Here is a 144,179-nt window from a genome sequence, read left to right as displayed (position 1 = left end):
ATGCATGTGTGATTGCTAATGTGTAGCAATCTACTTCACTTATTTCAAGTTGTATTCAGTTAAACTAGTTCTAATTATTGACGGAACTAGTTGAAGGTCAGTTGTGTAGGGGGATAGCATCCTAACTCAAAGATCATCCAGTTAACTAATCAATCAACCAAAAATAGCTCATGCATGCAAGTAATTTGAATTTCTTAGTTGTGGTGGAGATTCCAAGGTAGTGTAACCTTAATTGTAGACTAGTCTTGAGTGTACATTTATTGCATGCAATCAATGATCAATCCTTTGGAATTGCACAATCATTTTGGAGGAAATTCCTAAAGACTAGGGGCTAATTTCCTTATGATTTGCGCAAGGAAATAGGAGCTCAAGCAGAGGCAGAAATTGACTAATTTTGGATCAGAGCTTCTCATTTAGCAGAGAAATAGGTTATTCACTTGCAGGTTGAGCTCAAAGCAAGCCAACAATTGTAATACATTCTCTATTCATCTAATTAATGCAAGCAGGCTTAAGGGGTTTTTACCAGTTGTTTTCACCTAGATAAATTTGTGTACTTGTTTATGTGATTGATGCATGCTTGTGAATTCTAAATTGTGAAATAATTTCTGCAGAGCAATAGAGTAGAATTGTGTCTCTTGATTTAGATTAAATTTCTTGAGAAATTGAAATTATATCACCATATTTCTACATGGTATCAAAGAAGGATTCACATTAGAATAACAATTTCAAAGGTTTTCCTTAGGAGGTTTGAATTTGCAGCTTCATTGTAGCAAGATTTCTTCAGAGTTGGGAGAATGGCCTTCAATTCGCTGAGATTAGAATATGCCTTGCAAGGTAACTCGAATTTCATTCCCTGGAAGGATCGCATGGAGGCAGTGCTTGATGACAATGGATTGTTGGAATATGTCAAGGCAGACATTCCAAAACCAGGATAAGTTGATGCCCAAAACCTAGCCCAATGGAAGAATGATGTAGTCAATGCAGGGAGATAATCTTAGAGGGAGTGTGAGACCACATTGTCTTAAATATCTATGGGAAAGAAACTTCATCCATAATGTGGAAGCAATGAATGAGTTATTCAAGAATATCAGTGACCATAGAAAATTGGCCCTCAAAGACAAACTTTGAAACATTAAGATGTAGAAGAATGATACTATTCTGCAGTATCTCACCAGATTTACACAAGTTCGGGATGAGCTTGGAGGGGTTGGTGTGAAGTTGCAAAATATGACCTAGTGAGCCTAACTCTTTTAGGCCTTCCCAAAAGTTTGCATAACTACCAGAACTCGATGAAAATGAGGGAGACATTACCGAATTGGGAATGATTATGGTCTAATTTGGTACAAGAAGAAATCAGACGAAATACCAAAGATAGAATTTCATCCAAGGGAGAGGATGAACAAAATTTTGCATTGGTTGGAAAGGGAAAGAAGGGAAAAGGGAACAAATATCAAACCAAACCAGAATCCAGCCAAGGGGGCAAGAATAAATACTTCTCCAAAATAAAATTCTTCAATTGTCATGAATGCAGGCATTATGTTACAAAGTGTCCACACAAAAAGTCTAGCAAGAAGAACTCAAGAGGAGCAACAAGTGAAGCATTGGCTTCATAGTTCAAGCTATATTTCACCTTGATTTCTTGCATGTCCAGCACCATGATGGGAAGTGTGTGGTACTTGGATTAAGGTGCCTTGTTCCACATGACAGGGTGTAGAGAGTTTTTCAGTGACATGGAGAAATATCTCCATATGCATATTGAGCTTGGGGACGACGGAAGTTACAGTGCTACCAAGATTGGTATAGTAACCTTTAAGATGGAGTCAGGATCCCCTCTTCACCTCAAATATGTCATGTTTGTGTCAGGCCTGAAGAAGAACCTCATCTTTGTATCAGTTTTGGAAGACTATGGCTATGATGTGATCTTCATTAAAGGGAAATCCTTTCTGAGACACATAGCTACTGGGAAGTTGAAGCATATCGGGTTTTGTGTGAAGAACATATATACACTTTATGTGGAAGATTGTGCTACATTAAGCATTAAGGTAGAGAAAGTGCAAAGTCGCGATGTTGGTGAACTCTAGCACAAGAGATTAGGCCATTTGCATCATGGCACCTTAAAAATTATGCAGCAAATAATAACTGGCCTCCCTAAAGGTTCACTTGAGGAGAAGGATGTTTGCAAGGGTTATACCTTGGGGAAGTATGTAAAATCAACATTCCATGATCGAGATAGCAAAGCACATGCAATCTTGAAGAGAGTCCGCTCTAATGTTTATGGACCCTTCTTGACAACCTCCACTACCAGACATAAGTACTATGTTATTTTTATTAATGATTTCTCAAGAAAGTGTTGGATCTTCTTCATGTGGAAGAAGGATGAGACATTCTCAAAATTTGTAGAATTCAAGGCACTAGTTGAGAAAGAGACTGGAAAGAAGGTGAAGGCTCTCAGGAGAGACAATGGAGGTGAGTATGTTTCGAATGAATTCAAGGATTTATGTGTGAAAGAAGGCATTTGAAGAGAACTAATAGTTCCCCACAACCCACAACAGAATGGGGTAGTTGAGAGGAACAACTGGGGCATTGTGGGAGTTGCAAGAGCTATGCTACATGACCAAGTCTTGCCACTACATTTGTGGGCAGAGGCATGTAACACAGCAATCTACTTGCAAAATCAAAGTCCTCATCGAATTCTTGGTATGATTACACTAGAGGAGGCCTTCTCGGGGAGAAAGCTAGATGTGTCTCATTTCAAAAATTTTGGAGCCTCTGTTTAATACCATGTCTCCAAAGATTCGAGGAAGAAACTTGAGTCGACAACAGATTTGGGAGTTTTTGTGGGTTACACCAAAGCTCCACACAATTACCGGGTGTACTTACCTTCCCTCATAATGACATTTGTGTGAAGGGATGTAATGTTTGATGATGAGAAAGCAATGAGATGCTCTCTTCAGAGGGAGCTAGAAATCCCACCAAAAGAGTAGATTTTAGCTCCAAAGGAGGAGCCTCAAGAAGTTGTGGAGAAGACACAAATGGAGGAGCATAAAGGAGGCGGAGTGGAGACATCCACTCAAGTAGAACCATCTAGATAAGGTAGAACAAGAACTAGGGAAGCTAATATATCAGTCCAGGATGTGAAGGAGAATGCGGGAGCTCCTTCAAATTTGCACAGGCAAAAGAGGTCACTTGAGAGGTACACTAGCTAAATGTCTCTAATAACTGAGCTTGTAGAGACTAAACCATCCTCTTTTGAGGAAGAAATATAGCAACCAGTTTGGTTTGATGCAATGGTGGAAGAATACGAATCCATCATGAAGAACAATGTTTGGGAAGTGGTCCCAAGACCGGCAAATAAATTAGTTGTGGGTTCGAGATTGATCTTTAAGGTTAAGCATGCAGTAGAAGGAAGCATAGAGAAGTATAAGGCCAAATTTGTAGCCAAAGGATTCTCTCAAGTTGAGGGAATTGACTATGAGGAAACCTTTTCTCCCGTAGCAAGGTATTCATCCATTAGATAAATTCTTGCACTACTTGTGTAGATGGGGTGGAAGATCCACTAGATGGATGTAAAAATAGCATTTCTCAACGGTGTTATTGAGGAGTAAGTGTACATCGAGCAACCAAAAGGTTTTGAGAAATTTGATCAGGAGTCTCATGTGTGCAAACTCAAGCGAGCATTGTACAGTCTCAAACATGCACCCTGAGCTTGATACACTCAAATTGATAGTTATCTCATTGGATTGGGCTTCACCAAAAGTGAAGTGGATTTGAACCTCTATCATATTTTGGTAGAAGGTAAATTACTTATCATTGTTTTATACGTTGATGATTTAATATTGATAGGTGATGAGCAGTTGATCAGCTCTTCCAAGGAGGACCTTACAATGTAATTTGAGATGAAAGACATGGGTTTCATGAACTACCTCCTCGGGCTAGAAGTATGGAAAGGTGATGGGTAAGTGTTTGTGTCTCAAGGAAAGTATGCCATTGAGATACTGCAGAGATTTCACATGGATATTTGTATGTCCATGTAGACACCTCTAGCAACCAACTGGAGGAAGGATAATGCCACTTCAGGTGAAGAGGTTGATGTTGTGATTTACCAGCAGCTAGTGGGTCCACCGATGTATCTTGTGAACGCACAACTAGATATGTGCTATGTAGTCAACTAGCTAAGCCAAGTTATGGTTAGGGTGACCAAATTGTATTGGAAGGTAGCTGAGCATGTTTTATGGTACCTCGAGGCACTACCCAGTATGGATTATGGTATAGATAGACAAAGAGAGAGAAATTGTGTGGCTTCACAAATGCATATTGAGCAGGGATTCCATCTGACCAAAAGAGAACATTGGGTGGAATTTTCAGTGTTGGTTCTACAAAATTTCTTGGTACAACAGGAAGCAAAGGTTTGTGGTGCTTAACTCAGCAGAAGTTGAATACATGGTTGTGATTCAAGTAGCATGTGAGTCGATCTGGATGAGAAAGATACTTGTGGGACTGTTTGGTCAAGAGATAGATCCAATTGTGATCTATTGTGATAATTAGAGTTGCATTAAGCTCTATAAGAATCTAGTATTTCACGATCGATCCAAGAATATAGATATCTTGTATCATCATTTACGAGACTGTGTAGAGGAGGATAATGTTGCTACAATACATTCCGACTGAGGAACAAGATGTTGATATCTTGACAAAGGCTTTGTTAAGAGGGAAGCTTGAATTCCACAGTTGCAGGATAGGAGTGGTTGATAATCCATTTCTTGCAAAGAGGGAGTGTTGAGAAGTGTAGCAAGAAAGTCTCAATTTAACCTTGCCTTGGTCAAATTGAGAAAATTTGAATTTCCAGATCAACAGACATCTTGGAGGTACTTGGAGGTGACATGGCTCTTGTCACTCAATCAGCTCAGTAAATTCGAGTTAGAGAGCTTGGAGTTCAGTGATGCATGTGTGATTGCTAATTTGTAGCAATCATGTTCAGTTATTTTCAGTTGTATTTAGTTAAACTAGTTCTAACTGTTGATGGAACTGGTTGGAGGTTAGTTGTGCAGTGGGGCAGAAATCTAACTCAGAGATCATCTAGTTAACTGATCAATCAACCAAAAATAGCTCATGCATGCAAGGAATTCGAATTGCTCAGTTGTGGTGGAGATTCCAAGGTAATTTAACATTAGTTGTAGACTAGTCTTGAGTGTACAGTTGTTGCATGCAATCAATGATAAATCCTTGGGAATTTCACAATCATTTTGAGGAAATTCCTGAGGAATAGGGGCTAATTTCCTCAGGATATGCGCAAATAAATGGGAGCTCAAGCATAGGCAGAAATTGACTAAGTCTGGGTCAGACCTTCTCATTGAGTAGATAGATCGGTTATTCACCTGCATGTTAAGCTTAGAGCGAGCAAGCAATTGTAATACATTCTCTATTCATTTGATTAATGCAAGAAGGCTTAAGGGGTTTTTACCAATTGGTTTCCCCTAGATAAATATGTGTAATTGTGTATGTGATTGATTTATGTTTGCGAATGTCTGCCTAAATTGTGAATTAATTTCCTCACAACAGTAGAGTAGAATTGTGTCTCTTGATTTAGATTAAATTTCTCGATCAGTTGCAATTATATCACCTTATTTCTACATCAAGGGATCTACAACATAGGTTTGAAGTTCAGTCTTAACAACAGAGAGTTTTGGCCATTTTCCACATATAGTAGTCACTAAAGTTTCGGCCTCTTTACACAGGGAGTAACCATAGATATATCACCCTTTTTCACAGAGAATTCATCACTTGGCCTTTTCTAGAGATATTTCGGCCCTTTTCGATAGATAATTCACCACATGGAACTCGACCCTTCTCACAAAGATTATACCACAAGTAACTTGGCCCTTCTCATGGAAATTATATTTATCATAGAAATTCATCCTTAATTAATTCTTCATCCTTCCCTTTTTCTTTTCCTTGAGCTTCAGGTCATCTTAATTTCTCCTTGGCTTCTTCGCTTGTCTCTGAGAGATGTATCACAAAATATTTGGATTTCCCTTGGAGTGGAGATAAAATGATCTATTTATATTCATTGAATAGGTGTCTTTTAAGGAAGATCTAACTTGATCATAAGGTAGGTCGACTTGACATCTTGTGGTGTCTAAATCCAAATAAAAAAATTTAATTTACCGCTTTTGAAAAGGCCATAAAGAGCATGCCTTACAAAAATATTCTTTTGAAAAATAAATAAATAAATTTTATTTTATCGCAAGCATGAAGAACATGTTAAATATAATTTTTCTTTCATCGCAAATATAGTTCATATTTTATCTTTACAAGTACAAATTGTACATTATGAAGACCGACCATAGCTACAAAATTCAACATACCCAAAGTTTCTCTCCATCAAGATTTCTTGAAGATGGTTTTGTCATGATTTTACTTTACTTTGCTCCTTATTGTGTAAGACAAAACATTTATTTTGTTAAATTCCAGTTGTGAATAGGCCTCAGTCTTGTAACCTACAACTCTGATAACACATGTAATGTACCTCTAATGTTACACACACAAAAAATAGCTACTTTTAGTTAAACCAATAATGGCATGGTCTCATTGGAAAAATGTGACAAAGTTGTTCTTTAGTAAAGGCCCTCTTAGTTACAAATTTATCTACATTTTTATAAAATATTTATTTGTTTTTTATTCTTGCTAACACTTGGTTGTAGACCTCGTTTTCTAACTTTTAGAAGGATTATATGTGTGTGTGTGTAGGGAATGGAACTTGAGCTCTTAACCTTGGGTTCCACGACATTTAAGCAATCCTTTTCTATCCATAATGCCACGGGTATGCCTTAGTAATATGATGTGTGAACCCCTCCGCCATAGTCCATGGTCTCAGTTATAGTTCTGATATTTGTTTAACTTACTAGGCCATTTCCATCCCCCTCCACAAGTCGCATATGGAGTTTGGATTGTGTGGGTCCTTTGTCTTCGTGTGAAGCATGAAAACTATGGTTCTAAACCATCCATGTGATGGAGTCACAAATGGACAGCTTAGACGATTTGAGGTAATCAGATGATGTTGATGGCTCGACAGAATATTTGGTCGGATTAACTACCCTTCCGGACTCGTCATTTGGCATTGCTCTTTCTTTATAGCATGAGATTTTCACGGTGATAGACTATGGTTTAATCTTCATAATTATGCCTATGGTTATTGATGGCACTTTGTTTCCACAATGAGTTGGTTTCATTTGCAATGTTTCGAGTTGCAAGCAAAAAGTAAATTCACATTTTTTCAAATAATTATATTGTCAAGGGTTTTACCATATTGGACTTGATTTTTTTTACTTTTCCATCTTCAAATGCATGAAAGAGAAACCTAACTAACAATTTTCTTTGGGTTTCTACACGACCTTCTATGAGTCTTTCAGAACATTTTGTTGACCAACAATTTATTCAGGGGTTTTAGAGCTTTCATTGTTATCATAGAGGAGACTCTGAAACAACACCCCCTAAACAACATCTCTTTGACACATTTTATTCAGGGTCTCTGCAAAGGTATTAGCTAGTTAAGGGTTTAGACATTCGAGAAAATTAGGAGCACAAGCACTCCCAAAGACTTGGACCCATGAAACCTGAAATGTCATACAACCCTCTTAGGATTTCATTTTTAGGTAACACGAGGATTTTTCTACTTGAATTCCTTCTTGGGTTTTGATACAAGGGTTTATGACTTAAATTATTTTTAGGGTTTGGAGTGAAAAATTCATTAGATGAAGAAGACCCATGTTAACTCGAAATCAAAGCTTGTCCTGGATACAAAAAAAATTGTCTCGGTATCAAACCTTATTCTTTTCTTTGTTACTCTTCTTTATTTCTGGTTACTATGGGTTTGAGTCTTTAGATTATTCCATGGCATACTAGTATATTTATTGTTTGGACAATATTTCCATTTAGGTGTTAAAGGGCACTAGGGACCCTTTCTCTTTACTATTATTATGTTGATATTTGGGTCTCAGAACCCCAATGTATTGTCTAAAAATGGTTTCATACTTGTGAAACCCTTCTTCTTTGGTATGTACAATTTAAATTATTTCTTTCGACCTTTCTTTTTTTAATTGTTAAGTGTTTTTCTTATTTGAATACCCTTCTACGGCTTTTCTTATGGAAGAAATCATGAGGTTTTTCATGCTTGAATCCTTCTCAATTTTTTGAATGAAAACAACACATATTGAGGAAAAACCATTGTCGGATCAATGTCAATTTTTTTCGTGGACACAAGAACCTTCTGTTGGAAAATCAATAGTGGCAGTTATTAATCTTATTTTCCTTGACCTTAATATTTGTTTGTGAACTTATTAGCTTTCTTGTGTTCTTTTAGTTAGATCTTTCATCAAACAAATAGCAAGAACATAAACTACAACAATAGAGGACATAGATATTAAGCTCTCAATCAAGGCAAAACCCCTCCAAGGGGAAAACCCGAGAACTCTTATCTTCTTAGAATCTGCTTCAAATGAGATATAAAGACCCAAACCCTAGACCAGTCCTTATCCTAGTACCAATCCAGCCCTTCCTCAAGTCCTTCCTTGATTCTACACCAAACTGCTACACACTATAACTTTGACCTATCAACTTTGATACTACTACTTAGCCTACAACTTTGACCCTGCAATCTAGATCTTGTAACTTCCAAGGAAACCTTATATTAGCCTCCTCTTGAGACCTTCCTGGAGTAATACATCCCCTCCTAATGTCAATGAGGTCTAGATAGAGTATCCTTCCCTCCTGCTACAAGATGTTTCATTTCATCTTACTGCAACTGGAGCCTGCAATTTCGGCCTCCTTCTACAACACTAGAAACCCTAGAACTTTGCACATGTGAGAGATATAGCACCCAAAAACAATAATTTTTTTTTCCTTTCTTCTCTTCCTTGGCTTTCACTCTCCTTCCTTCTCTTCCCAGCTATAGATCGAAATTCTTCTTGTGATATTGAACTTATGGAGTGAGTGAGGAAAAATGAGGCTAGACTACTCCTTTATATAGCCTTCTCAAGGGGTCGAATTCCCTCCTTTAGGCTGACTTAATGTTCCCAAGGTTCACTTGTACTTTGGAGCTTCCAAGGCTTTCTAGAATCAAAAATAATTCTTTTTAAAAATATTTTTTTTCCTGGAAGGGTCTTATAAACATGATGTTGACTCAAGAAAATAAATCTTAAGACCTAATAAATCCTAGAAGCACGAAGAACATGCTTTTACCTAGAAGACCATTATAAGCATGAAACCCATGCTTTAATAATAATAAATTTCTATTTTCTTCTCTTGTTTGTTACATAGGATACATATGGAATTGAGTACAAAAGGTATAGCTTGGAGACGTGAATGTAAAAATACACAAGAGGTATTTAAAATAATAATTTATTATATATAAAATTGTATAAGTGATGATTGTTACAATGAGGACCCGCATATATATACCTAAGCAAGTGTCCTTTCGTGAATGGGCATGTCTTTTAAACATGTTTTTTCACTTAACTTAATGACTATTTAACCTAATTAATATTTGATTATTTAATATTTATATTTATTTTATTTATTTACTTGTTATGAATTATATTCATAACATAGCCCCTTCCTTTAGAAGCTTTATCCTCAAAGCTATATCGTTGGCAATTGTCTTTGTTGTTGTCGTCTTGGCATATGGAAGGTGGAAGGTCTCCGGCACTGGTGGCTCGCTAGTAACTCTATTTTTAGTCCAAAGTTGTCTTCCTTCCTTTTTTCTATTTATAAATTATTTTTTAAAATAATAATTTAATTAATTAAATTATAATTATAATATATTAGTTATAAATATAACACTATATATATATATATATATATATATATTTCATTTTTGAACCCTATATTTTTTTTAATTAATTAATTCACAAATATATAATATCATTATATTTCATATATATATATATATATATATATATTTTGTTTTTTAATTAGTCGATTTGAGCGTAATTTCTTTGGAGTCAGTGTTGGGTCACTTTCGTTGGTCACGTCAGTTGACCTTGTACCTGACACCATAACCTCACCGCATTTTAATATCGTGCACCCTTCCGTCCGATGGCAGTGTCGACCAGCGAACACGATGTAGTGTTCCACGGTGGTCGTTGCTAAAACCGCAGACGCCTGGCTTAAGTCTCAGCGAGGTGTAAATGTCAACACGATAGTTGGGGTTGTACGTCGGTCCTGCCCGATGGGTCGAACGTTGGACAATGTAGGTGCAAAACAATAAGGAACGACGCGAATGGGGGCGGTGGACGGCGGCAGCAACAGAATAGGACAGCGGTAGGGGCAACCTTTGTCTTAACACGTGTGCGTGTGGGGATTGTCAGAAATGGCCACAGTCTGTGGAAGCTATATGGGGGAAAGCACAATGGGGAGGGGACGCAAATCAGTGTATGCAGTCGAGAGGAGGAAGGCACTGGAGGCGGACAACGAAACCATTGTAACTGTCGATGTGTTCGAAATAATAACCATCCACGACATGCATCATATCACGGTCATAATTGCCTGAACCATTCTCGACGCCCGAATAGTTATGTGCCCAAGCACGACCAACCATTTGAGCATTTCGATACCTGCCATAATCTACAGCAATTTTCCTTCTCTTGGCAGGTGATTGTGCCAACAATTCAGGATTTTCCCTTTCCTCTTTAGTCATTGCATTGATCATCGATTCTACAATTCTCAGAATATTTTCTGCTTCACAAATCTGTGTAGCAGATATCTTCCCCATACCAAGGATCATTCCAATCACTCGATTCATAGAAACCATTCATGCAATAGCACAGATCTATTTTAGGTAGTCATTGAAATTAAATTTTGACTCCATGATCTTCTTTTGTAATTCCTATGCCTCTTCTTGTTTCATAACTTGATGTGCCTTTTCAACATATGAAAGGACATCTCCAATTCCTAAGATGCGGCTAGCCATGTGATCAGGGTAGAAAGGCTCAAGGTCTTCCATGTGTTCTCCCTATCCAACAAATTTGATATGTTCACCTGATACCTCTCTAACACTAAGAGCTGCACCACCCCGAGAATCGCCATCAAGTTTAATGAGTATGGCCCCAGTGATCCCAATTTCAAAATTGAATGTTGCCACCAAAGCCGCAGCTTCTTGGCCAGTCATTGCATCAACCACAAGCAGAACCTCTATAGGATTCGCACCCTGCTTTACTTGCTTTAGTTCATCCATCATACTTTTGTCTACATGCAGTCTTCCTGCAGTGTCCATAATGACCACATCCATGCCCTTCTTTGTTATTTCCACTGGAGTCACTTTTGTCCCTACTTTGTACACGGGGACTTCCACCTACTTTCTGAGAATTACAAGTTGGTCAATAGCAGCAAGCCTATATACATCAGTTGCAACCAACATACAATTCTTGCCTTTCTTCAAGTTGAGATAAAAAAGCCAAATTTGCACAAGTTGTCGTCTTTCCAACACCCTATAGACCCGCCATCAATATCACAGTAGGACCAGTTTTTGCAAAATCCAGTTCTACAACCTCTCCTCCCATTAGTTTCACGAGCTCATTATTCACCACCTTTACTAATTGTTGATCAGACCTAACTCCTTGAACAACTCCCACACCAATGGCCTGTTCAGTAACGACCTCTACAAACCTTTGGACAACAGGTAGACTCACATCTGCTTCTAAAAGAGCTCTTCGGATATCCCGCATGGGCTCTGCCATGTTCTCCTTGGTCAAAACATCTTGCTTGCTCAGTTTGGACCAGGTTGCTTCAAGGTTGGTTGTCAACTGCCCAAACATTTCTGCTCTTACAAGATACATGAACACGTTCAGTGGACAAGCCGAAATGTTGGGGCTTGAAGGATCATTTTCATCTTCATGTTCATTATCATTAGAATCATCATCTTGATCTGTATCATTCTCATATTCAGCACTATCAACATTTTGATCGAATTCTTCTTATTTTTCTTCTTCCACATTTTTCTCTTCATCATCTTCCTTATTATTGATTTCCTTTCGACATTCTTTAACTTCTGCAATTGATTTTTCTAATCGTTGAAATGCTTCTTGAATACTAAACTGCTCAACGCAATCAGGACGTGAATGTAATGGCACATTGTGTGGCGAACAACGTTCAAAGACTCGCATCATTATATTGTGCGCCATGGCTCTAATACCACTAAAAGCATAAAAATTGATACTGAAGCAAGAAAACTAAAAGCTTGGAGACGTGAATGTAAAAATACACAAGAGGTATTTAAAATAATAATTTATTACATATAAAATTGTATAAGTGATGATTGTTACAATGAGGACCCGCATATATATATATACCTAAGCAGGTGTCCTTTTGTGAATGGGTGTGTCTTTTAGACATGTCTTTTCACTTAACTTCATGACTATTTAACCTAATTAATATTTGATTATTTAATATTTATATTTATTTTATTTATTTACTTGTTATGAATTATATTCATAACAGATGTTCCCAAGGTTCACTTGTACTTTGGAGCTTCCAGGACTTTCTAGAATCAAAAATAATTCTTTTTACAAATATTTGTTTTCTTGGAAGGGTCTTATAAACATGATGTTGACTCCTTTGACTCAAGACAATAAATCCTAGAAGCACGAAGAACATTCTTTTACCTAGAAGACCATTATAAGCATGAAAGCCATGCTTTAATAATAATAAATTTTTATTTTCTTCTCTTGTTTGTTACATAGGATACATATGGAAATGAGTAAAAAAATTATGAAGACTGAAACTAGTTACATTTCACAACACTCCCTCTTAACTAGGGTGGTATTAATGATTGTACAACTAGTACAAAATCATATCTCAAACTGAATAGTTCTCATGAGAAGAGTCTGAATGATAAGCCATATTGTAAGTGTTATCATCATGACTAGTATTGTCTTTGAGGCCTAACTAGACAGACTCTTCTTTAATTAAGAGCATTATGTTGGGAGGTTTTATGTGTGATATTGCACTACCTCTACAAGGCACATACCCCATCCGGATGTCTACAAGGTATTCCCTTTTAGGACTATTATTATCTTGAATCTTCAATCCTGATTCCTCAAATAATATTGGTCCTCTTTGATCACTCTTCTCTTGTATACTTGTCACATCCTCAAAGAGTGTCAGTACCTTTCCTTTCTTGGATGCTACATCCTCAAGGAAACCATGGATTATTATCTAATCCTCCACCATTATCTCTTCATCACCTAAAGAGGATAATGCACATGTGATGTCCAACATCACTGCCTCTCAACCATAGAGGAAATCCCTATTCTCCTTTAATCTTGGGAATATAACCTTACTCCTATACAAGGAGACTCCTTTACCCCTCCTCAAAATCAGAGGAGAACTAGAATTCCTCTCTGTTTTTGAAGTCACCATCACAAAGCTCCCTCTTTCCTCTTTCCTTTGCATCATAGATCATTCTTTCTTTCAAATTATCATGGAACCACCTAATCTCTTCAATCTTGTGACAGGTTGCTGATGAGCCTCATCATTGAGTAATTATATGGGCCTTAATTGACCTTAATTCACCTCCTAGCTTAGTCAAACCAACTATTCTCACAACTTATTGCATACTTTTGATTATATTTTGTTTATGAGATGAGTAGAGTTGGATATTTTTCTTTGTGGTCTAATGTGCATGTAATGCAGGAATAAAGAATAAAAGCAAGGAAAATGCAGGGATAAAAGATAAAAGCAAGGAAGTATGGTAAAGACCTTGGTAAAAACTTGAATGGGACAAGGGAGAGGAATTACAGGAGGTAAATCCTCCTCATTTACTGTCCCTCCATTCGAATATCCCTCCATCGGCTAAAAGTACAAACAGCCCCCTTTTAGAAGGCAGCCAAGCAAGTGAAGGTGCAAACAACCAAATCAGGAGTACTAGAAAATAGCCAAGCAAGTGAGAGTGCAAAACAAGCCAATTCATGTGTACTAGAAGGCAGCCAAGCAAGTGAAGGTACGAGTTTATCTTGAGTTGGGAGCCAAGCCTCCCTACTAGAAGGCAGTCGAGCTAGTGAAAGGGAAAGCACGAGTTTATCATTGAATTGGGAGGTGTGCCTCCCTAATTTTGAAGGAAGTCATTGAAGACTTCAAATGTATAAGTAGAGAGGCTTAGGACCTCAGTTTTTTTACTAGTTATTCACTGGTAGTTACCAAGAGTTAGCAAGAATTCAGACTTCTCATTGTAGAACTCTACTTTGTTTTCAAGTTGTAGGTCTTGTAACAGTTTTTGGTTTATAATGAAGATGATTTTTGTTTTGAGCCAATACTGAGTTAACTCAGAGGGCTGAAGCTTTTGGGTTAGGGTCCGACCCTAGCAACCAAAGCTCCTCTTTATTGTATTGTTAAGTAGCATAGCTTCCTGTTTTCTGTTCATCTGCTTAAGTATTTCATTTCCATTACAGCAGTAGCATAGATTCATGGTTTGGTTGTTCATTTACTTTACTATTTCATTTCCATTACAGAGGTTTATTGTTTAACTGTTTATTTGTTTAAATAGTTGCAGTCTCATTACAGTAGTGTAGAGTAGATTAGTTGTGTTTCAGTTTGCTTCATTTATGCTTTCATTCAATTAGCAGGTTAGCAAAGAAAATATCCACAAGGTTGCCCACAAGTGTCTCGGCCTCACCTCCTCCCTCTGGGACCATGACGTGAGGAAGAAACCCTGCAACAACCCCAAAAACACAGGGTTTTGGTTTTCACAGGGAGTTTGTTGTTTAATGCAGTCACTGGGTTCATTACATTGTTACTCTATTCCTTTCATGATCATCTTCTCCTTCACTCTCTTCCTATCATTTGATCTCCCTCATATCCCTTTCATTCCCCCTCAGCATGAAATACTTAGGCAGAAGTTGTTAATTCATGATTTAAATGGTTTTTACCCATAGATTTCCTTTCACAGCAAAACCCGACCAATCACCGCCCGATTCACTTTTAACGCTAACTTTTTGCACTTTAAATCCCCATCGTTGATCTGCCTCATCAGATCTGACAGCTATCGCGCACCCACTCGCCATCTAGCTCGATCAAGTCTCCACTGTTGATCTGACTAGCCAGATCCAATGGCTATCGCGTGGATTTTTGTCTGATCGTTATTCGCTCGAGGGCACATGATAAGAGTGGTTTCCCCATGCTACGTGTCGCCTGGGGAGGCTAATCGCGTAAAATTATAGAAAACCACTTAAAGCTTTGAGGGCACGCGCTAAATAGCTTACCGCCCTCTAAACCCACTCTATCATTTCCGCACATTTTCTTCTCCTGCTTTAATCTCCACCGTCGATCTGTGTCTTGATCCGACGGTTGTCACTTCACCCGATCGCCAACTAGCTTGGCCGATCTCCACTGTTGATCAGCCCCACCTGATCCAACAGTTGTCGCGCCATATCGCGTGGATTTCTATCTGACCGTTATCTTCCCAAGAGCACGTGAGAAAAGTGGTTTTCTCATGCTACGTGTCGCTTGGTAAGGCTAATCGCATGAAATTTCAAAATACAGCTTATGGTTTTGAGGGCACGCGAAATACAGCTTACCACCTCCGCAAACCCACTACCATTTCCGCACATTTCTTTTTCCCGCGATCTAATCTCCATCGTCCATTTGCCGATTAATCATGTTCGTCCATCTCTTGACTTAGCCTCCACGATATAATCTTAGTCGTCCATCCTGTTAGGGTTCACTGCCTCGGATTCATTCATTAGGCATGGTTGTGGCATTGAGTTACCCGCTCTTGAGGACCGGTAAGGGCTCGACTGTTAAGGATGCGTAAGCAGGCTCGACCATAGGGAGAGGTCCCATTGATCAGGTAACATGATGGATATATGGATAGTAATCTCATTGCTAAGGTAACATCATAGCTATACTTCTATCATATATGCCCAATTTGTTCACGTAAGTAAGCGTGCCGGTTCTTATCCCATCCCAGCCAGTAAGATAAGCAAGGAAGCACGTGAAGGGAAGGGGTCAGCTTCCATTCATTGCTCTTTCTATCGGTATGCTGAAACCACACATCTGAAAGTAAGGGCAGCGGACCAAATGGGAGATGTAAAAGGGTCATATTCTTCACGAATAGAAGGAGTGGGAGGATCTTCTGCTGAAGCCATTTGGATAGTTTTATAGGTTATTTCTACAGCAGTCAAAGGCTACAGACAATTTACCCTGGCAATTACCCCGCTTCAACTGGACAGATGCTTCTCCCCTTGCCCTCAACACGCCACATCCACCCGGAAATAATAACGACCGCACCGGGAAAGCCCGCATAGAGATAAAAGCGACCGGAGGAGAAAGAAAAGCACTGTTGAATGAGCTAGTTGGGTTAGTTTATTACTAGGTTTCCATACCTTGGGACTTTATGTCCATAATGATGTTATGCTTGCTTTCGGTACTCCAGAAAAACAAATCTTGATCGAGCCCATATTTGCTCAGTGGATACAATCTGCTCATGGTAAGACGTTATATGGTTTCGATATACTCCTATCTTCAACAAGTGGTCCATCATTCGATGCAGGTAAGAGCATATGGTTACCCGGTTGTTAAATGCTATTAATGATAATAATAATTCATTGTTCTCAACAATTGGTCCTGGAGACTTTTTGGTTCATCATGCTATTGCTCTAGGTTTGCATACAACTACATTGATCCTAGTTAAAGGTGCTTTGGATGCGTGTGGTTCCAGGTTAATGCCAGATAAAAAAGATGTTCACCCATCTACCTACGTACCCTCCTGCAATCCGATCTCAGCCGTTCATTTGCCTTTCACCTGCCTGATCCAACGGCTCTTATGCATTGTTGCTCATTACGTCCTCTTTTGACCAATTTTGATCTCCGACTACTCTTCCGCTTAAACACAAACTTAGCTTAGTTTCCTTTGCTTACCCCTTAGTCTAGTTTTGATGCTTTTACTTCTGTAACTTAGAGAATTAGCATTAGATTAGTGATTGATCTAGTAATTCTGCTTAGCATAGTTGTTTAATTGGTTAGCTAGGGTCTGGTGTGAGTTTAGCATTACATGATTGTTTTCTTCATTATTGCAGTAGAGTAGCTCTCCCTTAGAATAGATTTTCTCTTCTTCCATCAAAATCAAGCTTCTTCTAACCCTATAGAAGTCTGGCTTGGAACCCCTGGGGTCTCTTGCCAGATGAGCAGTGACAACAGGTAGTACCTTCACTTCTACTTGTGCATATAGCACTGTCACCTCCAAGTTTGTACAAACCCCGGGTTGATAAATAAAGCTAGTAGCCCTGGGAGTTGCAGCATTCTTGCTGCAATACCTAGGCTCATCAAATGCAGGCCAATCTTCTTGCTTGTCACTTTCTTATTTCATATAAAGGCATTACATTGCGCCTTACCAAACTTCAAGTTGATCATAGCTTCTTCTTGAAAGTGATCTTCCTTTGACTTCTAGGTTATCTTCTCACATTGCTACCTTTAAATCTCAAGATGTCCATATCTTGACTTTATAGTTTCCAAGTACCGAATATCGAGCTTCCCTCAATATCCTTCATCCATACAGTTGAACTTCCCTCGACTGCCATCATATATTCCTGCAATATTCTTCGAGGTAGAAAAAATAATATGTTAACTAGATAACCAAAATCAATGAAAATTAGACTTACCTCATCATGATGAATTTTTCACTCCATAAACATCATTATCTCCTCCTGTGTTTTCCTTCATGCATCAGAGTGCCCAAGGATCGAACTTGACTACGAAGTTACAAATTTTTCTTCCAAAGACTATTATAGATGTTAATCATTATTATATATATTCTAGAGAAAGTCTTAAATCCTTAAGTCAAATCTTATTATTTTCAAGCATCGTATATCCATATACCTAAGCATATTTTATGACCAACTTTCTCTCCACAAGATTCTATACATATGAATCTTATCCAAAGTTTTATATCCAACATGCATTTTTATGCTTTCATCTGATCATCTAGCTATTCATATATCTCACAAAGAACTTACACCTTGACCCATTTCACTCCTTCATCCCTTTACCAATATTGACTCCACATTACATGGATGTAGTGTTTTTCCCAAGAACCTTCCAAAATGATGGTTCTTTTCTGAATCATAATGATTCAACTAAGCAGGATGACAACCTCTAACACAATGTTAGACGAGATTTGGATAATTAATATGAAAAATGGTATATCTATCCATCTATCTAGATGATCTCTACAAAGAAACTAACTTATGTAAATTACAGGCATGCTATTATCGTATGCTTATTTCTATGATGTTACGCAAAGCATACTATCCTAAAAAGAAAGATTAAACTTCACAGAGAACCTGACAATCAGTGAACCTTCTTTAGTAGTAAAGATGCTTCACTTCTTCCTTGTTTTCCTTCTTAGACTCTCCCACTACCTCTGGTACGTGAGATTCACTCCTTTCCTTTCTCTTGTTGTTCTACTTGTTTGGATGGTCCCTCTTAAAGTGTCTGAATTCATTGCATTCAAAACATTTCACTTTGGACATGTCTTTCTTCTTGGACTTAGAAACTTTCCCTTCTTCATCTTATTGACTCAAGCTAGAAATTATTAGGATTTCTCATCCGATCCAATATCATCCTTGACCTTGATCCTTAATTCTTCTAATATTCACTACACCCACAACTCATAGAAGGGTGTTGAATCCTTTTTGGAGTATATGTGTGTTGCAAAGTTGCTCCATTCTAGTGGAAATGCATTTAGTACACAAATGGTTACTTTAGAATCAATGATTGGTTCCCCAAGTCCTTGCACATGGTCTCTTAGTTGAGAGACTCTCATAGAAAATGATGCCACATCCTCATCCTTTGATTTCTTCATTTTGTACAGCTTGTTCCTCAGTGACATTTTTTGTCTTGTTTTACTTACCGAATACAAATTCACAAGCTTGTCACATGGCCTTAGAAGTCTTCTTATTTGCAACAAATGGAACAAAATAATCCTTAATTGATTCAAATATGATCCTTTGAGGTCTTACTTCCCTTTTCTTGTACTTTTCTAGTTATTGTGTCTTATCTTTCTCATGTTCAGTAATTTCCCCAGTAACATATTCCATTACTTCTTGTTCTGTGAGTATCAAGTCAATTATTTTCTTCCATGCTAGATAGTTTGATGCCTCAATGAGATTATTTTTTTCTTTCCAGAAAGAAACCATATGACTTGAAGATTCAAGAATGGTGTAATAATATGTTACTTGAGATCAAGATTCTCCTTGATGAAGTCTTCAACCTTCTTTTATGCCTTCAAGATTCTTGAAGAGTATTCAACAACAACTCTTAATGTCCATGATGCCTTCCAAATATATTTTCTTCTAGAGAGAGACATCAGCAATCCTTTTGAAGTCTTCCTTTTAGATTTTCCTTAGATTCAAGCTTGATGTAGACTTGATCTCCTTGTAGAAACCCTCCTTCTAGTTTTTTCAATGAGTCTTCAACCCTTCTTGAAGTCTTCTTCTTCAGATTTTCCTTTTCCCTTCCCTTTGACAAGTAACTCCTTCTAGTGTCCTTCCAGTTGCCTTCCTTACTCACCTTAGCTCTAAAACCATGTTGGAAAATCTATAGTGGCAATTATTAATCTTATTTTCCTTAAGCTTAATATTTTCTTGTGAACTTATTAGCTTTCTTATGTTCTTTTAATTAGATATTTCATCAAACAAATAGAAAGAACATAAACTGCAGCAATAGAGGACATAGATATTAGGCTCTCAGCGAAGGCAAAACCCCTCCAAGGAGAAAACCCGAAAACTCTTATCTTCTTAGAATCTGCTTCAAATGAGATACAAAGACCCAAACCCTAGAATAGTCATTCTCCTAGTACCAAGTCAGCCCTTCCTCAAGTCCTTCCTTGATTCTGCACCAAACTTCTACACACTACAACGTCGACATGCCAACTTCGATACTTCTACTCAACCTGCAACTTCGAACCTGCAATTTTGATCTTGTAGTTTCCCAGGAAACCCTAGATCAACCTCCTCTTGAGACCTTCTTGGAGAAATAAATCTCCTCCTAAGGTCAACAAGACCTAGACAGAGTATCCTTCACTACTACTACCAGATGTTGCATTTCGTCTTACTGCAACTCGATCCTGTAATTTTGGCCTCCTTTTGTAGCACCAAAAACCCTAGAACTCTCCACATGTGAGAGACATAGAGCCTAAAAACAAAAAAATTTCGTCATTTCTTCTCTTCCTTGGCTTTCGCTCTCCTTCCTTCTCTTCCCAGCTCTAGATCGAACTTCTTGTGATATCGAACTTTTGGAGTGACTAAGGAAAAATGGGGTCGAACTGCTCCTTTATATGGCCTTCTCAAGGGGTCTAATTCCCTCCTTTAGGCCGACTTGTACTTTGGAACTTCCAGGACTTTCTAGACTCAAAAATAACTCTTTTTACAAATATAGTTTTGCCTGGAAGGGTCTTATAAATGTGATTTTGATTGTTTTGACTCAAGACAATAAATCTTAAGACCTAACAAACCCTAGAAGCCCGAACAACATGATTTTACCTAGAAGACCATCAATAATGAGCATGAAACCCATGCTTTAATAATAATAGTGTTTTGTTTTCTTCTCTTGTTTGTTACATAGGATAAATATCGAAATGAGTACAACAATTATGAACACCAAAACTAGTTACATTTCTCAACACCTTCAACCAAGTATCAAACTATAATATTTTTCTATAATACTCTTCTATGTTTTCTTGATTACTATATTTGTGGATTCTTGATATCATATTTTAGAGGAAATGGTTTTAATCTTGTGAAACCCTTTCTTCTTGTTTTAAATCTTGTAACCTCGAATGAATTCTTAAGTCCCTGACCACCTGTATGCCTTCAATAGATCATTTAAGGCCACAACTATCTAAAGGACCCCAAGGTAAATTTTTGTCGTCAAGTATTTCGGTTCAAGGATTTTGTTTTAAAGATTTAAGTTTTATGGTGAGGGTACTACTAGAAGTTGCTCATTTTGCTTGTAACAAGTTTGTTATCCGTAAAATAACTCAAGATTTCTCAACATGGAACATTAATTTTACCTCTCTAGGTAAGAACCCCCTTAACATCGATTTTCATCCACAGGTATTTAATCGATATGGAGGATTATGACAACTAGTGACGACTATGGTTGCTTCTTTATAGCTATTTGAATAGATTATGACAACTAGTGACGACTATGGTTGCTTCTTTATAGCTATTTGAATAGGGTTTCGCATACTCAGCCTCAATTTGTGTTGTTAGCTTAAGGATTTAATCTTTGAACTTGATATTTGTATGTTAAATTGACTCTAGAGTATGCTCAAATGGACTCATTTTGAAGTTATTCATGTTTATAATACTTTGTACTCATTTTTGTGTGGCTAGGATTCCTACTCCTGCAATTTATATATGGTTAATATATGTCTTTAGTAAAATTTTAATTATGTTACTTTGTACATGTATATTTGATCTTTACAACTTTAACTCTATGGCCTACTTCAATATGAATCTATGCAAAAAATGTATGGTTGTTCCTTTTAATTGATTAAGCACCTCTTTGTTTGAATAATAGATACTTCATTTATCCCATAGTGTCTCAGTTTTCCATTAGTACTTCCTCTCTTTAAAACACTTGGCCGGAGTCAAAGCTCGAAATTTTTCATAGCAGATTTCATGTAGAAAGAGTAGTTATAGTGTACCTATGCAAATGAGTCTTGTAACTACTTCCTGTGAGTGCTTTACAATTCAAGTGGGTGTTGGATGCATTAGGAAGTTAATATGGAGGTTATCCCTACATACTAGCTTACAAGCATGTTAAGCCCACTTAAATTGTTTTGTTTGACTATATGGTAGCTTGAAATAAAATCATTTACCAAGTTTCTATTTTTTCACTATTCATGATACCAAGCAAAATAGCAATACTTGTCCAAAATACTACCATATTTAGAATCTGTTGATTAAGAGTATTTATTTAGGAATTTCCAAACTTCTATATAGAAAATGTAATACCTATCTCTATTCAAATATGTCTATTTTTACTTTGTTTATTGTGAATCATACATGTATCCATGATGTACTTACTGTGAATAGTTATATGCATTCATGAGAAATACCATATATTTATTATTGCATGCTAATTATTTATTTTCCTTTCTCTGCTCACTGAATGCTCTACTTGTTGTTCATTCTTGATACAAACACCCACTTTCTAAGTATCATTGATTAAATACATGTTTCAAAAGCAAACATTCATAATAACATAATGACTAAAGTAGTAGGAACCAGCACTTTCCTCCCAACCAACAAATTGCAACCACATCGATTACCCTCGAGCCTTAGGCTTCTCTACTATTAGTAATATTTCCTTCTGTTTGTTCGTATTTTTCCTCCTCCCCACACAGACTTTAGCAGCGTCCTGCTTTTTCCATGTTTGCTCTCTTTTTTGTACCTAGGATTTTTAAAGGAATCTTTCAAACTTAGTCTCCAGCATTACATTTCATTCTAGCTATGTTGTTTATTCTCCACCCAGCGTAACATTTATCTCTAGTTATGCTGCCTCTTGATGGTGATAATTCCTCCTGGAAACTTGGTTATAATTGTGACAGTTGCCACCTATACTTGTCCACTACCTAGGATTCCAACCACTTAAACAATTACTAGTATTAGAGTAGCCTAACTAGTCATGTGTTGGTTCCCATAATATTTCTATGAAAAGACAACGATTTTTTTATATTTGCACATAAATATTTACATCTATCATTTAATTTTTCAGTTTTATTCTTGGCCCACGGCCAATGTTTCTCACTTAAATAATTACAAGTGGACATAAAATCATAAATTCCTGCAAAAATAATTACAATAGGGGTATTTACAAACTCCATCTAGAGGGTGTAAAGCTCAAATATGATGGTAATATATCTAGGGATAAACTAATCAAAGACTAGGCAAAGAGAATAGATGATGTCATTATATCTAAAAAGAAGATAGATGAAATGGGTGTGCAGAGTCTAGAAAAACCATCAAATGTGAAACTGTATTTAACCCCTCATTCCCAATAAAGATTTCACGGACAAGAATATGATATCGACATTAACAAGGAAGATGGAATACTCATTACTATTCATGGAAAAATGCATCACAAAACCATTATTCAATAGGATAATATCAAAGACCAACAACTACTACAAATTAGAGAAGTTACAACAACAATACATGGAATCATAGGACAGAAAATTATGCAACCACCATCCCTGGATCATTATAAATGAAGGAAAAAAATTGTAAATATAAGGAAATCCTACTATTTAGTGTCATCACATGTAAAACCCTTAATTGCAAAGCTTTGAAGACAAAGATTTTGAAGGAGATTACGATCGCATGACCCCAAGTGGGGCATATATGACATTAAAGGTATATTATGACCCCAGGGAGAGGAAAGTATGGGGTTAAATGTATATGAAATGTATAATGTATATATAATAGGTTCAACCTAATAATGAAGAGGCCAAATCTACAATGTGTGAATACGTATATATATAGAGATCATGTATTCATTATCGAGAATATGTGATTTGAATGTACGAATGTATTTGGGTATTTGGAGGAGTTTCTCCTTCTATTTAAGGATTTATTGTGTAATTTATCTCTCTTATCTATCTTGGAGTTGTGGCCCATAAGATAGGTAAGTTACATAATAACTCCTTAAAGAATAGGAAAAACTCCTCCAAATTCTTAAATACATTCATACATTCAAATCACATGTCCTCAATAATGAATACAATGATCTCTACATATACCTATTCACACATTACACATGTGACCTTTTCACTATTAGGTCAACCTTATTACATATACATTTACACATTTCATGTACGTTTAACCCCATATATGCCCCTCCTTAGGGTCATATCATATACATTTTATCCCATATATCTCCCCTTGAGGTCAATTTTTATGGTCACAACCCAACCAGACACCAAACTGATATATTATAACTCCACGTATTTGTGGGAAAAGGGATCTCTCATGTAGAGTGATTTCACTACTATGTTTACAAAGGTGTACATACCTACCCCTTTGATTCTAAGGTATGACCCCCAAGATGTATAATGTTGTTTTTCAATGCTACATTGACATGTGGCATTTAAAATTAGTAATAAAAAAAAATATTCATCCCCATTCCCCTAAATAAAACTTCGACAAAAACAAAAAATTTAAATATTGTAAATGTTAAAATTTTACCCAAGCTTAAAATTCCAAGGCAAGAAAGAACTAAAATATACAAATCAAGTCCTTGGGGATTTTCTTTGTGTTGTGTGTTAATGATGTGTTGTTTTTACCAAATAGTATCAAGCTTCCTCCAAGGCTAATTTAGGAGGAGATGCCAATAACTAGGATGAGTTGCATGCACTAGTTGCACTGCTCAAAATTGTTATGGAGAAAAATATTATTACTCTACAAGTTTTCGAAGACTCCAAAATGGTCATACACTATGTGGAAGGGGCTTCGAAACAACAAAATATTGTACTTTGTGCACTTATAGATTGAATTTTAGACATGATGGGTTTCAACAATAATAATTTTAATCATTTCATTTTTATAAAGAACACAATATGTAAGGATATGGCCTTTTGAAACAAGCACTTCAACACACAGTGAATATGTTAGGTTTGGCATAGTATAGGGAGGATGGGAACCATGCCTTTTTTTAAACCATAGCTTTTGGTTAGTCCTGGTGAAGCATAGGGAGGATGGGAACCATCCTACAATAACTAGACTATCCTCGCTTTTTTTAAACCACAGCTTTTGGTTACGAGATTTTGAAGGCAACACTAAAAATAATATCATTATCTTCTTATCTTCTACATCAATATTTGTTGTATTTTTAAGAATGTATGCTTAGTGAGAGGAGCCTATATAGTTTGATTTAATAGGTGCTTCTAAGGATTTTTGTTTTAGATGCTTTTATGGCATGTTTTGATCATTTTCTTTATATTGGTTGTTATATGGCTTGAGTGCCCATGTTCACAAACATTCGCATATTATAGTGTCACTATTTTTTTTTAAATAAAGATATTATGACTTTTTTTAAAATTACGTGCACATATACAAATAAGCATTGTGGATATTATCTCAAGTGGAATCAGAATTTTGATGCCTAAAGATCTACAGATAAGATGGATGTGTGCTAGTTTATACAAGCAGCCCTTGATATTGTGCAAAGATCCATAGTACTCAACATCCTTACATTTTATTGTAATATCTATTCTTCAATTAGCCACTCAAATTCATTTACGAAAATGCATACTTCCCTGTCCATTAAACACTAATTTGGTTATAGAAAAGAAAGTAGCATCTTGCATATTACTACACTTTATTCCAAGTCAAGAGGTTAATAAAAATCATTTTATGAGGGTGAAGGTGAAAATGGCTTTCGTGGGAGCTATGGTTCCGGTTACAGCTATCGCAGGCGAGGTTGCCGCGGCTCAAACTAGGCCCAGGGCCAAAAGAAAGGAGGGACTTAATCCAGCGAGAGTTAGGGCTCCGATTGCTGTCAACACCAAAGTGAATTTGGCGGCGGTCTTATGGAAGCAAGCCAATAAAGAAACCATGTAGAGGAACTGGAAGCATGGTCTGGAGCAAACAGAAACGACTGCGGAAGAGACGGCAATCTTGGATCCAGGGCAACAAGACTATAGATTTTGGCGCAGCTCCATTAGCTCCAAACGAATCGAAGTCTATCAATTCAAAACCCCACTTTTTGACATATACCCTCTAAGCTTTGCGGACAATAGAAAGGAGGTAAGGGCTTTTTATCAATCATGCAAGCATATTACAAATGGGGTTTACCACTTTGTGATGCAGGGCCTGACAATATTTTCCACAATAATACCTACGGAACCTTTGTATTATCAATCTGCGAAAACTAGAATGAGGAAAAAAACATGACAAATAGGTATGTACATAGTCTCAAATGGAGATCCACAATCAACAATTTGGGGATTGATGGACAATGTGGCGATTTGGGTAACTTTGGGCCCTCCGCAACCTCCATTCAGGTTTTTGCCCAATAGAGCATCTGGAGCAACTCAGCCAGGACCAGATCTCGCCCCCTCAGCATTTTCTCAGCGTACCCGAAAGGAAATCTCTGGGAATACAAAGATGTGCAGTGAATCTGATGCAGATGGGCAAATTTACTCTCAGACAGAACCAGAACCTGAATCGCTGGTAAACCCTCTTCCCTTTCAAGTTTTTATAAAAACCCCTTCTGGGAGGACACATCTGGCTTGGGTACAGGTAACCAAATCAGTATAGCTTTTGAAGAACAGCATCTTCCAGCATACTGGTTATCCTACAGGATCACAGGTTTTGATCTTTGGAGGCAAAGTACTCCAAGACTACAAATCTCTTATGGATTACAAAATCTTACCTGAGTCTACCATCACTCTCAACCTGCGGCTGAGGGGAGGCGCGGCAGACCATCGCAAAACAAATCCTTCAGGCAGTGGCATAGGAAGCAACACAGCAAAAATCCCAGAAACACATCAAAAGCAAAAAAGTGCAGGGTTATCCTTCAAAGACATTCTTGAAGGAAATAAACCAGCTACAACATCAACAAAACAAGCTGGCACAGCACCCGCCCCATACATTGTGGAACAATTGAGTTACACCCCAGAATTAAATATGGATATACCAGAAACAGACGAGTATTGTTCTTCATTTGAAAAACAAGCATTAATTTGCAGATTCAACTGTTTTTGGCCCAAATCTATGGACCTTTTCCTTTGGGTCTTCAGAACCTGGACCAATTTATGTGACATTCATCTCTATTCCAAAGGGTTCTTCATTGTAAAATTTCGTACAGCAGAGGAAAGGTACATCATTATGAGGGAAGGACCATGATTCATGGGATCTGCGGGTCTCTTCATTACTCCATGGTTCCCAGAATTTGATCCAAATACAATGGTTGTATCTTGGATGTCGGTTTGGGTTCGTCTTCACAACCTACCACTACATTTCTAGAGCCCTCAAGTCCTGTCTGGTATAGGCAACACCATTGGGTGATTCATTAAAATGGACACAGAAAGAACGGAGGAAGGAATTTACACATTTGCATGCATGTGTGTGGAAGTAGATCTCAGCAAAGGACTGCCAAACCAAATACAACTAAAGTATAAACAGAGATGTTGGACACAAATACTAGATTATGAAAATACTACATTCAGATGTAGAATTTGCCACCAAACAGGGCATCTTCAAAATACATGCCCAGAAGCCAAAAAAGATATGCGTAGGAAGAAGAAAGTAGGAAAACAACCCAAGGGATGGAAATTCCCTCCACCAGACCCTGATGATGTCCCTGTTGAGGAGGAAGATAAGGAAAAGGAACACCCCATTCCCAAAGAGAACAATCAGACACACAAGGAACCAGAAACTGAGGAATTTGTATCACATGATCTGATGGACTCTTTGCCGGAAAAGATACCAGACACAATGGATACCAGTGGAGCCAAAAGACATCATACTTCAGACCACTCAGATTCAGACAAGGATAATCCTCGCCCTGTGGAGGACACTTCACTCACACTGTTTTCGTCCTTGCCGACTCAAGGGGAGTGGCGAAAGGTCGAGAAGAAAAAAGGGAGAAAAGTATAATTTTCTCCCCAAATGTACATTATTTTCTTTCTGGTTATTTTCTTTTGAACAACAGTCTTTGACCTGCTAATGGATATGCGCTTCAGCATCTACAAAATGTAATTTTGTTATTATTAATAAAATTACAAATTTTCCTATGGGAAAAGAAATCATTTTATGATGTAGAAAGTTGGAAAACTATAGCACAAAAAGTGCTTATCACAAGTGCATGCATTCTTTTACAATGTTATTTTTCATAATGTGTTACTATTTGCCAATTATTTAATTTTCTACAATGTTATTTTTCAAACAAGCTGGAATTTGCAAAAAAAAAATTCAAACCCCATAACCACTATGTTGAATTCTGGAGTCATTTAACAATCAAAAGCAAGAAAGAAATGCATAAAATGAGAAATTGAAATTACACAAGTTAGCACAAACAGTTACGTGGTAAAACCCTGACAGGTTGTCAAGGAAACCTCTACGGGGCAATGTATTGGAATTCTTATTGCTCAAAATGACTTTCCAAGTTACGTACAACCTCTCGGGCAATCACCAATTAGTATGGGCTACTTCGTTACATAACTTCCTTTCGTTATAAAACTGACTGAACGGTAAAGTAAATTTTCCCATATAATTATTATTTACATTAATTTGTTGTTATCTTTTAGCAATATTCACCTTGACAACAATTTTCCTAATCCCTTGCCCATGCCCATTCATCATTTCTTCTACAAGCCAAGAGAAGCCAAACACCATCGCAGCTTCTCTACTGAAACTGGCTTTGGGAATATGTTTGCACGACTCTCCTATGTATGGAATTTCTTGAGAGTTACTTTGTTGACATCGATCACATGTCTCACAAAATGGTACCTTACATCAATGTGCTTGGTCTTGCTGTGATAAGTTGGATTTGTATCCAAATGAGTAGCACTTTGACTGTCACAGAACACATTCACTTTCTCCTGCGTCCTTCCAGTCTCAGCGGCTATATACTCTACTTCAGTAGTGGAAAAAGCAAGAGTGTCTTGAAGCTTTGACATCTAGCGAATTGCTCCACCTGCAAGAATAAAGACATATCCTATAGTAGATCTCCTCTTGTACAAATCACCTGCATAATCAGCATCCACATATTCGCAGACTGATCCTTCACTACCATTAAAGATGATGCAATGGTCACTTGTACCTCTCAAATACCGAAGCACCCATTTCACTGCTTGCCAATGTTCTTCTCCTGGATTTGCCATGAACCTGCTGACAACTCCAACTGCATGTGAAATGTCAAGTCTTGTAGATACCATCACATACATTAAGTTGCCAACTGCATTTGCATATGGTACACGAGACATATACTTCTTTTCTTCATCAGTTCTAGGACTCAAAACCGAACAAAGCTTAAAATGGGAAGCTAATGGAACATTGACAGGTTTCACACTGTTCAAACTAAACTTTTCAAGTACTTTCTCCACATACTTCTGTTGTGATAACTAGACCTTTCCATTTTTTCTCTTTGTGTATCTCCATGCACAAGATATGTTTTGTCACTCCAAGATCCTTCATGTCAAACGTCCTAGAGATTTGAGCCTTTAACCTGTTGACCTTTTCCATACTTTTGCTCACAATAAACATATTGTCAACATACAAGACCAAGATAATGAATATGGCATTGAAACTTTTAAAGTACACACAATGATCATACTCACTTCTAGTAAAGTTATGGCTCACCATGAAGGCATCAAACTTCTTGTACCATTGCCTAGGAGACTGCCTCAAGCCATACAGTGATTTCTTGAGCATGCAAACTAATCCTCTGTTGCAACCTTCTACAAAACCCTCTGGTTGTTCAATATAAATCTCTTCATTCAAATCTCCATGAAGATAATTTGTTTTGACATCTAACTATTCTAACTCAAGATTAAGTAATGCAGTTAGTGCTAACACAGTGCGAATAGAAACAAGTTTTATGATTGGTGAAAAAATATCATGAAAGTCAATACCTTCAACCTGAGAATACCCTTTTGCTACCAGCCTCACCTTATATGTTTCGATACTTCCACCAACATTTTGCTTTAATTTGATGATTCATTTACATCCAACAGCACTTCTCCCTTTCGGAAGTTCTACAAGATCCCAGGTTTTGTTCTTGGCTAAGGAATCCATTTCTTCGTCCATAGCGCTTTTCCATTTTTCGTTATATGCATCATCCACTGCTTCCTGATAACAAGGTTCCCCATCTTTAGTAATCAATGCAATAGATGGCGCAAAATCTTCATACCTTTTAAGTGTTCTTCTCTCCCTTGCAGACCTCCTTAGAGTGACTGGTTGTTGAACTGGCTCCTGAACTTCTACAGTTTCCTTTGCATCTTCTTCACCTTTTTTCTTTAGAAGTCTCTCCTTCCTTTTGACTTTATGAAAAAGGTTTAGCCTCCAACTGAATTTGTTGATTCGGCGATACATGTTTCTATTCAACTATTTCAACCTCTGATTTTAGAAGAGAGGATTCATCAAATGTTACATCTCTACTAATGATTATTTTTCGTAAAGAATGATCGCACACCCTGTATCCTTTCACCGCATAGTCATACCCAACAAAGACATAACATTTTTCTTTTGGGTCTAACTTTGAACAATGTTTCATTGGAATAATAGCATAGGCATCACAACCAAAAATGCTTAAATGTGAATAATCACAAGACTGACTCAGCCAAACTTCTTCAGGGATTTTACAATTAATGGCAATTGAAGGTGATCTGTTTACTAAAAAAAAGGCAGTAGATATTGCTTCTGCCCACAACTCCTTTTGCAGGTTAGCATTGTTGATCATGCTTTTGGCTCTTTCCATAAGACTTGGATTCATAAATTCAGCGACGCCATTTTGCTGAGTACAAGCAGCAGTTTTATGTCTAACAATCCCTTCATCCTTGCAATATTGTTCAAATTCTAAGGAAGTAAATTCACCGCAATTGTCAGTTCTTAAACATTTAATTGATTTTCCTATTTTATTTTCCGCCATAGCTTTAAATTGTTTAAAAACATTAAATACATCAGCTTTTCTTTTCAACATATAGACCCAGACTTTCTTGGATAAATCATCAATAAATGTTAGAAAGTATAATGCACCTCCATAAGATACAGTGGAAGATGGTCACCAAAGATCAGAATGAATATAGTAAAAAAATTCTTTACTATTATGACTTCCAGTTTTAAATTTATGTTTACATTGTTTTCCATATAGACAATGTTTAAAAAAATCCAACCTCAAGGATTTCAAATTAGGTAGCAATTTGTGATTCGTCGAAACTTGAAGGCCCTTCTCGCTCATGTGACCCAACCGTTGATGCCATAGGTGAGTATCTTCTTCAATCTTCTCAGATACAGTCATTGTCTCACTGCCCTGAGTACTTCCTTCGAGTCTGTAAAGATTTTCAATCTTCTCTACCTTCATAACAACCAAAGCACCCTTTGAAACTTCCAGTACTCCATTTTGACATGTAAACGTGTAACCTTCAGAGTCTAATGCTCCCAAAGAAATCAAATTAATTCTCAAATCAGTGATCTAACATCAGTTAATGTTCTAACTGTATCATCATACATTTTAATTAACATTTCCCATTCCAACAGTCTGACAAGATACATTATTAGCCATAAACACAGAGCTCCCATTCATAGTCTCATATGAAGTGAACCAATTTATGTGCGGACTCATGTGATGAGAAGCACCAGAATCTAATAGCCAATTTTCATCATTCTGAGAGACATTGCAAACAGGAAAAGTTTCATCTACCATACCTAATTCAGCAGATAAAACTTCATCAATCATACCTGACTCAACTTGATTTATTTCCGTCTTTGGGTTTTCAAAGGACTCCTTTCTTTTCCAACAGTGTTTCTTGAGATATCCTATTTTGTTGTAGTACCAACATTTGGCTTTACACTTCTTGCCTTTCGATTTTGATCAAGAAGAACTTCTTGCTTTCTCCCCTCTTTCCTTGGACAGACTTTTGGCTACCATGGCATATGGTGCAAAAGTTTCAATGTTGGACTTCCTCCATACTTCTTCAGATAACAGAGCTCCCACAACTGAATCAAATTCCAAAGGTTCGGTTGTGCTCAAACTCATACTAGTCACAAAGTGATATCTTTGTCTTCTTCCTTAAATTTAACCTGCATGTCTAACAATTGGTAAATAAGTGTATTAAAAACATTTAATTGTTCTGCAAATTTAGTACCTCCCTTTATCTTAAGGCTATACAGTTGCCTCCTCAAATAAGTTATATTGGTTAAAGATTTGGTCATATACAATGTTTCCAATTTTACCCACAAACCTGATGCAGAGGTTTTTTCAACAATGTTGAAGAGAACTTCATCTGCCAGGGACAACCTGATAATACTAAGAGCTCGAGCATCCAAGTCCTCATAATCCAAATTTGTCATGTTAACAGGGTTCTTTTAACCCCATCTAATGCTTTGTGCAACCCTTGTTACACCAGCGAATCCCTTACTTTCAGTTTCCACAATGAAAATTTGCACTTGCCGGTGAACTTCTCCATCTCAAACTTAACATTCATCATTTTTGTCATTTCTTTCTACAGGGTCAAAAAAAAATATGCTTCTAGGTTTTCCTTCTAACAGCTAAGGTTTTCAACTAGGGTTTTCTCTCTTTAAATTGCTGCTGCTTAATAATTTCTGCTTCTTAATTTTCAAATAATTTTCCTCTTAAAACCCTTCTACAAAATTTATGCTTCTTAATTTTCAATTAATTTTCCTTCCTAAAACCCTTCTGCAAAATCAAACCCAACAATTTTAAATTTCCTGCTTCCTTTTCCTTTTTTTCCAAGTACATATATATATATACTTCCTAAAACCCTTCTACAAAATTTATGCTTCTTAATTTTCAAATAATTTTCCTCTTAAAACCCTTCTACAAAATCAAACCCAGCAATTTTAAATTTCGTGCTTTTTTTTTCAGTGAAAAACAAAAAAATATATATATATATATATATATATAAAACCTTAGAAACGGTGTTTGAATTCTGAATAATTTTCTCCAAACAAAAATTACCGCTGATGGCAGCGTTGGACTTATCACAGAGTTTCGAATGGCAGCCTCGGACTTCTTTCCAACTGGGACAAAACGGCAGTCTCTGCAAAGGAAAAAACGGTGCCTTTCCCTTTTTATTGGACTCACTGATCTCTGCTCGGTGGTCTTCACGCAGACTCCCAATTGGTCTCTTCAACCGGCGGCAATGTTTTTAAACAGAAATTTGCACCAGTCCTGCCAAAAAAAACTCCAAAATGCCGCTCTGTGGGTATTGGCGGCTGCGTTTTTTTTCTAATTCAGGCTCTGCGTTTTTTTTAATTCAGGCTCTGCGTTTGTTAGCCTCAATTCCCTTTCTCTCCAATGGCAGCGGCAGACTCGTTCAGCGTTTGGCAGCCTCAATTCCCTTTCTCTCCAATGGCAGCAGGCAGACTCCTTCAGCGGATTCCCTTTCTCTCCCTTTCGACTTCAACACACGGGGTGGACAAACTCCCTTTCAACCATGCGTGGCTTTCAAAAAAACGACTCTTCCAACAACTCCTTCAGCGGATTCCCCTTCTCTCCCTTTCGACTCAACCAACAGCGTTGACAAACAGCCTCTCGCAATCACCAATTAATATGCGCTACTTCATTACATAACTTCCTTTCATTATAAAATTCACTGAACAGTAAAGAAAATTTGCCCATATAATTATTATTTACATTGATATATTGTCATCTTTTAACACACTATTGCTATTTCTCTACTTCATTACATAACTTCCTTTCATTATAAAATTCACTGAACAGTAAAGAAAATTTGCCCATATAATTATTATTTACATTGATATATTGTCATCTTTTAACACACTATTGCTATTTCTCGGCAATGTGTCATATTGTGGGTTTGTCAAGATGTTCCTTTCTCTAACTTCGTTGTAATTTATGCAAAATCTACTATGTAATATCCAATGTATATCACCATATGTTTTGGAGTTCACTCTTACTTTGCCATTGCTTCATTCACTGATATGCATTTTGTTTAATTATAATTTGGAAGAGTTCATTCAAATTTCATTCCTATTAGTGCCATTTCCCATTTCTTAGCCGCATCTGTAATATGTTTTGGAGTTCACTCCTACTTTGCCATTGCTTCATTCATTGATATGCATTTTGTTTAATTATAATTTGGAAGAGTTCATTCAGATTTAATTCCTATTAGTGCCATTTCCCATTTCTCAGCCGCATCTGTAATACTCTAGGGTCTGTAAGGATGTACCTTTATCTTTATTTCTGAATATTCTACTATGTAATATTCAATGTGTATTATCATAATTAACAATGCCACCATATTTTTTTGTACCTACCTCCTGTTCAATCATTTCTTCATTCATCATTTTGTATTTTGTTAAATTAATATAAAAAATTGCATTCAAAGTCATAGGCTATAGTACCTCCACTGTATTGTTTATTATTCCTTTGTTGTGTATCTATACATTGGTGAGTTTTCCTCCTACATTGCTCTATTTATAAAGGTGTTTGAAATATCAGTGCATAATCTCATAGTATTTCATTCAACGTCATAGGTCGTAGTGCCTTCACTGCCATTGTTTCGTTCATTGATATGCATTTTGTTTAATTATAATTTGGAAGAGTTCATTCAAATTTCATCCCTATTAGTGCCATTTCCCATTTCTTAGCCGCATCTGTAATACTCTAGGAGCTGTAAGGATGTACCTTTATCTTTATTTCTGAATATTCTACTATGTCATATTCAATGTGTATTATCATAATTAACAATGCCACCATATTTTTTTTTGTAGCCGACCCCTGTTCAATCATTTCTTCATTCATCATTATGTATTTTGTTAAATTAATAAAAAAAATTGCATTCATAGTCGTAGGCTATAGTACCTCCACTGTATTGTTTATTATTCCTTTGTTGTGTATCTATGCATTGGTGAGTTTTCCTCCTACATTGCTCTATTTATAAAGGTATTTGAAATATCAGTGCATAATCTCATAGTATTTCATTCAACGTCATAGGTCTAGTGCCTTCACTGTCTATTGTTTATTATTCCTTTGTTTTGATTTATGCATCAGTGAGTTTTCCTCCTACATTGCTCTATTTATAAAGGTCTTTGAAATATCAATGCATATTCTTATAATTTGCACTTTAAATGAAACTCCAGCTAAATCAACCCCCAACTCCAAAATTGTTTTTAGAGTCAGCAATAATGTATTAATTCACAACTTAAGAACATGGTTACCTATAATATATTGAGTTCAAATATGTGAGATTAATCATTAACGAAAATTTCTTCTGGAAGTGTATTCCAGCAATCTCATGGTCACATAAAATATTTTGAGTGCAAATATGTGAGATTAATCATTATCACAAATTTCTCCTGAACGTCTGTTCTTGCAATATCTTTTTCATGCTTACTTTTGTTTTTATCTTTTTTAGGGAAAAGATCGCATTAGGTGTTAGAAGCATTGCTATCCGCATATGTTCCAATTACTTCGAGAAATGAAACCTATTTAAAATCCTATATTGACCTGAAAAGCAACAAAAAGAGGCTTACAGCCATCGAAAAAAATCTGTATCATGTTTGTCCCTGGCATAACAGGTCTAACATCATTATCAATTATTAAAACATTATTTTCTTAACAGTACCATTTTATAAATCCCTAAAACTACAAGAAAAGTAGACAGTTAAGTATCAAAGAGAAAGGAGTAGGATTCCCTTGTACCCTGTGTTCTTCCAGCAGGAGATTACCAAGTTGCCCATTTACTATAGCGTTGGAGCGTTGATCTATGCAGCATTATGCTCTCTATATAGTTATACACGTTGGAATGTGAAATCAAAGAATTGGGTCGCAGCATCTTTTTTTTTTCCAGGAGGTCCCAGCGTTATGCAGTGAAGGGTGTATGTGTGCCTTGTACGCACTCTATCACCAATTTTGATTCTATGAAGACTTCATTCTGTTCACCATCTTCTCTATTGTTGTTTTTAACAGATACTTCAGAGAACGAAGCCCTGCCTAGTGATTGCTACCAATCCTCAGTTCTAGTTTGAAAGAAAATTTTAAGCTATCTATCAGACACAACTCCACCAACATCACTGGGTCCAAGGTTTCCCAACTGTTTCCATTAAAGGATCACCATGGTATTTACTAATAAATCTTCAATGTCCCCATATCTAATGTTTTTTCCTTAAATGGTTCCATTATATTCTCATAAATCAATTTGATTTATGATCAACATCCCAGGGAAAGGAAGGTAGACTAGAGTACTACATTTCTATTGGTCATTAAACCCCTAGATACAATTGATGGAGAGATCTGTGATTTGCAGCTAAAGCTCATCTGTTCATTTTTCCTATTCTTCTTCTTCAACAGATTGTCCTTCCCCAAGACAAAATTGCCAGCTAAGGGATAGTGCATTAAGCTATGCTTGAAGGATTCTTAATTTGCCTTTCATAAGAACACAACACTGGCCCTTCGCCGATTCTTTTTTGAGAATGTCCCGAGTGGGAACTTTATTGCTCAATGCCCAGCAAAAGACCATAGCCTAGATTTCATGTTGAGGCTTTCCATTTCCAAATTCGTTTTAACTACTCCATTCTCCATCTTTTATTTTCCCTGCATCACCTATTCTTAGTCGGCAATTTCATTTTCCGAAATGGTTTTCCCACTAGAATTTCTCTATCGTTTCGGTTGGGTTTTTGTTAATTATGGCAAATTTTCGCTTTCTTCATCAAACCGTCCATTTCTGACCAATACAGGTTTGCCAAGTTTCTCCCGTCACATTGGCATGAACAATGTTGTTTCTATAAGATTATTTTTGAATTTTTCCTTTTTCTTACTCATATCCAAGGTAGTTTCATGGGGGAGACAATTTTCTTGTTTCTTTTCCAGCGATTAATGTTATCCGACATTTATAGTTGAGCAAATGCCATTGGTGGTATTCACCCTCTAATCTAATGAATGCTTCTATTGAAACTCTACTTGACATACCGAATGCTTCATTGTTCACCCTCCATGGTTATTTTGAGATTTCTTGGAATGTCAAGTATCTTCTAACGTGACACCAATTTGTTTCAACGCTATCTATAATATAAACCCTGCCCAACATAATATAATATTCAGCGTTATAGCATTTATGTTGTCTGCCAATTTATCGTTTTGGGTAACCAAAAATAATAAATCCCAGATAATAAATAATGGTGTTAACGTACTGAGACATGCAGGGAAGAGAAAACTAACACCCAATCGTAGGAAAATTGCATTTCATTTTTAAGGTGTTTATAATAAAATACCATTATAATAAAATGTACCCATGGAAGTAGTTGAACATTGATAACATTATTTGCTTGGGAAAGGAGACCATAGTCATACCACAAGTCGATCTAGTAGTTGTGGAAACATAACGAGCTATAAGACGGTAGCATTCCAATACTTTTGAAAGATATTAAACTTAAGATTATATTTTTTTTTCAGGAAAGAAAAAACGCTGATTTTATTATAAAATAGTAAACCCAGTAAATCGAGATCCATCTGGATACAACATGTTAGCAGAGTGTTACCACATATAGACCATAGAAAGCCAGTAGCCCAGTGTATCATATCAAAAAGGATCAGGTCCAGTGTTCTACAATAAGTGACTGTGTCCACATATATCTTCCAGTGTTCCAAAAACAATTATGGAAGAAACATATAACAGTGAATAGCCATCCAAATCAAAACAACAACAAAAAACACGCATATTAGCGAATTCCCTATTAGCATCTGTGGACACAGCAGAAAAACAAAAACAGTGTCAATAGCAGTGAAAACAAAAACTCAAGGGAAAGGCATAAAACCAGCATCTATTGAGCATCCATCCACCTCCAGAGTGATATGAAGCCCATCCATGGAGGCGAGTAGACCCTGCTTAGACAAGGCATCCACAACAGTGTTGTGCACTCTGTGGATGTGTTGTATAGTGACTCCCGGAAATGTGTCCTGCAGATATGTGATGTTCCTGAGCCAGCCCTGTACATGGGGGCATGAAATAGTGGAGGTGCCCAAGACATGATTAATGATGGCCTGGGAGTCTCCATATATGCTTAAGTTGTGTATATCTAGAAAGCCCGCAAACCAGAACAACCCCCAAAGTGCCATAGCCTCCACCTTCATATTAACACCCCCTCACCCCCCCCCCCCCCCCCCCCCCCGGTGTATCCTATATCGCATGTTATAATCCATACAAATCCAAATACTGCATCCACATCTACCTCCCTGTTGAGCTCTGTTGAAAAAACCAGTAGGGTAGGAGATGTACAGATCAATAGACCTGTGAGACATTGAAGGTGTAAGTGGTTGTGGCAGCAGCAGTCGTCTAATACAAGTGAGTATCCTATCAATGATCCGGTCAACATTGTGGAAAATATTATCAAAGATAATGCTATTTCTAGCTTTCCAGATTTCCCAAAATGTGATCAGCAGAATGGCCCTCCTATGTCTATTCTGGGTACTCCACCATAACAAGCATGTTTCTATAGAACTGTGGTCAATGTATGTGAAGGAGAGTAAAGTAGACAAACTACACCAAACCTGTACAGCTATGGGGCATTTTAAGAGTATATGCACATTGTCCTCCTCCTGCCTGCAAAGTACACATATACCAGGTACCAGAAGGCCGCTCTTCTTCAGATTCTCCCAAGTGACCGTCTTGTTCTTCCATACAAGCCAGGCGTATTTAAGATTATATATAAGAAGGGTTTAAATGGCAGAGCTGCACTTTTTTTCAATCCATTTGTAGCAAAGTCAATTCAGTGCTTGAGGTAAATACTAAAAGCCCGTTGGTTTTGATAAATTCACCCAACTATACAAGAATGGTCTAGATTGGTGTAGATTTTTCAAAGGTCCTCAAAAAAAAGGATTAACAGTAATGTAAGATGCCAAACTGTAACACTGCTGATTTTTATTGAAAGTTTTTTGAATGTTCAGTGATAAATTTTTTCAAACATGTTGTTTACACTCTGCTGTAAGTGTTCCTTTTGTTTTTTTTATAAAAAAAAGCATTCATCACTTATGTGCACCACCCAACTTTCCAAAAACAAGCATACATTCACTATAACAACTCAGAAATTCAAAACACTGCTGATATGTGATAATACACCCACAGAATAATTTTATCATTGAAAATATGAACACACTGTAAAGGAATCAGAAATATGGAACCTGATATTTGATGACAGCCATTAATCAAAATACAAACAGCATTTATAATCTCTCTGAAATGACGGTCTCATACTTGGCTTTGAAGAATATGACACAAGGAGATAATAGCAGGCCAGCACTTTATACCAGCTTTCAATAACCCAGAAACTCTCTACGCTGTCACTGGTTCAACTTTTAAGTGCTGCCACACAACCAGACCAGCACCAACCAATGTTTTAAAACTCCGACTCGGCCCAGGGTCGACTCCGACTCTGACTCCGACTCGATATCGACTCGGCTAGCTCGATTTCAATGACTCTGTCGTTGTAAAAAATACATTAAATATTTATTTTTTATAAAAACACATAATTTTAAAGATTTTCATTCATGTTTCCAAACACACAGCATTAGAATATAGATAGAAGACAACATATGATCAAAGTAGGCTCATGAATATATCCATTATATCAAAATGGCACCCAGTGCACTGTCCAATACATACACGATGATGATATAGAGATCAAAACAAAAACACATAACCAAGGAGGCTATAAATGGCCCCTACAACAGAAGTTTGTGACCAGTACTACTGGCTACTGCTAGAGTTGCCAACATCATCTGGCTCAGTGTTACTTGGGAGCGGGAGCGAAAGTGGGGAGCGAGAGCGAAATCGGGAGTGGGAGCAACATTTTCAGAAGCTCCTGGTTTGGGAGCGAATCCCAGAGGAGTTCAACAACCAATGTCACTAACATCAAGGTACATAGAGGGATTGGTGCTCTTGATTAAATACGAGTTCCATACCCTAATACATGACAAAATTCAATGCACACATTGCAATCTATGTTGCAGGAAACGTGGGGGGGGGGGTTTCCGTTTCCGGCTGGAAACTGGGACGAAACGCAGAAACGCGTTTGGTACGGCCAGGAAACGCGTTTCCGGCCGTACTGCCACGTTTCCGAAACGGAAACGTGGCAGTACGCCCGGAAACGCATTTCCCGGCCATACAGCCCGCGTTTCCCAATTGAATTGTGTTTTTTTTATTTTTATTTTTTTTCAAATTTGTTTTTAATTTTCTAGATGGGTGTCTAAAGTTATAAAAGTGAATTTTTTCCCTAATGTTGATATGCAGTTCATGGTAATGTTAAATTCTTAAAGTAAAAGTGATATTCTCCTTTATTTTTCATTTTCATCATTTTACTTAAATTTTTAACATTACCATGAAATGACTCAGGATGTTTGAGAGTGGTTTCGCCCTCATTGGATTTCATATGGAGAAAGTAGAATTTTAGATCTCACTCAAAATCCAGCAGACTTATTTGCTTTTCAGGATTTCAGGATTGGGGGGATTGCAATGTTTCCATTGGATTTTATCATGTACTAGGGTATGGAACTTGTATTTAATCAAGAAAACCAAGCCCTCTATGCAGGGGAAACTCCCAATAATCAAGATCATGTAGGGTACTAGGGTATGAAACGTGTATTTAATCAAGAGCACTAAGGTCGTTCGACTATGTAGGAGGAGACTCCCAATACAACAGTGGTCCTTCTAAAGAATGGGATGTGGATGCAGAAAATCCTGATTTGGATATCTCTCTTGCAGCCTTATAGTCTTTATTGTACTTGCAGCCTCATATATTAATATAAATAAAGGCTGATTTTGAGATTTGGATATCTAATAAAGGTTGCTTTTGGATATTCCGATATTTTTATTTTCATTATGTGATCATTCATGAGTAAATGTGATGTAAATTAAATCTTAATGTTTAAGTGTAATAAATTATAATGTATCATTTATGCTTTATGATTGCACACACATACACACATATATATATATATATATATATATATATATATATATATATATATATATATATATTTGTGTTTCCCCGTTTCCAAAATTTGAGGAGGTCGCGTTTCGTATCGCTTCCCGTTTCGGAAACTCGTACCCGTTTCCCCGTTTCGTGCAACTTAGATTGCAATCCTCCAATCCTGAAATCCTGAGAAACTGATAAGTATGTTGGATTCTGAAAGAAATCTAAAATTCTACTTTCTCCATATGAAATCCAATGAGGCCAAAACCACTCCAAACATCCTGAGTCATTTCATGGTAATGTTAAAAATTTAAGTAAAAGGATGAAAATGAAGATTAAGGAGAATGTCACTTTTACTTTAAGAATTTAACATTACCATGAAATTTGAATAGCATATCAATACTAGGAGAGGGGAATGGACCCCAAATAGCATTTAACTAATTTAGAAAACACCTTGGAGTCCCCAACACTCAGCTAACAGTTACATTTTTTTTTAAATATGAAAAATCGCATTTTTTTGGGGTTACAGGCCGCATTCATTGACTCGGCCGAGTTATTGCAGAACCGGCCGGGTTGACCGAGTCATGACTGACTCGGCCGAGTCATGCAATAACTCGGCCGAGTCAGTCATGACTCGGCCTCTCGTTCCGTCTTTTTTGTCGGGTCACAAAAAATCCCAACGACTCGGATCAACTTGGCCGTTTCGGATTCGATTCGGCCGTTTTTTAAAACATTGGCACCAACCACTAATATGATGCCACTTGGAATGTTATTCCCACGAGCTTATGACCAACGCAGCTCCCAGAGCAATGTCACACACTCAGGTAAGGAGATATACAGCTCCCCAAGCCTAAAATAATATCCACAAACAAACTGAAATAAATAGTGGCTCACAGCCAAGGAATACATCCCTCATACAGCAATATGCTCACCCTTTATTGCTCAGAATTTGGCCTCAGTCAATATTCACACGCTCAGCACTGATTAGAAAAAGGTTTCAGCACCAGAACAAGTGATTTGATTTCATTCAACTCCAAAAAATCAAGCATGGGAACTGTATGATGATATACCAACTTCTCACCAAGGGACTTGACCCAGAAATCTAAAGATATTCGACCAGGTTCACTTGCAGGGAGTTGGGCCTTCTTCTCTGTTCAAATTTACCAACAAAAGGTAAGAAACTCGGTTCATGAAGCCAACTACTGTAGGGAATTTAGCTCAGACTCTTTATCACTCCTTTCTCTAACAAATTGATTCTCAAAAGACCAGGATATTCGATGCTCAAATGGGTCTTCTTCAACCTGAAAAAATAAGATATACAATACCCAATAAGTTCATAAAATCAGTTGATTAAACTTGGGTACCTCAATTTTTCTTGCAAATCTTGTTCTCCATTGAAGCTCTGTGAAATTTGAGTGATTTCACTTTCAAATCCAAACTAGAGTGTCTAGTTTCAACATCGAAGTCTGATATGGCAGCTAGGGTTCCAAAACACTAAGCTTCTCCTTCAACTCTCTCTCCAAGAGCTCCTTATCCAAAGACTCAAATGCACGAATCAATGAGAGACCCCCTCATTTACCTTTTTATAACTCACTTACCATTATCCTCCAATTAAATATTTAAAGGTATTTTTCCTTTCTTTATTTAATAAGGTGACTTTTATAAACTAATTAAACTCTCTTTTAATACAGGGAAATGCTTAATTTCCCTTTGGTCACACTGGCCACCCAAAGCCTTTTTTTATCATCTTACCATGTAGATCATTCCACCCTGATTCCAACGAGCTATTACACTAACGTGTTTCTCCAAGTAATCGGCTCGAAACAACACCGTAAGCGTAATTAATTAAAATATGCCTGTTAATAATGTCGTTCTATGAAAATCGTCAGAATGCAATAGAAGCTCTGTGAAATTTGAGTGATTTCACTTTCAAATCCAAACTAGAGTGTCTAGTTTCAACATCGAAGTCTGATATGGCAGCTAGGGTTCCAAAACACTAAGCTTCTCCTTCAACTCTCTCTCCAAGAGCTCCTTATCCAAAGACTCAAATGCACGAATCAATGAGAGACCCCCTCATTTACCTTTTTATAACTCACTTACCATTATCCTCCAATTAAATATTTAAAGGTATTTTTCCTTTCTTTATTTAATAAGGTGACTTTTATAAACTAATTAAACTCTCTTTTAATACAGGGAAATGCTTAATTTCCCTTTGGTCACACTGGCCACCCAAAGCCTTTTTTTATCATCTTACCATGTAGATCATTCCACCCTGATTCCAACGAGCTATTACACTAACGTGTTTCTCCAAGTAATCGGCTCGAAACAACACCGTAAGCGTAATTAATTAAAATATGCCTGTTAATAATGTCGTTCTATGAAAATCGTCAGAATGCAATAGAACCAAGAGCAAACTGTGCGAAATTGATCTCGCTGATGGAATATGGTAAGTGATCCCAGTGGAACCCATAAAATTCCTCTAAAACCCTTTGGGCCACCAATGGAGTAATCCAACTCCTATGACCTAGCTGACATAAGCTCCGGAGACTCCTAATCTAATCACAAGATAATGTAAAAATTGGGGACATTACAGTCTCCCCTCCCAAAATTGTTTGTCCTCAAGCAATGTCATCACTCCTTGCCTCTGTACAAGCTGATCTTGATTAATACCAGGTTTTCGAACCATCCTGATTCTCGCTCCACTCACTCCCCAACAAGGCACAAGACACCAGAGGCCTTCTGCATACTACCAATAAGTAGAGTGTCCCTAAAATGCAAAATTCTGACCAACTCCGCAAGAAGTTTCTCTACCAGAAAACCGATCCCATGTACTTCAAGAGTGAACCCTTGAAAGTATGATCCAACTCCCGCTGAAAAGGGTCCTTGTCCACATGAACTAACATTTGCCTCAATTTTTCTTGCAAATCTCGTTTTCCCTTGAAGCTCAGCGAAATCTGAGTGATTTCACTTTCAAATCCAAACTAGGGTGTCTAGTTTCAACATTGAAGTCTGCTATGGTGCCTAGGGTTCCAAAACCCTAAGCTTCTCCTTCAACTCTCTCTCCAAGAGCTCTTTCTCCAAAGACTCAAATGCACGAATCAATGAGGAGAGACCCCCTCATTTACCTTTTTATAACTCACTCACCATTTCCCTCCAATTACATATTTAAAGGCATTTTTCCTCTCTTTATTTAATAAGGTGACTTTTATAAACTAATTAAACTCACTTTTAATACAGGAGCTTAATTTGCCTTTGTGGTCACACTCGCCACCCAAACCCTGTTTTTATCATCTTACCCTATAGATCATTTCAACTTGATTCCAACGAGCTATTACACTAAAGTGTTTCTCCAAGTAATCGGCTCGAAACAACACCGTAAGCGTAATTAATTAAAATGTGCTTGTTGATAATGTCGTTTTACAAAAATCGTCAAAATGCAATGGAACCAAGAGCAAACCGTGCGAAATTGATCCCGATGATGGAATATGGTAAGTGATCCCAGTCGGACCCATAAAACTCCTCTAAAACCTTCTGGGCCCACCAATGGAGTAATCCAACTCCTATGACCTAGCTGACATAAGCTCTGGAGACTCCTAATCTCATCACAAGATAACGTACAAATTGGGGACATTACAGTCTCCCCTCCCAAAATTGCTTGTCCTCAAACAATGTCATCACTCATTGCCTTTGCACAAGTAGATCTTGATTAATACTAGGGTTTCAGACCATCCTGATCATCATGAAGCATTCCTCACTCCACTCACTCCCCAACATGGCACAGAAACCAGAGGCCCTTTGCATACTACCAATAACTATAGTGTCCCTAAAATGCGAAATTCTGACCAACTCCTTGAGAAGTTGCTATATCGGAAAACCAATCCCATATACCTCAAGAGTGAACCCTTGAAAGTATGATCCAACTCCTCCTGAAAAGGGTCCTCATCCGCATGAACTAACCCCTACCTCCTCTGATTCCATCATCGAATTGCTGAGAAGTGAAACACTCTCCGCCAAACTGAAATCCAATGGAAGATCTGAGTGGTCCTCCTCTGTAAAGACTAGCTCACCCATAATGGTAGTTGCGATGTCAAGCCCTGTAATGTCAAGGTCCCATGCTAATCCCAAAAGGAAATTTCCATGTTACCGCTATGCCACTCTGATCATAACTAACTACAACGACGAAGTACTGCTAACATTTGCCGCCCATTTGTGCCTCATCACTAATCCTTGTATGCAACCAATAGACGAACACCATGTATCATGAATTAATCTGGTGCATGCTAAACTGCCATGCTCTTGCTTAATCACACAACAGGCTCTGCTATCCCATCCCCTGGTGATGTACCCAATCACTGCGTGGAACCCACACACCCTCCTGTAAAAGAGGCCTATCATCCACATGGGCCCTCCATGTGTCCTGCTATATGTGATGAGAGCATCATGCAGGACTGGAAAGTGACAGATGCATGGGTCAATCGCAAGGGCGTGTTCAAGAACCCGTATGGATACCCAAGGGTAGTCCTATGAGTATCTTGCTCTTTGACTCTGATCAAGTGATGTTCCACTCGAAGCTCAAACTTCGAGGAATGCAATGCTCCCTGACGCTCATCCATCCACTCATCGATCCTAGGTAAGCCAAGTCCACTAGTATGCCCAATGTCCCAATCAATCGATCTACCCAGAAACAATGCTCCAAGATCCCGTTGTGCAGCCCCATACACCACTGCATTAAACCATGCATCACCATACACCACTGCATCCCTTTGCACACTATGGCATGTCCCTGTAACCCAATGAGTATCACCGCCTACTACTGACGTATCTTGTACCGTCTGGTATCCCGCATGTGCCAATCTATCTGCCACTTTGCTAGTGGACCCAATATGATGTGATTCATATCTCCTTCTCTGTCGTGGTAGACCTAAGTGGCATGACTCCTCACATGCTAATGGGGATGTCACTGTTATGCCAATCCTTGGTGACTCTTGTGCCCAATACATCAGTAGAAGGCAATCATCCCCATATACTACTTTGTCTGGTGGCATACAAATTCCATCCCATCTAAATAACACTCCTATCGGGCCATGTTGACCACCCTACAACCCCATGCATGAGCGATGTGCCAAGACATCTCTCGAAGTCTGCACACTCCAAATCAACTCGCCATTAGCGCTAACCAAAACTTTGGTGGAAGTGTGAAGGAACATGAGTGTTTCATCAATGGGTCAATCATCGTGTTAATGCCATAGTCATCATTCACACCTAGTGAAAGATTGAAAACCCCATGTAGATCCCAATGCCAACCAGGGTTTCTAGTATCCACTCCACTTGTGTCAATTGAACCTGGATCCCAGATGGATGTATCCTCATGTGAAATATCTCTGTCTCCACATCCCGTGGGTGTATAATCGGAAATCGCTGGAACATACTTCTCTGCAAGTGCTAGTTCATTCAGGTGCTCCTTGTGCTCCACTATCACCAAAGGCTCCTCTATCAAATCATGAGTGCCTCTAACATCCTCTTGTGTGATGGTTTCCATAGTTAACTGATCGTCTGCTATGAAGGATGAAGAACACACATAACTCAACTCCATGCAAAGTTGTTCAACCTGCAACTTTGATTCTTGAAGGGCCATCTGACTGCTATTCAAGGACTCCTGGGTGCTCTCAAGCTCATGTGTAACCCTGTCCACTTCCTCCTCTTTCCCTACCAGCACATCATGATATATCCCAGTAAGCATGAGTAGGAAATATTTGTCTAAGAGGAGGTGCAGGTAGTTAGATTTCATCTCTACCAATGCCTTCTGAGAGTCTGAAAATCTGCAAGTGAAGGCTCTCCTTCCAAATTGTCATGTGCCATTGCACTTCTCCAACAATAATCTGTCACCAATACCAGTGCATTGTCATATTGACTCGTCGCTGCCCTAATCTTGTCTGCGTTCATCTTCAATTGGTTTTCCAAGTTGTAGGCATAAGTAGGCTTGTGAGCAACATCTACCTCATCAACTGATGGGTATGGGTTTGCACCGTCAACAACATGTGTGTTATCATCTTTACACACCTCTTGAGAATCATAATCCAATGTCATAGCCTCATCATTTTCTTTGTACTCATCATCTAATTCAACAAGATCGCTAAGTGACGACAGATATTCGGTGGCAATTTTTTATTCCCTTCCATCCCAAACTCTTGTTGCAAACTGTTGGGAAAAATCTGTGATAGCTTCATTTTCAACAGGTGTGACTTTTCCCAATTCATCCTGGAAGGTTTGGTCATGGTTCTCACCTACAATCCTTGCTTCCTAGTCCTTGACTACATTTTCATCTTTGGATTTGCTATTCCTTTTTCTATTTACTGCCTTTGATGACACCCATGCTCCCATGTGCTCTATCACCTTTGCAAAGTTGTCAAAATTTTCAAATTTTAGGGTAAACAGTTCCTCTTGACTTGGACCCATTTTTCCCTTGTTAAAATCTACTCTTTGAGCCCAACAGCTGTCTGAGAACATGCTTCGCTACCACTGTAAGATGTCAAACTGTAACACTGCTGATTTTTATTGAAAATTTCTTAGTGTTGGTTTTGAATGTTCAGTGATAAATTTCTTCAAACATGTTTACACTCTGCTGTAGGTGTTCCTTCTGTTTTTTTTTTAAACAATGCACTCATCACTTATGTGCACCAACCAACTTTCCAAAAACAAGCATACATTCACTATAACAACTCGGAAATTCAAAACACTGCTGATATGCAATAATACAGCCCACAGAATAAATTTCTCATTGAAAATATGAATACATGGTGAAGGAATCAGAAATATGGAACCTGATATTTGATGACAGCCATTAATAAAGATACAAACAGCAGTTATATTGCCTCTGAAATGACAGTCTCATACATGGCTTTGAGGAATATGATGCAAGGAGATAATATGCAGGCCCAGCACCTTATACCAGCTCTCAATAACCCAGAAACTCTCCACGCTGTCACTGGTTCAACTTAATTGCTGCCACATAACCAGACTAGCAGCAACCACTGATATGATGCCACTTGAAATGTTATTCCAACGAGCTTATGATCAACGCAGCTCCCAGAGCAATATGACACACTTATTTAAGGAGATTTTTTTTTTTAAACAATGCACTCATCACTTCTGTGGACCAACCAACTTTCCTAAAACAAGCATACATTCACTATAACAACTCAGAAATTCAAAACACAGTTTATATGCGATAATACAGCCCACAGAATAATTTTTCCATTGAAAATATGAATATATGGTGAAGGAATCAGAAATATGGAACCTGATATTTGATGACAGCCATTAATAAAGATACAAACAGCATTTATAGTCCCTCTGAAATGATAAGTCTCATACATGGCTTTGAGAAATATGATGCAAGTAGATAATATGCAGGCCTAGCATTTTATACCAGCTCTCAATAACCCAGAAACTCTCAACGCTGTCACTGGTTCAACTTTAAGTGCTGCCACACAACCAGACTAGCAGCAACCACTGATATGATGCCACTTGAAATGTTATTCCCACAAGCTTATGATCAATGCAGCTCCCAGAGCAATGTGACACACTTATGTAAGGAGATATACAGCTCCCGAAGCTTAAAATAATATCCACAAACAGACTGAAATAAACAGTGGCTCACAGCCAAGGAATACGTCCCTCATATAGCAATAGGCTCACCCTTTATTGCTCAGAATTTGGCCTCAGTGAATATTCACACGCTCAGCACTGATTAGACAGATTTCAGCTACAGAACAAGTGATTCAATCTCATTCAGCACCAAAAAAACATCTAGGGAACTGTTTGATGATATACCAGCTTCTCACCAAGGGATTCGACCCAGAAATCTAAGGAAATTCAACCAGATTCACTTGCAGGGAGTTGGTCCTTATTCTCTGTTTTGTTGAAAAATGTGTAACTAGGTTTGGTCTTCATAAATATGAAATGTACTTTTGATTCTTGTATTTTGTAAAATGAAAGAAAAATTATTATTGTTATTTTTGGAGCATGGGTTTCATGCTCAAGGTCTTTTATTTTAAAGGTCAAGCACCCATTGAGTGCTTCTAGGGTTTGTCCTAGGTCAAGAAGTCAAAAGAGACATTGTCATAAGTTGAAGACTCCATCGGGCACATTGTAACTTGTAAAGAAAATTATTTGTCATTAAAGTGTCAAAATACCCTTCAAGACCAAGTCGGCCTAGCAGCTGAAAAGTTGGTCTATTTTGAGGAGCCACGTCCACCTTGAGAAGACTATATAAAGGAAGGAACTCGACCTCCTTGAGACACATTCATCACTCACTCATTCATGTGAAAAAGAAGAGCAAGAAGGCTAGCAAAGAAGGAAGAGAACGAAGAAAAATTGTTTATGGGCTAATTCTCTCTCACGCGTACGAAGAAGTGAAGCTAGGGTTTTCTACTTCAAGGTCAAAATTCTCGATCTGCTAGAAGAGGATCAAAGTCTGGAAGGAACTAATAGGTCATCTACTAATCCTAGACAAGGAAGCAAGGCAAGTGAAGTTGTTGGGAGGCCTTGGAAGGCTAATTTCCAATGTTCCACCAAGGTTCTGGGATGAGGGGGCGAGGGAACGAGGAGGCGAGGGAGCGAGGAGGCACAGGAGCGGCCTATGCAAAAGCTCCCCACCATTTTTTAGGAAACGTGGGGGAGCGTCAGGGTCTTAAAAACTTATAAATATAAAATATAATTTATTAATTGAGTCCACTATGACAATTGGGTTTGAATTGAAAAGCTGCAAAGCATGATCATTGATATGAATATCATTATCTAAATTTCTAATATCATATAAATTTAAAATTCTAATTTATAATCATACATCATAAACTAAACAATCTATTACAAAATTCACCAAACCAAACCAAACCACTTAAACTAAACAATCTATTACAAAATTCAATCCCAATTTTACCCATAACAATCAAATCTAATGTTTTCTTTTAGACCTGCAAGAACAACTTTATAAAGCACGGTGTGAAATTAAGGATGAGCCGCTTAGCAATACAATTTTTCTCACAAGCCACGACAATCTTCCCTCGAAATCCTTAGCTTCTTACGGGATTAAAGGCCATGCGGTCTGAGCAGGCATTGCTTCAAACTTTCAAGAACAGCTGCTGCTTAATAGCATAATTATATTCATTTCAAATCTCCAGAGATCTCGACAATTCTGCTAAACCAGACACATATATTAAGTCAGCGACAAAATCGCTGTATCTATAAAGTCATCAAAAATACAAATATAATGCTGAGAAGGGAGCGTCTTCAGTCAACCACTTTCTTCCAACGTGTATATACATTCTATATGAAAATTTCGTACACCATTTCGTCAAACGAATACGCACATCCTGGAGTTTATGTATATATATTTGGAGTGATCAAAATATGGTGTTTTCCAACAATATAGGAATGCGAGTGACGTTATTTAAAGAATATGAGGGTGGTGCGTGTACTTATACCTTGGAGACTCTGGTATCTAGAAATATTAACAATTATATTACTTATTAGTGACAGGGTTGAGCCGTTTCTTCATCCTGCAACAAAACGTGCTCTACATATGTGAGATCAGGATATGACTTGATGTTGGAATCTTACACCCTGTCATATTATCAACCTCCAAAACATTAGCAGTGGAAGATGTAGACAGGAAACGACCCCCCTCGTCCCCCTTTTCGGAAACGCCCCCTCAGGAAAGGGAAACGACCCCATGGAACGTCCCCCTGAGTTTCCTCATTTTTGGGAGCATGAGGAAACGTCCCCTACTCATCCCCAAGTCCCCGAAGCACGAGGGAGCGAGGAAACTAGACCCCTGGGGGGGGGCGAGTCCCCGTGGAACACTGCTAATTTCGCTCACATGTGTGGTTGCAGTGACAGTTGTTGGGGGCGAAAATTTCAAACCTACAATAGAGGATGAAATTTTGAAGCTAAAAGTTTAAGTTGTGCTACAGCAAGAGATTTGACTAAGTTTGACTTGGACAAAGGAAGCACATTATTAGGAAAAGTTGGACTTGGTCTTGGAGGGTATTGGTCTTGGTCTAGAGGTCTTGGAATTCATCAATTCAAGAATCTATAAGAAGAGGAGATTTACGGGTTTTCCTCTCAAGTGGAGAGGGTTTGGCCCTGGTTTGCAGCCTACATTCTATGTTCTTGTCTACTATTGTTCTTCTTGTTTTGGTAGTTGTTTAATGATATACGAACATTATAATAATTGAAGAAGTTAATAAGTAAAAAAGCATCACAAGCAGTTATCATAGAAAGAGAAATCATCCTAACTATTACCCTATAGATTTCTCAACGTGTTTGAATCTACTAGCAAAAGCTAAGAAACTCGGTCCATGAAGTCAACTACTATAGGGGGATGTAGACCACACTCTTTATCACTCATTTCTCTAACAAATCGATTCCCAAATGACCAAGGTATTCGATGCTCAGATGGGTCTTCTTCAACCTAAAAAAATAAAGTAGACAATACCCAATAAGTTCATAAAATCAGCTAATTAAACCTTGGTACCTCAATTTTTCTTGCAAATTTCGTTCTCCATTGAAGCTCGGCGGTGAAATCTTAGTGATTTCACTTTCAAATCCAACCAAAGGTGTCTAGTTTCAACACTGAAGTCTACTAAAACCCTAAGCTTCTTCAACTCTCTCCAAGAGCTCTTTCTCCAAAGACTCAAATGCACGAATCAATGAAGAGAGACCCCCTCATTTCCCTTTTTATAACTCACTTATCATTTCCCTCCAATTAAATATTAAAAAAAAAAATCTTTCTTTATTTAATAAGCCAAATTTTATAAACTAATTAAAGTCACTTTTAATGTCAGAAAATGCTTAATTTTCCTCTGTGGTCACACTAGCCACCCAAAGCCCATTGTTATCACCCTGCACTGTAGATCTTTTCACCCTGATTCCAACGAGCTATTACACTAAAGTGTTTCTCCAAGGAATCAGCTCAAAACAACACCTTAAGCATAATTAATTAAAATATACCTGTTAATAATGTCGTTTTACAGAAATTGTCAAAATGCAATGGAACCAAGAGCAAACCTTGCAAAATTGATCCCAATGATGGAATATCGTAAGCAATCTCAGTCGGACCCATAAAACTCCTCTAAAAACCTCAAGGCCCACCAATGGAGCAATCCAACTCTTGTAACCTGGATGACATAAGCTCTAGAGACTCCTCTTAATCTCATCACAAGATAATGTAAAAATTGGGGACATTACAAGTAATGAGAATCTCTGTAGAATCGGTAACTTCGAAAGATCAATGATAGTTTATTAAACTGTAAAGGGCAAGAATCCAACAGAGATAATCATATTATATAAGGGTTGTTGTACGAGCTTAGACAGTTGTAGATTAAAGTTCATAGGAGAAGCTAATCACACAATTTGCCAAAAATTTCAGAGTGAAACACGTAGAAAATTTGTATGAGAATCCATGTGGCTCAAGAATTTGGTGTTACACATAATTTGTCGGTATCCCATTGGCATGGTTACTTATTTCAATTGGTTTCGGCTACTTATGTCCATTGGTTTCAAGGCCAAATGACTAAATGTCTATGATAGTTGATCCCTTCTGTATATGGTAGCATTGGCATTATATAAGATTATTAGTGGGCAACAAACTATCTCTTTCAATATGTATAGGTGAACATTGGATTATCTTCATCTTATGTAATCCAAATACTTTTAGTTCATTTTGGAGGTACCGTGTTAAAGAAAGCACCGCATTCCACCCACAGACAAATGAATAGAAACTGAAAGCAAAACAGTACCCTAATTGTTAGAAGTTAAACTATATAATGTAGCACAAAAACTTGTGCTACATTTTGACCTAGTTATACGTAATGTCCTCTTCTAATTAAATTGCCCATGGGAGGACGAAATAGCCTATCCAACCCTGCATGCTATAGTCATTTATAAAGGGGGAAACCCATTATTCAATGTTATGGGGGTAGCATTGGAGTAAGTTGTGGTAATTGGAGGAAAACTTGTGAAAGAAGCCAAAGTTGGGGCAAAATGGATGACAACTTGTGAAAGAAGCTAAACTTGCGGCAAAATGGAAAAAAACTTGTGAAATAAGCCAAAGTTAGGGCAAAATGGAGGGAAGCTTGTTAGGCCCTCAAATTAAAATTAGGAGAAGAGAATCCAAAGGGAATCTATAAATAGGAGAGATGAATCATTTTTCTCATCATGGTTTATGGATATTTCTATTTGGTGAGCTGAGGCTCTTGGAAGGTTTTAAGACACCTTATCTCTGATTGGTTTCGGTGGTGAAAGATTCCACCCTTGCCAACCCTTTCTCCTTATTCTGTTTAGCATAATTTCTGAAGCATCATATATCTATTTTTGGCAATCAAGGGTTTCTGAGGAAGGAGAATTATGTGGTTCTGTGGGGCTTTGTTTGGGCATACAAGGATTACTCTGTGGCAGCATTGACTTGTGAAGGCAATCCAAGGCATGCGGTTACATGAGGGAGGGTTCCTGTAGCAGCAAGATCATCCGAGGGCTAGTTCTTTGGCTGCATACTTCCCTAATACCCTGATCTGTGGCAACGGCCCTCTTGAAAGTGATTTCTCTGTGGAAAAACAAAGTCATTCAAGGCAGTGAAGCTTCCTACCTGAGGCAGCAAGGGCCTCTGAGGCCATTTACTACAGCAGCGTGGTCATCTTAAGTTGCTCTGGCAGCAAGGAACTCATCCTGTGGTTGCTGGCCAAATCTGAGGGCCTTTTTGGGGCAGTGACTCCTCTCTAAGCCCCTATTCGGATGCAGCCTGTGGCAGCAGAGTGAGGCCAGGGCTGAAGAAGGCAGTCTACGCAAGCAGCATTCAGTCTAGGACAGCAACAAGGCCGTTAAGGCTTTCTAAGGATAACAGGGCAGCAAGGCCACACAGTTTCGAGGACAAATTGAGCAGTAGCAGGAAGAAATTGTACCCTAGTTAGTTGTGTTGCTGTTAGGGTAATTTGTATTGTAGTCCCTGTAAAAAGAGTGCTACTATTTCTTAATTGTTGAGTGTTGTACAGCAGACTCTGCTGGTGTAACAGCCCTAGGAAGTGAATCTGTGGGAATTATAACTTGCGTGTACTGTTGGTATTGTTGAAGATCATATACTTGTTTACATTATTGTGCATTCTATGTCATATTTGTTGAATTGAAAAGGAATACTGTGATACTGGTACAATATTGTCTTATGCTCCTAATAACCCTAAGAGCAAATTTTCCCTAGGGATCTTATATTATACTAAACTATTGTTGTACATAAAAGTATACCCCAACAATAGGCTGCAAGTTGAATAAGTATCCACAATATGGCGAATTAGTATCAAAATTGCAATGCAAGAAAGTAAACGGTGGAAACCTGAGGTTAGTCTGCAGGCCTATGAAAGAAAAATAAGATTTAAGTTTTAGGTGTATCAAGATGCAAATTATAACAGTATTATAAGGCTTGAGAGCACTCACAAGTACCACAAAATTAGCTTGTAGGTTGCTAAAGCTGTGAAAGTCTTAAAAGCACAAGGCTGGAATGCGGTCCTCCACAAGTAGCATAAGACATGACTTGCAAAACAAGGATATTGCAGGGATTTGTGGAGGAAGCATAAGAGATAAAGTCGAAACTATGCAACGTGAAAAGGACCACGAAAGATGGAAGGCAAGTTGCAGGATTATGAGCTAACCATCAGACCTCCACTCATAATTTACTTTTTAACCAAGAACTATAACATCCCATGAATAATTCCTATAAATTGGAAATAGCACTCAAAGAACAACGGCATGATCCAATGCAAGATTTTCTATTTGAAAATTGTCCACGATCTGTCATCTCCTTTGGAGCTGGTTGTTTAAAGCATAAATTCAAGAAGGCAACAAGATAAGATGAAAAGAGATGAGATATAAAACCAAAACAAGAGGATAAAGCACAGCAACAAGCTTTAAGATTCATTGAGCACATACAACTGTAGAGACAGACAAGACCAGAAAAATTATAAAGAGTCTATGCAATTAACATTACAATCACATTTTTCCATCCAACAAGCAAATTTGGGATAACCAACCCTTCTACCAGGCTCAGGTTAGACCTTTGAAGACCTACTCTTGACATGCACATTCCAAAGGAGAGATTTAAAGGAAGCCATCTGAAGATGAAGCTGTAAAAAGCATGGACCATTGTGAATCATGCAGAAATTGACGAGAACAACTTTATGTTGAATCTAACACCATGTTCAAGCTCACACCCAATGTTTGAAGTCTAACCAACTAAAGTTGTTTAAACAATCATTAGTAGATGACAACATGTTGATGGCTGAGATATTGAAAGAAAATTACCCAAACTAACAAGATGTTGGAGAAGAAACCATCCTACATATGGAGGGGAAGCAGACTCCAAACAAAGTCTAAAAACTCTGTCAGAAGAAATGGATACTCCCTGACAGCATATAACTAGTACATAAAAGGCAGCTTGAGAGAGAGTTCCTAAATCTCCAAGGTTAATAATGTTGATATTTTTAGCTCTTGTAGGTACTTCTGCACAGGCCTAAGTGTCTAGGCATGCATAAGTCACCCAAGATCTCCCTAGAACACTTGCTCAAGTGTCAGCAAGTTGCTAATGTAACTTAGCCTAAGCCTAACTTAGGAAAGCACATAATTATTATGTTTGCTTATTGAACTAAATTAAATTTAATGTCCTCTATGAATTGAGGACAAATGGGATGAAGTAGCCTATCGATCCCCGTAAGCTATACTCCTCCATAAAAGGGGGAAAGCCCCAAAAATTCCCACTCTTAGACAAGTTTTGGGGGCAGCTTGGCAAAGAAACCCAAAATTGGGGATTGGAGTAAGGCTTATACTTGATCATTTTAGAAGAAGAGACCCCTCTAGGAAACCTATAAATAAGAGAGGGATGAATTCATTTTGGAGCATCTAATGTGAACCATCTCATTTGTTTCTTAAGCACTAGCTCTGAGGGTTTTAAGTCCCCTTCTCTCTTGTCAATTTCAGTGGTCAAAGATTCCACCCTAGTTGACCCCTTCTATCTTTCTTTGTTTTTGGGCACAAGGATTTCTTTCTAGACAACAAAATTTGTTGTGTTGATTTTGTTTTCTCTAAAGTAGCAAAACTCTTAGATGGTCGAGATCTCTTGAAGACAAAGAAACCAAGCATTATTATGGAATTATGCAACTTATATGAACACAGTTCGCTAGAGCAGATCGTAAATCTTGCTTGTCTAGTATCTGAAGTAGTGCGAGTTACTAATAGTCGTGGCACACTTATCGTAACTTGTCTAAAACAGCTATCGGGTAATTCAGCAGGTCAACATTCTGGTTAATTTTCGAGTTGTCCTGCTACCATCTATTGCCGCATAGAATGATCTTGTGGGCAACAATAAACAGTGGTGATTCCACAGATCCATGTTTTGGTCAATTATTCTTTGTGGTGACATAGAGTAAGTTGTGTGTAGCGATCAAACCACCTCGTGTAGTGTTCCTAGAGCAGAATTAAATATAAAAAGATTATTCTCTATGGCCACAGATTACCATTGAAACGCAACGAGTTGCCCATAGAAATCGACCTGGTGATTCTGAGTAGAAGGTGTCGCTCGAAAAGCAGCAGAGGTCATTTCTCTTGATCATTTTGGTATTTGTGAAGCGGATCATTTCTCTTGGATTGCTTTGGTATTCATGAAGTTGTTGTGCTTGGATTGCAGTAGTCTATGGCTTTGAGTTCGTGAAAGTCCAATTTATGGTTTATTGGAGTTTGTTACGAAGTCCATCACTAAATTATGCAGGGGATTATTACAGGACCAAAGTCATACGATCTGTGAATCTTTTTGTTGAACTACTGTAGTTTGGTGGATGTTGAATTTTGAATTGTTGCACTATTCAATTGGATTTGGTTGTTTTACGACGGATTGTTAAATACACAATGACAGTTTTTATAATACCACTGCAATCATATTTGTTGGACTATAAAGCTATTTTGCAATATTGTTAATTACATTATCGTTTACAAATACTTGAATGATAATGAAGCCCTATCCACTCAAGGGTAAATCTAGGACAAAAATTTCATCAGTATATTACAGTGGTATCAGAGCCTTGGAATCCTGCCAGCCTGTGGGTTTTGTGCATGTTTTCGGGAGATACGAGTAATGTTATAGTCAGAAGAATAAGGGTAATCGCAGGGCAGCCATGGAGGTGAAGGAGGAACGAGGAGATCTAGACACCAAGGATCTCTTACATGTATTGATACATGGACAGACAAAAATATCAAATTTGATATTACAAGGGTAGCAACAAGGACAACAGTTAATGCAAACATTGGCCCAGGGTCAACAACAACTTGCTCAATTGATGACTCATCTCATAGGTAATGAAAATGTTGCTTACAACAACAGAACTAACATAGAGGGGAGTGGGAATCATAACCCTGGTCCTCATAACACCAGGGAAACCAACAGAAGAAGTCATCGACCATTGCTTCTTCAATTCACGAATAATCAAGTCACGGCAAACCAAGAAGTTGAACCAAAAAGACTGCTAGATGGTTTCTTTCAGGACTATGTAGCGCTAGAAGAAAACACACGAACTACCATGACCTTCAATGAATACAGTAATTTCAGATTCAGAAACTTACCCAAGGGGCAGCCTAATTCTGATCTAATTCTGAATAATCAAGTCACGGCAAACCAAGAAGTTGAACCAAAAAGACTGCTAGATGGTTTCTTTCAGGACTATGTAGCGCTAGAAGAAAACACACGAACTACCATGACCTTCAATGAATACAGTGATTTCAGATTCAGAAACTTACCCAAGGGACAGCCTAATTCTGATCTAATACGTAGGTGAGTAAACTTTCACTTCTCTCATTTGATGGATCATCTAAATGTATAGCAATAGCTTGGGTGCAAAAATTGCACACCTACTTCAGGCTCAACCCTATGGGGCAAAAGCAGACGCGATCCAATTTGCCACATTGCATCTAGAAGGGGAGGCACATGAATGGTGGTATCATTACTTCTTATGAATATTTTACGCAAAAGTCGATAGAAATATTTGACCGGAAGAACCCAGACATCCACTTTAGAGAATTGGCACTTCTCAAGCAAATGGGATCGCACGAAGAAATCATTTCAGAATTTGAATGTATTGTTGTCACGGTAATAGATATATCCGGAGAAAGATTAGTCATGCTTTTTGCAGAAGCTTTATCCAAACCATTGCAGGGTTGGGCAAAAGCATTCAACCCCATCAAGAGGCTATCAAGAAGACTCGTGATATGGGGAATGCAACAATCAAATATAAAACCTTTCATTCCTCCAAAAGATAAGGAGAAGAAGGCACTTCAACATGATTGGCCCAAAAGGGACAAGTTAGATGAGGAGACCCGAAGGGAAATAATGAGGAAAAAGTTATGTTTTACTTGCAGGGAACCATGGGAGCCTAGACATCATTGTTTGGGAAAGCGAAAGATTAACTACATCAAAATCATCTCTGACGATGAAAAAGGAGAAGAGGCCACTCCAAAACTGAAGAAGAGCCACCACAGAAGGAAGAAAAAGAAGAAGAAAAGCTTAGCAATTCCAAGGAAGAACCACCAGAAGAAGCGAGAGGTGAAGAAAAGGCCATCAGAGAAAGGAAGTCTTGTCCCCAAGTCAAGAATGCAACTGTTTCAAGTACACTTACATCTTCAGGGTTAGGGGAGTTATCAAGGGGCTACGCATCACAACAGTAATTGATGGAGGAGCCACACAATTTCACTGATGCAGCGCTAGTGACCAAAAGAAGACTTCCCACCAAAGAGTTTGAAGGCCTAGATGTAATAGTTGCAAATGGATACAACTTGGATTGCACCCGAATGATACCAAGTTTGTATGTAACACTCGATAATTATACTTTTACTATTGATTTTTACATGATAGATCTTGCAGACATCAATATGGTATTGGGGGTTTAGTGATTGTATTCATTAGGAAAGCACATGATGGACTACCAGGCACTAGAAATGGAGTTTAAAGCTCCTAATGGTAGCAAAGTAGTTCTGAGAGGCATGGGAAATGGTAGGCCACAAGTCGTTTCAACCAAACTAATGGAAGTTATCTTCAAGCACGAAGATGTCGCATATGCAGCAAACTGTAGGATCATGAGCCAAAAGGTCCCCAACAGCAATAAACCATAGTACAAGGCAAATATTCAACAAATAATAGACAAGCATGCTTCAGTGTTTGGTGACATTCCTCCAGGATTGCCTCCTAAGAGAGGATTCAAGCACCTGATAGAATTGGAAGAGAGAGCTAAGCCAGTGATCACCACACCCTACCGGCATCCAAAGAAATTCAAGGACAAAATAGAAAAGACCATCCAGGAACTATTACAAATGGGCCACATCAGACCTAGCTCGAGTCCCTTCACCTCATCTGTGGTCTTGGTAAAGAAGAAGGATGGCACATGGAGAATGTGCATTGATTACCAAGCTCTCAACAAGAAAACTATCAAAAACAAGTACCCTATCCCCAAGATTGATGAATTATTGGATGAACTTCATGGAGCAGTTTACTTTTCAAAGATTGATTTACGATCAGGGTACCACCAAATCCAAGTTCGAGAAGAGGACGTGTTGAAAACAGCATTTTGATGCCATTATGGACACTTTGAATTTTTGGTCATGCCATTTGGGCTAACCAACGCCCCTCGCCACTTTCCAATCTTGTATGAATAGTATCTTCAACAAGCAACTAAGGAAATTTTTATTGGTATTCTTTGACAACCTTCTCATTTACAACAAAACATGGGACGATCATTTGGGGCATTTGGATACAATTTTGAGCATTATGCAGGAGCAATCCCTCTATGCCAAAGCATCAAAATGCGAGTTTGGGTTGACAGAGATTCTTTATTTGGGATACATAATCAGCACAAAGGGAGTACAAGTTCATCAAGAAAAGATTCAAGCAATATTGGACTGGCCCACACCCAAGAACCTGACAAAATTGTGAGGATTCTTCGGAATTTGCAGTTACTACCGACAATTTGTCAAAGGCTTCTCTCAGCTAAGCGCGTCCTTGACAAAATTAACTAAAAAGGGGGCATTTAGGTGGACAAAGGACTACGACAAGACATTTAACATGCTCAAAGAAGTGATGAGCTCGTCTCCTGTGTTGGCCCACACTAACTTTAGTCAACCATTTATATTGGATTGCGATGCATCAGGAGAAGGCATAGGGGTTGTCTTAATGCAAAGGGGTCACCTTATTGCATTTGAAAGTTGGAAGCTTCAAGGAAAATTTATTACATATACAACAAGGAGTTGTTGGCTATCATGCATGTGTCGGCAAAGTCCTGGCAATATTTGCTAGGAAACATGTTCATAGTCAAGACAGACCACAATAGCATGCGCCATTTATTGGGACAAAAGGACCTGAACGAGCGGCAGCAGAAATGGGTGAGCAAGATCCAAGCTTATGATTTTGATATTGAGTATGTGAAAGGAAAAGAAAAATATTGTGGCCGATGCACTTTCCAAGAAACAAACAGCATGTACCCTCATAGAACTTACGGAAGATTGGAAGGCTCACCTCTCAACGGAGTATGCTAAGAACCAGCTTCCTTGCGCACTTATCGACTGAATCATCCAAGATGACAAATACAAACTAGCTAACGAGGTTATTTATTATAAGGATGGAATATACTTGGTTCCCGAGTCTGCATTTAAGGAAAAGATTTTAAAGATCATATATGACATTCCATCCACTCGATATCAAGGTTTTCTCACGAGACACCGACAAATTCAGGAACGGTTTTCTTGGAAGGGTCTAAAGGAAGATGTGACGAAATACATCAAGGAATGCATGAAATGCCAACGGCATAAGGTTGAGCATACACGTCCTACAGATCTTCAGTAACGTCTACCTATTCCCAAACAGAAATGGGAGAGCATCTCGATGGACTGCATTACAGAGTTGCCCAAAGCGCAAGGTAAAGATTGCATTTACAGCGTGGAGGACAAGTTGACCAAATTCGCACATTTCTTTGCAATCTCATCTGATTATTCGGCCAAACAAGTAGTGAAACTAGTTTTTCGTGAAGTCTTCAAGCTACATGGACTGCCAAAGAATATAGTTAGTGATCACGACAATAGGTTTATGGTTGCTTTTTGGCAAGAATTATTGAGGCTGGTGGGGACTAAGTTATCCCCTAGCACTAGCTATCATCTGCAAACAGATGGTTAAACAGAGATCATGATAAATCAACAAAAAGCATGGATCAAGTGGTTGTACCTTAGGGAGCATTGTTACAACACCCCCTACAATTTATCTACTGGGATATCACCATTCAAAGCTCTATATGGGTATGATTTATCGTCCTTTATCAGCAGGGTCTTTGGAGATAGCAAAGGCGCCTATTGATAAGGATTGGATACAGGAAAGTCAAGACATCCTCAGAGTACTCACGGAAAACATGGAGGTTACTCAAAATCAACAGAAGTTGTTTGCAAATTAGCATTGAACAAAACACATCTTTGAGGTAGGAGACCTCATCTTCTTAAGGTTACAGACCTATCGACAATTTACCCTTAAGAAGAGTGGCGTTGAAAAGTTGAAGCCTAGGTTGTATGGGTTGTACAAAGTTTTCTGGAAGGTTGGCAAAGTGGCGTAAGAGTTGGAACTTCCGAGAGACGGCATAATCCATAATGTATTTCATGTGTTGTGCCTCAAGAACATCATGGGGCAGCAAGTTACCACATTTGTTGAATTGTTGTTCTTAGATGAAGAAGGAAAACTAGAGTTAATTCTAGAGACGATCATGGTTGTGCGGGAAAAGAAGTTAAGAGGAAGAGTAATTCCATAATACCTTATCAAGTGGAAGACCTTGCCATAAAAGGACGCGACGTGGGAACGTAATTTGCAGCACCCGAATTTGCAATTTCTTGAGGGCAAGTAGTTTCAGGCAGTGGGGGTTGTAACGTCCTCTACAAATTGAGGACGAATGGGACGAAGTAGCCTATCAATACTTGTAGGGTATAGTCCTCCAAAAAAGGAGAAAAAACCCAAAAATTCTCACTAATGGGCAATTTTTGGGGACCGCTAGGCGAAGAAACCCAAAATTGGGGCATGGAGTAAGGTTTTCTCAATCATTTTAGAAGAAAAGACCCCTCTAGGAAATCTATAAATATGAAATGAATGGATTCATTTTGGAGCATCAAGTGTGGATCATCTCATTTGTTTCTTGAGCATTAGCTCTTAGGGTTTTAAGACCCCTTCTCTCTTGTCGATTTCGGTGGTGAAAGATTCCACCTTAGTTGACCCCTTCTATCTTTATTCACTCTGTTTGGATAGGAATCCTTCTGAGGGAAAACAAAATTCTCGATAGATTGACTTCTTTGTTTTTGGGCGCAAGGATTTCCTTTTGGACAATGAAATTTGTTGTGTTGATTTTGTTTGGTCTAAAGTAGCGAATCTCTTGGATGGTCGAGAACTCTTGAAGACAAAGAAACCAAGCATTATTATGAAATGATGCAACTTATCTGAACATAGTTCGCTACCACAGATTATAAATCTTTCGAGTTTGGTATCTGAAGTAATGCGAGTTACAAATAGTCGCTCCAAACTTATCGTAACCCATCTAAAATTAGTATCAGGTAATTCAGCAGTCAACATTCTGGTCAATTTTCGAGTTGTCTCGCTACCATCTATGGCCACATAGAACGATCTTGTGGCAACAATAGACAATGGTGATTCCACGGATCCATGTTTTGGTCAATTATTCTCTGTGACAACGTGGAGTAATTTGTGTGCAGCGATCAACCCACCTTATGTATGTTGTTTTTCCAAGCCAAGTATCACGAGTCTACTTTGAACCACTAAATTATAAACAGCAGTAAATCGACTAGTGCACAAAATATACACAACTTTTTACACAAATATGTACAATAACCCAATCTTTATTATATTAAACCAATTGATATAATACAATAGTCTAGGGCTCTCGTACTAGGATAATGGCCCTCAAATATCCACTAGTACATGAATACAAAATACAAGATACTTTGATGGTCTAGCTGATGTAGACGACGATCATAGCTTCTTTGTCATATCCTATACATTGCAGATCCTTTGCTTTTGTTCTACAGTACCTGACTCTATCAATGCTCCAAGTCCATCTAGCCACTAAATCTTGGTTATCCAATTTGCTCTCATTGATTGTTTGTCCATCAACACATCGAGCCTCCTGTCAAGTCGTGCACAACTCCGTTTGTGAACAACTCTCAACTGCCCACTGCTTCTCCTCAGCTACTCAGGGACTTCTTCCGAATATAGTCTTCTAGCACTGCTCCAATGAAGACTAACATAGGGTAGAAGGGTTGCCACCTATCACCATCACATGTCGCTTCTCCAATGATGAACATGAGCTACAACAATCTGCTCCTTTTGGTTGGCCAAACCTTGAGTTACAACAAATGCCTCTCCTAGCAACCAAGAGTCCTTCCCTGCACTGCACTTAGGGCTCACACTTGGGCACTCTCACACTGCCCTCCAACAGTCCACAAATGCCCAATCCAACACAAACAACACTCCTCTCCTAGGACACCATCCACCTGCATCAAATCAACTCAAAAACACCACCAAACATACATACCTTTCATTCCCAAAGGCTGGTGTAAATGGTTGAAGATCTGAACTCTAGTTAGCACTTGTTAGCATGCTGCTACAGTCCTCTTCTCACGCCTTCCAAACCTACCTTTGACTACAGCCTCCCTCCAAAATGTTCCTCCAACAACTCGCTGCCTTCTAGCCCTCTTATAAACCTCAACACCCAACCACTCAGCCACCTGTTTAACCAAAACAGAGCTGCTGCCCTAGCTATAGCTTCTCAATCTCCTAAATAAGGCATTTTGGGCCTGCGGCCTAGCTGTAGGTGCTCCTCATCACTGCGGCCTACTATGGGAGAGAGTTCCACCCAAAAATACCATGAAAACTTCAAGTAATATGTTTTCAAACAATGTTACCAGACTCGAAATCAATAATAAATCAGCGAGGCAAAAGAGCAAAGAAAAAAATAGGTGAATTCAATAAATAAAAATATACACATATATTGAATTAGATTAAAAATAAATAAATAAATATAAAAAATAAAAAATAAAAACAAAATAAAAATAAAAACAAAACATTTTTCAATGATATTCAGTAAAGCCATGTTCAAATAATGCATAATATCAATAGATGTCCAACATATCATAAATGAATAAGTATCTCATATATGTTATGAGTCCAAACATGATCCAAAGTACTAAAACCCGACTCCTAACCAATGAAGATATTTCAACCCCCACTCCGGTTATCAGTTTTCCTTATCACTCCATGCATTTAGTTCTAAATCCAAGTATGATAAAAATTGTAAAATCTGGAAATGACAATATTTTCTGAAAATACAAATTTAGAGATTCCACAATTGCTGAAATTGCAGAAATAAAACACAGCGAAATTATGACAGCCACACAGAGAAAATAACACAGTGATTTTTGGTCAATGTGACGCTAGAAAAAACCCCTACAACTCTTGGGGAAAACCAATTTGAGAGCTCTTCTTTATTTTTGAAAATGCTTTTACAAAGAAACTGAAATACACAGTAAAAATTCCAGCAACCACAAATTACAACTTATCTCAATTTTCGTGCTTAAACTCTGCCTTGAAAATCGTGCCAATCAACAAAATGCCAAAACAAAAATTTTTCCAGCAATAAAACAGCATTAAATGTTGTACGACCTGCCTAGAAAATCGTGCCCAAAACCTATGGTATGGACTGTACAGACCGTACGAATTTCAGCAGTATTGTTTCCGCGAAATTCATGCCCCTGTTGTTGTCCCTCTTCCTCGATTTCTGTGCCTTTCTCCTGTTGTACGGTTTGCCTTGGGATGTGTGCCAATAATAGTTGTTTCGCAGATTTGTTGAAATATCTTATTGCTGCTCTCTTTCACTTCCTCACTACTCAGAAATTTTCTCCTTGCTCTCTCTTCTCTTTCTCTCAAATGCTCATGAAAGAATGAATTGATCTTTTTCTCTTCTCTTCTCCTTTTACTCTCTAAATGACCTTTTCGATTACTCTAAGATCTAATGGCTAAGATTCATTTGGATCTAGGGATGAGAATAAATGTGCATTTAATTCTCACTTTCTATTTTTTTACTCACCCACTTAAATAAAGACCCACTTAGCCTTTTATTCCATAGTCACTTTTTCACTTTCTAATTCTTCATTGACTTTAATAAAGTCACCTTTAAATTAGAATGTAACTTTACCACTTATAAAGTCACTTTTAAATTAAATTGACTTTACCACTTATAAAGTCACTTTAGGAGAAAAGTACAAATAAATTTGACACTTTTCCCTAGGCCAAAGATCAAAGCCTTAGGGAACCACTTGTCCTCTGGTACCCAAATTTTAACAACCAGTGAATACATAGAACTAAAAACATTTTCTTGGAAAAGTTTACAAAAAACTGCATACGAATCAGAGAAAAAAAAAACAAAAAACAAAAAAAATCAATAACTAAGAGTCTAAGATTCTTAAGAGTGAGAACTAGAAGCAATTCCTCCCACTCCTTCACTTGCTTGATTCTCAAAGTTGTCCAAGTTATGTAGGCTAAAAGGAGAAGCCTCCTCTAATTGCGCCCAATCTACTGCATTTGTAGTTTGCAGATCTATCTCTTCAAGGTCAATTGGTGAATGATCCAAACCTGTCATTATCATGAGACATTGAAATGTGAATTAAAGTTTGACTTTGAACTTTAAAGTTTAACCTTTAAAGTGCAAATCAGATTATGAAACCTTCAAATTCAATCTCTCACCTAGTATTTGCTTATTGCAAAGTCGTAGATTGTAATGGACAAATATAAGGTCATTTAAGCACTTTTGTGTCAATCGGTTCCGCTTCTTAGAATGTATTTTCTCAAACATGCTCCAGTTGCGCTCACAACCTGAAGCACTGCATGCTTGGTTTAAGATTCGAATGGTGAATCTCTTCAAATCTGGCGTATCACTACCAAAGTTTTGCCACCAAAGACCTAGCAAGTGGCAAGGGTTCGTGAGTAGAAGTACTAAATAGTAAATAGTAAAAACTTAAAAAGATAGCAAAATTTAATAAAACATTTAACATACAAAGTAAAGTTTAAACTTTAAACTTTAAACAAATTTAATGAATTGATGAAGCATTCAAGCCTCAAAGGGTGCCTGGCAACATCTTAAACCTTTCTCGTATAGCACTGGATAGGAAAATAATTTCGCTAGCACCTATAATCTTGTAGTTGGGAAAAGACACGACTTTGAAAATCTGGATTAGGGAAGCACCTTTCCATGCATGTCATAAGTCCTCTGCCAACCTCCCCATCCTCATTAAATTTCCTGCTATCATGAAAATATTGTGGGTTTAAGAAGTACCTAGCAGCATGTATGGGGGAATGCAATTGCCTATCCCAACATGCATCAATAATGTCCCAAAGAGGCATATACTTTGCCTCCTCATCCCCATATCTTCTTTTGATGGCCTCCTTTGCGAGATCCATCGCCTCATAAATGTAACCCATAGCAGGTTTGTCACCATCAACCATCCTGAAAGTTCAAGCTTTCAAATTTAAAGAAATATGAAACATTGAAAATAAAAAGAAGCTTGAAATGAAATTTTAAAAATGAAAAAGTTAAAAGACTTGAAGACTTGAAGTACCTGAGAACTCTAACAAGGGACTCTGTCACAGCAATAATCTCTTCGGCATCTTTCCAGAAACCGTCATTAAACACAACTGCAACAATTTCAATGCCTTCAAGGGCCTTGGAATGATTAGATGCCATCCACTCAGGTCCCAAGAACATCCTCTTCAAATTTATCTTCTCACAATTCGAAATTATGGTTAGGGTTTCTGGGCTAACTCTAGATTTGAGAAGCTGGCTTGAGGATTATTGAAGTTTGTTATATAGTCTATCATTAAATTCTGTAGGGGATTATTGAAGGACCAAAGTCATAGGATCATAGGATCTTTTTATTGAACTACTGTAGTTTATTGGTGGATGTTGAATTTTGAATTGTTGCTCTATTCAATTGGATTCGGCTTTTTTACAATGGACTGTTAAATACACAGTGACAGTTTTTATATACCATTGCAATCATATCTGCTGGACTATAAAGCTATTTTGCAGTACTGTTGATTACATTGTCATTTATAAATACTTGAATGTTAATGACACCCTAGCCACTCAAGGGTAAATCTAGGGAAAAAAAAATCACCAGTATATCACAGTAAAGTTAGCAAAAGTAAATTATTTACTTTACTGATTATCTTTTAATCTCAGCCCTTAATCTCAAGAGGAGCGAGATCTAATCTCGGCCATCAATCACTTAAGAGAGTAGGGTTAGTGATTTAGCTCAATGTAAAGTAATAAAAGCAAGGCTAAGCAAAAGGACAAGACACACCATACAGCAGCACAAGATTGAAAGAGGCATCTCAGTGAGCATTGGGTATGAGGAAGGGGAGCAGCAAGGAGATCCATATCAACCAAGGAGGGTTTGATCAGCTAGATCAAATCCAGTTGTTGTATGTATTTCTTCGGTTGGAGTATTATCCCAGGACAGGACTCAGGAGCCCAAGTAAGTTCTGAAGAATTTAATCAAGAACTGTGATTGGGTAGAATTTGTTGAGTCATCTATTTTGTGACTGAGATTGTTATATTTTCTTAGGAATCTAGCTGTGCAATTAATCAGTAGATCTATAATCTGTTAAGAATCAAGTGTCGGGTGCTAAGTTTGCAGGAATTCTAACAGATGGAGTCCGTTGTCTTCAAATCAGGGGAGGTTTTATCTACCCAAAAGGAGTAAAACAGAAAGTTCATTAGAAGGGAGCATAGAAAAACAAATGCCTCTGAAGAGGAAAACAAAGAGCAGAACAATTGAGGAGCTAAGCCTCCCATGAAAATGGAATGAAAACAAATGAACCCATACAGAAAACACTGAGGATTCAGAAACCAATAACCAGAAGTAGCAAAAATAAACCCCTCACAATGTACAGATTAACCAATACCATCATAGAAGAATGAGCTAATGTTGCATGTAGCTGAACCAAACTCTTAATACATAAGTAATTATCAGAGAGCAAACAATCAGCACCACCTTTAGCCAATGAAACCTGTGCAATGGGATAGGTGCAAGGAAGAGTGATTTATACAGATAGAGATCAATAGATATTGGAAGGAAACTTGAAAGCTGGTACAATGTACAATGAAATGTAAAGCTCAAGCGAGAGGTACTTTTGAGAAGTTAAAAGAATTGATTGAGGAATATTTTTGGTGAGGGCTTTGTATTTAGCAACAAATGCCCAGCTCATTGCGAAATTCTCTACTAACTTAATAATCATTATAAGAGCCATTGAGGCATACTAAACACATATTTTACATAAAGGAATACCAACATGCAGTTATTTTTGTCTCTGCTCCAACTGTCCATTTCTACACCGCACAGAAAGATGCCTCTTCTAATATGCACACAAACTCCTGGGAGCACTGTCAATCTTAGTGAGTCCTTATGAGCCTGAATTTTTAATGGGTAGCTGTATCAGTCTTAGTGAGATCTTGTGAGTGTTAAGTTTTTTATATGGACCACTGCTAATTATAAAAGTTAGCACTAAGCTATTGTATGACAAACTATATCAACATGAAAAATTACAAGGCAAATTTCTTATTTTGCACACTTTCTTGGGTAATGATTCTATATCTCTTACGAAGACAAAAACATGACAGGATATCTTGAATTTTTTTAATTATCAAAAATATTTTATCCTCAAGAAATCTGTCAATTCTAGCACAGCTAGAAGGCATTAACTAGAAGTGGCTAGGCTTTATACATGCAAAGTTGCATCCATGCTATAGCTTAAGAAAAGGTGCAGGCAAATTGCTAAATACAATTACCACATATTGTGGCAAAATAGACAAGCAGACATGTACAACCGTTATGCACATGTGCATCTATCCTACTGCACCAGTTACACGAAGTAATTTTCCATAAAATATAGTATGATAATGCTTTTCTTATAGCCCCACAGGGGTAGGCGAGTTGGTAATCACAATGCAGTGAAGTTCATTAGAAAGGCGGGCTCCATACTGAAGGTCACGAGTTCAATTCCCCCAGACTAACCCGGAGCTGTGGAGAGGGGCGGGCGCAGTTTCCCAGGGGTTATAGTGGTAGCGGTCAGAATCAACCCTGTGTAACGCGAGTTGCGATGCTGCTCCAGTTGCCGATTCCTCTGTTAACAAAAAAAAAAGATAATGCTTTTCTTACATTACATAACAATATTTTGTCAACATAATGAGAGTACATATGATGCATAGACAACTTGAAGCATTAGACCTATGAATTGATCTAAATACATGGTAATGATAACTTTGTGCTGAAAATATTCTTAGTAAAGCCAATGGTTTCAAATGGCAAGGATCAATCACCTTAGAGCCCTCATTTTTCCCATCAGTTTTCGAATCACCCAAATGTCAAGAGTCTATGGCCATCACTTGGATCATCTATACTGTGCTCCATCTTCGTCCAAAAATGAAAGAGAATAACAAAATGCCAACATTATGCTGCACACAATGGCTAAAGCGTACTCTCTCTTCTAGTCCGTTCTCCACCACATAACACCACAACTTCATTCTAAAATAGATTGCTGCAAAAACAAAAAGGCAAAAAAGTAAGAACAAGATCCAAAATCATGTTATAAATTGAAATATGAAAAATATAACCTCCAAGCAAAAGCGAACAAGGAAAAGGAAAAGATGAAAGAGGGAGAGTAGAAACATGCAACGAATCTGAAGTGCACAGAGTATAGCTTCAATGAATCCATTTACCTCTTTCCATCTCTTCCAAACATTACCTGATAAATCAAGCACTGCTCCACTACACAATCATAATCTCCATCACCACCATCTGCTTTAGAAATAATAATTTACAAGAGATTATATACCACCAAATGCTATCTTTTTCACCCACTATTTTGTGGCTACATTTGATAGTTGAAACTGTGGAAAGACCATTTCACTATGTCAAAAAAAAAGGCCTAGTAACCCTGCTGTTGGCATATACATGATGAAAGATCAGAAAAATGCAAGTGCATTTAGAAGTTGAGAACATATGTGTGCCTGCCAAAGAAGTCACAATTGTTATAAATATCCACTAGACAACGAGGTAAAAAATAAAGAATACATATACCTTAAGCATATGTGTTACACAAATTTCAGACCATTTGTACAGATTGATCTGAAACTAGCCAAAGTATACGGAATATCATATACAGTAAATACTAAATTCTAAAAACAAATTTTCTCTCAAGTAACTCAGTGTCCAGATAATGTAGCCTTTATATTACTCACTCCATCGGCATGCAGTGTTGATACATATTGGAGGGCCTATAGTACTGTGTTTACAGTTCTAATTCTTATTGGTAATCCGTGATGTAAGAATACAAATGAAGCCTATCACAAGCTTAAATAAATCAAGTATAGTCCCAGAAGGTGAAAACTTGCTTTTAGCTTTCATTAAGGATATCCTTGAAATTGTATAGATGAAAAAAGTTATTATGCCAGCCTTGTAGGATCCCTTGGAATGCTCTGCAGAACAAATGTACCATGCCTGGGACTTTGCAACCTACTCTCCAACGTCTCCTTGAGCTGACATTGGCACAGGATCTTCATACAACTGATTCTGTGAGTTACTGGGAATTATTGTGGGTGGAGACCATTGGTCTGGAACCATTAGGAAGTACGTAGACATTGCTTTTCGGAATCGCTTCTTGTACTGCATTGGAGAAATGACCGTTGGTGGTGCATTTTTTGGCCCACCGAGAATACCAGAAGCTTTCACCCAAGTCTCAAGATGTTTGTCCCACGTGTATTGCCTCATAAAATCAATAATGCCCAAAACCAGTTCATGTCGCTCTTCATCAACTCCAACCAGTAATGAATAATCCATTACATCAATTGACTGTGCATACACCATTGCATCCCAAAAGTTCATTAAACAGTGAATTTTTGACAAACAAAATAGAATGAATTAACATTACTACCTGGTATCTGAGATGTTTTAAATAATGAAAAAACTCACCGCGAGAAATGAAGTGTCATTCCAGACAGCTCTCTCCAAAAGGTGCTTAGCCCTATTACCCACAAAGATTGGGGAGGTAGGCATGGCTTCCAAAAGATTCTGATCTAAAAGAACTTTATTACTTCCTGATGAATCTGCATTGTAACGTGACCGAGCAGATCCCTTCAGGTCATACAGTCGTGTTATATTCCTCCCAAACAAAAGATTCTCCATTACAATGAGATCCATCCTAACCTCCTTTCCACCTTTTGCATTCTTTGTAGTAACCTGCCATCAACAAGCACATTATGAAGCATCCCAAAAGGTCACCAAGAAGAAACAGCAGAACCCCAGAATAAACATTGCAAAACAACTACAACAGATACCAAGTCAAATTATCTCTGAAAACCATCTTCAACAAGGAGAAGCAAAAGTAAATGGAGACCAATGGCTAACCTGATAAATACCAAGAACCTTTGCAAGACATGTGGGGCTCCCTGTACTTAAAGAGTCTGAAAGATATTTGAAGTATTCTGGGGCAAACTTGATAAAGGACTCCAATTCTGTCTTTGTAACTTGCTTAATGATGAATCTCTCATCCAAAGTCTTTGCAAAAAACACATTGCTTTTTCCACCTTGTGCTCCCCATTTCTTACAACGGCATAGTGAACAAATAAAATCCACTTCTGTTGGGCAACATTTTCTTCTAAGGGAATCAAACTGCTTTGCATAATAACAAGTTACAGTGTACTTTACCTTTCCAGGAGAGATTTCATCAGTAAATGACACCTTCACATGCATAGCCTTTCTATAGTTAAATGGATCTGCCACTCCAGTCCATTTACTGCCTGATGTAAAACTATCATCAGATCCATAACTTTTCTCTTTAGGAATACCATCAGACATGTCAGACCCATCTAATCTTTGAATTGGATGAGAAAGAACTTCATCGGTAAAAGATGAATCCCCAGTTTCCTTTTCTTTATCCCTGTCTTTCTCTCTTTGTTTACTCTTATCAGCTGTCTTGTCAGACACATGGGCATAATATTCATGAGACGTCAGGGCATAAGCTATGATGCTCGTGGGCTCATCATCATATATAGCAATAACTGTATCATTGACACCCGGAGGCAACAATAACCTTGCTCCTCCCTGACCACCAAGCTGACTGATTGATGATACAAAAGTAGGGATGTACCCACTAAGGGAATCAAATCTGAGAGGAGACCCCAATAAAGAAACCTGCAAACCCTTACTGTAGGTCTTATACAAATTAGAGAAAGGTGCTCCAATCCAACTTCCAAATTCTTCTGAAGCATCAAAAGATTTCACTGGTGACATGGGAAGGCTCACTTGCAACTGTTCTGGTCCATTTTTATCTTGCAAGGTATAATTAGTATCAGTAACCTCTGTTTTTACTGCAGGTGGTATTACACTTGTTTGAACCACCAAAGAACTATTCTTGGTAGCTCGTTCAGTGTCACCCTGAGCATTTTCAATAGCAGGAGCTGTAGGACCAATTTCCTGGCCCTGTGATGTTACATGCACAACCTGCGCTATTACTGATTGACCCTCACCAGTCCATGCTGCATCTAAGGTCTCCGATAGATCAGCCAGGATTGGGAAATTCCCCTCTGATAATGTCCTGCGAACTCCCAGATCACCTTCAACAACTTCCATTCCATCACCAATGTCAACTGTTTCTACATTTTTATTTTCTGGCAAAATTCCTTTGGAACCATCTCTATTCACATGTTTGGAAAGATATGGATCTGTAATCGGCTGCTCAACTGTGCTCAAAACTGTAACGGAATTATTTACACTTGTTTCCATGTGTTCCACTGAATGAGGCCTTTGATTTCCTAGCAGTTCATTGGTTTTTCCACCTCCACCAAATCTTTCATCCATGTCCTTAATGTTTGTGAGATGGTCCACCAACAAAGGATTGTGAGAGCTTCCTAGCTTACTTGAGGCCTGTATGACAACATCACTGTTAATAGGAACATCCTCAAACTGCAGAGAGTAAAGACTAGTAGACCTGTCTTGAGAACTTCCATCGAGAGGACAGCCATTGCTCTCAACCCTTGAAATTACAACTTTATTAGCATCACTATCATCTTTTTCTGTTCTTTTAATCTCTACAGGTTTTTCAGATGAATTAGAATCAATGTTCTTTTGTAAATTTGGATTAAGTTCTTCCGCTAGACCTGAATCTGAACCAGCAATTGACCTTTTTACTCTAAGGGATGAATCCAAAAACCGGAGGCGATGGTCCCATACATAAGATTGAAAAATAAGCTGACGCCTCAGACGATACAGCTCTAAAATTTCAGCAACAGGTTGTCCTGGCTGCCAGTCCTTTGTTGTAGCCTTTCTTAGCAAATCCTGTTTTACAGATTGGAGTCAACAAGGACTTTTATTTCCCACAACCCAACAAGTAAATTCTAGACAAAGATCATAACATCAATTTCACAACATAAAATAAACTGTAACTAAAATTATTTTGCTTGGTCAATATAGAGAACATAATAATCACCTCGAACTCGCTCTTCTCTTTCTGCAACATCCCTTCTAATTCTGCAATGTGTCTCCTTGACTCTGGAACCTTTATGCCTGCATAGAAGGAACCCGAGTTCGCAATTTTCTCACCAATTTGTCGGAGGGAATCAAATGCCTCAGCAAAAAACAATTCTGCCCCATCTGCAACCTGTTATTAGCATAATTTTAATCAATTTGGCTGGCCAAACAGCAAACTACATGCCAAACTACATGCCTATGTTATTATAAATAATAAAACTAGGACTAGGCATCTATTAAGCAGTACTAACCATCGCTGCCTCATTTCTGAGCCAATCTTGTTGGTTTGGATCATTAAATTCTAATTTTGGAGGTGGCAAATGCACAGAATGGATGTGTATAGAAGCATAGCGGAAGCATGCTACCATTTTTCCAAACCTGCCCCATTGATTTCAAGAAGCAAATATCATCCAACTGAAAAGCATATTAAAGAACAGAATTTATATGCATAGTCAAAATTGGAATTAGTGAAGGCTAAGCTACCCATAAAAGCGAAGGCAGTCTCTATGTAAGGAATGGCCACAGCTGGCCACTCTACTTGCTGCAGCATGGTTGGAGAAACTAAGCTCCAGAAATTTTCCAAAGGATAAACCCCATGCTGCATCCGACATCACTACTCTTCGAGTTGGCCGTGGAGCTTTACATTTGCTTGCACATTTTAGACATAGATGCCACATCCATATTTTCCCCTCCCTTTCACCTGGTAAAACGGTCTCAATGAGACGTTTGACAGATATTGTGAGGCTACCTTGCTTATGAGTATAGCAATGCACATGAGCTTCTGGTGGTGCATCACAGGAACGACACAGACAACCCTGCCATATTGCAAGATGAACTGATAATTTAGAAAAAAGTCAAAAAAAGTTGCAATCACTTCACAAAAGCTTTCTAGAATCTATGCAAAGAAGTCTTCACACATTTCAAAGGAAGACAGGAGGCTAGAGTGGCAAGTGTACCTGGTCAAATAAATCATCCCTTAAGAACCTTCCCAAAGGCTTGTCAGAGCTCCCATAGTATTTTATGCGGAAGAGATGAGCACGTTCACATATCGTTCCCTTCCACACACAACGAGTAGACAATGAAACCAGAATACTCTGCTGATCGGAAGGGGAAGGTGGAAAGTCTTCTTTGGAGAGCCCTTGTACCTCACAATATACAAGATCTTGGGTGTCACATCGTGTTCCTTTCTGATCCAAAATTATGTTATTATTGACTTGATCATCAAATTTTTCCTTATTCTCCCACTGAAATGCATGAGACCTTTTCTCCACACTCGAATGGTTATCAAGAGGAGATCCATAAGAAACTGAAAAAGTTGAGCCATCAACTTTACCTATACCATCTAACTTTTTATCCTCAAATCCAAAATAACAAATCCCAGCTTCATATGAACCCGCGTCCACATGGTTTCCTGCTGCTTTCAAAACTTGCTTCATAGAAGATGATAACCCAGATGTTAAAAGACCTATGGGAGGAGCTGGAGGGAATGAATTTTGAGAAGCTGAATTTATATCTTTTTGTTTGACCACGGTATCATAAATCAATACACCATTTGCAGAAGAAGGGTTGGAACCAATAGCTATTTGAGGCGGTCCAGCAATTCCAGGAGTAGATTTAACAGTGGGTGAGGGTCCTCCCTCAATTAATCCCTCATAATTAACAGGAGGTTGGGGACCTCCTTTGTTCAAGTTTGATGCGTTACAGGGTAGGTTGCACATAGTCGACATATTATTTTTGGGGGACTTCTGGCATTGTACTTCTCCTGTTTGTGCCTGCCCTGAAGCAGGAGCCACAAATCCAGGAATCATTGAAATAGACCTATCCAAACTCGATTGCTTATCTGGCAGTGCAACAGTTATTGGAGATTTGAGGGGAAGTTCAGGAAGTGTGGCACCCTCATCTGCAAGGAAAGAAGTTTCAAGAGCTAAATGATAAGCTGCAAAGATAGCATACTGAACAACGCGTTTGACTTTCTTTAATTCATCACCATTTGCACCCTTGAGCAATACCTGGCAAGGAACCAGCAATTCAAGAATCATATATCTTAAAGTAAAAGGTCAAATAGATAAATCATATTTTTAGGAACATTCAAACAATATGAAGATACATTCTCCCAACAGAACAAATCCTTAATTCATGGATTTCAAATTTTCAATATCATGTTTATGTTGTGGATAATATGGACACCCTACTACCTTATTAAAGTAGCCAAAAAGGACATTATATCTACACTTATTTTCAGGTTTTAAATCAGCAGGCCATAATGCAACTAAAAACATAGCTGAACCAAATACTTCAGGTGCAAAGGTTCATCAAAGGCATTGCCCTCCGAAAACTGCCATATAAAAGATTCATTAATGACCTAATCTTCTTTATAATAATTCGAAACAGGAGATAATATCAATGATGATTGAGTTGACTATTTTACGCGTCCAATGCGTGTAAAGTATACATTTCATCTATGGCAATGTGTAGATACCATGTCAATGTTTACATACCATGTCAACATCTACATACTCATTGTGTATGTGTGCAAATTGCATATCATGTATTGACTAATATAATATATCATGGCTAATACAATATATCAATGGGAATACCCTTTTGAGTAAATTTTTCCAAAGTTATGAATGGCTTTGAATCTTGATTCTTGAAATTTGAATTTCTATGTATCTATACTACAGTTTCTTTCGACCTTATGTACCTGTACCCAGATCCTGGCTTTTCTAAAGATTCAATACATTGGTATCCAGATACAGATCAAGGCAACTTATAGAGACAATGACAGCAAAATGTAATGACCAAACATCGTGCTGTGACATGTTGTAACTTGTATGTACGTTTGTAATGGCAGAAAAACCATAGAGATCCAACAGCCAAGTAAAACTTTAAAAATAAGATGTTTAAGGGATCTAACATTTTTCCTTTAGAGTTACAAGAAAACCTTGATCAGATAGTTTTATTGTCATAATAAAATCATTGAACAGATTATTTTGAGCCTGATCCATAATCAATAAAACCTAAAAAACTAATTCTACGTTATAGCTCAGTATTTTGCCATCATGTCCTTTTGTTTGGTCTAGATGTCTTTTATGGAACTTTACAGGACTACCATCAGGAATGGAGAAAATTGTCATATTGCCATTGTTGGACTTGGCATTCTGATTAGAATCAAAGCACAAGTGATCACATCCTAAGTAGAATTAAAATAACAACAAGAGCCAGTTAAAAGTTGTCTCCAACTATCATTGCAACACCCAATTTTGACATGTTTTTATGTCAGATGCTTATGTAATAAGGTCACGTCCCAATTTGCAAATGGTAACTTAAGGCCAAGGCCCTATGTAATGAGGTCGAATCCTAATTTGTAAATGCGAACGCAAAGGAACAGCCCTATTACTGCGAAATCTAGCAGACCTAGTGCAAAGCCCCACTAGGCCACCTAGGTCTTAGAGCAAAAAAGATCAGCCACCATTGTCACCTCAGTGGCTTCTCTCCAACAATTTAGTAGTGAAATTAATCACACAAGGGAGGCTTCCCTACAGAAGATCACCAAAAGGATATACAATAAAGAAGTAATTTAAGGTGATGCAAGATTTAATGATTAATAGAAAGGTACTAGCAGAGCCTAGAAAGGATAAGGTAAGAGTAGCCCAAAGTTTAAGTATGCTTCCTTAAAACCTATGTAATTTAAAAAGAGAGCTGTTATAAGTTAGAGCTTGTAGCATATGCAGATTTAGGGCACGCGATGGCCTATAGTGGCTCTAGAAGATAGCCCATCAAGCATGGATCACCAAAGGAGTGAGGCTATATCGTAAACAAGGTTCAAGGCAAACAAAGGAGTTTTTATGGCTGAAAGTTGAAACATGCATAAAACAGTGTTATGAACTTAAAATTCATAACAATTAATTAAAATATTAAAATATTATTTAAATAAATACATTATTAATTATAATCAATTAATTAACAGATAATTAGCTAAATGAAGAGACATTAGTCCCCAAGGGACATGTCTCTCTGATTATGCATGGCCAGTCAACTCCTATTTAAGGAGGCACTGCCTCAGCCTTGTAATCATCATTCAATTTTATCAATTAAAAAAAAAATATATATATATATATATATTATATTCAGAAATCTGGTGTATTGTTACAGTCAAACAGCAATTTAGAAATTTATTTCTAACAGCGGTATCAGAGTCAGTAATCATCTTGCGACACCCAAGGCGTCCTGCTGGCCATCAGGCCCTACGGGCCTCCCATCACCAGCTTGTCTACTGTTTCACTGCTGCAGGTCAACAGGCAGCATCCGCTGGGTTCCTGGCAGGCTCGGGACATAGATGTTGTGGATACGTTAATCGCTGTAAACTATCGGCGCAGGTCCACGCAGCAACGAACGGTCAAGTCGAAGCAGGAGCCACAGAGTTACGGGGAGAGCCACGGTCTCAAAGAAACAAGGGACAGGAGGAACCACGGTGGACATCGGGAAAAACACAGGTAGGGTCACGGTCAACGGACATGACTCGTCCGAGGAATTCTGGGCACCGTGCATTCCGAGTAACAGTCTACACCGTTGTTAAACACGTCGGCCCGGTCAAGCCGTCAACAACGTGGCCATCAATCTGAGCCGTGGTTTATCAATAGGTGACTTGTGGTTTATCAACATACAGGTTATTGATTCAGAAATGGTGCTTGGTAATTATAATTAAACCGTATAAAATAAAAGTTTATAAAACTATATTTATATAATATATATAACTTATGATTATACAATATATATAAATTATAATAACGTAATCATATAAAAAAATAAAAATAAAAATAAAATAAAATAAAATTATTATTATTTATAAACAGGATTAACAATTATAAAAATAAAAATTGGGTCTTCAAGAAAAAAATCTAAACAAAATGGCAGGCAACAACAATGACAATATGAAAAAAATTCAAGAGGACATCAGCGAGCTAAATGAACACCTGGATAAGGTCGAGAAATCAATTAGTAAGTAGGACAAAACGGCCAATGATATCTCTTACTTAAAAAACTTGAAGAACCAGCATTTTGGAGGGACTGATCCACCTTCAGCAACACAGAGTCCCAAGACTCCGGAATGTGAGACTTGTCTAGAGCATGAGTTCCTGAGGCATGAGAAGCAACAAATACCACAAATTCACTTTGAAGGAAGCCAACATTATAATAAATCTTCCGAAAAAAACATCTTAAAATCAAAAATGAATTACCTAAGTATGATGGTAAGAACTTTAAGAGCGTTGTCGTATGGGTAAATAAAATGGACGCCATTTTTTTAGCAGACCCTCCACTCGGTGAGCAAGAAAGAGTCATGACTGCGTCCAACTACTTAGAAGCAAAAGCGTACGATTGGTTTTTGTGGTGGTCATCTAAATGTACGGGTTGTTCGTTCAATTGGTAAAACTTTAAAAATACCCTGCTAAAAAGGTTTCATGACGACGAGGAGGATGATGTCTACGAGAGATTCGTTCACTTGAAGCAAAATATATCAGTGAGTGAATACACTCATGAATGGGAAGGTATTAGCAGTAAGGCAAAGAGGGTTCTCATATGAGGCGCTGCTAAAAATGTATCGTTGTGGCCTTTAAGATTACATTCACGAAGAATTAAAATTGCATAAACCAAAAACCATTGAGGAGGCCAACATGCAGCCATAATTATCGAGCAGAAATATAAACTTCACAAAGCACCATATGCCAATAATGACAAGACTAACAACTATTCGAAGGAAAGACAGGTAAAACCTTGTCAGAGAATACTAGCAAGTACGTTCCACCACCATTGCGAAATAAAGGGAAACAACAATCTAATGTCGAAAGGAAAAAGGATGGCAAATGCTGGAAGTGTGGAGACAAGTATTATGCAGGACACAATTGGGCAACACAAAAACTCTACACTTGTGACGCTGAACAAGAAGAGGAATCTTCAGAAGGCAACTCTGACGAAGAGGACAATGAAGAAAATGCAAACCCTAGTCCAAAATCAAAAGAAGATATGCCACGAATTTCCTTAGCAGCCATCACAGGGATAGCTCAACCACAGACACTGAAACTTAAAGATCACATTAAGAAGCAAAGCGTTATTGTTCTAGTAGACTCTGGAAGTACGCACAACTTTGTAGATGTCAATGTTGCAAAAAGACTGAACATCTTTGCTTACCCGGTAGCAGATTTAAAAGTTATGGTAGCAAATGGAAAACATATAGATGGAGTAGGCAAGTGCCATAAGGTCAAGTTGCAATTAAGCAACTATGCAATGGAGTCTAGTATTTATACGGTTCCCCTAGGAGGAGTAGATGTTTTGGGTGTACAATGGTTAAGAACACTAGGCACATATTCAGCAAATCACATAAAACAGTTCATTAAATTCAAATGGGATGGAAGGAAATATAAGTTGTTAGGGTTTCAAACAACAACAACGCAAGTCATCTCTGCTCAACAGATGAAGAAGCTTATTCGCAAGGGGGCACCAGCATTTGTTGCACAATGTCAACAGTTGGAATTATTATCAACAGAAGGGACTCATCAACCATCAGAAATTTCATCCTTGATTCAAAATACGAGAAGGTTTTCCAAGATCTACCAATGAAGTTACCCCCTAAGAGGCAGATTGAACAAATTATCAAAGTCAAACCAGACTCAACACCAGTAAATGTTAAGCCATATCGTTATCCCCATCACCACAAGACGGAAATAGAAGGCTTAATACAAGACCTGTTGAAGCATAGAATCATTACGAAGAGTAGAAGTCCATACGCTGCACCCGTTGTATTGATCAGGAAGAAGGATGGATCCTTCTGATTATGTATAGATTACAGAGGTTTAAACAAAATCACTATTAAACATAAGTTTCCAATTCTGTTCATTGATGAAATGCTAGATGATCTACACGGTGCAAAATATTTTTCCAAGTTAAATCGAAGATCAAGCTACTACCAAATACGAGTAAGGTTAGAAGACGTCGAAAAGACAGCATTTGGGACTCATGAAGGGCATTATGAGTTCAAGGTCATGCCATTTGGATTAACAAATGAACCAGCCACCTTCCAAGCAACCATGAATGAACTCTTTCACCCTTATCTACGAAAGTTCGTATTAGTTTTCTTTGATGATATTCTAGTCTATAGTAAGACGTGTAAAGAACATCTCAAACATCTGGAAGAAGTATTCTCTGTTTTGGAAAAGAACCAGTTTTACATCAAGCTATCAAAATGTACGTTTGGACAAAAGGAAGTTGAATACCTAGGACATATTATATCGAGGGAAGGAGTCCAAGTGGATCCCAACAAAATCAAGGCAATCTAAGAATGGCCCAAACCCAAGAACATATCCAAGCTTAGGGGATTTTTAGGTTTAACAGGGTGTTACAGAAGATTTATAAAAAATAATGCACATCTGACAGCACCCCGGACCAATTTGTTAAAGAAGAATGTTTTTCAGTGGAATGGCCAAGCAAACAAGTGTTTTGCGAAATTAAAGGTAGTGATGTCAACCACACCAGTGGCTTCCGTAAGATTGAGGTGGATGCCAACCTATATTACATCATGGTTGGAGGGCTTCCACTCATTCTAGTTCTCTATGTCGATGACCTTATACTAATTGGAGATGAAAGCTTGATCCAAGATTGCAAGGAGAACCTTGCAAGGGCGTTTGAGATGAAGGATATGGGGCTTATGCACTATTTTCTTAGTTTGGAGGTTTGGCAAGGTGATGGTGAGATCTTCATAGGGCAAGGCAAGTACACTACAGAGATTCTTCGAAGATTTCATATGCAGGATTGCAAGCCCATGGCCACGCCTTAGTCACAAACTAGAGGAATAGTCAAAAAATAGAGGGAGGTGGATGCTAGTAGAGCAAAGCGAGTGGATCCTATAGTATACAAGCAGCTCATTGGGTCATTGATGTACTTGGTCAACACATGACCTGATATTTTTTTCGCAGTCAATTGGGTGACTCAATTCATGGTGGAACCGACCATAGTGCATTCGGTTGCTGCAAAGCATCTATTGAGATATCTCATAAGCACTAGAGAGAAGTGTTTGTTGAGATGAAAGGGGTAAGATAAGGGGGGATGTGAGGAGTATAAAGGTGCAAGCTAGAATGAGAAGAGAGAGAGAAGAGATATAAAGGTGCGTGGTACAAATAGGTTGTTGATGGAGTGAGGCTTGAGGCCTTCAAAGATGCATATTAGGCAGGGTGCTCCACAAACAAGAAGAGTACTTCAGGGTGCTCCACAAACATCCTTAGTATAATGATGTAGGCAGGAAGCAATTGTGGAGGCATGAGTTACCCCTTTCCTCAACCTTTTTTTCCACCCCTTTGATGTGTCCTTTTATTTTAATGGTTTATCTTTCTTTGGTGGATAACTAAAGAAACCAAGCTTGCTTTATGCTTTTCCAATACCCTTTAAAGATGTAGTAGTTTCTCGCTCATTGGAGTTAGGATATTCAAAAGTTCCTTTATTTTAGATGAATAATTAAATGATCTAGGCACTAGGTGATGGCTAATGAGGGGGGTAGATCTCATGCTAATGTTGATGTTTGGATAGCATCAAGAGTATTTTCAAATGTGGGGCAAGTGGGCTAAGCAATGGGGCTTTGAACCTATAGACCTATGGTATTACCCATGATATTCTGATGACCCATGGTATTACATCCTTTGGAAAAGTATAAGTACAAGAGTAAGTGATCCATTCGTGTGATCGATGAGAGCGATTCTCACAAGAGGAGAAGGTCGAATAAGCATCATACCCCTTGACGGCTGAGAGGGCCTATGGAAGGTGGTTGGCAAGAGAGAATTTTATGGAGGAGCAGGTTAAGTAGGCCTCTGTTGAGAAATCTAGAGCATCATGTATTTAACATGATTTCTCTTCTTTTATGGCATTACCTCATGATGTTTCACTTGTTATGTCTTATTTCAATTTGTTATGTTCTTATCATTAAGACTGACGCCAATCCATGAAGATCACAAAAAAGGGAACACAAGATATAGACACGCAGCCAGGGCAAAACCCCTAGGAAGGGGAATACCAAGTCAAGAACTCTTCCTTCAGTAGATTCAAATTACATTGAGACAACCAAGACTCTTGACACCTAGACCAAGGAAAAATTCCTTCCATCAAGTCAACTTCTTTCCTTTAAGACAACATGATCCCGGTTCTTCAATAATTTTGTCCTACACTAAAGTAAGTTTGAACACTCAGCCCTTAATTTTCATTAACAATGGAATTTACATCTTCCAAGGATCCTTCTCTTCCTTCGCTGTATTGGTTTCTTTATTGAGAAGACAGAAAGCTTCTATTTTACCCTCTCACACTTCCTTCTTGATATCTAAATTGCATATGGGTTGATGCCAAAACAGGTCAAGTACCTTTTGCTATATATAGTGGTTCGAGCGCCCAATAATTGGCTGACTTGTAGATTGATGAAGAGGCCAACTTGTAAACTGTTGAAGAGGCCGACACGATGAGATTGAGGCCGACTTGAGAGGAAGCTGATTTGGTGGAGGATAGACACAAAAATAAATTTTCTTTCTTGACTTTAACGAGCCCAAGAAGGGTCTCCTACACAAATGACTTTGACTTTGACTTAACAGAAATCCTAGAGCACTCAAAGGGTGCTATGATGTACTGACCATTGACCCAAGCACGAAAACCATGCTTTAATAAGTCAATTTAATAATAATAAATTCCTTTCGACAATTACATCATGACTCAAGTACAATTATGAAGACCTACAACATTCCCTCTTAACTAGGGAGGTATTCATAGTTATATTCATGGAAGATCTCAAAATGAAATGAACTACGAAGAGTTCTAGCACACTATGTTGCGGACTAGATACCTGACGAGGGTAATCTATCCAGGTGGGACTAAGATGGACTCAAGCTTTCAGCCACTCTAGGTACCATCAAGCTTACTTGCTAACCATCAACCCAGGGATCTAGACATCAACACATAGGCTGGCCAAATTTTGTCCCAAGCATCCACCATTAGATGCTTCAACTCTCCCTATCAAACTAGATATATCCATTTGTCCAAGCATGCTTCCAAAGTGTTCAACCTTTTTATGGAGAGATTTACTCGTAAAAACACAACCCCAATCAATAATAAACTTTCAAATATAAGTAAACACAAACCTTCGGGGTCCTCTGATGCTCCTATCATCAAGTTATTCATATACAATTTATCGAAAGCTTTCTTCTTCTTTCATTTCTTCAACAGCGCCAAATACTCTTCAAATTTCCTCAAGTCTTTTGTTTGCAACTTCACAAACATTTATCGATAGTGCTTTCATTTATATGGCTTCATTTCTACTTCAAGGAATTCACTGACATAATATGCCTATAAGTAAACACAAACCTTCGGGGTCCTCTGATGCTCCTATCATCAAGTTATTCATATACAATTTATCGAAAGCTTTCTTCTTCTTTCATTTCTTCAACAGCGCCAAATACTCTTCAAATTTCCTCAAGTCTTTTGTTTGCAACTTCACAAACATTTATCGATAGTGCTTTCATTTATATGGCTTCATTCCTACTTCAAGGAATTCACTGACATAATATGCCCTCCCTCTTAACTAGGGAGATATACTCTTTCTTCTATCCAGGCTCCCTCTCAACTTAGGGAGATCAACAACTTCATAACATTGGAGAAACTTCATCCTTTCAAGGCTTCATTCATTCTTATGGCATCAAGGTCATCTTGATCATCATCATTTATATAACTTCCTTTATCATGCTTACCAATATTATCATCTTTAATTACAAACATCCTCAACATCTTGAAGATTATGTACCTACAAAACTTTAATAGCAAGTACAATCAAGTACAAGTATACAAAAGCATAAAGTCAACTATATCATTATAAAGAAAGCATCAAAGCATTCAAACTTTAGACATTAGATACCTAAACCTAGTTAGGTTCATAATCAGCAAAGGTTACATCCTTTAGACTTTAACAACTCGCTAGGGTTTTTGGAAACATAAATCCTTAGATCAGTCAATGAAATAATAATTCAATCACAATCTTATGCATCTAGGACTTCAATATTACTATCAAAATGACAGATTCTACTAGAAGTTATTGCAAACCCTACATTTCATCATTATATCAACAATATCATGTATGATAGATTCTACAAGAATTTATTGCAAGCCCTAGATATTCATCACTATATCAACAATATCATCATGTCCTACAATATCAATCTCTACAAGGGTTTTGTTCAATACCCTAAATCAACAATACTAGCATATGCATATCTAGGGTTTCATCAACTTATCAAAACTTACTTCGGTACACCCTAGACACAAACATCAAAGCATCAAAGTTAGATATACAACACTTTTAATCAAGCAAGGGTTTTGTTTATATGGAAGAACACATACCTAGGGTTTCATTCCTAGGACCTCATTTTAGTTATTACAAGGGACTTGCTTATAAACCCTAATTCACCAAACCTTAAGAATCTAGGGTTTCAACAACAATAGCAAACCCTAATTTATCAAAAGATCTAGGGTTTTGATTTATTACTAGAACAATATCAACAAACCCTAAAGGCAAGGATTTTGCCATAACGACATCAAAACCCTAAATATCGCAAGAATGGACTTTTAATCATTGGTTCATTATTAGCAACCCTAAGAGGACTAGGGTTAAGATATCCTAAGCAAGGATAGAATTTCATTGTATAAGCCTCAATAGATTAGAGTTTCATTAAAATACCCTTAGGTTAGGGTTTAATAGTGAACCCTAAAGGTTAGGGTTTCATAAGAATGATCAAAAATATAACGAGGGTAGATTCAATCAAAAGATTAATCACCCTAACAAGAATCTTTATAATTTGAAACCTAGACATGACAGAGTTGGTAATACCAGGCAAAAATTTCAAAATAATCATACTTTTAATGAAGAAGACTTCTTACATACCTTGCTTTACTCCTTTACAAACCTTGTAGGGTTTCCTTGAAATGATAGCATCTCCAAGATTCATTTTTCTTATGAGTCAACTTGTACCCATCAAGTCATTATACCTGCAATATTTATTGACAAGCACAACCAAAGAATATGAGTACAATAGCGTAATATTTATCTAGGGTTCTCATTTCTTCTTAGAGAATGAATATCAAGGGATTTTAAATACAAATCCTTTGAGTACCTGTAAACCTTATCTACATAAAAGATTATTACATACCTACAAACCCTAAATATCATGAATTGGGAACAAGAGTATTAAGGTAAGGATTTTCATATGTTCAATCTTTAAAGCTAAATTCTAATGCTTTTCATACTAGACAATGAATATGTTGTACATACCTTATATTTGATTGAAATATTAATGTTTCATAGGATTTGATGCCTTTCCTTGCAAACTGCATACACATTGTCAAATGACTAAAATATGAAGAGCAACAACAACGCTTACTTGAATTAAATAAAGACTTTCAATTGATTCTAAAATGTTGGATGTCATTTTCTTGACAGCAATGGATGCTTCCTAGAGTTGCTTCTTTCAATGATACTATTTCCAGAACAAGATGCAATATGCTACTACTTCCTTGCTATAGGTCTTCTCAGCTTCTGAATTATGGGGGACTGCGAATTTTATTGTTGATTGTATATAGGTGATGACTATATGTATGTCTTTGGCTCTTTTTGTGAGTGATGGGGGCTACAATTCAAGTCTTTAAAATACTTTTATGCTCAAAACTTTGAGGGTGACTTAACTCCTCTTTTTCCAACTGACTGTAGTTTCATCAACAATTAGGTCTCCAATTTTAGTCTTTGTACCCTTATAACAAGTCTTTCAAAATAGTCCATTAATGCTTCTAAACTACTCGGCTTATGTCCCTTTCTTGCTAGTTGTCTAGTCCTCAAAAGATACTTTATTTTGGATTTTTGAGATTACAAAATTTCGGACTTTTGGAGAGATTTCAAATCATGATATTTATGCCTATGACTTCGATTCGGTCTTGATAGGGCTATTAGTCCAGCCTCTCGGAACTACAAAGTGATGCTTCTTTTTATCCTTAAATTCTTCGCTCCTTTTGCTCAGGCCGGTGGTCCTAACCACAAAGATATTGACTAGTAGATATGCCCAGAACTCAGAATTTCTTCCCTCTAGGAGCTCGGCCTCCCTTTAGCTTGAATACTAACCTTTTGGACCTATAGAACAAAGCCTCTCTACTCTCAAAACCTATTTTAGGCTTCTTGAACAGGGCTACAAGATTTGATACTATGACTAGGGCTAGTTGTCATGCTTAAAATTTTGATTCATTACTTCTAGGAGCTCAGTCCTAGCCAATAGTCTTCCCTTGACCGTCTTGAAGCCTTTAAGGATCTTCTTCTTGCCCTTACATATACAAACCTCACTCTGATACCATGTTGAGAAATCTAGGGCATCATGTATTTAACTTGATTTCTCTTCTTTTATGACATTATCTCATGATGTTTCACTTGTTATGCCTTATTTCAATTTGTTATGTTCTTATCATTAAGACTAATGTCAATCCATGAAGATCACAAAAAAATGAAACACAAGATATAGGCACACAGCCAGGGCAAAACCCCTAGGAAGGGGAAAACCTAGTCAAAGACTCTTCCTTCAATAGATTCAAATCACAGTGAGACAACCAAGACTCTTGACACCTAGACCAAGAAAAAATTCCTTCCACCAAGTTAGCTTCTTTCTTTTAAGACAACGTGATCCTGATTCTTCAAGAATTTCATCCTGCGCTTGTATTTATGGAGTAAGTCTGAACCCTCAGCCCCGTAATTTGCATTAAGGACAAAATTCACATCTTCCAAGGATCCTTATCTTCCTTTGTTGTATTGGTTTCTTTATTGAGAAGACAAAAAGCTTCTATTTTACCCTCTCGCACTTCCTTTTTGATATCTAAATTGCAGATGGATTGATGCCAAAACAAGTCGAGTACCTTTTGCTATATATAGTGGTTTGGGCGTCCAATAATAGGACACCATGTAGAGTGATGAAGAGGCCGACTTGTAAACTATTGAATAGGCAGACATTATGAGATTGAGGCCGACTTGAGAGGAAGCTGACTTGGTGGAGGATAGACACACAAATAAATTTTCTTTCTTGACTTTAAGGAGCCCAAGAAGGGTCTCTTAAACAAATGATTTTGACTTTGACTCAACAAAAATCCTAGAGCACTCAAGGGGTGCTATGACCTATTGACCATTGACCCGAGCATGAAACCCATGCTTTAATAAGTCAATTTAATAATAATAATAATAATAAATTGATAATTAAATCATGAATCAAGTACAATTATGAAGACTGACACAAGTTACATTCTTCAACAGCGTCAAACCTTTGAGGGTCGAGAGGGCCTATGGAAGTTAGCTTGGCAAGAGAGTCGAGAGGGTCAAGCAGGACTGAGCGGTTCGAGAAAGGCACAGAGATGTGCAAGGGTACAAAACATTGAGAGAGAGATTCTCTCCAGTAAGCAAGAGATCTACATGAGTAATATTGCAGGTTTGTTGTGAGTGCGATACTCAGTTGTCATGGGTCCGAGGAAAGAGCACAGAGTAACAAAGGCGATCTGCATGAGTAATTTTGCATGCTTGTTATGAGTGAGATACTCAGTTGTGCAAAGTACGAGGAAAGAGCACGGAGCAAGACAAGAGATCCTCATCAACAAGATTGAGGGAAGATCTAAGATTCACTGGAACAAATCCAAGGTAATTGTTGTATATGTAATTTCCTCAAGGGCCATTATCCTAGTAAGGGAGCCCGAATAGGTTCTGAGAAAAAAATAATGAAGAAATGTCAATTGGGCAGAATGTGTGTAATGTGTTTACTATGCATGATCTAATTGATGGTTTTATAATTTTCGTTGCACATAATTTGTTTTTGGTTAGGCACAACAGTGTTTCAATTAATTAGCTAGGTTGAAGTTAATTTGAGACTTTTACCCCGAATGCGGGTGTCAATTAGGATGGGACGGGAGTGTGCCGCAGGCCACATGCCAGCCATATGCCATCACGTGGCAGACGTCGGAGGCAAGGCTGGCACAGGCGTTGCAAGCGGCTGGTATAAGGCTATGCAGCAGAGCATAGTAAATGCCCTGCACGGCTATTCGGCTCAAGTGGAGGTTGCAGTTATGGCGGGCGCGCTCCAAGGTAAGGTAGCTGAGGCTATAAACCATGTCGCTGTGTCTGGTCAGGGAATGTTGGTGGTTCTTCCTTCTGGCAGGTCTCTGCAATTCCGGTTGCCCTGCCTCTCCGTCTCCGCCAGGATCTCCTCACTGTCTGTTTGGGTTATTCCGCAGTCTGTTCCGGCAGCTGGCTGTTTGGATTATTCCGTGGTCTGTTTGAATTTCCTCTCCTCGACCCCTGTAAGGATGGTGAGACCTCGACAGCATCTGCTTAGCCGTCGAGGCACTTCCAGAGGAGGAACCTCTCGCAGTCACGATGCAGATAATTCTGTCCACTGCTGCCATTGCCATAACATTCGCTCCACTAGAGCTAATCCCCTTCACTCCAGTCAATTCAGGGACGCTGGTGCATCGAGCTCGGCTTCCTTGCCGGCCTTCGGCTCTGCTATTTTCAATTTTAGCAGTTCCATGAACAGCCCCCAGATTAGTGCGCATGTTTCGGTCATGTTCATTAAAAATTCCCAGGAAGACAATGACTCCCTGGATGAACATGGGCAGGGGAAAGCTGACAGCAAGGTGCAAGAAGCAAAGGTTCCTGAAACTGGCCCAGAGAAGGAAGTGAAGGATCCTGCCTCAGACCTGGAAAATGTCTCGAAAGGCAGGCTAGATCAGAGGGAGAGGACCAGCGAAGCAGAAGACACTGCCCCCACTGCTGCTAAAAGGGAGGCTTACGGTTGGTGCCGGGTAGAGGAGGTGCAAATGGACGAATAGCGATGCCCGAGCTCAAGGTTCACATGGCTCTTCTGTCTGGTCTTCTAGTCTCTAATGTTGTCTGTTTTAGCTTAGTTTTGGCATCAATGCTTTGTGTTTGTGTCCTAGAAACTTCGTTAATGGGTTGGTTATTGTTAGTCTCCCCTGCGTGGGATAATTCGGATTTCTGGTCGGTGCCCCTGCGTGGGCTAGCTCTTTTGGATGGTTTAGCTTCTCTGTTTGGCGCCCCTGCATGGGCTAGCTTTTTGATTGGCCTCAACTGCTCCTGGATGATATTCCCAGAGCCTGGTTCTCTCTGTTTTGTCATGATGTAAATTTTGCCTATTGTACATAATATATTAGCATAGTTTTTACCGAGAAAAAAAAAATTGAGACTTTTACCAAATCTGGTGTATGGGTGTGTGTGCACCAAGTCTAGTACCCACAAAATCTAACAGCTAAGGGTTTTTGCCCAAGTGCTACATAAGTCCCAACCATCTTTTGCATTTTACATTTTCTTTCTAATGTGGCTCTATATGTTTTTATCGTTCTTTCAACAAATCAACCTTTGGGGCCAAGTTTCCAAGCCCTAACTCAAGGATGTGGATATAGGGTGCTAATCCCAATGACCAATGACAATCAGCCAAAGAATGGAGATGAATAACAAAAAGGATGGAAAGTGGTAAGTATGGACTAATATGGATATGCTATATCAAACATTGTCGGCTATTAGTGCCCCTCCTAAACCATAAGGCCCTAGAGGAGGTCCCATGGGACTAGGGTCAAAGGTTAACCTCCCAAGTGCAACATGGGAACAAGGATACAATTGGGAATGATCAATCATCTAGTTCACCCTGCGATTCACATTAATATGCCCTTAATATTAAATGAAATCACATTATTGCTAAAATAGTTAGAGTACCAGTTGATAAATAACCCACCTTCCATCAAGAAGAGTGCTAGATGGGCAAGAGCACTCAAAAAAGCAATAAGTGAAGAACTCTAAAAGTTATTTGAAGGCCATCATAAGGATGCTAACTGACTATTTATCAAATGAGAAGAAAAAAAATCTCATGGGTTTTACCCACTTATGGTGGGTAATAGATCCCATTAAAAGGATGGGTTATATATTTGAACTTATTATTTTGAATATGTTATCCATCTCAACCAAAGCCAAAGATTCCAATGTGAATAAATCTAAAGTACATCCAATTGCTTTCAAATAAAGAAACAGAAATGGGGTTCATTTATTTCACACTAAGTTACCAAAAAAGTTGGGGACCTATGAAACGTGGATCCCCGTTTCGGATCCTAAAACAAAAGGGATTCACCATTGAAACAACACTAATACATTTCAATGTTGTCTCAAGAAAAAATGAAATGGCATACCAGACAATGGAGATGTTTTTTGGAGCTTCAAGAAAAATCTGAATTGTTTCAGGGAAAACTACAAATGGATAACTTGCTTCTAAAGCATGTCTCGAATATCATTGATCGCATCTGCTAAATCGTCTACCTATCACCCCTCCAACGTGCATTTCAAGGGGGCAAAAGTGGTTTTTATGAAGACAAACCTTGACTTCCAAACCCTTAAGTGCCCTCTAGGAACCTTCACCTTAAAATAACCCCTAAAACTTTAAGAGTCAAGACACTTGTTCCTCCTATGAGGAGACAAAATGCTCATGTTTTTTTTATTGTTGGCAAAAGAAGTCAACACCAAGCTTGCTTGAGGGTTTGATCGATTGGAGACTATAGTTCATTGCATCTTCAGCCTTAGAAGCTTGAGGCATGGAGTTTGGAGTCTTTGTCAAACATGTACACCATCAACCTGTAGGCATCAGGTTCTTAGCTTGCATCTTGTATGCATAACATATATACTATTTTGTGGGGAGTTGTCTATATTTGGCAATTTATCAAAAGTTCAAGGCAATGTTCCATAGAGAAGCGTCCCCCAGGGTCGGGGAATGCTCCCAACATTTCCCATGCTCTTGAGATGGGCAAACGCCTAGGGAAACATTTCCCCACATCCCCCTGAAAACTTGGGGAAACTCGATGGAAACATTCCCTCCAATGTGGGGGATATGTTTTCCCAAAATGGGTGCTTGTGGGCATTTCCCTCAAAAAGGGGGGCTTTTGTGCATGCCTCCCTTATTTTTGCCTAAAAATCATAATTTATGAGTGGGGAACCCTAGCATTCAACCCTAAGACCCTACTAATGCTATGGAATTAATCGTAATGTTAACTTCTTAAACTAAAAATGGCATTCTCCTTTATATTTCATTAAAGTGACATCTTCTTTATCTTTTATTTTCACATTTTAATCTCTTTTATTTTCATCATTTTACTCAAATTTTTAACATTACCATTAATTGTTTCAAGATGTTTAAGAGTGGTTCCAACCTCATTGGATTCATATGAAAAAAGTAGAATTTTAGAATCTAGATCCCACTCAAAATTTAACAGACTTAACAATTTTCAAGATTGCAAGATTGACGTGATTGCAACATTTCCATCGGATTTTATCACATATGATGGTATGGAACTAGCATTTAATCAAGAGAACCAAGCCCTCTTGTACCTCAATGTTGGTGGCATTGATTATTGAACTCCCATGTCACGACCCTAGTAAATATTTACCCATCATTCAGACAAAATATCAATTTGACATCTTATGTTTTTTCTATCTTATTTTAATGCTTAAAGGGTGATATTGATGTTGAGGATCCCAACATAGGCAATGGTTTTGATTATATGTAGGTATTTGTTGTAGCATGACTTTTTTTGGACCATAGAGGTCGTCAAAAGTCTCTTTGTTGATGTATCTTTGGTTCAAATATGGATTGCACTAAGTGTTATTTTGGTTATATGCACATTTACTTGCTATATATGTGAGAAACTATGCATATTGGTGTATAATGGTTGTTAAATTTCTAATAACAACCAAAAAAATCTCACGACAATTTAATTTACCCAACTCATTATTTATTTACCCAAATAATAATTGAATCACCAAAAATAAAAGCACTAGTATCTTTAACTTCTAGAATTAAAAATATGCAACAGAAATGATCCAAACAGATCAATCACACATTGAAAAATTTATTAACCCACAAACAATTCTTCGTCATTTCATATCTAAAACATTTGGGTTTTATGACCCACATAGATAGAAGGAGAAATACAATGTAGAACCCACAACTCAAATCCCTCGTAATGAATTTGGCTTAGGTAAAATGGCCTCAAGGAAATATGCCTCTAGATGAGATCGCTCTAAAGAAATCGACCTCCAGCAATCAGATTTGCACCCTGCCATTCATACCCACAGGAAAAACCCCAACACTCCAACAACTCGGCCTCCTCCAGAGAAACTCGATCTCCTTCAAGCAACTTGGTCCTGCAATCTCCTCCAACTCAACCCTCCTAGATTCGCTCAATCCCACTTGCACTTCTCCTCTACGCACTAGTCACTAAGCCACTCGCACTGCATAGAAAATTGCTCTCTCTCATGATGACTCACTCAAAACACTTGTGCTCTTCGTTGTGTCTTCACCTCCATCACTAGCCTCTATTTATAATCTTCATTGGGTCCAAATATATAACCTTGATCTACCCTTTAGAAACATCTTCAATCTTTCTTCTAGAAACATCTTGGAGATCAACTGTTGAGATTATTTATAAGTCTGTTAAATAATTAAATTATTTATCCTTAGAAAATAACCCAACAATCCACAATAATTAATTGACTTTAATTACTGTACTTTTAGACATAAATCACTAGAAGACACAAATAATGTCTTCCACATGAAGACACCAAGCAATTGTAGAAGACCTTCTGATGCTACTCACATCAACACTCCCTCCTAGCAAGGAAGGGATTCTCCACCACCTCCACTTTATTCTGGTACTACACAAACTTTCCCTTCACTAGAGGCTTCATGAGAACATTTGCCACTTGCTCCTCTGTAGAAATGTATTGTAATCTCACAGCACCCCTCTAGACCCTGTCTTTGATGAAATGATATTTGATCTCGATATGCTTGGACCAATCATGAAACACTGGATTCTTAGAGAGTTTAATGCAACTCTGATTATCACAATGTATCAACGTTGGCCCCATCTGTAGATCAAATAATCTTGCAACCATCTTGCAAATCCATACTGCCTCATGACTTGCCATACCTATTGCCATGTACTCTGCCTCTACTGAGTTAAGTGCCACTAATTGTTACTTCCTGTTGAACCATGAGATCATAGTTGATCCCAAGCTAAAACAACAACTAGATGTCGACTTTCTATCCACCACACTGCCTACCCAATCAAAATTTGTGTGCACTTGCAGCTCCACTCCTCCAGCTCTGACATATCTCAATCCAAGTCTACTATTCCACGCAAGTGTCTCAACACATGCTTTGTTGCCACCCAATGAACATGTCTCAACTCCACCATGAACTGGTTGAGTGTGTTCATAGCAAAACAAATATTTGGACTAGTGTTGACGAGATACATCAAGGAACCTATTAGCTGCGTATACAGTGTGGGATCCACTAATTCACCTTCAAAAGTGCTCAGCTTCTTCAGGTTAGTGATCATGGCATAGACATAGGCTTTCAATCCTCCATCTTGAATCTCCTCAAGATCTCCATTGCATACTTGCCCTGCCCAAGGAAAATCTCTAATGGTTGCTGCCACAACTCCAATCCCAAAAAGTAATGAATCAAACCGATGTCCTTCATGTCGAATTCTGAAGCAAGATCTGTTGAGAAACCAAGTTAAATAAATACTAATGCTTGATTCCTCTTCTTGATAATTACTTGTGAAGGTTAGTTACCTTCTTATTATTTGTTATGTCTTCTTCATCAAGCAATTATACAAATATACAAAAACATGAAGATCACAAAAAGACAAGAGACAACAAAATTTAGGCTCCAAGCCAAGGCAAAACCCCACAAGGGGGAAAACCCAACAATCCTTCTCTTATAAAATCAGATCAAAAATGAGATATCCAAGACCCAAGACCAAGACCAAATTAGCCACAAAGATTCCAATTCCATCCCTGCTCCAAGTCTCATCCCATAGTCAAAGTCAACGTTGGTCAACCCTTTCTAAAACTGGTCAAACTTCAGATTTTGGCCCTACAATAGAGACCAAATTTCGGCCCTGCAATACCTCAGAAATTGCCTCGAAAAAATTGCACATGTGAGCTGGACTAGGGCAAAAGAGCTTTGATCTTTCTCTCTCCTTTGACTTCAACCTCCTCCTTCTTGTCTAGGTGAAGAAATAGATAGAAGACGTGATGAGAGAATGAACGAGTCCAAAAGGTCGAACTAGCCTCTTATATATAATTGTCCAGGAGGGTCGAATAGGTGCCACAGGGCCGACTTGTCCAAGGAGGGTCGACTTGGTTTTTGTGTTGAATTTTTTACTCGAAAATAAATTTCAAAATCTTTTCTTTCAAATGTCCAAATGGGACATGCCTCAAATACAATTTCTTTTCTTTTTCTTTCGACTCTTAAGCATGAAGAACATGCTTTGACCAAAAATAAAATTTAATAATAATGAATATAATAAATATGCTAATGATAAAATACATTACATTATGAAGACCAACACTGGTTACAATTTCAATAAGATCCTCCTTGCACATCCCTATCAGCTTCTTCGATGTTGTCAGGAAGAGATCGTCCATATACAATACCAAGATGAGTGGTTCACCCTCAAGGAGTACATATTACAAGTTAGGATTTGCCTCACTCTTGATGAAGCCCAAGCCAAGAATATATTTATCAATCTTGTCATACCATGTGTGCAGAGCCTGCTTCAACCCATAAAGGGCCTTCATCAACCTACATACATGGAATCTCTCCCATACACCTCTAAACCCTGAGGTTGCTCAATATACGCCTCCTCCTCAATTACTCTGTTGAGGAAAGCATTCCTCACATCCATCTAATGTATCCTCCACCCCATCTCTGAAGCAATGGACATAACTACACTAATAGATGCATATATGGAGACATGTGTGAATGTCTCATAATCCACTTCCTCTTTCTAGGAGAACCCTCTCGCCACCAGCCTCACTTTATACTTCTCGATACCGCCATTTGTTCCATGTTTGATTTTGTAGATCCATTGAGAAGTGACCACAAACTTCCCCTCCAATCTCGACACTATATCCCAAACATCATTGATCAAGATGGAGCTATACTCCTCTATCATGGCATCCCTCCAGACCTGTTCGCCTATAGCCACCTCAAAAGTGGAAGGTTGAGACTCGACATTGCCAAATAACTAGAATGTTTGGTCGGCAGTCTATTCTACCTAAAAACATTGTTAGGAGCTTGCACATGCTCTTCAGCGTCTCTCAATGTTTGTTCAGCTCACTCGACCTCCTCCTAGTAGAACTCAAAGGAATATCTAGCTCATCCTCTAAATTTGTTGGTTGTGTCCCTACTCAACCTTAGGAGCCTCTTGCTCCTTCTCCTCTACCACTACTGGCTCTTGCTCATAAGAACTCGTAAGGGTCATGTCCTCATCAAATCTGACATTCTGACTCGATCACCATCCTCTATCTTGGAATGTAGACTTAGTAGGCCTAGCCAACAAACACGCCCCTCTCAAATAAGGACTCCAACTTATTCCTCTTCTTTGTAGGCACATCACCATAAATTGGACTACTAAATATGTGTAAGTGACTCATATCCGATTTTACTCCTGTAAAGAACTCCCCGGGAGTCACGTCCTCCACCACCCTATGAGGACTCCTGTTATGCGCGTACACAATCGTATTGCAAGCTTATGCCCACAAAAACATAAGAAACTCCTGATCATATATCATTGCCCTCGTTGCGTCCATGATGGTCCTGTTTGTCATCTCGACAAGCCCATTCTGCTGAGGGTTGTAAGTTACTATGAGCTCCTCCTTAATTCATGCCTACCTGCAAAAGTCCAAGAACTCAGTGGTACACTCACCCCCATTATCTTATCTCAACACCTTAATCTTCCTTCCATTCTGGTTCTCCACAAGAGCCTTGACCTCATGAAACTGATTGAAGACCTCATCCTTGGTCTTCAGGAAGTAGATCCGAGTCAACCTGTAATAATCATCTATGAACATCACAAAATATAAGGACCCTGTGATCGACGTCACAAACAAAGGACCACATATATCAGAATGCACCAACTCTAGCACACCCTTAGACCTGGTCTCACTATGAGCATACACAATATTGCCCTGCTTGCCAAGTGCACACCTTTTACACACTCCATTCCGCTCCCCCCAGACCTCTGGAAAACCAGTAACCATCCTTTGCACCATCAGAAGAGCTCTGTAGTGTAGGTGCCCCATCCTACTATGCCAAATCTTGCTCTAGTTGTCGCTCTCATGGATGAGAGCCTTCACCGGTTGTCCTCTCAACAGATAGAGACCTCTCTCCCTCTTATCGATCACCTACTTCTTGCTAACACTGGTCCCCTTCGTCCCAACAGCCACTTCACCTCCCGTAAAGTTTACCTCCAGTCCTCTGTCTTCCATGGTCGAAACTAAAAGGAGATTCTTCTCCAAACCCGGTACATATAGCACTTCGTTCACCTCCATGATGCCACGTGAGTCCATCTAGAACTCAATACTCCCAATGCCCTCGACTACATACTTGGCCTTGTCACCAAGCTCCACATTTACATCTTTGGGCCCCCTGGTCATACTGGTGAAGAAGTGTCGCAATCTCGTCATATGACAAGATGCTCCACTATCCATGAACTAGACACCTCTCGTGACGGTTCCAGAAAGGCAAGATACTAGGGTAAAGTTTTTATCAAACTTCTCTGCCATCTCCTCCATCTGTGCAGTAGCTGTCGTAGTGGTCTTACCCAAGCCCTCCTTTTTGTTAGGACACTAATTAGCAAAATGCCTGAATATATGACAAGCAAAGCAATTAACTTTGCTCATGTCCTTTTCCTTCTTTCTCTGTGAAGATGCTCTGCCGCCCTAGTTTTGGTTGGCCTTCGCTTTGCCCTTTTTTCGCTTGTGCAACAAGAGCAACTTCGTCCCTATCCTCACCCCACCCTTTCGCTATCCTTCAGTCGATGAATTTTCCCATATCTTCTTCTAGGTGAAATCGTCCCATGGTCAGCTCCAATCAAGAAGTTGTTCACGAGTAAGAATCTCGTCCACAAAAGTGGACCACCGCTTCACACACCCCTTGAAAGCAACTTTAACGAGCTCTGAATCATGCACAATTTCCCCCACAGCTGCAAGCTCATCACGAGCCTCTTGGACTCTTGTGAGATAGGAGGTCATGGTCTCAGATCTACCCATTTTAATGTCGTTTAACTTTTCCCGCAACAACATTTTTTTGTTCCTATACGTACTCTGATAAAGATCAGTCAGAGCTACCCACATTTGTCTATTGGTATCCTTCCCTTATATGAGGGGAATTTATATGATCCCTCACAGCGTCCACAATTATGTAGCTCGCCTACATATTTTTGGTTCTATTTTTTATTGCTTGTACTAAATCTGAAGGAACCTGCACATCTCTGCTTAATAAATCCCAGAGATCATTCATCTTCAAAATCCTGGTAATTTGCTCCTTCCAGGGACTGAAATTTGATGCCCCATCCAACCTGTCTTCATATCTCAAAATGTTTAATGATGCCATCTTTGTAGATAACCCAAGAGAAAAAAATTCAAAATAATTGTTCTTGCAGAAGGAAAACTCACTTTTGCAAACCCTCGTGATCTCAAATCTCTCTTTCATAGTCTTCTATATTGCTCTGATACCATGTTGAATTTCCAAAACCAACCAGATTTAATTTCTCAAGGCCATTTAATTTATCCTCGATCTATTATTTATTTACCCAAATAATAATTGAATCACCGAATAATAAAATTGTTGGTATCTTTAACTTCTAGAATTAAAAATATGTAGCGAAAATAATCCAATGAGATCAATCACATATCGCAACAATTAATTAACCCACAAACAATTCTCTGTTAAGTCATTATATGGAAAATTCGATTTTTTCAACCAACAGAGATACAAGGAGAAATACACTCTAGACCCTACAACTCGACTCCCTCAGAATGAATTCGGCCCAGGTAAATCAACCTCAAGGAAATTTGCCTCCAGATGAAATCGCTCTGAAGAAATTGGCCTCCAACAACCAGATTTGCGCCCTCCAACAACTTGATATGTGCCTTCAATAATGCAAAATGGAAAAACCCCAACACTCTAGCAACTCAGCCTCATCCAGACAAACTCGATCTCCTTCCGGCAAATCGACCCTGCAATCTCCTCCAACTCAGCCCTCCTGGATTCGCTCAAACCCACTCGCACTTCTCCTCCTCTATGCACTGGTCATTGAGCCACTCACATAGCAAAGAAAATCACTCTCTCTAGAGATGACTCACTCGCACACTTGTGCTCTTCGTTGTGTCTTCAACTCCAACGATAGTCTCCATTTATAATCTTTAATGAGTCCAAATCTCTAGCACCAATCTCCCTTCTAGAAACATCTTGAATCTTCATTCTGGAAACATCTTAGAGATCAACGATTGAGATTATTTCTAAGTCACTTAAATAACTAAATTATTTTTCTCCAGAAAATAACACAATAGTCTGTAGAAAATTTATTAGTTTTGTAGCCCTCCCAATTCCAGTTTATTTTGCGTAAGTTTATTGCCCATAACCACAAACAAGTAAGTTTGATATATAAAACTTTTACAAATTTGAAGAGTAACTTCAGGACTTCTCTACTCCATTTAGTTTTCGGCCGGTAAAGGAGAAATAACAATGACAAGCACACACAGAATTTACACCGTGATTTTTTATCTAATATGACCATGGAAAAAACCCCACAATGGGGAAAACCAGTCTTCAAGGAGGATTTATTTGCTTCTCTAGAAATGTATTATAGTCATTAATACAACAAGAAATTTATATTTATCTCTCCCTTGAGAAGAGTGCCACTGAATTCCACTTTCAGATTATTTTTTGAACAACTGACCATGCTCCTTGTTCAGCCCTCTAAGCCTAAAAACACAGACCTCTAGCAGCTTCTTTCTCACTGGAAATTCAAGCCTGCAAACAGACTTTGACTATTTGGAAACTTGAATCAATCCTGTTGTCTTTTCCTTGAAATGCGAGCAAACTATCCCTCAACCACTGTCTCGAAAAATACGATGACTACTACATGAATGACAGCGAGTTGTGTACAGACAACCTCTAGTAATGCGTGTTGCATGTACCCTTTCTCTGCCAGAAAAATCAATCAACCAGACTTTAATTCTTACCTCAAACTGTTTTCTAACAAGCCTTGGCTACTTCCTCAATTTATGTGCTCCCTCCATGGGCTTAAAATCGGCCTCCTAGGAAGATCGAACCCGTTGTAGCTTCTCTTGTATTCTTTGTTGTGAATCTTCTCCTTATGTTGTATTCCTTCTCTTCTCCTTGCTCCCTCTCTTCTTCAAAAAGCTCATATATAGAATGAACAAGAGTCTTTTGCCTTTTCTCCCCTTTTGTCTTTCATTAGATAGGAGAACCCTAGCCCTATTGATCAAGGGTTGAGATTAGATCTCAGCCCATGCGATCAATAGTGGAGATCATTCCCTCACTTGACCCCCTCCCTCATTAATGACTCTAGTTTTGTACCATGTACTTTTTATTCTTATAAAGTTAACTTTAAAACATAAAGTAACTTTAATATTAGAAAGTACTTTAGTACTTTTTCTCATAAAGTCACTTTAAGACATAAAGTGACATTAATATAAAGTACATAGTACATGTACCACATAAAGTGACTTTTTCCGCATGACTTTAGTATAACCCATAAAGTCACATGCCAATAAGGTTATTAAAGTATCTTCCTGGGCAAAAAGGTTGATGCACTAGGAAACACTTCCTTGGTACCCTTAACATTTTTAACACTCCCTCTTACCGAGGAAGGTGTTTCTCACCACTCCCATCCTATCTCTGAAATACACATGCTTGCCCCTTGGGAATGACTTGGTGAGAATATATGCAACCTACTTATTAGTGGGTACATGTTGAAGCCGCATTGCTCCTCTCTGAACCCAATCCCTGATGAAGTTGTACTTGATCTCTATGTGCTTTGACCGGTCATGTAATATTGGATTGTCCATGAGTTTGATACAACTTTGATTATCACAATATATCGCAGTTGGTCTCAACCTCTGACCAAATAAGCCACATATAATCTTAAAAAGCCAAATAGCCTTGCAGTTGGCCTAACAAGCTACAATATAGTCAGCCTCTGTTGAGCTCAGTGCCATTGATCTCTGCTTCCTTCGAAACGACGACACCATTGTCGAAGTCAACATGAAACAACATCCGAAAGTACTCTTATGATCACTATCATTGTCTGCCCAATCTGAATCTGTACAACCTGTCAACCTGACTCCATCTCCTCAGATATAATCCAAACCATAGTCCACCATGCCCTCTAGGTAACTCAACACATGTTTCGCAGCCACCCAGTGCACTCTCCTAGACTTTATCATAAATTGACTCAATGTGTTGATTGTGAAACATATATATGGCCTAGTATTGACCAGATACATCAAAGAACCAATCAATTGACGATGCAAAGCGAGGTTCACCAACTCAAAATCTAAAGCATGCAGCTTCTTCTAGATCATAGGAATAGCCATAGGCCTGCAACCCTCCATACAAAATCTCCTCAGTATGTCCCCTGCATACTTGCACTGGCCCACAAAGATATGCCCATCCTCCTACCAAACCTCCAACCCCAAAAAGTAATGCATCAGTCCCATATCAGTCATATCAAACTCTGAGGCAAGGTCCCCCTTGCAGTGTTGGATGAGTTTATCCTCTCTTGTAATAAACAAGTCATCCACATACAAAACTAGAATGAGTGGATCATCACCAACCATAATGAAATAGAGGTTCAGATCTGCATCACTCGTCTGGAAAGCCATCTGCTGCAAGTAGGCATCTATCCTCTCATACCATGTTGGCGCCTGCTTCAATCCATATAAGGCTTTCTTAAGCCTACACACGTGAGACTCTCTCTCACGCACCTCAAAGCCATGTGGCTGCTCAATGTACACCTCCTGTTATATAACCCCATTGAAAAAGGTAGTCTTCAGATCCATATGGTGGATCCTCCAACCCATCACTGCTCTAATGTAGGTATACGAGCAATTGGTGCAAAGGTCTCCCTGTAATCAACTCCCTCTACTTGTTAGAACCCCTGCGCCACAAAACGAGCTTTGAACTTCTCCACGTTGTCATCCACAACATCTTTGATCTTGTAGAGCCACATGGAAGTCGCAACTGACTTCCCCTCCAATCTCGACACTAACTCCCACACATCATTCTTCATAATGGAGGCATACTTCACCATGGCATCGCTCCAAATCTGCTAACTAGTAGCCTCCTCATAGCTACGCGGCTTAGTCTCCAAAACATCTACCACATAGCCACCCAACCTCTCTGGTGGTTTACTCTCCCTCGCTGACCACTTGGGTTTCCCCACTGCATCTTGTGCTTCCTTTAGGGTATCTCGAAGCCATTTTGGCTTCCTCTTCCCTATAGTAGCCTCCTCAAGTGATATGGTAAAATCCTCAACTAGAGCCTCTCCTCCTAACGAGGAAGGCCCTCCTGTGGTCTTTGGTAAATCTGTACTCTGAGATCCTGTGCCCAGTGATACTGGACTCTGTGAACCTGTTACCCCAGAGATAGGTGATCCTCCTGAACCTAGTGTACCACATAAAGATCTTGATACCTGCGATGTCGCCCCCTGCTAAGGAGCCTGTTTCTCTACCCAATCAACCTCCCGAGACCTCCTCAAGGCCCTCTCCTCCTCAAATCTCACATCCCGCCTCAAGACAACTTTCCTCTGTGCAAGAATGTATATATGATAGGCCCTACTGGTCTCATTGTAACCCACAAAGATACCCTTCTCTGCAGTGGGTTCCAACTTCGTCCTCTTCTCCTTAGGGACATGTGAATATGTAAGGCACCCAAAGATCTTGATGTGCCCAATCTCAGGCTTCTTCCCAAAAAAAACCTCCTTAGGAGTCTTACTCCCCAAGACTCTATGCGGGCTCCTATTCTGCAGATACACTATAGTGTTACATGCGTCAACCCATAAAAACAAAGGTGCACTTTGATCATGCAACATAGCTCTAATTGCACCCACTATGGCCATGTTCTTCCTCTCCACCACCCCATTCTGGTAGGGGTTATAAGGCACTACGTACTCCCTCCTGATGCCCGCACTCCTACAGCACTCCATCTCCTTGGAGGTATACTCACCCCCATTGTCTGATCTCAACAACTTGAGCTTCTTCCCTGTGTGGTTCTCCACAAGAGCCTTAAACTCTTGGAACCTCTTGAAGACCTCATCCTTGGCCTTCAAAAAGAAAATTCAAGTCTTCCTAGAGTAGTCATCAGTGAAAGTCACATAGTACTCGTGTCCACTTAATGGCACATGAGACATAGGACCACACACATCATAGTGTACCAAGTCTAGGATACCTGTTTCTTTGTTGTCACTGCTTGGGAAAGGTATCTTAGTGTACTTTCCCAAAGCACACTCCCTGCACACATCATGATGCTTGGTGTTGAACTTAGGTAAACCCATAACCATCTCTCTCAACATCCTGAAAGCTCCATGGTGCAAGTGGGCCACCATCCTTTTGTGCCATATCTAGCACAACTCACTACTACTGGTCTGTGCCACTAAGGCTCTAGTAGGCTAAAATTAACATTGTAGAATCTCCCACTATGGAATCCAATAACTCTAGCAAACTCAATACTAGATCCTATGGGATATATAGGCACCTGTCTTGCTCAAAACACCACTACATACCCACTATCCTCAATACTGGAGGCTGAAATCAAGTTCTACTTCAGCCCTGGAACATAAGGAACATCTGTCACTTTCAAAGGAGGTGATGTCTCCCTCTGAAAGGATATTGTCCTCACCCCTGCTGCTTTGACCTTGGAGTTATCTCGAAGCACAACCTCCAAGTCAATCTCCAAGTCAATATCATCCTCTGTGAGACTCGTGAAGTGCTCTCTCAGTCCAATCATATGGCAGGAAGCTCCACTATCTACAAGCCACACACCAGAAGACGTGATACTAGTGGCAAGACTCGCCACTAAGGAAAACTATGTGTCAAATCTGGAGGTGAACTCATCCACCTTTGTCAAAGCTGCAATGCTCTTCTTCTTGTTCTTCTTGTTCGGACACGAAACATCATAGTGACCCAACTTCCCACAGCAAATCATTTCACTTTGCTCATGTCCTTCTCCTTCGCCTTCAGCTTCTCCTTCTGTTGCTTGCCTCCATTAGAAGACCCCTTCTTCTTGCCCTTAGTTGCAAGGGAAACATTCTCCTCCTCATCTCACCCACCACGCCAGCTACCACTCTTGGCACTCCTCCTAGCCTCATCCTACAATGAAATTTTCCCACATCCTCCTCCAGTTTGCAAAATGCTCTTTGGCAACAATGTCATCTATGAAACCATCCCACTACTTGGGAAAACCAATCTAGTGTCGTCTTGACCAACTAGTCCTCAGGGACAGCCTCTCCCACCGTAGCCAACTCATCTCTCACCTGAGTGATCTTGGTGAGGTATAAGTCACCATGTCGATATTGGTCATCTTGGTGTTTCTTAGCTTCTGCCTCAACACCATCTCCCTATTCTCATTGGAACTCTGGCGTAGTGTGACTAGGAACTCCCACATCTCGTAGGCAAACTTCTTCCCATTCACATAAGGGAATAGGTGGTCTTTAATGGCATCAAAAACGATTCTCCTTGCTTTCACATTCCTCTTGTTGAAGTCCACCAATTGAGCTGGATCAGTAGGAGGTTGCGCAGGACTCTCTACAATGTCCCACACTTCAATTTCTTCAAGCAATAGCACCAACCTCTCCTTCCAGGGGCCAAAATTTTCAGCCCCACTCAATCTGTCCTCCACCCTCAAACCAGTCGCCATGACCCTCACAAACAACACTAAATCTCATATCTGAGAATCCCCAAATTTGCCTCCCTCTCAACAACCAATCTTTGGGTATTTTAAGGTAGTTTGGTTCACTGTTCACAGTCATGTAGCAGAAGGTAGCTTGTTGGTTGTTTTCTTCTCAGATAAAAGTGTCACAGTAGGTTCATAGGCTCTAATACCATGCAGAAATTTCTTAGTTCTGTAGCCCTCCCAGTTTCAGTTTATTTTGCATAAGTTTAATGCCCACATCCCCAAACAAGTCTGATATATAAAACTTTTTAAAAGTTCAAGAGAAACTTCAGCACTACTCTACTTTATTTAGTTTTCAGCTGATAAAGGAGAAATAACAATGACAAGCGCACAGAATTTACACAGTGATTTTTGGTCTAATATGATCCTGGAAAAACCTCACAATGGGGAAAACTAGTCTTCAAGGGGGATTTATTTGCTTCTCTAGAAATTTATTTGTCATTAATACAACAAGAAATGTATACTTATCTCTCCCTCAAGAAGAGTGTCACTGAAGCCCACTTTCAGCTTACTTTTCTGAACTGACAATGCTCCTCGTTCAGCCCTCTAAGCCTAAAAACATGGACCTCTGGCATCTTCTTTCACACTGGAAATTTGAGCCTTAAAACGGACTTAGACTTCCTGAAAATTCGGGTCAATCCTGTTGTCTTTTCCTTGAAATGCGACCAGACAATCCCTCTACCACTGTGCCGAAAAACCCTCTACCACTGTGCCGAAAAATACGTTGACTGCTACAGAAGTGACAGTAAGTTGTGTGCAGACAGCCTCTAGTAATTCATGCTGCTTGTACCCTTTCTCTGCCAGAAAAAATCACTCAACTAGACTTCAATTTTACCTTTTGGGTCATGACTCTAGATACTAGTGACCTCAAACCAAGCCTTTGACTCGTCACTCTTTACTATTTTTGAGTTTGAGTAATTTCAATTTACTATTCCAGTCTTCAGAATTTAGTACTATTTTGCTTAGTACTAATCAGATTCTAGAATAATTAATGATGAAATTAAATCAACGTAGATTCTGAAGTAATGAAAGATGAATTTATATCAATGTATACAATATTTTACTCATTTATGATGTATGAATCAATGTATTTCGTTATTGAATTTGAATTTGAATCATGTTTATAATACATATATATACAGATTATGAACCCCCAATATATATATATATATATATATATAGTATATACACCCCAATTTTCCCCCATCCTCCCCTCCCCCCCAATTTCCCTAAAAGTTGGGGGTCCCCCTTGTGTGCGTGCCTCTCCATTCTCACATCCCCCTGTCCCAGAAACTTGGTGGAACGTTGGTTTAAGGCGGCACTACTAGTCATTTATGAAACATGAATTAATGTATTTCGTTATTCAATTTGAATTTGAATCATGTTTATAATACATGTGTATACAAATTATGCACCCCCAACATATATATATATATATATATATATATATATACCCCAATTTCCCTAAAATTTGGGGTTGCTCTCACACATCCCCCCATGTACCTCTCCATTCTCACGTCCCCCTGTACCGGAAACTTGGTGGAACATTGGTTTAAGGCAGCACTACTAGTCTAAGTCACAGGGTTCGTCGAACCTGAACCTTTGGGTTCGAAATCAGACAAACCTAAACAGAAAATAAAGAAATAAATAATGAGGTTCATCTAGGTTCGACAAACCCCAAAGAAGAACTTAATGGCGAACCTAGACAAGAACTCAAACCTAAAGACACATAGGTTAATCAAAAAAAATTGAGATTTTATTTAAGTTTTCTAAGTTTGGTTTAAAAAAAAAAATAGCAGACTTGCAAGCACAAACTTCCCGTTTTCGAGCTTGACCACACACCTTGTGGCCATGCATTTATCCATCACGACATCACTATTTGTAAGTAAACCCTCCATAGCTGTGCATTTCTCCATCATTTGCATCACTGCCTGTAAGTAAGCCCTCTTCTCACATCCCTTGCTATTGCATGTAAACCCTCCAACGTCCACTTGGGCTGCTGCATGTAAATCCTCCATTGTCCGTTTGGGCATCTGCCTGTAAAGAAAACACTCCAATGTAAGCTTGGCCAAAGGCCCAATCCTGTGTACACACTTAGGCCTCGGCTTGAAAGTAAAACATTAATTCTGCCCTCCCTATGTATAAGGTTTGTAATTGTACCCTCCACTTGGCTCCTCCCTATGTATAAGGTTTGTAATTGTACCCTCCACTCAGCCCTCCCTATGTATAAGGTTTGTAATTGTACCCTCCACTTGGCTCCTTTGCCGCTGCCTGTAAACCTAAGCCACTGATTTTTTTGTTCTTTTATGTTATATTTCATCCTAAAGTGTGTGTGTGTGTGTGTGTATTTGAAAAAATGTATATAGTTGAACTATATTGAAAAATTTGAATCGTTATCAAACCCTAACTCAAACCAGAACCGTGTGACTTAGTTACTAATCCTTCTTTTCATATGCTATCAGCTCACTGCTAGTTGTCTCCAGATCAGAATGCTATTATCTCATTCTGAGGCTTGAGCAAACACTAAATCCTATCTGTTGTTATCAGAACAAAGTTAAAAACAGAAATATTTATATTTTGGCCTTTGTGTTCTTAACCTTTTTGTTGTTGATTTGGTCCTCTGAAAGACCATCGATCAATTCGATCTCTAATTGTGATTTTCGGATTGTGTTTGGACACAAAAGGAATCCAAATTAGGAATAAAACGCAAATTAGATTTGAAAACGTTGAAACTTGATAAAACCAAAGCATTAATGACAAGTTCTGACTCATGATAAGCTGATAATGAAGTATGTATGAACTTTTGGCAAAGGTAACTTTTCCAGGTAACTAGAGGTTATTCATATATTGTTTCAAACACCTGTTTGTCATCAACTAGCAGGACAAAAACGTTGGTGAATTTCGGTAATACTTGTTTGACAAAGACTAGTGGAGTAGTGATTACTTAGTTGAAATATAATATACAGAGACCAAGAACAGCACCTTCAGTTGCATGGAAAATTGACTGTTAAACGCTAATAGTAATGACAAGACCTCTGTTGATGATGTTATTTTGTTCAAAATAGCATTGAATAACCATAGAATCATCACAGATAGCAATATTTCCAGATTATTGCAGAAATATTCAATAGTGCCTACAGGAATGTTTATCTCCTTTGATACTTGCATTCCCTGCTTAGAATAACCATAAATTCATCACAGCGAGCTATAATTCCGGATTTCCACAAAAATATTTCACACTGCATAGAGGGAATTTATCTTCTCTGATACTGGCACTGCCAGCCTACATCTTGATCCTCTAAGCTTAGAACAATAATTCCAAATCTGTCACCCTTATCTAAACTCTAGGTTTCAAAGATACCGATCTGTATCTACTTTCAATCCCTAGACTCCAAAGAATCCATATCGCAGCAACATCCTGTTTGTCTGTTAGCTTCAAGAATGCAAAAATTTTAAATCTTGATACATGTGCAGGTCTGCTATGTCAAAAAGAAAAGGTATCATGTGGCATTATGTAAGATTTATAATGAATGGTTTTAATTGAGACCTGCTGTTAGACATACAGTTTGAATATCAAGGATTAATTTAAATTTTAACTTGAGAAATAGCTTAGATAGAAAAAAACTTAAAAGCAATCTCATTTTCTGATTATAGATTTTTTTTCTTCATATTGCAGGACATAGATACTAACTATTTCTAGTCAACATGGAATCATCATCCATGCATGTTGAAGTTCCTGAATCTACCCCACAAGCCAAAAACGATCCAAAGACTTGTCTTCGGAAATATATTATTATTTATTGTGGGGAAGATTCAAGGAGGGGAGTTGTTAGTAGAGATCTGTAGTATCATGTGGCATTAGGTAAAATTTATAACGAAAAGTTTTAATTCAGATATGCTGTTAGATGTACAGTTCAGTGTTGCACATATCGTGATAATATCCAAATTATCGCGATCAATTGCATGAATTGAAATTATTGTGATAATTTCAAAATTAACGACCTGCTCTGTGAATTTCAACATATTAACATTTTTTTTTCTTTTGACCATAATTTTTTGAAAGTGAGTTAGGGGATTGAGCTGTGAGGATACTCTGACTATTTCCGTCAAGCAAACAGGGGGAAATATATTGTTTTCATTTCCCATGATTCATCTCTTGAGATACATCACCTAGTTCTCATGATTCATCTCTTGAGATACATAACCTAGTAGTTAACGGTAATATTAACTTCTTAAAGTAAAAGTGACATTTTCCTTTATCTTTCATTTCCATCCTTTTACTTAATTTTTTAACATTAGCATTAATTGACTTAGGATGTTTGAGAGTGGTTTTGACCTCGTTGGATTTCATATGGAGAAAGTAATATATTAAAACCCACTCCAAATCCAGCAGACTTAACAGTTTTTTGGATTTCAGGATTGGCGTGATTGCAATGTTTCTATTACATTCTGTGATGTATGAGGGTATGGAACTAACATTTAATCAACATCGCCAAGCCCTCAATGTACCTCGATGTTGGTGGCATTGACTGTTGAGCTCCTCCTTCATGACTGTAGTATTAATGTACACTTAACTCAATTATTCATGACCCTAGTAAAAGTGTACACTTCACTCACGCAAAATCATTAATTAGGATGTCAAGATTTTATATCTTATTTTAATGCTCAAAGGGTGATCTTGATGAGGAGGATCCAAATATAGGAAACGGTTTTGACGTTTTGTAACTATTTGTTGTAGCATGATTTTCTTTTGATTTCAGAGGCCATATAGAGCCTCTCTATTGATCTTTTTTTATTCAAAGATGGCTTGCACTCGATGATATTTTGTTTATATGCACCCTTGCTATATACATGATAAATTTTGCATATTTGTATATAATAATTTGGATTCATATAGATGCACACGAATTATATGTTTTTTTCAAAATTTGAATATTTTATGTATTTTTTGGTCAGCCAATCTTTTGGTCAAGTTGAGGATGTTGTGACCATTTTCCACCAAGCAAACAAGGGGAGATTTGTTGTTTTCATTGCAATGATTCATCTCATAAGATACATTTACTTTTGTTTTGATATGATTTTGTATCATTCTATTAGATCTTATGACCCAGGACAAATATTTCAATATTGAAGTCTGATGTATCACTTGACATCTTATATATCGATTATATTTTCATATTTATGTAGCAATGTGTTTGTTTGATGTTGATATTGTTTTAGAAGTGAAAACATTGAGAAAAAATAATTATTTTTGTATTATTTAAAGTTTCTCAATAATTTCCGATATTGCTGCTAATTTGAACTTTGGACCTCCAACGATAAATTGCCAATAATGATAAATGTAACATTGGTAAATTTTGGATATCAAATATCAGTTTAATAATTTTACCACAAAGTAGCATAGCTAGAAAAGCTTAAAATAAATTCCATTTTCTGATTTTAATTTTTTCTTAATATCGCAGGCTATTGCTACTAATTACAAGACCTCTGTTGATAATGTTACTTTGCTCAATATAGCAATGAATAACCTTAGAATCTTCATCACAGCTGGCAATATTTCCAGATTACTGCAGAAATATTCAGCAGTGCCTACAAGAATATCAATCTCCTTTGATACTTGCATTCCCTGCTTAAAATAACCATAAAATCACACAAGTAGGTATAATTCCAGAGTACAACAAAAATATTTCAGAGTTCACAGAGGGACTTTATCTGCTAGAGCAAACACTCCCACCCTACATCTTGACCCTCTAACCTTAGAACAGCAATTCTAAAACTGTCACCCTTATCTATACTCTAGGTTTCAAAGATACCTATCTGTATCTACTTTCAATCCCTAGACTTCAAAGAATCCATATCACAGCAACATCCTGTTTGTCTGTTAGCTTCTAGAATGCAAGAATTTTAAATCTTGATACATGTGCAGGTCTGCTATCTCAAAAAGAAAAGGTATCCTGTGGCATTATATAAGATTTATAAAGAATGGTTTTAATTCAGATCTGCTGTTAGACATACAATTTGAATATCAAGGATTAATTTAAATTTTACCTTAAAAAATAGCATAGATAGATTAAGAAAAAACTTGAAAGCAATCTCATTTTCTGATTTTAAATTTTTTCTTCATATCACAGAACATAGCTACTAACTATTTGTAATCAACATGGAATCATCATCCATGCATGCTGAAGTCCCTGAATCTGCCACTGAAGCCAAAAACAATCCAAAGACTTGTCTTTGGAAATATATTATTATTTATTGTGGGGAAGATCCAAGGAGGGGAGTCGTTAGTAAATAGATCTGTAGTGTCATATGGTATTAGGTAAATTTTATAACAAATGGTTTTAATTCAGACAAGCAGTTAGATGTCCTGTTTGGATATCAAAGATCAGTTTAAAAATTTTACCACAAAGTAGCATAGCTAGAAAAACTTAAACGAAAATCCATTTTCTGATTTTAATTTTTCTTTAATATCACAGGCTATAGCCACTAACTTTGGCAATCATCATGGAATTGTCATCTGTGCATGGTGAGGTTCCTGATCCCACCACTAAAGCCAAAAATGGTCCAAAGGGCCCCCTTTGGAAATATGTTATCATTGTGGGGAAGATCCAAGGAAGGAAGTATAGATCTAAAATGAGTATGAAAAATAAATCAAGCTTGCTACACCTGAGTGAAAACCCATTTCATTGGTCTAAAGAACACTGGAATTAGAATATGCACTGGCCCACCTAATCCAGATGAGACAGATGAAAAGTGTTTTAGCAAAGGAAAAAAAGGCAAAATATAAGAAAGAACTGGATGAGGCGGATGCTAAAGCTGCACAGTCAAACCCTGCTTTTCAATTCAAACAACCAACAAGACTGGGAGCAGCATCATCCAGGTCTCCATTGCACCCTCTAGTTAAACCAGCGCTTCTTCTAGGCAGTCTAATTTGGGACATTGAAAAAAGTTTTAATAATCATGCTTGGGCCATAGCAAATGAAATTATAGGCCGATTCATTTGCGCAAATGGCCTTCCTTTTAACCTAGTGTGATCCCCTTACTGAACAGAAATATGATTAAAGGGATTATGAAAACCCAAAAGGGTACAAAGACCCTGGTTAAGAGAAGGTCTGTAGTCCAGTATTTTAAAAACCGATCAGTTTGAATCAGTAACCGGTCAAACCGGCAGATCAGCAACCTTCAGCCAATGAACCAGTAGAAAAATCTGGTTTGGGGACCGGTTGGTATCAGTTAGGTACCAACTAGCCCGAACCAGCCGATTTTGCTCTACAATGGGCTGGTCAGATCTCACACGAGTAGAGGAAGTTTGGGACCCACAACGGCAATTTTTCAGGTGGTTTTGGAAAAAACTATGGGCTGTTTCCCTCCCAAAACAACCCCCGTTGGCTTCCTAAACGCTAAACCTAAACAGAAGACCTAACTCAGCCCTAGCAATGCTGGAAATCAATGGTAATGTTTAATAATAAAAAGGAAAGATAACTTTTACTCAAATTTTTTACATTACCATGAATTGTTTCAAGATGTTTGAAAGAAGTTCCAGCCTTATCGGACTTCATATGGAGAAAGTAAAATTTCATATCCCACTCAAAATTCAGTAGACTTGACAGTTTTCAAGATTTTAAGATTGGTAGGATTGCAACATTTTCATTGAATTCCATCATGTATGAATGTATAGGTTCAGCATTTAATCAAGAGCAACAAGCCCTTTATGTGATGTTGATTGTATTGATTGTTGAACTCCTCTACCATGGCCTTAAGAAATTTATTGTTGTTATTCCTGATGCATGGGTTTCATGCTCAAGATAAATTTATTTATAGGTCAAACACCCATTGAGTACTTCTAGGTTTGTCATAGAGTTATGAAGTCAAAAGAGTCATTGTCATACATGTAAGACCCCTTTGGGCATGTTGTATCTTGTAAAGAAAACTTTTGTGTAGTCAAAAATGTCATAAAGACCCTCCAAGACCTTGTTAAACAAGCAGCAAAAAGTCGGCCTTCATAGGATGATAAGTCGGCCTCATGTAGGGCTATTCGACCTAGAAGAGAAGATTATAAATAAGAAACATCGACCTCACTAGAAGGAAATCCAATTATCACACAAAAAGTTTGATCGAGGAAGAGAAAGAAACCTAAAAGATCGAAGAAGAAGAGGACTAGAAGAAGGAAAGGAACAAAGTCTTTTAGTATTGTTTCTGGGCTATCATCTCCTCACACGTGCGCGGATTAGGGCAACATTACTACAACAAGACAGAATTGCAGAAAGAAGTTGAGATAGTGCACCAAATCATCTACCTTGCAAGCTGAGTTCCCAAGAAGGAAGAACCAATTCATGTGAAGGATTAGGAGGGAAGAAATCACCATCTTTTCACATGTGCAAGAGCTAGGGTTTCTGTAGTAGTCGAAGTTACAAAAGACATTGTTAGGGTCGAAGTTGTTGGAGAAGTTGTTGAGGTTGTTAAGACCGAAGTTGCTGGAAAAGTTTCTAAGGTCCAAGTTGTTGGAGAAGTTGTTGGGATCGAAGTTGCTAAAGAAATTGCTGGAAGGAAAGCTCATCAATAAGGAAGGTTGACTTGGTCTTGGAAGGATCTTTGACAAGGGTCTCAGGTCTTGGAATTCATCATCTGAACATACTATAAGAAGAGAAGAATTCTTGTGGGTTTTCCTCTCAAGAGGAGAGGTTTTTGGCCCTGGCTTGCAACTTACATTTTGTGTCCTCTTGTTTATTTGTTCTTCATAGTTTGGGAGTTGTTTGATGATAAAAACATAATAATAATTAAGTGAAAGAAGAAGTTGATCAAGTTAAGTAAAATACGTCACAAGAAGATATCAAATCAAGAGAAATCACCTAATCTAATTGCCCCTAGATTTCTCAACATGGTATTAGAGCTAAGGTGACAAGACAAGAAGAGGCAACTTGAAAGAAGAATACATAAGGACCGAGCAAACTAAGGAGCATCAAGGAGGACCATCCACCACATCACAAGGATCACATCATCACACCTATTGGAAGAAGAAAAGGACCTCAAAAACCCTACATCCACTAAAAGAAGGACTCTACATTTTAAGCACCTTAGGAAGCTTCCACATTTTACATTATCATCCAAGGAAGAAGAAGCATTACCATCATCATCAAAGAAATCAAGGTGATCTCCCTAACATTGAAGCAAAGATCACATCTCAAACATCCTTGAAAAAGATCAACGAGGAAGCAACATCATCAAGAAGGCATCAAGTTGAAGATATCATCATCTAAGAGCATCTTCACTTGACAAATAAGTATATTTATATTTATGTCTAAATCTACTATCAACATGACTTCATTCTGAAAGGAGAGCAACAAACTAGTTGGGTCATCAAATTTCCTTGCATGGAAAAAGTGGATAGATTTGATCCTCATAGAGAATGAAGTTATTGAATATGTTAAGGGTTCAATCTCCAAACCATCTCAAGAGCAAGCTCAATCATTATCGAAATATATGAAAGGGGAAATAAGGGTTCATAGAATCAATCAAGGAAGGATCATCCCTTTTGTAGCAAAGTTGGAGCAATCAAAAGATATCTATGAAAAGTTGGTAGAATTGTTTTCTGTAAGCAATGTAGGAGAAGTTATATCATTCAAACATCCTTGAAAAAGATCATCAAGGAAGCAACATCATCAAGAAGGCATCAAGTTGAAGATATCATCATCTAAGAGCATCTTCACTTTACAAGTAAGTATCTTTATATTTATGTCTAAATCTACTATCAACATGACTTCATTCTGAAAGGAGAGCAACAAACTAGTTGGGTCATCAAATTTCCTTGCATGGAAAAAGAGGATAGATTTGATCCTCATAGAGAATGAAGATATTGAATATGTTAAGGGTTCAATTTCCAAACCATCTCAAGAGCAAGCTCAATCATTATCGAAATATATGAAAGGGGAAATAAGGGCTCAAAGAATCCTCATAAAATCAATCAAGGAAGCGATCATCCCTTATGTAGCAAAGTTGGAGAAATCGAAAGATATCTATGAAGAGTTGGTAGAATTGTTTTCTGTAAGTAATGTAGGAGAAGTTATATCATTGAGAACCAAATTATACAAAATGAAGGTATCTAACGTTGAAGGGATAGACTCATACCTTAGGAGGGTATCTCAAATAAGAAATCAACTACAAGAATTAGGAGAAATAATGTTTGTTAAAGAAATGACCACCATTGTGCTCAATGCACTACCTGATAAATGGGGCAACTTTGTATCAAGTATCTATGAAAAGAAGGAAGCCACTCCATTCAGTGAATGTTGATCATTATGTAAGAGTGAAGAAACTAGGTTGAAGGCAAAGAGCAATGTTGGATCAAATGAACAAGTTCAAGCATATGTTGCCATGGCCAAGAGAAAAGGAAGTTTGGAAAGTTTGATCCTCAAAAAAAGGATATCAATATGTCAAAGATACAACACATTGAGTGTAATGAATATGGGCACTTTAAAAGGAATTGTCAAAAACTCAAGAAGGACAACAAGAAGAGAAAGGAAAGAAATGAAGCTCGTGTTACCGAAGAAATGGAAGAATCAGAAAAGAAGAAATCAAAGGAGGAAGTGAAAGATCTCTACTATGACTGAGATAACCTCCTTCACTTAGTTCTTTTCAGTTATAAAAGATAATAGAAGCATCACAAGTATGATAGGATGCATTATAGCAAAATAGAAATGGCATCATCATAGAAGCATGCATTGATAGCTAAAGTAGAAAATCTACATGGTTATAGTAGTCATCATGGTAGAAATGGCATCTCCATTGGAAGCATATAATGACCAACAAAGTAGCAGTATAGATGGTTGGAAGAAAGTCATCTAGCAAGATAAAAAGATATCATACATCATCATCATTAGGAAGGAACATTTGCAGAATGAGGATCATCAAGATCCTCCATTGGAATCTTCATTAGAAGGTTGATGATCCTCCATTGGAATCTTCTTTAGAAGGTTCACCGTTATTAAGAAAGAAGCAAGTGCCTCGCAGATAGTCCACATTCCACCTTGTGTGGGATCTAATGGTAAGGTATGATGACCAAGATGTGCAGCATGTCACGTTGGTTGAAGTACTTTAATCTTCAAGCAAGGAAAGGGCGTTGCTAGAAGGAAGTCTAGATGACCAAAAGGAGTAGGAGGTATGTATATATTTGATAGATAAAGTCATGTCATCATATAGTTGCAGAAAGAATGGTTGAATGCTTTATCTCATGAGCAAGATTGAAGAAGAAGAAACTCTTCCCTTAGAATGATGCATGAAGGCATGTACACAATGTGCCTTGAACTCTTCTACATATTGACAAAATGAAATCAACATAATATGACCTCATGAAGAATATGAGGTGGTTGGCAACCATGGTTCCTACAATGAAAGAACTATGTATAGAAGTTCCTAGAGAAGCAATATGTGAAGAAAGGAAGAAGAGTTCGTGAAAGATGCAATAGTCACATAAGATAAGATAAGTGATTATCATTCGATAACTAGAAGAATTAGCTATGACATCTATGTGGAAGAAGGTATGAAGACCCTGATAACTATTACGCAAAAGAAGAACCTTGGTAATAAATGTCTTGGAGATGGATTCATACATGTGCAAGATGTTGATGTTGCAAGAAGTTGATGTCATGACGAAAGACCATCATAAAAAGGTAACTTTGATTTGATGTTCATTTTGATTTTTGAAAACATCTAGTTGGGTTAAAACAAGGCTACCGAAAAAGGGTTGTAGAAGTCACCTACAACTAGTACTCATGAGATTGGATGGAAGATCCTGAAAGAAACATGACTTGGAAGAGGTAGTTGTATGAAGGATAGCCAGATGTGGACTAGAAGATCACTTTCCGATGAAGAGAAGGATGACATGACTATTGGTTCAACACTATGTCTCATTGAAAAGAAAGTGATGTAGAAGATGGTCGATGCCCTACGAAGAAGTTATGATGAAGAAGGCTCCATAATGAAGAAGATGAAGTTCATGACATGATGCAGAAAGAGGATCCCTACAAGTAGTTGATAGTACCATGATCTCCACCAAAAGAGCAGAGAGCTGCTATTGGAAACAAGTCCCTAGTTGAGAGGGAGCTTGGGCAAGTCCCTTGTTAAAAGAAGTTTGGGAATATTCCTTTTACAAGAATGTGTAGATCCTCCTTATTTGAGAGGGAGAGATAGATCCTCCTTATTTGAAAACATCTAGTTGGGTTAAAACAAGGCTACCGAAAAAGGGTTGTAGAAGTCACCTACAACTAGTACTCATGAGATATGATGGAAGATCCTGAAAGAAACATGACTTGAAAGAGGTAGTTGTATGAAGGATAGCCAGATGTGGACTAAAAGATCACTTTCCGATGAAGAGAAGGATCACATGACTATTGGTTCAACACTATGTCTCAATGAAAAGAAGGTGATGTAGAAGATGGTCGATGCCCTACTAAGAAGTTATGATGAAGAAGGCTCCATAATGAAGAAGATGAAGTTCATGACATGATGCAGAAAGAGGATCCCTAGAAGTAGTTGATAGTACCATGATCTCCACCAAAAGAGCAGAGAGCTGCTATTGGAAACAAGTCCCTAGTTGAGAGGGAGCTTGGGCAAGTCCCTTGTTAAAAGGAAGTTTGGGAATATTCCTTTTACAAGAATGTGTAGATCCTCCTTATTTGAGAGGGAGAGATAGACACAACATTCTTGTCTTCATGTTATGAAGAAAGAAGGGAGGATCGGGTAAGCATCTGAAACTGATTCCTATACTCTTTGAGGATGTGGTAGGGCATCTAATAGTATTAATTTTAGGCAACAATGGTATGGTCTATGTTTTAGAGCAATTTTACTTCAATTTCTTTATTAGCCCAGTATCAATATTCAGATTAGCAATCACATCAACATGATAGTAAAATGCAGATAGAACATAAACATAAACAGTAGAAAACAAGCCAAGACAAAATGACACAAGATGTGGCACCAGCCAGGGACAAACCCCAATGTGGGGAAACCCTTGATCAAATCTTCTTTTAGTCTTCAATATTTCAGCAGAGAGAGATAGTACAATTTACAAATCTGATAATTTATAACAGCAACAAAAGAGCCCTAACCAAAAAAGTCAACGCTGGAACCTCAGCAAATCAGTCAACTTCAGCCTCCAAACAGCAAGATAAAACAGCCGCCAAAACAGTCAAATTCAGCCCAGTCAAAGTCTGGTCAAACAGCCCACCTGCGGTCAGCCCTAGCTACAATCAACGTTGATCAACAATCAACATTTAGCCTCAATTTCTGTGCCCATAAATGCGGCCTACCCAAACAGAGATAGCCCTCACAAAAACACAGTCAAAGGAGGTCAACAATTGGTGAAACTATCCAAAATTTCGGTCTCTTGAAATTTCGCTCTCCTGAAATTTCAAACGTGTGGAGAGAGAGAGGCCCAGAAATTCGTACCTAATCAATGAGGAGAGAGAGAGAGAGAAGTGTGAACATGAGTGTGTCCAAATGAGGCTAAGTCACCTTCTATTTAATGCAACGTTGAGGATGAATAGATGTGACTGTTGGGCTTCTGAGCCTTTGTTGGTCGACCTTGACAATTAGACCATAATCAAAATAAATTCATAACTTCATTTGTACATGTCAAAATCGGATGACCTTTAGATCAATCCTACACCTCTCAGAGAAGGGAGTCCAAGAAAATATCAGTTGTCACAAATAAGATGACCCATGTGGAGTTTGGCCCTAGTTGCCAATTTTAACACTCCCTCTCAACTAGGGAGAACTCCATCTGCTAATCCATCTGCCAATCCGTAGTATCTTTGTCATCAATGCACTGCTCTACTCTGCTGAACTATGAAGAAGAAGAAGTGATCGAGAATGTATCATACCATTCTCTACTGACCCAAAGTCAGTCCCAATCAAAAGAGAGTGTCTCATACCACTCTTACTAACCCGATGTTAGTTCCAATCAAAAGAGAGTGCCTCATACCACTCTTACTGACCTGAAGTCAGTTCTAATTGATCCCAAATCAATATCGGTCATCCTAGCTATAGGGAGTACAGTAGTACACGATGCATCCATCGGTAGTACTATGGTCCCTATCCTCATTTCCCTTCTCAATGGCCAGATGAGAGGTACTTCCCATGAGTCCCAGACTAAATGGGTAGGATGTCTCAGCAGGAGAAGGATGAACCACTCATCCTAACTACATGTCGCTAAGGTGTATCGCAGGGGAAGGCTAAACCGCTCACCTAGTACACAGCAAACCACTAGGGGAAGGCTGAACCACTCACCCTATGGTTTCTCACTGCTCCAAGAAGTACCCCAAGCCCCCCGGAGCTCCCAGAGCTCAATGTCCATCTCATACAGGACCCTCATAAGAGGGTCTATCCACGACTCCAAGTCGTTCTCGGAAGGCCAAGAACTTGACCTTCCCCAGGAGCTTTGTTAGAATATCAGCGACCTGCTCATCAATGCCAATGTGATGGAGCCTTATTGCTCCTCACTGTACCATATCCCAGATAAAGTGGTACCTGATATCTATATCCTTGGAGCGATCATGAAACACGGGATTCTCTGATAATCAGATCCCACTCTAGTTGTCGCAAACGATCACGGTGGTATCCAGCACATGTCCAAACAGCTCACTGAAGAGCTTCCTCAACCAGACAGTTTCACAAGAGACCATACTAGCAGCTATGTATTTGGCCTCGGCGTTGCTCAAGGCAATCGATTTCTGCTTCCTGCTTATCCAGGATATCAAACCAGAACCCAAAGAAAAGCAACATCCATAAGTGCTCTTGTGATCCACCATACTGCCAGCGCAATCAGCATCAGAATAACCATGCAACCTCACATTTCTGGCAGTGTATCTCAGTCCATGAGTGATTATGCCCCAAAGATATCTCAAAATATTCTTGGCAGCAATCCAATGTATATGATGAGGCTCAACCATATATTGGCTCAATGTGTTCACTGCAAAACATATGTCCAAACGGGAGTTCACCAAGAACATCAGTGCTCCTATGAGTTGAGGATACTCAAAAGCATTTCCCAATTCAAGTCCAGCAGCACTACCACATAACTTCTTAAAGTTAAGTTCCATCGGAGTAGTCACAAGCTTGCAGTCCACCATCCCAAATATTTCCAATATCTTCACATCATATTTTCCTTGAGAGGAAAATTTCACCTGGCTTTTGCCAGACCTCCAACCCTAGTAATCCTTCATCTCAAAACTAGAAGCCAACTCCCTCTTACTGTTTACATTTGTGAATGAGAGGGTCTACACTTCCATTAGCTCCATGCTTGATTTTGTAGAGCCACTTAAAGGTGACAACCAGTTTGTCTTGGGGTCTAGGGACCACATCCCAGACATCATTATTCATAAATTGACTCGTATTCTTCATTCATAGCATCCTTCCATGCTTGATGCTTCACGACTTCTTCGAATAATGAAGGCTCATTTTGAATGATAGTGGTCATGGCAGTCAAATATCCTTGATACCTATTCAGCTTCTTACTTTCACAGAAAGTCCCCACTGGTGCAATGTGTCTCTTGACATCTTCAAGAGTCTCCCTAAGCCATGAGGGCCTCCTTTTGGAGGAGGAGGGCTCATGAGGAGGAGGATCAATAGGGTCCATAGGTTCATCAACATAAGGTATCGTTTCGTCTTCGTTTGCACCTTGATTTCCAGTGTCAACTTCTTTGTCCTTCCTTAGGATAGGAAGGTTGTGATCTCCCTGAGGGCCATATCTTCGTCGAAGGTGACATCATGACTTATCTCAACTTCCTTTTGACCAACTGCATAAATTCTATAACTCTTAGAATTTTCACTATAGCCCACAAAGATTCCTTTCTTCCCAAATGCACCCAATTTGCTTCTTTTTTCTTTTGGCACATGAAAATATACGAGACTTCCAAAAATTCTAAAATGAGAGACATCGGGTTTCTTACCAGTGAACATTTCTTCGGCAGTCTTGGAGTCCAATGCTTGATGAGGTCATCGGTTTTGAACATACACTGCGGTATTTGCAGCTTCAGCCCATAGGAACTTCGAAAGGCCTTGATCATGAAGCATGGCACAGACTGCTTCTACAATAGAGTGATTCTTCCTTTTAGCCATACCATTCTGCTCAGGAGTGTATGGCGTTGTAGTCTCCCTCTTAATGCCAGCTTCTCTGCAATAATCTTGGAATTCATTGGATTCGTACTCGATCCCATTCTCAGTCCTCAATATGTTGATTTTCTTATCGGATTGGTTTTCAATCAAGGCTTTGAAGTGTCAAAACCAGGTGAACACTTCACCCTTCTTCTTCAAGAAGTAGATCCAAGTCTTGCGAGAATAATCATCCGTAAAGGTGAGATAATATCATTATCCTCCCAAAGAGTTTATGGGCATCATACCAGATATTTCAGAGTGGATCAATTGCAATATATTTGTGGTCTTGCTATTACTTGATGGGAATGGTCCCCTTGTAAGATTTCCTTCGACACATCCCGGACATACACCTTCATGCTCTACTTTGAACTCAAACATACCTGTCACCATCTGTCTCACATCAGGTAGGGCCTTATAATGAAGATGGGCAAACCTCCAGTGCCATAGTTCAGATTGTAGAGATGTGTCGCAAGACATGGCTCCCAATGGACTTCCTCCAACTTGATACAAAGTGTCAACCTTGAACCCAAGAGTAAAAGCATCTTTAAAATTTCTTTTCCAAACATGTACCTTTCCATCAATGAATGTCGCCTTGAATCCTTTGTCCTCCATGGCTGAAATAGACACCAGGTTCTTCTTGAGATCAGGTACATATGGTACTTCTTGCAAATACTCCCTACTCCCTTCACAAGATAGGTGGCATCGTCTCCAAAGATGATCTCCAAGTTTGTCTCATTTTCTATCAGATTAGAGAGGGCTTCCTTGTATCCGGTGAAGTGCCTTGAGGCACCAATATCAATCAGCCAATTTCCGAAAGTGTCAGGAGGAGAGGCAATGGAGAGGGTTGATATAAGATAGTACTCTTTTTGCTTATTGTTAACAACATTTGATTCTTCATACCTAGAGTTCCTTGATTTCTTGGAGGGTCGACCATTTCCTTGATGTCATGCATTCCTTTTTCCTTTGCCATTGGACCTGCCAATCCTTTGATCGTTGTTGTTAAAGTTACCCCTAGAATGATTGTGATCATCATCATGCGATGTGTCCCTTCTATTTGGACACTCCCTTGCATAGTGGCCAAACTTATTGCAAACAAAGCACCTGCCCTTCCTTCCTCCCTTAGATCCAGGCTTTCCATGGAAATGACCTTTAAACCCTGCATTATTTCTCCTTTTGGCATGAGCGCAGAATGTAGTGGGGTTGCTTCTATTAGAAGGCATTTCTTGCTCCACCATTCTTGTTTCTTCTTAAATGCATCTCGACATCAATTCTTCAAACCTTGGAATTTGACCATTGTTAAGGATGGTGGTTCTAAATACATACCACTTAGGTGGGAGTCCTCCAAGGGTGGTGAGAGTAAGTTCCCTGTCAAGAATTACTTCTCCAATTGAGAGTAGATCATTCTAGATCCCAGTAATCCTCAAGAAATAGGATTGAATACCCTTGTCCTTGCGCTTCTTAATACCCTTCAACTTATTCTTCAGAAATAGAATTTTATTAGCATTACTAACCTTGAACATGCTGACCAACCTGTCGTGGATCTCCTTGGAAATCTTCAATTCAGAGATGTAGGCCACCAGATGCTTGTCAACGGAATCCCTAATAATCTTCTTTGCTTTGACTTCAGCCCTATTGTACTTGGTCTTCGCAACAGTTGGTGCATTTAAAGGAGGTTTGGGGATTTTACCCTGCACATAGTCCATCACTTCTTTTTCTTCCAAGGTCAAATCAAGAGACATCTTCCATCCATGATAGTCAGATTTATCATGGAGCTTGTCTTCCGCCGGGAGGTAGGATGAGGAACCCTATGAACCTTTTGTCCTTGTCCAACTGTCTTTGGTGATTGCTCTTTCACTCTTGCTTGGGCTTTTTCTTCACCTCAGCTCTGATACCATAGTCCATCACTTCTTTTTCTTCCAAGGTCAAATCAAGAGACATCTTCCATCTATGATAGTCAAATTTATCATGGAGCTTGTCTTCAGCCGGGAGGTAGGATGAAAAACCCATTGAACCTTTTGTCCAACTGCCTTTGGTGATTGCTCTTTCACTCTTACTTGGGCTTTGTCTTCACCTTAGGTGTTAATTTTAGGCAACATCGTATGTTTTATGCTTTAGACCAGTTTTACTTCAATTTCTTTATTATTAGCCCAGTATCAATATTCAGATTAGCAATCACATCAACATGATAGTAAAATGCAGATAAAACATAAACATAAACAGTAGAAGACAAGCCAAGACAAGAGGACACAAGATGTGGCACCAGCCAAGGCCAAACCCCAATGTGGGGAAACCCTTGATCAAATCTTCTTTTAGTCTTCAATAGTTCAGCAGAGAGAGATAATACAATTTACAAATCTAATAATTTATAACAACAGCAAAAGAGCCCTAACCAGAAAAGTCAACGTTGTTCAACAGGGCACATTTGACCCTCAGCAAATCAGTCAACTTTGGCCTCCAAACAGCAAGATAAAACAGCCCTCAAAATAGTTAAATTCAGCTCTGTCAAAGTTTGGTCAAACAACCCACCTGCAGTCAGCCCTAGCTACAATCAAAGCTGGTCAACAGTCAATGTTTAGCTTGGATATCTATGCCCAGAAATGCAACCTGGCCAAACAAAGATAGCCCTCACAAAAACGCAGTCAAAGAAGGTCAACGCACACTAGTCAACGCTTGTTCAAACTATCTAGAAATTCGGCCTCCTGAAATTTCGAACGTGTGGAGAGAGAGAGAGGCCGAGAAATCCGTACCCAAACAATGAGGGGAGAGAGAGAGAGAAGTGTGAAGATGAGTGTGTCCAAATGAGGGTAAGTCAACTTCTATTTATATGCAACGTTGAGGATGAATAGACGTCATTGTTGGGCTTCTGAGCCTACATAAGTTTGTTGACCGACCTTGACAATTTGACCATAATCAAAATAAATTCATAACTTCATTTGTACATGTCAGATTCAAATATCTTTAGATCAATCCTACACCTCTCGGCGAGAGTAATCCAATTAAAATATCAGTTGTCATAAATAAGATGACCCATGTGGAGTTTGGCCCTAGTTGCCAATTTTAACAAATAGGCAAGCCGCAAGAGTAGTCGAAGAGGAAATTCCTTGAGGATGTGTTATTTCGAGACAGGAATGGTTCTAAAAGGACATACCTTGTGAACATCCGAATGAGGTATGTGACTTGAGAGACAATGATGAAAGGTGTCTATTAGTCATTATCTCACCAGCGTTGTGCTCTGGTCTTGTGGAGAGATAGAGTTGTTAGTCAAGGCCTTGCTATGTGACAATGCGAATTGATATGATGAGATGCGTTGATATATGTTGATATAAGCTGATATGCTAGCTTATGAGATGGCTTACCAATCTGACTCTTCTTATGAGAATTCGTCAATATGAGAATGTCCCAAGTACCTTGTATGAATTATGAATAGCTCCCTAGTTAAGAGGGAGTGTTGAAATGTGTAACTAGGTTCAGTCTTCATAATGTCTATTGCAATCATGATTTTATATATTTGATATTAAAGAGAAAAGAATTTATTATTTTCATTCTTAATACATGGGTTTCATGCTTAAGATAAATTTATTTATAGGTCAAGCACCCATTGAGTACTTCTAGGCTTGTCATAGCGTTATGAAGTCAAAAGAGTCATTGTCATACATGTAAGACCCCTTTGGGCATGTTGTATCTTGTAAAGAAAATTTTTGTGTAGTCAAAAATGTCATAAAGACCCTCCAAGACCTTGTTAAACAACCAGCAACAAGTCGGCCTTCATAGGATGATAAGTCGGCCTCATGTAGGGCTATTTGACCTAGAAGAGAAGATTATAAATAAGAAACATCGACCTCACTAGAAGGAAATCCAATTATCACACAAAAAGTTTGATCAAGAGAAAGAGACCTAAAAGATCGAAGAAGAAGAGGACTAGAAGAAGGAAAGGAACGAAGTCTTTTAGTATTGTTTTTGGGCTATCATCTCCTCACACGTGCGCGGGTTAGGGCAAAATTACTACAACAAGACAAAATTGCAGAAAGAAGTTGAGATAGGGCACCAAATCATCTACCTTGCAAGTCGAGTTCCCAAGAAGGAAGAACCAATTCATGCAAAGGATTAAGAGGAAAGAAATCACCATCTTTTCACATGTGCAAGAGCTAGGGTTTCTATAGTAGTCGAAGTTGCAAAAGAAACTATTGGGGTCAAAGTTGTTGGAGAAGTTGTTGAGTTTGAAGTTGTTGGAGAAGTTGCTAGGGTTGAAGATGTTGGATAAGTCATTGAGGTCGAACATGCTGGAGAAGTTGTTGGGATCAAAGTTGTTGGAAGGAAAGCTCATCAAGAAGGTTGACTTGGTCTCAGAGTGGTCTTTGACAAAGGTCTCAGGTCTTGAAATTCGTCATCTGAACATATTATACGAAGAAAAGAATTCTTGAGGACTTTCCTTTGAAGAGGAGAGGTTTTTGGCCCTCGCTTGCGACCTACATTTTGTGTCCTCTTGTCTATTTGATCTTCATAGTTTGATAGTTGTTTGATGATAAGAACGTAATAATAATCAAGTGAAAGAAGAAGTTAATCAAGTTAAGTAAAATACATCACAAGCAGTTAAGAAATCAAGAGAAATCACCTAATCGAGCTGCCCCTAGATTTATCAATAGATCTGTGATTTGTAGTAGGCTATTGGCCCAAGCTTGTAGCATTGTTTTTAGACTCTAGAGGCCATTATGTATTTTGATGTCTATATGTGTCACACTTAGTGCCATTTTGATATATTCACCCTTATGGTATTTGGGAAAACTTTGCATATTTTGTTTCTAATAGTTTGGAGTCATGGTTTGAAATCTTTAAAATAAGTTTTCATTAAAAAATTAATTATTTTTTGTATTTTTTTCAAATCCAATTTGACATTATTTTTGCTCGAATCTCAATTGCTAAAGTGATACTTGGTTTATCAAACTTTTACAGGTGTTTTTGCATGTTAAAAAGCACCATTAAATAAATAAAAAATAAAAAAAATAAAAAATAAAATAAAATAAAAAACTCAAATTTAATGAAATGTGAAACCTATAGACAATTTGCAACAAAATAATAATAATAGCGAGTCACATAAAGCAAAGCGACACCAACATTGATAACAAAGTTTGGCTTATCTCAAAGCCTACATCTCCAGGCCCAGTCTTCAATGGGGAGGCCTCTTTATTAATTCTTAAATGCCATCAAAATACATCAAATACAGTTTTGATTGGTCCTATTGTGTTATGCTCGACCTCAAGATTCCAACGCAACTGACAGCACTCAAAAAGACCTCCTAGAACTCCCACAATAAGCCTTTAAAATTCCGCTAATTCGTTGCACTTCTTTGCATAAAAGCTCTTTTTGGTGCATAAAAATCAACTCTCTAGCTTTTGGCACGTTGGCTAAAATTTTATAATATTATGTGGGAGGTCGAGGGATCAAATCCCGACCTCCCCGGCAGTTTGGTGTGATACGATTTATAAAAATATATTTTAAAAATAGTATGTCGACGAGTCTGGCCTTTCCCATTGCCCGTCAATTCCAAACCCACACAAATACATTGTATAACATATATTATATGGCTTGTGGGTCATTCCATCCTTATCCCACCATTACACCATATCCGTCGACCAACGATAAACAATGAAAAGGGTTGGAAGGGTCGCCAATTATGGCGGGCTCCGCTAACTTCCCCCAACTCTCGCATTTGATAAACTTTAAATAAAAGTTTTCACCGCCATATAACAGGGAACAACAGTGGTCGAACGGTGAGACTTGGAATTCATGAGTGGCAGGTCATGGGATCAAATCCCTCCAAGGTCAGTTGATCCATAACAAAAATTTTGACCAATAAAAATAGGCCACATGGTCCCTTTCCCAATTGGGCCACATGGTGCCTTGGGATTGGCCCACATGCCTCCAACCAATCGCTGCCACGTAGCGGCCCTGAACCATGAGTCTTGAAACCACGATCCGAAACCCTGAACTAGAACCTTGCATGTTGGAACCATGAACTTTGACCTTTTGACCAACCTTGAATTTGACTTTTTGACCAAAACTTTGACTTTGAAAAACTTCTACATACGGACTAGGTTTTTTCCCGTTTAAGTTGTGTTGGATTTGTTTTCTCAAGCTCTACGCAATGGCGTTGTTTTCGCTCAAATCTGAAGACTTTGAATTTTTGGCCTCTTTAGATCCCTTTTGGATTATTCCTCCCCACTGAGACCTTTTGGACCACCAAAAGGCTTAAGTTTCATAAAACAAGTGAGGTAACTGCCACCCCACTTGATCAAAAATTTTCCACCATTTTCTATGAACCTGGATCATCATAACAAGTTGCACAAAAACCATAACAACTAAAAGTACATTGTTAGCCAATTGTAGTTTTCCACACCCTTCTGCATTCATTACTCAAGCTGCTACCCATGCACTAAACATCAACAACATAAATAAATACAAGAATGTTAACAACAATGAACTAACAACATGCTTAATTCTTTTAACAAATTCCCACGACAAAATCTCATGCCACAACATTGATGCTCCCTAAAACACAACATCATTAGGTTTATTTGCAACCAATTTATGCTTTAAAACATATTCTTTATCGACCTTTGCAAACATAAGTGAAAAGTGTTGAAATTTGGTACCGGAGGACAGGTGGTTCCCTTAGGCTTTGATCTTTGGCCTAAGGAAAAGTGTCCAAAAGAATTTAATTTTTCTCCTAAAGTGACTTTATAATTTTATAAAATTAAATCTAATTTAAAAGTGACTTTAAGTGATAAAGTTACTAAGTCTAATTTTAAAGTGACTTTTATAAAGTCAATGAAAAATTAGAAAGGAAAAGTGACTTTGGAAATAAATGACTAAGTGGGTCTTTATTAAAGTGGGGTGAATTAAAAAATAAAAAGTGAGATTTAAATGAGCATTTAATCTCAGCCTTAGATCTCAATCTATTTCAGCCATTGGATTTAGGGATCACCCAAAAGTCACTTGGGGTTAGATTAAAGGAGGAAAAGGTCATTAATTCTTTCATGAGCAAATTGAGAGAAGGAGAGCAAGAGAGCAAGGGAGATTTCTGGACAGTGAGCTGCAGAGTATCAGCAGCGGAGTTTCAGCAGCAGAGTATCAGCAGCGGAGTTTCAGCAGCGGAGTTTCAGCAGGGCGGAGTTTCAGCAAGGCGGAGTTTCAGCAAGTCTGTACAGCGGAGTTTCAGCAGGGCGGAGTTTCAGCAAGGCGGAGTTTCAGCAAGGCTGAGTTTCAGCAAGGCTGAGATAAGTTGTAAAAGTTTGCTTGCTGATTTTTGCTGAATATTTCTCTTACTGTAAAAAGGCATTTTCCAGAAATAAAGAAGAGCTCTCAAACTGGTTTTCCCCAAGAGTTGTAGGGGGTTTTTCCAGGGTCACATTGACCAAAAATCTCAGTGTTTAAATGTGTTTTAATGGCTGTTTATTACTGCTGATTTTTATTTCTGCAATTTCCAGCATTCTGTAAAATTTCCAAAATTTGTGTTTTCAGCAAATTTATTTTTTCCAGCTTGTTAAATGTATGGTTATGGGAAAGGGCATTTAACTATATGGGAGAAATAAGGAGAAACTGAAAACCGGGGTGGAAAATGAGAAATTTCTACAAAAAAGTCTTGTTTGCATTCACGAGCCTTTTCAATTGCCCTGTGGTAATCGATGAAGAATCATGTTTTATGAGCTCGAGCAATGTATTCCACGCCATCCTTGAAAAGGTGATACTTGTTTTCTTCCCTGAAGTAGATAGCCTTCATGTCAAACAAATAAGGACTTCCAAGCACAATCCCACATATATCCAAAAGAACCACATCTAATTCAACTTCATCCACAAGTTTCAATGTAATAGCAAATCTAAGCTTACATTTTTCAATCACCTGCAGCTAAGCATTATCACATACCCATCCAGGCGGATAAGGTTTAGAAAGTGGTGTTGTCTTCAGATTTAACTTCTTCACAACTTCTTTAGATATAAGATTACCTTGAGATCCCGTGTCGAACAAAGTATCTACTTTAACATGCTTAGTAATCACCCTGATGTGAAACAATTCATTCCTTTTTCTTACAAAAGTGGGTGATAAACTAGAAGAATTAACATGTGATAATGATACATTGTCAACAGCTATAGTTGTAATTTGGACTTCATCACCTGAATTTGATCCCAAATTTGTTGGCTTGTAATTTGGACTTCATCCCCTGAATTTGATCCCAAATCTGTTGGCTTTGTTGTTGTTGTAACCTTTTGCTTACCCTTCTTTTCTTTAAACCATTTTGATCGCTTGTCCAAGTGTAGTTGCCAGCAATGTTCCTCATCATGCCCCTCCTTGCAATGCTTGCGAATGAGCTTCTCCTCCTTAATCTTGACTGAATTTGTCTTCTTTGCTTTCCCTTTACCTTTAACCTCCTTTTTGGGCTTTGATTCCATCGTTCTACATCCAATCATTTGAGTTACATGTTGCATTTTACTCTGCCACCAAACAAGTGTTGTGCCTTCAAGACGAAGCGATGTCAATCTAATTTTTACCGCCCCATCTGTAATCTGTTGCACACTATAGTACACTTCCATTTGTCTGGTTCAGTTATCCAATATTTCAACATTAATTTTTCCATTATACATTGGTAAGTCAAATTTAACATCTAACTTCAACATAGGTTACGAAAAAGACGTTTCAGGTTGTTTTAATAAAGAAGAGATGGGATCCTTTTGTTCATCTTCAGTTTCTTTACCTGAATGCAATGGTTGTCCTTGCTCATCTTTGGGTTTATCTTTAGGCTCATCTTCATCTTTCACCTTCTTGAATTCACAATACATATCCTCAACCATGGCTCGCAAGGTCATAAATGCATCCACAAAACCTGCATCTGAACCAAAAGGATGATCGCCTCTGCCTTCTCTAGCCATCACTTCTCTGTGATTTGTTCTTCTCCTTGAACCAATTTCAGGATTTCCTTCTACAAGTTCTCCTTCACCACGTCTTGATTTGCTCTTGGTGATCATGCACACACTTAAAAACCAAAGTTATCAAAAGTCGCTCTGATACCACTTGTTCTGAATCTCGATCGTTAAATTGATACTTGGTTTATCACACTTTTACAAGTCTTTTTGCATGTTAAAAGTCGCCATTAAAAAAAACTCAAATTTCATGAAATGTGAAACTTATAGACAATTTGCAACAAAATAAATAATAACAGCAAGTCACATAAAGCAAAGCGACACCAGAATTGATAACGGAGTTTGGTTTATCTCAAAAGCCTACATCTCCGGGCTCAATCTTCAATGGGGAGACCTCTTTATTGATTCTTAAAAGCCATCAAAATATATCAAATACATTTCTAACTGGTCCTTGTGTGTTTTGCTCGACCTCAGAATTCCAACGCAACTGACGGCACTCAAAAAGACCTCCTAAAACTACCACAACAAGCCTTCAAAGTTTTGTTAATTCGCTGCCCTTCCCTGCATAAAAACTCTTTCTTTTGCATAAAAATCAACTCTTTGGCTTATGGCACGTTGGCTAAAATTTTATAATATTATGTGGGAGGTTGAGGGATCAAATCCCGACCTCCCCGCCGATTTAGTGCGATACGATATATAAAAATATATTTTAAAAATAATATGTCGGCGGGTCCAACATTTCCCATTGCCCACCGATTCCAAACCCACACAAATACATTATATAACATATAATATATGGTCAATGGATCGTTCCAACCTTATCCCGCCATTACACCATATTTGTTGACCGTCAATAAATAATGTAAAGGGTTGGTGGGGCTGCCAATTTTGGCGGGCTCCGCCAACTTCCCCCAACTCTTGCATTTGATAAACTTTAAATAAAAGTTTTCGTCACCATATAACTAGGAACAATGGTGGTCGAACGGTGAGACTTGGAATTCGTCGATGGCAAGTCAAGGGATAGAATCCCTCTGAGGTCGATCAATCCATAGCAAATTTTTTGACCAATACAAATAGGCCACATGGCCTTTCCTGATTGGGCCACATGCCTCCAACCAATGGCTGCCACACGGCGGCCCGAAACCATGAGACTTGGAACCACGATCTAGAACCTTGAATCAAAACCTTGCGCTAGAACCTTGAAGTTTGACCTTTTGACCAACTTTGACTTTGATTTTTTCACCAGAACTTGACTTTGAATAACTTCTGCATAAGGACTCAGCGTTTGCCAGTTCAAGTTGCATTCAATTCGTTTTCTCGATCTCTACGCAATGGCGCTATTTTCGCTCAAATACGAAGACTTTGAATTTTGGACTTTTTAGATCCCTTTTTAGTTTGAAACCTAGTCAAATAGGTGGGCCAGTTCAAAACCTAGTTCCAGTTTTTAAAACTATGATCTATACTACACTTTTGACAGCTAAGAAGGTATACGTGTAAGGTGGTATAGTTCCCATTTATAATTCATGGTGCATTTTAAGGGTGTCCACCATTTTTTGTGGATGGATTGATCAGAGGAAGAGACCTTTGATCATGTGATTGCTCAAAGACCCGAGGGACAATGTTTATGAACACAGTTGATTGTGATGGGCAACAAATTAATGCATTGTTAAATTTTGATTGAAGCGATTGAGTTTGTGGGTGCAGAATGTTGTCCAGGTTTTAACAGACAACACAAAGGTGTGTAGAGCAACAGACCTGTTTGTTGAAGGCAAATATCAACACATCTTTTGGGATCCTTTGTGGTGTACATTCTTTGAACCCCACAATGAGAAAAACGGGGACCCAAATTAGATAAATTTAACATATTGAAAAGGTGGAGCATCATCACAAACCATCACATGTCCCAAAGCATTTATTAGGATTTTGTGATGCTATAGCTTCTTAAAATACTTGAACTTTGCTTCATAAAATCTAAGTGTGATAACCAAATATGGCTCACCAATGAAGTGTTCAAAATACTTGGAATACAAATCGTTGATGATCAAATAATATATTTAAAAATGTATAGAATTGATATGATGGAGCCCCACATATATATATATATATAAGAGGAGTGCCCTTTGTTAAGTTTAGGTATGTTCTATGCTAAAGCAATTTATTTCAATTTTCACAGTTAGCTCAATATCTTTTCCAAATTAGCAATCACATCAGCATTAAAGTAAATTGCAGATAGAACATAAATATAAATCGCAGAAGACAAGCCAAGACAAGAGGACACAAGATGTGGCCCTAGCCAGGGATAAACCCCAATGTGGGGAAACCCTTGATCAATTTTTCTTATATGTTCTTCAATAGTTCAACAGAGAGAGATAGTATATTTACAACTGAAGACAACACTTTGACTTATCTAGATGAGAGAATAGATCATCTCTAAGAAGATGATACATGAGATCAATTGAAGACATGTTACTTCAACTGATTCTCCAAGGTGACTCCTTCACCTACCATCGTGTTGCATCTCGTCATTATGCTGCACCTCACCGTGTTGCACCATGCTACACCCATCATCACAATGTTGGACCTTATGACCATGTTGTACACATCATACTGCTGCACCTTATGCTACATTGTTGTCCCATTTGTCATAACCATGTTGTCATATAGCGTGTCCCATGTGCTTGCAGCACCATGCTTGTCATGTGGTCCATGCTTGCCACTATCCCATGTACCTTTGCTGCCATGTCACAACTGTCCCATGTATCTATACAGCACTATGTACCTTGTTGTCCCATGCATCTATATAGCACTATGTACCTTGTTGTCCCATGCATTTATACAATTCTATGTACCTTGTTGTCCCATGCATTTATACAGCACTATGTACCTTGCTGTCCCATGCATTTATACATACAGCATGTCTCATGTGCTTGCAGCACCATGCTTGTCATGTTGTCCATGCTTGCCCTCACAATTGTCCCATGTATCTATACAACACTATGTACCTTGTTGTCCCATGCATTTATACAGCTCTATGTACCTTGTTGTCCCATGCATCTATACAGCTCTATGTACCTTGCTGTCCCATGCATTTATACAGCACTATGTACCTTGTTGTCCTATGCTTTGTTGCACTAGTTAGCAGTTGTGCCACTGCTGCTCCTATGATTGCTTGCTATCCCATTTGTGTTTGCAGCACCATTTGACCTTGCTGTCACATCTTCCTTTGCAGCACCATGTGACCTTGCTGTCCCATCTTCCTTTGCTGCACCGTGTGACCTTGTTGTCCCATCTTCCCTTGCTGCCAACCCACCATACAAATGTTGTCGTTTGTCACTTCATTACTACTGTAATTTCTGGGACTGGTTAGGGCACACAACAGTCCCTAACCATCCTCAAATCTGGCCCAGAATTTCCCTTATGAAATGTGGCCTACCCTAGTGTGAACAGACCTCATTTAGATGACTGCATCTAGGGTATTCTACGACTGCAGCTAGGGCTTCCTTAGGACTGCGGCTAGGGCTTCCTTAGGACAGCATCTAGGGCTTATTTAAGACAACGTTAGGGCTTCTTTCCATCTGCGTCTATGGCTGTCTTCTATCTGTGTCTAGGGCAGCCTCTTTTCCTCCAACGTCTAGGGCTTCCACTCCTAGATTTCTCTTCCATTAAAACCCAAAACAAGTGGAGAAAAATCAAGATACAAGTGTGTGTGAGAAATGACTCTCAAGTCATCTCCTTTTATACTAAAACGTTGAGCACATGTGGGGTTTATTTGGTTGCTGGCCGACCTTGATGAATTGGCTTATAACACAAATAAATTCATAACTCCATGAATACTTATCAGAATCGGATGATCTTTAGCTCAATCCTACACCTCTCGATGAGAGGGATCCAAGAAAAATATCAGCTGCCATAAGTAAGATGACCCACATGGAGTTTGGCCCTAGTTGTCAATTTTAACACCCTTTCATTAATATCATGTTCTTTGAGATATGTCTTTTCATTATATTAATTATTATTCTGGTAACAAAAACCCATGAGAAAATGTATAGAATTGATATGATGGAGCCCCATATATATATATACCTAAGAGGAGTGCCCTTTCATTAATATCATGTTCTTTGAGATATGTCCTTTCATTATATTAATTATTATTCTGGTAACAAAATCCCATGAACTCTGATATCACTTGTTACCACCTGATATCTCAAAAAGTTAAGTGTCCATTAGACAATGAATTTATAAAAATTATGATATCGAATTACTAGATAATGAACTGTACATTAACTAGGGGGTATAAATGCAAACAGCATACCCCCTTAGCTAAGGGTCATGACCAGTAACCATGTCATTATAGAATAATAGTAGTCACATTATTAATATGTTATTATATTATATTACATGCTTAATTTTCAATGGTATCAAAAATGTATTTATGATGTTTACAGCGTTTATATTTGCTACTAACAAGCTAAATTATGATTTCTTCAATGACAGTACGTACCACGTTTGGTTTGTGTTTCAAGTACCCATAACGAGCCATTACAGCAACCATAAGTAAATTACTTTATCAATTAAAGTAAAAGAAAAATTAACACCAAAATGGTCAATAAACATGAAAAACTGCACACTGAAATGTCTCATCCCCTGCCATCCCCTGAAAACTGGGGCATCTATCCAGCCATCCCTGAACCTTAGCAAATAATTTGAAAGTCCAAAAGCATATATTTAAAAGAAACTATGGCACTTTGCCTAATGGTATAGAACTACGGAAGAATGGATGCCAGACTCTAATGAATGGATAAATGTTGTACTGTAACATAGAAGTTGAAAAGGGCTTACCGTGCAACCCAAAGGCTTTGGGCAACCATCAAAGAACATCAAGGTTTTCAGTAATTTTCTCCCTGCCTGACCAGCACTGCCATGCTCCTCAATGAACTTTTCCACACGAAAGAACTCACAATGTCCCAGTTTTGGTGCAGTCAGATTATCAACAGAAGGTACAATCTGTGCCCCTGTGCAACGGGCTATACGCTCCAAAAGAGGTCTTTTGACATTCAGTACCAAAGATATCTCTTTTGCAAGCAAATACTCTTGTGCATAACGGGACACAGTTTTCTCAACTAGCAGCACATTAGGATGATGAGCTTCTATCTTCATCACAGTCATTTTCAGATGTTCCATTTCCTAAAATAAGAAAGCAAATACAATTAGTGTATAGAAATTTACAGTTCACAGATATATTATAAAATGAAAGCAAGATTAATATTACTTGTTGAAGAAGAGTATCAAGAGATGACAGCTGATTTGAGACTCGCTGATATTCTAAAGCTCCTCCGAGAAGCAGCAGTCGGGCATTCTTGTATTTTGATGTCATCCGCCTATGTGCTACATTCTTCTTACAAGCAACTCCCTTAATCACCTCACTGTTAAAGAGGAGCATGGCAGTTTAATACTAATTATGGAAATGCCAGCTTGGAACACATAAGATTATAGAAGACTTAAAGTAAGCAAATCAAAGAAAAAATTACGTTAGCAGCTGTTCTAACCAATACAAAATAATAGACTACAAGTCTACCTTTCAGAAGGGCAACCGCATGCAATGCACTTGACTTTCACATACCCCCCAGGATCCATCCCTCCTCCCTTGCTAGTATCTGGCTTGACGAGACTCGCTGCTTGCCATGACAATGAAGTGACTATTTCCAGCCAGCTGTCCCTCTGATTCTCTTCACCTATAGGAACATCCTCTCCCTTAAGAAGTTGTGCCACAAGAGCCCTAAAATGCCCATCTACTACGGATCTCATAGCCTTCCTATACTCCTCACTCGATCTCTCTTTACTCTTGTAGTCGCTGTCACTAAAGCTGCCAGTAGAACGGGGCAAACCCCAACCACCATCATCATCATCATCTTCATCATCAAACACACCAGTCTCCTGTTCGTCTTGTTCATCTTCTGGCTCAGGCGGAATCCATATATCAACGATTTTCTCTATGTCCACCGGCTGCTCTAAATCTGGACCTGGTGTCTCAAACATAGATGCTTCATCATTGCACTCATCAGCATTGTCCGTTCCCTCTGATTCTTCTCCAGACCTTTCTGGCACCCTTGAGTGTTGGCTTTCTTCCTGGTTACTAGTTTGTGAAGGGAGATCCATTGCCTCAACATGCTCATCAGAGTTTCTGGTTTTACTACCCAGCCCTGTTTCCAGGATTTCTCGGTGCATGGAATTTTGGGAGCTATAACCAACAGGATGAATCCCATTGAAAGTGTATCCAGGATCATGAACTAAGTTAAAGTTGCCCTGAAAGTATTCGTCTGTGTGTCTAGAAATCTGCCACCCAGGATCTTCAGGAATCTTACCATACTCATCATCCTCATCATCACTCCTACAAAAGACGGATGTCGTAAATGCATCAAGGGAGTCTCCAAAAAGTTCATAGCAATCATCATTCAAAAAATTATGTCTGCCATCGATTTCTGCAATAATCAAGATTCCAGACATTTACTTTTTTAATAATTGCCACAACAGTTACCAATAAATGGATTGCCACAAATATCGTCAATTGAAGACTACATGCAGTTGACATACGTACCAGGTTGGAAACAGGAAATGAGACAGGAAACCGTAACAGAATGAGAAACAGGTCTAGACGGTCTCAAGGGATATGAATCATGAACCAGGAATCTAAATTGATTACTAATGCAGTAGTGGTAGTCGTATTAATGTGGAAAGAAATTATAAACAAGGGCTACACCACTGCAGTTTACTGAGTTTGCATTCAAAGAAGACATCACAAAGAACTGAGCTTGCATTCAAAGAAGACATCACAAAGACAACAACCACAGGAAATAGGGACCAACAAAGCACACAGGCACCTCCACGCAAAGTTATTACTGGAGTGAGTGAGTACACTATCGTATCGTATCAACCCAACGATTTGCATCCCAAAGCCAGCTTCTAGATTGGCAAAGATTTTGGTGATTGTAATGCTGGGTGAACCAAGCATCTCTCACAATCGTTGTCAATGCGATAATTTAATGTCAAGAAAGGAATGGTAACGAGAACTGGAACGGAAATGGAACTAGAAACGGGTCTTCTTTTGGTCAAACTCCTTGTAAAGAAGTTGACGAAGTTTCAAAACATACAGCTTGAGGAAAGTAAATGATACCATACCGGTTCAAGGGAGTTCCGAAAATACTGGCAGCATTTACTCCGCCTTTCAGGATGGATGGAGAATTCGCGTCCCTTCCCGAATATGGCATATCTTGTTTCTTCTCGGGCATTCGCTCCAATCTGTCAAGACCTTGAGTTGGATGACTAAGAGCAGAACTGTAAGTGACATGCTGATAAGGCACAGTTGAATAAGGCATAGCGCCAAAGATGTTAACGCTGTTATCGCTGCCACTTGACTTACTACTAGATAAACTTGTAATAGAAGGCGATGGACTGATCCCTGGAGACAATTGATTGTCATCATACTGCGAAGCTATCATCTGTTCCTCCCGTATCTTGAAACAATAGCTGCAAACCCTAAGACGTTCCCCTTCTTCCTGATCATACTTCCAACCTTCGACACCAGTAGCTGGAATTGTGTTCACTGTGCACCTCCGGCAAAAAACCCGACCGCAAATCCGGCAATGGTGCCGACGATTGAATATCGTAAACTGCGACTCGCAATCATAACAAACCCTGCAGCTCTGATCTGGCATCCAATAGTCCCTCGAAACGGTAGGTGCTTCAGCCATCTGGGGAAGCCATGACCTCGCCTTGTTAAATATACCATACAGAGCGGACTCTGTCGTTTTCATCTACCATGAAAGCTCTGCTGCCAGACGAACCACATGTTTGCTTCCGCTAAAACCCTGATATCGAGTCCCTATGACATAAAACCCCGGATTCTCATCCTAATTTTGCACAAACCCTAGAAACCCTCTCTAATCAATTTCTTGATGTCTGGAAACCCACTCATAGATGACCAAATTCTCCAAATTCTCCTGGAGCGGACCGCATCAACAACTCTGTTTTCTCGCAAACACAGAGAAGAAGGAGCCTTGCGATGTGCGATGTGCGATGTGAAAGACTCCAGGCGAACGGACGGGCGGACGGGCAAATAATGCGTATGAGTTCCAAGAACGCACAGATGTCGGTAGGACGTTACGCCCCCGGATGGATGGAGAGAAGGGAATCTGTGAGGCCGAAAGTGGCGAGAGCGAGTCCAAGGGATCCTAACCCGGGTAGCCGTGGGGCCTCGGGCGTAGCATGGAACCCCATGAATGAATATTAAGAAAATAATGATTGTGTAAAGGGAATCTGCACGCAAAGGCAACGTTTAAAAAAATAACAATATTACCGATATTTAAAAATCCAGAGTGTTAGAAATATCGAAACTCAGGGGAAGTCAACATCATTTGTCACATATAATGTTATCTCTTTTTCGAAAAATCTAGGCCAGAAACGACGCGGTTAGAGTTGGATAGATATTTGTTTTTTTGGGCGATAACTGTTACCTGACTATGGTATGGTTATGCCCCACTCGATGTTTTTGTTGCTGGCATTACCTAACTCTAGTTAGTGTTTGTGATTATCGCTATAGTGGAGCTGTGCTTGATAAAGACATATGGTTCATGCTACTGTGTTTTTTCGATCTCTCGGATATTTTGTGAGATTTTTCATGTCAATAAGATTTGATTTAATTGTTAGTATTTAGGTTAAATTAAATAAGTTTATTAAAAAAATTGTTATAGTAAGTTTAATTAATTTTTCTAATAATGTGTTTTGAATAGAAAAAATTGTATTAATTAATTAATTTTTTGGTTTTAAATAATTAAGAAAAGGTATTAATATTATTTTAGGAATTGAGAATTATTCATGAAAATTATATTATATTTATATATATATTTTAATAGGAGATTTGGCTTTATTCAGTTAGTTGATGTTTGGAGTTTTTTAGGTGATTGCAATTTTATAAGGACTATTATGAGAATTAAAAGGATAAATTATTAAGTTCGGAAGTGTTTAGTCTTTCTATATCCTATAAGCACTTAATAAAAAGGAAAATAGTCTAGCCTATCATGAGAATTAAAAGGAGAAACTATCAAGTTTGGAAGTGTTAAGTCTTTCCATATCCTATAAGCACTCAATAAAAAGGAAAATAGTCTAGCCAACAAGGTTGTTTTTCCAAATTATGACAAATTATGTACATAAAGAGGGGAGCTATTATTATCCATAACCTCAATATTAATACATAGTTGTGAAGCAATCTTGTATGTTGGGCAATTGGTGAGTTAGTATGTATGGGAAGATTAATCACAACTCACAAGATCAAGAAGCAATCAATCCACGATACCATCACATATTTGGAGATTAATGTAGGAGCAAGTTCATAATTTGCTCTAGAGGTTGAATTTTATTGTAAGTGGAATAATGGTGTTTGTATTAGAAGTGAAAATTTGGGACTTTTGTTAATTTCTAGTTTTGTCACTCTTGTTTCCATCTTGTCTTGGTTTGAATTGGGGCTCTAAATTGAATCATCATGCTCTCAGATTATCTTTCTGAGACCCTAGCCTTGGTGGTTTGTTGTCTTCATGGCTTGTTGGCTTTGGTTTGCATGGTTTTGGTGGCTCAGCATTTGGCTCTAGTTTGTTATGCTCAGGTTTCTATTTGTTCGATGGCTTAAGTGTTGTTGACTTTATTCTTATGGTTGATGTCCTACTGATCAACATGGCTCAAGCTCTATTTGGTTCTAGTTCTTATGGCTTAACTCGGTGATTTGGTTGGTTTGAGTTGTTATGTACGGATTGCCTAATATGGTGGTATTTGCTACCTTCAAAATACCCCTAATGCTCTCGACACAAACTTGCAAAAGGTTAGTTTTTCCTCCAACATTTTGTTTTACTTCTCCTTTTTTAGGGAATGGTGGCCAACAAACAATCTAATAGGTTTGTTATATATATTGTTGTGAGTAGAGATAAAGGGTTATTTCAAGTGTGTTGGAGGATACTAGCATGGATCCTGGGCATTTTGGGAAATGTCCATTTTGTCAAACCACCAAAATCCATAGAGTTTTAAGAATACATGAGGATTATATCATTAATAATATGAATTCAATTTTCCCAATTGCTGATAAAATGCATTCCTTGGAAGAAGCTAGAAATCCCAAATTTTCCTTCATATTGTAAACCCTGCAAAAAGAGACAAATTGAAGACCTTGATGCTAAGTGTGTTGCTTTTCGACATAGGTTGTGGATTTGATAAAGAACACTAATACAACTAATTCAAATAATAAGTTGTGAATAAGATTGGTAGTGTAAAAAAAAAAAAAGATAGTATAACAACAACAACGAAAATACAAAAATGTTGAACATAGACTAGAACTCTTTAACTAATATAAAGAATTAGAAAAAAAACTTATAGTCACTCTATTTTAATTAAATAAAATACATAAAATTTTATTTTCTATAAAAAAACAACTATATTAATAATCATCCAAAATCATATATATATATATATATATATGTTACAGTTTGAGTCGGCCTAATGGTTAAGAGCATGTGTTTTTTCCTAAGAGGTTATAGGTTCAAAATCAAAGGGGGTAGAGTACATATGCCTTCGTAAAATTAGTAGTCAAATCACTTCACAGAGGTGGGTCCCTTGTCCCACAAAAAGGGGGTCTTATACACCAATTTGATATATGTCTTGGTCACAAACAAAAAAAATCTTATACACCAATTTAATATCTAACTTGATCGTCCCCGGATGCGGGTGGGCAATGACGTTATGAGGGTTATGATCCGGCAGGCGGGCGCGTGGCAAGCCCACTGGTTTGCCTGCGGAAGGCATTTACTCACATTCGGAACTATAAATTTGATGGGCCATCACCCTACGCGGCATTTATGCCGGTGGGGAGGCCGAGACACCAAGGGCTTCAATACGAAGCCTCCGGCCCCTTCGTCCCTGTCCTCAGTGGAGAATTTAGATGCTTTGATTTGGAATTGTGGTGCTCTGCCGGTCTCCATGTCGAGGCAGCTCTTGCCTGTAGGTTCTCGCTGTTCGCCGGAAGCTGAAGTGCACAGCCTTCGCACCACTGTTGGAAGGCACTGCCCGCTGGCCTCCTGCATTAGTTTTATCCCTGGTTACCATTACTCGCACAGCGCGTTCTGTGCTCAGCACCTCCCTGCTCTGTTCGGCTTTTGCCCCCACCTTCCTCTGCTGGGACCCTCTGTCAATTCTGCCTTCTCTCACGATTTCTGTGTTGCAATGCCAAGGCTGAGGCATCATCTGAGATGCCGCAGGGGAGGCTCCAGGCGTCGTCACTCCCCTTCTCCTTCCTCTCACTCGTCCTCCTCTCGTAGTCCCAGTGAAAGTGCTCCCCGTCGTCTTCGTGGCAGTGGTCAAGCTCGTCGCCTTCCTCCCTCCCCGCGGAATGATACCTTCGCCTCTCACCATTCCTTTGAACCTCGGCCTGCTTTCACCGCCTCTATTCGGAATCCTTCCACCGTTGTCTTCCATTACCATTGCAACTCCTCCCGCCCCTTGGTCATTGCAATGGTTACTGTTTCTTTCAAAGAGATACCCGAGGTGATTCCTGCTCCCCCGTCTTCTGCGCCACCTATTAGCTCGCAGGCCTCTCCTTCTGTACCGCCTATTTCTCTGCCCGTAGACAAAGGTCCCTCTCGCTTGGCAGGTGAAAGCAGCTCTGGCCCACTCCAGGCCACCGGGATGCCTGCAGGCGAGCGTGAAGCGGTGGATGCCGCTCCTCAAAGGGTTCCAGATCCAGATCCTGATGACAAGGAAGGATGGTGGTGCGAAATTGAAGAGGAATCGCCCTCGGGTGACTATGGACTCTAGCGCTACTTCGTTTTTTCTCGCCATCATGTCTAGCCTTTTGAGCTTTTTGCTGGTTTTGTCGCCTACGTATCTTAGCTTGTTTAAATCGATCTTTGTAGTTAAATTCGTTCTAAATCTGTGTACGAGTCGGTTTCCCCTGGTGGGCGGCTCAGATTTTTGGCTCACTATTGTTAAGTCAAGGTTGGTTTCCTCTTGCGAGGTAGCTCTCAAACGCTTCTCAGACTGGTTTCCCCTTACGGACGGCTCAATTTTTGATATCTTGCTGACTGTATGGCGGCACTCTGATGCCTAGAACTCTTTGTACCATATGTTACATTAATAGATTTAAACTTAAAGAAGAAAAAATAAAAATAAATAAATAAATAAAAATAAAAATAAAAATAAAAAAAAATATCTAACTTGATCGTAATCTTAAAATTAGATATTAATAATATATTATTATTTTTTAAAATAAGATATTAATAATATATTATTATATTTTAGATAATTATTTTCCATGGTAAAAATAAATAAAAAACCAAAAAAACAAAAATAAAAATAAAAAACCAAGCAAAAACCTTTTAATCATTTAATTTATATTTTATCACACTAACTAATATAATAATGGTAGTAAATTTTTAATATAAAATATATACACTTTTCTAAAAACAATATATCTATTAGTCACATTTAATTAAATATTTTATATATTTTATCATGTTAATTGAATTAAATATTTTCGTTCTCCTATCAAACTAGATTTAATAAAGTTTTCCATGTAAGATTTAATTAAATATTTTTAACAATATATTTTATAATTTTATATAATACGATTTTTTTAAATGGAGATATTACGATGAAATATGTTTGTAGTCATATTTTTAGATTTAAAAAAAATAAAATTAAGAAATGTGCTATTTAAAAAAGACAAAATGATACACAATTAATATTATATAAATTTATTACTGCAAATTAATTTTTAGTTAACGGTGATGAGTTAAATCGACATTCGCGGATAGCAGCCAGAGATGGTTGTCCTCACTGTTGGTTTGACACCTGAGTTTGATAGGTTTTGCCACCTTCGGAAAAAGATACACAATTAATATTATATAAATTATAATATTTTTAGATTTTATTTTTATTTTTTTAAGAAATGTGCCATTTAAATAAGACAAAATGATACATAATTAATATTATATAAATTTATTACTGCAAATTAATTTTTAGTAGTGTTTTTGGATTTTTTATTATTCACGACTAGGAATATAGTAATCGAAATGGCGGGACTTATTATTAATTCAGGTGCTTATTATCACGAATCGTCACCAATAAACAAAGTTTTTAGACCCAATTTATTTCGCCATCTTATTTGGCCTCTTTCTGAGGCAAACAAGAAAAACCATAGGTTATATTTATAAATTTGCTTCACATTTCGACACTGGTAAACTGTTGGTAAACTAATGCAAACATTAATTTTCAAGTATTTAATGTTTAAATATATATCATCGTGTGAGATAGAGATATATATCTCATTTTGTGAGTAAACAAGTGACAAGTACGAACTTGCAAGTGGCGAGTGATGAGAGTATGCAAGTGGCGAGGGAAGTCAACGCAACGGTCTTTAGCTGGCACACATAAACTTATTCACATAGTCGAGCCCGCTTCATGAGCATACGAGTTAACAACAGTATATCCTGCTTCATCAACATACTATCTAACAACAGCAGATCGAGTAGATTCAGTTGCATATCCATATCGAGATGGAAAGCTTGTTCTAGAATCTGAGTTAGTTACAACTTAGGCTCTAGTACCAGCTTACCTTATTGATCCACCTGCATCCTCTAAGATCAATAAGCAATTGATGGTAGCTTTACCTGTTTACGTAGACCCAACAACGGAGGTGGAGGTCGTAGATGCAGAGGCAATTGCAGCCCAACAATACAGATTAAGTGCCAGTTGTTTCATCGGTTTATCCGAAACAACCTATTATAACATAGGCACAAGCATTTGATTGAGTTCCCCCTGCGGCTATAGTTTAGAAGCCAAATACAAATGAAGACTACCATCATTAATAATCGTGAGTTGATCTTGTTGAACAAGCAACACACGCAGAGGTAGCAGCAGTAAGAGAAAGAAATAGATGTGCTACACCGTCAAAGAGAAAGAAATAGATGCCTTTTATGGTAAAGCATAGTCCATTGCCTATGGACATGGAGACATTACTTGTTGGGCTCAAGGTTCGAGGTCAAGACCAATAACGGGGCTACGAGATATTTCCAAACTGCTAATAAGTTGAGCCCCAGGAAGGCACAGTGGCAACATTTTCTAGCAAAGTTCGACATGGTCCTATTCAAATTGCTATTGATTATGCTTGTATCATAACTATGGAAACATCATAGTTTTCACATATCTATTGTTTCAATATACATATATCATTCCAGCTATGTTTCTTTCAATTACGAGTTATTTCCAGATTGAGAATAAGTTGAGCCCCAAGCAGGCACGGTGGCAACACTTTCTAGCGGAGTTCGATATGGTCCTATTCAAATTGCTATTGATTATGCCTGTATCATAACTACAGAAACATCATAGTTTTCACATATCTATTGTACCCATATCATTCCAGCTATGTTTCTTTCTATTCTTATCAGACTCAGTAAGTACAATATCATTGTTTTAATAGATACAAGTTTGTTAAATTTAATTTCTAAAGAAATTGCTATATTGTAGAGAAACATTCTTAATTATATTTGTTTCTATTACTTTTACATTGTTGTAATTCCAATTCCTGAAAAATACCAACTGAGAGTTTAAAGATGCATGTAAATTTCATATAAATTCATTTATTTTTACTAATTCAAGCCAGAACAAGAAAATAATTGTTTCAATTTATATTTACAGTGAAAATATAGTGATTTACATTGTTTTGGGGTGAATCCCAATTCTGGAAAAATACCAACTTACTGAACTTAAAGATGCGTTTAAATTTCTTATA

The 144,179-nt window shown here is 38.3% G+C and overlaps 1 protein-coding gene, 1 long non-coding RNA gene and 1 pseudogene across 2 annotated transcripts; all 3 read right to left on the bottom strand.

Moving 5' to 3' along the window:
* Window positions 1-10,423: 10,423 nt before the first annotated feature.
* LOC149175602 (signal recognition particle subunit SRP54, chloroplastic-like) lies at window positions 10,424-32,066 on the bottom strand (annotated as a pseudogene).
* Window positions 32,067-68,665: 36,599 nt separating this feature from the next.
* On the bottom strand, window positions 68,666-69,556 carry LOC149175601 (uncharacterized). The gene is made up of 2 exons (XR_016258017.1): window positions 69,164-69,556; window positions 68,666-68,967 (listed from the first exon to the last, which is right to left on the bottom strand). It is a non-coding gene; the product is annotated as an uncharacterized LOC149175601 (long non-coding RNA).
* Window positions 69,557-69,900: 344 nt separating this feature from the next.
* Window positions 69,901-137,620, bottom strand: LOC149175600 (1-phosphatidylinositol-3-phosphate 5-kinase FAB1B-like). Its single transcript, XM_089419719.1, has 11 exons — window positions 136,532-137,620; window positions 134,931-135,743; window positions 134,625-134,778; window positions 134,195-134,539; window positions 74,327-75,379; window positions 73,854-74,185; window positions 73,622-73,748; window positions 73,330-73,500; window positions 71,250-73,178; window positions 70,815-71,081; window positions 69,901-70,694 (listed from the first exon to the last, which is right to left on the bottom strand). The coding sequence occupies exons 1-11, from the start codon at window positions 137,164-137,166 to the stop codon at window positions 70,359-70,361; spliced, it is 6,162 nt and encodes a 2,053-aa protein (XP_089275845.1). The 5' UTR covers window positions 137,167-137,620; the 3' UTR covers window positions 69,901-70,358.
* Between the last annotated feature and the right edge of the window lie 6,559 nt (window positions 137,621-144,179).

This window comes from Pinus tabuliformis, chromosome 4_1 (assembly GCF_031772625.1).
Source record: "Pinus tabuliformis cultivar Carrire ecotype Pingquan chromosome 4_1, CPIR1, whole genome shotgun sequence".
In the NCBI taxonomy this organism is placed as follows: Eukaryota; Viridiplantae; Streptophyta; class Pinopsida; order Pinales; family Pinaceae; genus Pinus; species Pinus tabuliformis.
This window is presented reverse-complemented; position numbering and strand designations above follow the sequence as displayed.

Bases quoted from the DNA above. Each gene is read 5' to 3' on its own strand.
- LOC149175600 (XM_089419719.1), bottom strand. From the start codon at position 137,166: ATGAAAACGACAGAGTCCGCTCTGTATGGTATATTTAACAAGGCGAGG. The intron at 134,540-134,624 runs GTAATATTAATC...TTCTTATTTTAG, and splicing joins TTGATACTCTTCTTCAACAA to GAAATGGAACATCTGAAAAT. The intron at 73,179-73,329 runs GTGATTATTATG...TCTGTAAAACAG, and splicing joins AAGAGAAGAGCGAGTTCGAG to GATTTGCTAAGAAAGGCTAC.